The sequence below is a fragment of the Anomalospiza imberbis genome, chromosome 2, assembly GCF_031753505.1.
Source record: "Anomalospiza imberbis isolate Cuckoo-Finch-1a 21T00152 chromosome 2, ASM3175350v1, whole genome shotgun sequence".
In the NCBI taxonomy this organism is placed as follows: domain Eukaryota; kingdom Metazoa; phylum Chordata; class Aves; order Passeriformes; family Viduidae; genus Anomalospiza; species Anomalospiza imberbis.
This window is the reverse complement of record NC_089682.1, coordinates 8,167,457-8,309,329: the sequence shown is the minus strand read 5'-3', so window position 1 is coordinate 8,309,329 and position 141,873 is coordinate 8,167,457. Positions and strand designations below refer to the sequence as shown.

General features: G+C 52.8%; 1 protein-coding gene and 2 long non-coding RNA genes across 14 annotated transcripts; 1 reads left to right on the top strand and 2 right to left on the bottom strand.

The window, feature by feature from the left end:
• Positions 1-28,827: 28,827 nt before the first annotated feature.
• Positions 28,828-30,546, bottom strand: LOC137468245 (uncharacterized). The gene is made up of 2 exons (XR_010995825.1): positions 29,999-30,546; positions 28,828-29,212 (listed from the first exon to the last, which is right to left on the bottom strand). It is a non-coding gene; the product is annotated as an uncharacterized lncRNA (long non-coding RNA).
• Positions 30,547-36,625: 6,079 nt separating this feature from the next.
• On the bottom strand, positions 36,626-119,023 carry BCOR (BCL6 corepressor). 12 transcript variants are annotated; one of them, XM_068179741.1, is made up of 16 exons: positions 95,496-95,528; positions 94,885-94,965; positions 75,896-76,025; positions 74,323-74,401; positions 70,576-73,404; positions 69,828-69,881; positions 69,165-69,348; positions 60,935-61,216; positions 60,182-60,535; positions 54,112-54,440; positions 53,514-53,783; positions 47,439-47,605; positions 40,565-40,710; positions 39,346-39,423; positions 38,984-39,134; positions 36,626-37,758 (listed from the first exon to the last, which is right to left on the bottom strand). In XM_068179741.1, the coding sequence occupies exons 3-16, from the start codon at positions 75,979-75,981 to the stop codon at positions 37,464-37,466; spliced, it is 5,304 nt and encodes a 1,767-aa protein (XP_068035842.1). In that variant the 5' UTR covers positions 75,982-76,025; positions 94,885-94,965; positions 95,496-95,528; the 3' UTR covers positions 36,626-37,463. The 12 variants fall into 12 exon arrangements, with proteins under 12 accessions (XP_068035842.1, XP_068035845.1, XP_068035843.1 ...); XM_068179744.1 differs by lacking the exons at positions 94,885-94,965; positions 95,496-95,528 and adding an exon at positions 118,791-119,023; XM_068179742.1 differs by lacking the exon at positions 94,885-94,965 and having other exon boundaries at positions 95,496-95,562.
• Positions 119,024-119,925: 902 nt separating this feature from the next.
• Positions 119,926-121,261, top strand: LOC137468242 (uncharacterized). The gene is made up of 2 exons (XR_010995824.1): positions 119,926-120,189; positions 121,228-121,261. It is a non-coding gene; the product is annotated as an uncharacterized lncRNA (long non-coding RNA).
• Positions 121,262-141,873: the final 20,612 nt, after the last annotated feature.

Below are 141,873 nucleotides of genomic sequence, written 5' to 3'. Positions count from 1 at the left end.
CTGCACTCTTTCAGCCCCTGGGCATCCAAACATTTGCACACAGGCAAGTGAAATGGCTCGGGCTGTCAGGAAGGAGACCACCCCTTCCCTGCAGGGGATCACAGGGCAGCACCCTCTAACACAGCTCCTGGGGCTGCCATTACTCACCTTGAACCAGAGCAGAGGCAGCTTTCAGGGAAACTGGATTGCAAGAAATTTCTGTCACCTTCTGGTTTGCAGGCCCTTGGGTTTCCCTGGCTTCACACAGGTTTGACCCAGGGTGTTCCCTTACAGAAACATTGTGTCTCCATTTAATTTTAAAACTGTTTTTGCTCCAGCACCTGTCCTGCCTGCCAATCTTCTTGATCAAGAGCAGCACAGTCTCAGCGTTTTCCCAGAAAATCACCGCTGTCCTAGGTAGGGAAGGATCAGACTATTTGTCCCCTTCCTCCTGTCCTCCCCCAGGGACTGCCATGAGCCCCCCAGGACCCTATCATCCCTTCTCTCACAGGGTTTCTACGACTGTGGCTGAGTTCTCCAACAGAAGTCTCACCAGGGCTGGGTATCATCCTCACCCACACTCCCCATCCTGCTTCTTCTGCCACTTCTGCCTCCAGGGAACAGGCTCTAGACTGCTCCTGCCAGCAAGGAACACAGCATCTTGCTGTTTAAGGAAAGAGGTGGGTGGGGAGAGAATCCCTTGAGCTAAGTGGGGAGGCACAATCTGCAGTCAGAACTGCAAAAGCTCTTTCTCCCCAGTATACTCATCCCTGTCAGGCCACAGCCAAGGCCTTCTTTTTAGAGAGAGCTGGGGAGGCCAGTGCTTATTTCATGACAGCCTGTACCTCTTCCAAGTAGGGTACAGGTACATGGATGGGAAAAAGAAGTGTGTAGGATGAGTCTCACTACAGCATGTAACTGTGTTTAAACATGATCACCACCAAAGCATCACTGTGACTGAACAAACCTTGGCTTTAGGTGCAGGCAAGAGCAAATCAGGATCAGTTTTCACCCCTGTGTTGCTAAGTCTCATCATTTTACTGAGGACCTTGTGATACCCAATACTCTTTTGAGCCTGTGTTCCAAGATTTGGGTATACAAGAATGACACCTTGAGCTCTTTTCCAGATACACTTCTTTGTGTCTTCTTGTCTCTCTCATAGATTCCTGATTTTGTGAACCTTAATGTTCCAAAAAATAGAGGGACACCCTCTTCCTCACCAAGATTTTTTATCTCATGACCCAGGGAGCAACTGGACTTCTGATTTTATATTGGTTGGACTCAGCAATACTATAAGCACAGTAATTCAAATACAGACCACAGGTAAACTACCAAAATGTCTTTTGCTTTCTGACTGACCCAAAATCCATGTCTGATGTTCTGTTAAAAAACACAGCAAACACAGTTGTGTTCAGATGTGAGAAAATACCAAACTGAAGGCAGACCTTAGCTCACAGAAGAGTTAAGAAGCTGAAAGCATCCTTACCTTTCTCTGAGGTCTGTCTTCATTCCCAGCACCTCACAGCATGGCTCAGGTGTACCTCATGCAGCCCAGACCTTCTGTCCTGCTCTCCCAGCGTGAATTTTTAGTAATAAAAGTAAGTTACTTTTACTCAGAATAAAACTGAGTTTTACACCCAGTTATGCCCTGTCAATCCAAAGAATCAGCTCACTCTCTTTAACAATGGGCATGGGGAACATTAGGAATTATTTCCATAGAAGGGTACTAGGCTGGTATTTGATACAGGGGTCAGAGTAGAGGACGTGGTCTAGATTTGACCAAGACAGAATTTAAAAGTGGTCTGGATAAATGGACTTTCACCATAGAGTAGACAGGGTTAGAGGTCAGCCTTTGCAGAGAAAGAACAAAAGAGTACTGATCCAACTAGGTAACTTCTGCAAAAAAGCAGACTTATTTATCAAAAACTGAATTGATCTAGCTTGCACAACATTAAAGCCAAAGAATAAATAATAAACAGAACCTCCATTTGTCACATAGTAAAAAGAACAAAAGTGCACAACTGGGAAAATGCAATTTGGAGAAAAGTCCAATACGGAAAAAAATAAGGCAGAGTTGCAGTAGCGAAATAAAACCAACCTGTGATTTATTAGCAACCATTCTGTGCTCTGTGCCATATTTCTTTATTCAAATAAAGCCCTGTTCAGATTCCTCTGAGGTGACTTTTCAGCAACATTTAGCACATTGCAGGGCAGGGCCTGAGGGTCACGAGTTCAGGAAAGGACTTGTGTTCCTCTATCCTCCAGCCACCCGATCTGAGCTATAGACATGACTTTCCTCAGCAGTGGTGATGCTGCTGGTGGGAAGGAATCATCTGCCCTGTGCATTAATCTCTCCTGTAAATTATCTTGGGAACAAGACTGATACAGCTGCAGACTGAAGCAGCATTTCAGTTGTCCTAGGCTGGGGAGAAGCTGCAGCTGACAAGAAGAAATGGAAAGGAGGAAGGAAGAATGAAAAATGTAATTTTGGAGGGCTCAGTATGAAAATTTTGACTGCATTATTTGCACAGGCCAGACAGCAATAAAGCACAAACTTGTTGGAACAGCTTACTCTCCTCTGGCTTCAAGCAATGCAGGAAGGATCTGCTGTTAGGTCTGCCACTTTCCCCCTCCCCTGTTTTATTATTAACCTGCTGCATTTTCTCTGCCTTTAACAGTAAATTGCTTTCCAATCAGCGTGGCATGACAAGGCTAAGCAGAGGCAGCCAGAACCCATCAGTGCCAGGCCCAGTCAGGCAGTGACCACTCCCATTCACAGCACTGACACCTCCATGGTATTATTCCTACCTCTCTGACCCCTTGAGATCAGGGGGCCCTGACCATAATGCTCAAGCAGTGAAAAAACACAAATCCTGCTGGACTTGCAGCTGGGGGAGAAACAACCTCAGGAGCTGGGAAAGGAGCTGTCAGCCTTCATTATTAATATCCAGCTGTTAATATTTAATGTCATAAAACCGCGTCTCCCTCCGCAGCCTAGTCATCAGACATGCAGGGGTCACAGCAGCCAAAATCCTTTAGACAGACAATTCAATGTCCCTGTGCTTTAGCTGCATGCCAGGACTGCTAAAGGTGTTCTAGATGTATTTGAGATGAAATGCTAGAAGCTTTAATAAAGCCTGAGATTAAAAAAAAAAAAAAAAAAAAAAAGAAAAAAATAGGAAATGGAAAAAACAGTGGTTACGTTCCTCCTGCCTTCCCAGCCAGCCCTGCTCACAACATTGACCCCATCCACGAAGCCAAAGGGCACCTGCAGCTGGAAAAAAATAAACAGGGCTGGCCAAAGCATTAGCACAGCACGGACATCGCCCACCGCTGCAGCTGCAGGGCCAACCCGCTGCTCTGGGCTTGGTGTCCAGACACAGAGGGAAGGTCTGAACATGAGGTAGAGAGAGGGCCAAGATTTAAATCCTTCAGACTACTAAAGCCAGATGATACTGCATTAGGAAAAAGGCCATGTAGTCCACCCCAGCCCGTGTTCCCAGGGGCTGTGGCACACACTGAGGAGCGCCAGGCAAAGCACACCAGGAAATGCTGTTGGGTGTTTGATCTCACAGCAGATGAGACAGAGAGAGGGCTTCTATCGTGGTGGGCAGGCAAGGGACATTTCACTGGTTATTTTCAGAGCTTTCACCCTCACAGCTTCACAGAAGGGTCAAACACCAGCATTGCTTGCAGGCAGTTTTCCCCTCAGCGGGTGCGAGAGCGTGTCACCTCTGCTGGCACAGAGCCACGGGTCCTGCTCCCTGCTGCAGATCCCAGGCTCTCCCTGCTAGCGATTCTGCTTGCACTGCCAACGTTGCCACTAAAGCTGCCTCGCAGTATTAATTTTTAAAGACTCCTTCCTCCTCCCGGGCATAGATTCCGAGACAGCTCTAGAAGCCCACACATATACACCAGTGCAGCGTAGCAGCCAAATGCGTCAAACGAGATTTTAAGGGAGAATGGGAGAATAAAAAGCACAGCCAGAATGTTTTGGCATGCAGGCAAAGAAAAGCGTGGCACCACATGCAACATCTGCTACCCTTTGGCCTTCCCTGCCTCTCCTGTTTCCACCTGTAAGCTCAAGATTGATTTCTTTCTTTTCTTTACAGAGCAGTGTAGTCAGGGGGGCTGGAGCACCCCAGGCAATGAAGAAATATAAGTAATGAGAATCCTCTGAATATGTTAGTCTGCATGACATGAAGACAGCTCAGACGGTCCTCAAAGAATTGGTCAGATCCAGCAGAGCTCATTAGCTCTGGCTTGGGGCTACTTCTGCCAGACCTGGGTTAGCACAAGCTCCCAGGTGTCTGCGAGCTGCACTCTGGGCTCCAGGCCACCACATCAGCCCAGCACTGGCCTTTGCTGGCGCTGTGGCTCGATATAGCACAGCCCCTCAGCGAGGTGAAGTGCTGCAGAGCTCTGCGGAGCACGATGCAGTGGTACCCAGGTGACTCTTCAGAAAACAACCTGGGTGCAGCTGTGCCCGTACTGAGATGAAGCTATTTAACCTATCTGAGTCTGAGCTGGCTTTATGCAGTGCTTCTGTCCTCCAGCCCCAATTTGTGGGTTTAAGGACACAATGCAGAGACACTCCAATAGCCCTGCCTACAAAACCATCTTGGGTTGGCAGGGATCAGTAGTACAGACTGATCACTCTGGGGACAAAGGGGGCCTATGTCCCTTTTGGTCTGGAAGCAGGCAGCTGTGTCCTCACAGCACAGGGACAGAGTCCAGCTCAGGCTGTTATGGCCAAGGCAGTTCCTACTTCTTATGGATAATCCACAAACCAATTAGACTGCCTACAGTGAGGTACTGATGGCAAGTGGATGCTAAAAGAGTGTGGTTATGACTGTGGTCAAGTGTGACAAGCAGGACAAGTCAAATCTCCCCTTCTGCCACACTCTGACATAGGAAGGTAAAAGTGACTATTTACAGACAGCATCTCCCTGCCTATGGGTAACAGCAACTTCAGACAACTCTTGCAACCTAGGAACTAGTGAACTCCAGCAGTTAATTAGAGTAAATATTTACATAGCAGCTGGGCCCTTCAAATTTAGAAGGAATAGTCAATGCAAGGACATGCCCTTTAACCATCCCATTTTATTACACAAATCACCCGGGACCCCAGCACAGTAAGATTTGCAAATGAAGTGTTTGATATTGGCTGAGACATTAAACTACTTACCTCGTGCTATAAAATGCATAGGTGCAGTACATCATTCTTTTTGCAGAAATTTCAACCCCATTTACTTTAGTTAACTCTTCCTCGGCACTTAATATTTTGTGTGCTACAAAGAAACACAGCACATGACCCTGAATAGACCTGGTGCCACTGCTCTAGCGGAGTCTGACTTAAAATAAAAATGTTTTCCCCTTTGCTGTTACTAAATTTGGCGTCACTTATGTAGATTCTATTGATGTGTCTAATCTACTTAACATCCTCAATGTTCTCCTATTAGCTGGTTGCTTGGGAATTTGCCTTACATGAAAGATTCTGCTTCTGTCCCATGCCGTGCTTTCTCCACACACACACTGGGTAATTAAACCAGGTTCTGTAAGAGGAGTAATGTGTTGTCATCCAAAATTACTTGGTACTCAGGAGCATTGTAGGGAATCCTGTAACAGTCAAAAGCTGTGGGTGCTGGGAGCTGTGGGTGCATGGTTTCCAGACAGAGCAGAGTTTTAAAAGGATCATGGTCTGAGTTTGGAAATCTGAGTCAGCCCCAAGCACCCTCGACTGGCAGGACTCAGATGTGCCTTGGGTGAGGTGTAATCTATGCCAGGAGCAAGATGAGACACTGGCAAGTCTCGGGACCCCCCAGCTGTGGCCAGTGGCTGGAGTAACTCCAGAAATACCTGGAGACAAAGCATGATGACCTGATCATCTTCAGGAGATCAGTGTGGAGGAAAGGGGAAAGCAATGAAACGCAAAAATCCCAGAAGATATTTCCTTCTCACCACTACAAAAAATTGCATTCCCAGATGCACAAATCAAATATGGGAAGAGGTTGACCATGGTCGCATTAGGCATAGTTTTAGGTGGTGCATAAAAGAGTTTTTCTTACCGAAATGTTATCCCAGATAGTATTTACTGCTCTATGACTTCCTTTCTAGAGGATTTTTGTGTTACCTTAGGGAGGAAAATGCTGAAAGGTATCATAAGTCAAGGTGCAAAAGTGTGCAGTGTAAAATTAGCTGAGAAGAGAGGATGAAGCAGCCCAAGAAATGGTCAGGTTTAGCCAAGGGACAGCTGCTGCAAAATCAGGAACCCAAAGGACTTAATGGATGGGGGTTTTGCATGCATCAGAAACCTTCTGCCAGGCTGGCTGATTTATGTGGCTGAGAAGGCTCAGATGAACCCTCCCTCCTGAGCTTGCTCATAACATTATAGGGTAGGCTAAGAGGGTTACTCAATGTTATTACTGCTGTTGCTGTTGTTTATTTATTAATGCATCTGTATCAGAGACCGTGGCTGATCCTGAGAGTCTCGCTGTGCTACGTGCACAGGATGCAGAGCAAGAAGGAGCAGCCCCTGCCCAAAAGAATTCCAAGTGCTCCCTTACCCCAGAACCAGAGCAAGCTCCCAAAGCTATCCCAGGGACACAAATCCCCCTCTTCGCTGCCATGTTAGCCACTTATTTTTTCCCAGCATAAATATGCTTTATAGAGAAATAAAGTCTGCAGTTCTGAAAAGGGAGTGCTTTCACACACCCACTTCTCATCTATAAAGCCCCATGATCTGGCATCTCAGGTTAAAGTATGAAATTATGACACCAGAGTTGACTTTAGAGTTTCTGATGCTTCCTTGGATGATTGCTTCTATAACTTATAGAGACAGGGGAGCGTTTGTATACCACTGAACATATAAATTAATATCCATACATGAAAACGATGTGTAGACAGCAGGACAGGGGCAGGGATGAGTTTGCTACAGTGAAGAACACCAAAGGAAGTTCTTGTCAACAGAAGTTTCTGTTGTATTGGCAGTGTTGTGGTGAGAGTCTGCAAGACTAATGAAGTAAAATAAAAGGGGTTTGTACTTGACTTGTTAAAGCAGCTGAGAAATTCATGGTATTTTCCATCATCATACCATTTGTGGGGGAGTCCTACTGGAAATAAATATACATTTTTATTTTTGCTGGTGGATATAAACCAGAATTTCCTATTTTCATGTGCTTTGTGTGTTTTATGCCATGAGCAGGGCAGGTTCTTTTGTGGCCTAAGAACATATGTAAAGGTACTGGAATCTGGTCTTATAATGCATAAGAGATAAGGCTCTCTTGCTCATGCTTGCTAAAAGCTTTATTCTTGTCTGTCATGGCAGAGACAACATTATTTGATTTTGCTTCTTCCCTATGTTTCTAACAGTAGCGATATTATATGTGTTGAAAAGACATTGAAGCAAAATAAGAAACAGAATACCCCAACCCCTGCACATCCCATGGATTTCAAAGCCTGTTAAATTCACAGCAAAGTTTTAAAAGCAAAGGGGATGAAAATTGTAGCCCCGCTGAAGTCAGTGGAAAGCTCTCAGTGAGGGACAGGAAGAAGGAGCTGGATTTCACCACGTCCCCTGACACTGCCTTACATTAGAAACAGCAACCAGGATGTTTCTGTTTCTCTCACCTCTGACCCAAACCTTTTTAAAAATTAAAATAAAATGTTAGAGATGCAGCATCAAAGGGCTGGAGGCACAAAGGAAACGTGGGCCTGCTCCTAGCCCTACCCAGTGGCAAAGCAGTGATGCTGATGAGCCAAGGCAGCAGGTAAGACATTCCCGTGGGCACGGCACGCTGCCTGCCGGGTGCCGGTGCCATCAGGAGCAGCAGAGGGGCTGTGTGACACACACCAGTGGCTGGACCAGATGGTGGCTTTGGACTGCACTGCAGCATTCAAGTTGTCCCCAGATCCGATGGCAAAGTCATGTGCCAGTTTGTTAGTCTGGAGAGCTCGAAGCGATCCTGGGAGAAACCCTTATCCCACATAAATCGTCAGGAGTTGATGGATGGCAGGAGCCTCAACTATAAAAATCTCAGCCAGAAACATGATAAATAGTTGCATCCTGTTAAAAATAGGCAGCAGAGCAGCAGGCACATGCATTGGCTGAGGAGGATTGCCAGTCAATGACTGAACTGCCAAGGCATTTTGGCGTTCAGCTTCAGAACAGGCTTTCAGGCTATTCTTGCAAGTGAACAACCTCTGTAGTAACCTGGTTTTCAGTACACATTGAATTTCCTCCGGGTACCTCAAGAGCTGGCAGAAGAAAGCCCAGAAGAATGTTTTGGTTGACTCTGGTTTTTGTATATAGCAGGTACTGAAGCCAGCTTCCTTTGGCCAAAATCAAGTTTTTCCCTGTGGGCATCATTTAAATGTGTTTGCTTTACCACCAAATCCTTGTTTTGTATAAAGTACTCAAGGGAAAAAGTTGCCTCCTCCAGCAGAGTTCCTGCATTTACTGTAACAGTAGTGTATTTGCATGGCGCCTGCTGCATTGGAGGCTCAGACTCCCATAGTGCAGGTAATAAACAAATATTACTGTGAGCTTTCTGGAGCAACTCCCTCTCCCTCATAAGAACTTCTGTAAAACAGTTGCTAGATTACAGACAGGAAAGCAAACCTTTCAAAAAATTCTCTCAACACTTAAAACTACGATCTAAGTACGTCAGTCACATGTGGTTTGCTCTTATGCAGAACCAATAAAACCTTGCAAATTTCAGTTGTAGACTTCAAAACGTCCTGTCTATGACACTTGAAACTTTCTATCACCAAGAAATTTCCACAGTAACGTCCCAAATCCTTCCCTAGCCCATAGTCTCCAGGCTGTTCTAGCTTCAGATCTCTTCCATTTAAAGAAGAGACCTTAAACACCCAAACCCAGTCTTCCTTTCATCTCTGCAGTGCCTTCCCTCTGCCCTGTGTGGCTTCTACCATGCTTCCATGTGCCCTCACATCACTTTTCCAGCCTTTCAACTTGGCATGAGACAGCACATGCTGTGACTCAACCAAAAGTACATAGATTTGGATGGGGGAGTTGTCAGATGCCAGTCAACATGGGCAGCATCTTCTCTCCAGCTTTCCTTTGGTGGAAGCACTAACTGGTGTCTTTCTTCCCCAAGTACTGCCATTGCCCCGGCCCTCTACCAGATTTGATTCCATGCTGACCAGTGGTGCTCAAAAGCTCGTAGTTGGGGACTAGCAGATAAACAGTGTGTTTGTGTAACTTTTGTGTCCCTAGGAAACCAGGCTGAAAACAGAAATATGAACTATGTCCATGTTTACAGATATCTTTCTTGCTAACATTTCTGTTGAACTTGCCCCTGGGACTCTGAGCAACTCTATGATAAACACTGAGTAAACAGATAGGGATGGTCTCTACTCCAGTTAAAGAAGACAAAGTATGAAAATCTATACCGTTCAGCTATTAAAAAATTGTAAAAATTGCTCTTGTAAATAAGCAGTGAGGAATAAATTGCACACAAACATGATACACAAACACAGGGGTAGTTTCAGGCTGGGATCATCTGTATATGATCAGCTGAAAACAAAGATAGATACAAACTTGTCCTATCTGAACCCAAGTTTAAAAACACAGTATTGTGCATTCACAGTAGCTCAAATGTTAAATATAAAGCCTCATTTATCTCAAGAAGGAATGCTAATGAAATGGGTAAGACTTAAACCACATATCTTGTAGGGCATCAACTTCCCAACTTCAGACATGCAGCAGAAGCTTATCCTCTCCAGAGATTCACTACTTCACTGGCTTGCCATTAACCATCTGTCATATTTTCCTCAATATCCATGGGTTCAGGACACTCATTGGTGGGGGGGGTGCTTGCCTTAAAAATCCACTTAGCCCAGGCTTGAATCTCTGTGGGTGCAGCATCTCTTGATGCTGCTGTTTCACTTCACTTTTCCCTGGAGCAGTGACTGACACCTTGCTCAGCCATAGCTCAGGGAGATGCCACCGAATTAGCAATCATCTTAGCTCTAGTGTCAGTCTATACAGTCCTGAGCTGGATGGTCAGGTCACTTTGCTAGGAGAAACACAGAGATCTGCCCAACTTAGGCAGGGTGAGGCTTTGAAAACAGGTTTTCCATCTGTTGAATGATTGCTCTAACCAATGGATGGTGGGTGGAACTTGCCCACAAGCTCAGGAAGTAGCTAAGTGGGGAACATGGGCCTCTCAGCTTACCTAACTAGAAGTCTGAATTGCCTCAGCTGATTTGGGCCTTACCATAAAAATTTGGTACATACATGAGCTGAATGAGACCAGACTTGTTCTTCATCAAGGCTCTGCAGAGCACTCAATCACCTTTCTTTTTCTTTGCTGCATCAAGAAGGAGTTAAGCAATTTAAAACAAAGTGTACAAAACAGACTGAGCCTTTCCCACCAAGACTCCTTTTGCCATCCCAGAGAGCTCTAACATGCATGATTGGCTCAGTGTCAAGCTCCTAAAAGAGCCCCTTGTTGGTAGTCAACATTGGCAGGGCATGACTTGAGAACTAGGAATCCTGGTTTGCAAAATACTGCCATGCAAGTAGCTAGAAATTAACTACACACATTGCAATGAAAATGGACATGTAGAGGTCCCCCTCCTCGGTTAGTATGGTTTGGGTTCGGTATTTGAGGATTTTTTTTTTTTTCTTTTCAAAGGAAAGAGGTTTTGGGTGGGTGTAGAAGACTTGGCAGTGAAGCATCAGGACAGCCAGCCAAATAGACAAGCAGGATTTCCATTTTTACCTCTCTTGTCTTTAATCCCAGGTTTCCTGCAGCTAAATCTATGGGTAGGGATATAGGGAGGGAAATCTACACTTATTTATTTCTCGAAATTAGGATGAAGTCATTATGATGTGCACAGTATGTTTGCTATTATGAAGTTGCAAACTGAGCTATAGAAAGGGCATTTAGTGGGAAATATTGTCAGCTGGCAGTCTCGGGCACTTGAGTACCCTCCATAACATGCGTAACGGAATCAATTTAAACCTAGTGAAAGGGACATTGTCTGATAAAGTAATTCCTCTTTGAACACAAGATGGCAGCCTTAAATAAATGCAACCCCGCACAGCTTTTAATCTTACACATCATTAAATTCCTAATTTACACATTATGTTTTCATGGGCCAACCCATAACTCATTAGTGTTGAACTCTTGAGTTGTAAAGACCAACACACTAGACAAATGTGGGCTTCTTTATCCGCTTTTCTTTGGGTGGCAGTTCTCTTTTAATTTACCACAGAGGCAGACTTCAAATTCAACATTAAGAAAGCTTTCTGATCTTGCGTGCTTTGTGCATGCTCTACCCCAAAGAAAAACCTCTCTGATTACTGTTCTGTACCCAGAAGTTTTACTGATAAAGTGTGGATTAGGGAATGGCGAATACCATCGTTTTTCAGCTTGTTCAAGATGCCTTGAAAGATACGTCTTTCTGCAGGAGGATTTCAAACAGGTCCTGAAGTCAAAACTAAAACAAACTGCAAACAGCATAGGGTTTGGAGCTGGTCTTCCCAATTTTCCACAAAACTTAACACACCAAATCGTGTTTTGACCTCTTGTCTTTCCATTCTCTTGTCTGGCTGTTGTCTGAAAGAAGTTACAAATGCCATCTGAGCAGGAGGGTCTCCATAGGGCTCCAGTACCATGACACTAGAAATAAGTCTACCAGAATGGATGGAAATGGCAAGACAAAGGCTATAATCACTTTCCCTGCCTTGGGAACTACAAGTCAAAAATGTCAGGCATAGAAGGAGCCTTTACAAACCTGGTACCACTGCCTTAGCATTGCATGTAAGAACATAAATGGCTCTCGGAGCAGGTCAGACCAAGGGGTCCTTCCAAGCCAGCCCCTGGTCTCAGATTCCCCATGCAGGCAGGGGCAGTGGGAAATGTGACTCATTATGTGGGGTCGAGGAGAGCAGAGCAGCAAGGCAAGGCTTTGAGCGAAGTTTGTTCTTCCTGGCAGGGCTGCAGTTTATCGTGGCCGCAGGGCCACTGCTCTGCAAGAGCTGCTGCTTTGAGGAAGCCAAACTTAAGCAGCACAAGGCCCTGCGTGCCCTGATGGAAACTGGAATGAGGTTCACAGATGGCTGGAAAGGCAGCTTATGCAAAGGAGAAGATCAGGATCGTCCTTTTCCACCAGAGTTGAACAAGCTTCTAGGGAAAGTCAGTGCTCCTCAGGGGAATGTTTTGCTACGCTACTGTTCAAAAAAAGCCACTAACCTAAGGAGAGAGGAGGAATATTCTTACCTCAAGTGGAAACAATTGCAAGATCTCCTCCCTATCCTCCACTAAGCCAAATGGAGGCCATCCACAACACCAGCAGAAGAAATCTTTATGAAAGTCCCCATCTATTCTGTTGTTACTCATGTCTCCAGCAGCTCACAATGATTGCCCCACTGGGCACCTTACAGACCCTTCAAGTATTTTAGAGAATGGCAGTGCTGATCCAAGTCATCTGCCTGGAACCCCCATGGAGCTAACTTCTTATTCTTATAGGATGGGTGTCTCCACCCCCACCCAGTCCCTTTTCCAATTTGTTTTATTATATAGGCATTGGTTTTTCTCCACTTTTCTTCATCCCTCCTTTCTCTTCCTTTTGGTAGACAAGAACATACAATTTTGTTCATGGTGAGTTGGTATCCATCTAAAGAGGAAAGGTCAGCAGAGAAAGCGGTAACAAGCAGTCAAAGTGTCTTTCTACTGACACCACTTTCCAAATGGAACCTTCCAGAGAGCTTGTGGATTGTGAGGGACAGTATAGCAACAGGGGATGTTCTTGTGTGGCAAATAAAGGGACTCCTGAGACTAAACCATCTGGGAAAGGAGGTGGGCTTGTGATGTCAACCGAGCATCAGCCTCAGTAGGTTTTGCTTCAATTTCTGGTACAGATTTACAGTTATGATTTAAAGCCAAACTGGGCTTCCCTATGCCTTTGTTTACTCCTAGGGGAAATGAGTCTAGCATTTGGAGCATTTACAGGATTCCACTCCATGCTCCTGCAAACACACTGGAGACCCAAGTTGCATTCTGTCCTTTCTCCAAATCTTCCCCATCAGACATTGCTCTAGAGGTCTAATGCATCCCCCAGCAACATCTGTATAACCTCGTAAGGACATAATTTTAAAACAATGCATTGCACAAGCATACCATGAAAGGATGGTTTCCTTTTGTGGTTAAAGCACAGCAGGAGGCCCTCAAAGATTTAGGTTCCATTCTCAGTTCTGCCCAATAGTTTGAACAGATCATTCAATCTTTTTGAGCTCCCAGTTCCCCTTTATGAGAGGGGAACAGCTCTTGATGGGAATGCCTACGAGGATTAATGCACACAACACGAAAGAGGTGAGGGCTGTATTGCTAAGCTGCATGACAGCAGTACTCTCCTTGGCTTGCCAAGTCTCCCACACTCCTGCCAGAGATGGGGCACAGCCTCCAGAGGTGGCAATTAGAGCACTGCCAAGTATTACAGTGATGCGTGGCACACGGCACGGCCACCCCTCCTTGGCAGGGCGCCTCTCCAAACAGGGCTGAGCCACACAACAGCTCCCGGGCAGGGCAGTGTCCCTGCAGGCAGCCCGACCCAGCCCACGCAGCTCCGGGTGGCTGCAGGGCCAGGGCAGGCAGCAGGCTCGGTGCCCGATGTCCTGCTGCCACCTCTGCTGCCTGAGCACAGCGGTGGGACCTGCCTGCACCCTGCCTCTGCTGCCCACACCCTGCCTGGCCTGCCTCTGCCACGTTGTCCCACTGCCCACGCTGCCCACCCTGCCCACACTGTCACACTGTCACACTGCCCACCCTGCCCACACTGTCACACTGTCACACTGCCCACCCTGCCCACGCTGTCACACTGCCCACCCTGCCCACACTGTCCCACTGCCCACGCTGCCCATACTGTCCACGCTGTCCCACTGCCCACTCTGTCCCACTGCCCACCCTGCCCACGCTGTCCCACTGCCCATGCTGCCCACGCTGTCACACTGCCCACCCTGTCCACGCTGTCCCACTGCCCACGCTGTCCCACTGCCCACCCTGCCCACGCTGTCCCACTGCCCACGCTGTCCCACTGCCCACACTGTCCACGCTGTCCCACTGCCCACGCTGTCCCACTGCCCGCACTGTCCACGCTGTCCCACTGCCCACGCTGTCCCACTGCCCACCCTGCCCACGCTGTCCCACTGCCCATCCTGCCCACGCTGCCCATACCCAGCCCACACTACCCTGCCCACACTGCCCTGCCTGTGGCACGTCTCAGCCCAGCAGTGCTGCTCTCCTGAGGCTCACAGAGTCCCCCACACCCTTCTGTTCCCCACGGCCCCTAGTTCTGCACAGCCCCCTCCAGCCAGCCCCCACCATCACCTCCTGAGTCAGCACTTCCCCAGTGCCTGCCCTGCTGCTGACACCCACACACAGAGCCAGGCACAACCCACCTGGCCATATGGACCAGCAGCCAAACACAATTTTCCTCTCATCCACAGCCCCTCTGCAGTCTCCCATCTGCCCTCTTTGCTTTCACACAGCGCTCAGACAACCCTTTACATGAGGGCCAGCCTCTGCAAGCCTCACCAGAATACAGACGAGACATACCCTTCAGCTACACACTGCCAGAAACAGCCCCTCACACCACGCACAGGGTTCCCTCTGCTCCCTCTCTTTTGGCCTCCTGTGCATTCCAGACTTACTCCACACCCTACACAGACAGACCCCTTCACTCCCAAATGCAGCCACAGACACCTGGAGCGTGCTCACACCTGTAGATCCAGAGCTGCAGAGGCACAACTCATTGATCTTGTACAGACAGGAGACTGAGTGGAAAGGCAGCAAGGAGGTGTGATCAGGCCATTAGTGGAGGGAGACCTTAAGGGCCGGTCACAAGCCAGTGTGCTGCCTTTTAGGAAATGCTGTTGCCACATTTGCAACTGCACCCACCTCAGTCAGACGCCAGCTCCGCTACCCATGTCGTCACAAGGTCTTCATCTGTACTCCCCACTTGCCTGTGCCCCACTGACATTTGTCTTCTAGGCACTTCTCCAACACTGCTATAATGGACAAACCCTATGGCAGGAGCAAACGTTCTGAATCACAAATATCTCTCCACCAGTCTGGCTCTGCACGTGTGCACACACAAGTCCTGGCTCCAGGGCTGTGCTGCATCTCCCTCAAGCACTCCCCACCTCGTTCAATACCTGTGCACTTTACTAGACAGACTGTTCTTCTACAAGCATCCCAAATACATCCCCTGCACTTCCACAGGAGCAGCTTCCCAAACTCTCCATGCAACTCGAGCAACACAAATATATCTACACATTCCATATGGATTTTCATGTTATCCAAGTCAACAGTGGTCTGCTGGCAGGGCAAGTTACATTGTGGTTGCCAAACCAAGAAACAGATCCCTCAGTTCATCATTAGAGGTTGATGAAGTCTGCTGGGAATGGAGACTGGGACTGCTTAGGGCTTTATTCAGCTTATTCATCAGTCCACTTGTATTTAACAATTTTTTTTTTTAAACGTAATATTTATTTCTATTTTTGTGACATTGCATCTGATGTTGCATGAAAATAGATCACAGAATATATCCTGAGTAAGAAGACACAACAACCTGTAAATAATAGAGATGATGGCAATATGCAGACTTGTTCTGTTGTCTCCTCTTGCTATATATACCTCACGATTTCACTTTCAGAATCTCTTCTCATGTTTAATGCTGCAGTGGGCTGCTTTATGCCTTCCTGCACTTCGGACACTAGGAAAAAAAGCCCAAACAACAGTTTTATTCTCTCTGTCATACTGGTGGCATAATCAGCTCTGCCTTGGTTTTCCTTGGCTTCCATCACCAGTTTCTGGCTATAGGCAGTGCCTTTGGCGAGACTTCACCCCATTTTCTGCCCCTTCCATTGACACAAGGTTGGGTCACTTTCTTAAAGGTAACCTGCTGTGGTCAAGGTTGTTTTCCTTGACCTGGTTTATTGCCTTTTAAATGTTTTAGTGTTTTGACTGTTTCTCAGGTTGAGCACAGAATGTTTGTTGCACTGGTAAGAGCTTAGTACTGCGAAGCCTAGGGAGTGATATATGGATGGTTCATGCTTTCTTTTGGATTTAATTTTTCATCCTCTAGTGCTCTGTGGTGAAAGGAATGTTTGCTGCTTGCCTAGGGAGACACCTGACATTTAGACTTTATCTTCTGTAAAGGCTTGGGCCAAAATTCTCTTCTCTGACTTTGGGAATGGCAGTAAAGGGCACAGAGTTGAAGTGAAGGAGGGGACAAAGAGAGATATGTGTCTTGTGACACCAGGCCACAGTAAGGAACTGTGCAGCCCTCTGATAAAAGTCAGTTCCTCCAATACAAATGGGGTTTTCATCCCCAGACACCATGCAGAAATCCCTCAGTCCTAGAGTACTTGTGAGCCTGGGGGTGGAGGAGAAGAGAAAAGCAACTTGGGCTACAGCATCCTGCTATAATGTTCTAAGCAGGGGAGTGCTCAAATTCCGGGTTTTGAGCTTTCACAGCCCCTGCACACCCAGGTAGAATACAGAGGCTGAAGAAAAGGTAAAGAATCTTCCCCTGCAATACTTTTTGCTCAAGCTCAAAGCAATTATGGCTTTTTTTTTTTTTTTTTTTTTTTTTTTTTTTTTTTTTTTTTGATGAGTCCTAATTTTGCATTGTCCTAACCCGATTTGGCTGCCCTGCCTCTGGCTTTCTCTCATGTCCTGAGTCACTAATGTTGATTTAACAGAGATAGATCTGACAGGAGCAGAAAGAATAAGGAAAGGACACATTTCTGGAGATAACCCTCCAGTGTAGGACAGGTGTGTGAATCTTCCCATCTCCAGGGCATCAGGAGCCATGATCTCTCCCTCCAGAGCATTAACTTTTCCAGAGCTAAACACACTGGCTTTCAGAAACTCTCCTCTTAGGTGCTTACGTCTGGTTTGCTGCCTGAGTAGGAAACACCAAGAGATGCTGTGCTGGTCTTCATTCCTGGCTTTCCCTACCCCAACCAGTCAGCGCACCAGAGGACAGTTTTGAAGAGGAGAGCAGTTCTGTGAGAATATGAATGGTTGGTCATAGGTCAAGGATGCCAGAAGAGGTTTCTTCTGTGAGTAAACGGTTGAAAGTTTGTGTTCCCCACCTGTGTGTGCCCACACCTGCCCCTCCCAGTCATTCAGATATCTGAGCTGCGGTGACTGATGGTCCATTCATAGCTAAAAAGCCCCCTTGACACAATTGATAAAAGAGGTATGAACTTTTTATAAATGGCACTGGTTTATAGTTGTTGGAATAAATGCTACTTAGATGGTTTCCCAATTTTAAATAATAATTTTGTGTCTTCCTTCATGTGCTCAGTGTGAGGAAGGACTGGTATGGTTGCAAGTTGCATTTTTGCTGGCCTTCTTGTGAATAAGCAGAATCTGCTTTGCAGAACTGCAGGTGAAGGCCTTCTGCATGATTCTTTTATTTCATCAAGTGTAAGGTAGACCTGCAGCAAGAAGGACTCAGTTATGCTCTGCCCAGTTCTTTTTTTATCAGAAATTTCACTTGCGGGTTGTGTCTGTCAGGTGGATTCTCCATAGTACAGAAAGGCTGGGGAGCTTTCCCTGCCACGCTTTCAAAGGAGGCCTGAACGTCCTCGGTCTGGCAGAATTTAGAGTGTGTTTAATTTCCACCTCACTGAAATAAAAGAGTATTTGTTTTAGAGATTTTGTGAAATACTGTTGTTGTTTTCCCGGCTGACCTTTCGGCTCCGTATCGCCGTGGCAGCAGGTTGCTATGGGGATCGCCTCACATGGGCTGGAGCAGGAACCAGGACACACAGACACGCTGGGTGCTCCATGCTGCACCTGCACCACTGGGAATTGCTCACAGCAGCCTGGTAGGCTGATTCACTAACACACAGGAGATCGAGATCCAACTTATGTCCCTTTTTCCCCCCTGTATTTTCCTGTATTGTTTGGCAAAAGTAACTTTTTTTCTAAGTTAGTTACTTATTTTCAGTGGTGCCACAGGTTTTGTTTTCTATTAGCAAATATAACTTGCAGCAAACTGAGGATCAGTCATGAAGAGCTCAGGTTAAGCCAAGGGTTTAAGCTATACATATTTATGATATAATTACTCTCTTCTCTTTTTTCCCTTGTTTTCTGTGGTTTTGTATCACCTGTAAGGTAAAAGTATGTCAGTGGTTAATTCCTCCTGGAGAAATCCAATACAAATTCAGCAATACTTTGCTGTTGGACAGATGGCTGAAAGGAAATGATTAATCTACTAACCTTGGATTTAGGAGATATGGATTTGAGTATCTGCTTGCTGCAGATTTTCCATGTGACACTGATGTGTGAATACCCTCGAATGTGGCCACTAGCCTCTGTGCTCGAGTTCACAGACTGCAAAATAGCATCACCCTGTCTCTCAGGGCAAGGTGAGAAGAAAGAAGGCACACGGCCTCAGCCAGGTAATCCCAGCTTCTTTACAAGGGCATCTGCTGGCCCACAGCAGCAGGGTAAACAGAAGGTGACTGGGAATGAGTGTGGAAGAGAAAGTGATGGCAAAATATTTTGTTACAGTTTTGGAGTGGTGCAGACATACACTACAAACTGAGGCTGCTGCAGGGATGGGTTCCACACAAGTGCCTGGCAAAGCCAAGGCTATTTTCAGGAAACTAGACCATAATTTGCAACTGCTCATGCTGACACAGTTTTTTCTATAGTTTCATGTCTCAAGCACACTTCTGTTTTGTATGGGCATAATTAGTGCCAGTGACTGTCTCTCAAGGGAGTGTCTGAACTGGAACTCAGCCATCCTGAAGATACTGTATCAGGAGAAGGTTATCTAAGAAAACAGGTACAGCCTCCTAATCCCCATCCTCCTTCCTCATATCCCATATGCAACCTCTTTCACACAGTCCCAAGTATTTATTATTTCCTCAGCTATTCCGAAGGACAGATCCAATATTTGCCACACTACATGCAGCATGAGACACACCATAGGTTGACTATAAGCACCACATCCAATCTTCCAACACTTGTTTACATGCACTGTCTCCCCTCCCCTTAAAAAGCAGATCTTCTCTGCCTTTTTGGTGAAAAATCCATCATCAGAAGTATGTATTTGTTTTAAGTGAATCCAGACACCAAGTCTTGGAACTGCTGTCTTTTGCAATTTCCTGAGCCAGCCCCACTTCTGTGCACAATTCATCACTGCTTTCTTTGTGCTCTGCCTGCTCTACCCCCAAGAAACATTCAAAGGCATTGACTACAGGCCTTGAAAGCGCACATGCCTGCGCATGGCTGTCTCTACACGTCCTGAGGCTGTATGGGTTGAATTCTCCAGGATTTGGAGCTTGGGGGAGGAATGCATCCAGCAGACACGTCACAGGCAGGGGCCATGAGAAGTATTGCCAGAGTTGAGTGTAAAAGTTGATATGTTGGAGAGAAAAATCACAAACATTCCCCAGCAACTCTCAGCATGGTCCATCTCCAAGAAGGGCTTCACATCTGGGAAGAAACTGCCTGCGGGTAATTGGGTTTGCTAGAGTTGCCTCTCTAATTAATAAGTGATTTGACTTGGAGATTGGAAATAATAGTTGAAATGATGGCATAAGCACAGGGGCATTGGGGCTGCTCTTGCTGTACTGTTCAGAAAGGACTTTCCTGCACAATCTAATGACACTGTATGGCAGTTTGAGGAATGTGAAGTTGTTTGCCCAGGAGACCAACAATGTGATAATATTGGCATATAACCTTCTAGTATTTGAGTAATTAGTTGCTTAGCTACTTTGGATAGGTCATTATTTTGCAAACTGGAAACATTTGCAAGTGGTGATATTTTCCTCGGTATGGTGAAAGAGCTAAACCTATTCTGGCAGTGTACAACTCCTAGAAATATATATGCATAAATTGTTTCTAATGAGACCATCTGCCTTTTATAGCCCCTTTGGAACTAAATAGTACCCAAAGACCACTCTGTCTTTTAGATATCCGTGGTCAGGAAGGCTGCTCCTAGCAATAACAGCATGTAGTTTTTTGCAGCTAGAGAAGCTTTTTGATTCCTACATTTCAAGGCGTGTTTGTGTGTGCGTGCGTGCATGATACTGCTTATATTTGTTAAAGTTATTAGAAATCACTGTCCCAAATCTCTTAAGAGATAGCATCTGGTAACTCGTCTGTTAAATTAGTGTTTTCAAAGATAACACAAAGTTCAATCTTTCACTTACAGAGCTGGGGGCAGCTTGGCAAGGATTCTTCACCATGTCAGGATCTTCCTGTATTTGCAAAGAAAAAGCACTGTTTTAAAGGAATACCCTCAATTTAAAAATCACATCTGAGTTGCTCAGACTCAACATCTCACTTTGAGACGCTCACATTTTGACACTGGTGTAAAAACTGTGCAACTTGCTGGGTGTTGTGTGTACAGCTCCCACTGAGCTCAGTGTGTTGAGGACACAGTGGCTCAGCACCCCTCAGTCTCCAAGCAGCTGCTGTCTTGGTGCCCAAATCAGGCCTAGGCAACAAGTTTCTTCTTTTACTCATGTTTATAACCTCACCCCAAGTACTACAAAAATAACAGGATAACCCATAATTCAGCACTTGCCTGCTCCTTTCCTTCATTGGGCTGGAGCCGACTGACTGAGAATAGTGGAGTCAGGTGCTTTTCTTCACGTCAAGTTTTCAGTCATATCCCCTCTCAAGTCCTTCTATAGCAACACAGACCTTTAAAAAGCCTCCACTGTTTGTTTGTTTGTTTGTTGCTTTACACTGCAACCACGTGGATGCATTAGCTTTAGTCTGAGGATTTGTAAAGTCATGCTCCATGTGGTTTCTCTTTAAATACTCCCTGCAGTTTCTGTCAGAGGAGACCTCAGGCATGTGCTGGGGGACAGTCCCTGTCTGGGAGGGAGATCTGCACAGGCAGGGCAGTGCTCGGGGTCACGTCCCCTGGCAGCTGCTGAAGCCAGCTGGAAGCCTGACCTGGCTCCTGGCTGGCTGTGGCTGGGCACACTGGGTGTGCTGGGTGGGCAAAGTGTACTGGGCACACTGGGTGTGCTGGGTGGGCACACTGGGTGTACTGGGTGGGCACTCTGGGTGTACTGGGCACACTGGGTGTGCTGGGTGGGCACTCTGGGTGTGCTGGTTGGGCATGCTGGGTGCACTGGGTGGGCACACTGGGTGTACTGGGCACACTGGGTGTGCTGGTTGGGCATGCTGGGTGTGCTGGGTGGGCAAAGTGTACTGGGCACACTGGGTGCACTGGGTGGGCACACTGGGTGTACTGGGCACACTGGGTGTACTGGGTGGGCACACTGGGTGTACTGGGCACACTGGGTGTGCTGGGCACACTGGGTGCACTGGGTGGGCACACTGGGGAGTGAGCAGGGTTAGTGAAACACCAGGTGAAGGAGGAGCAGAGCTGTGCTTGCACAGAGGGAGGGGAGGCCAGGCACACAGGTGATGGAGCAGGGACACTGCTGAGGTGTTCCCGCTGCTGAGGTGCCTGGCTGCTGAATGGAAAGGTCACCCAGGGATGGATTGTCTTGAGGCAGTTTCACAAACCTCTCCTTCCTGAGGAACCTCTTCCTCTCAGTGTGTGGCTTCAGCCCCCCCAGAGCCCTCAGAAACCTGGTGTCAGCACAGCCTTTCACCTCTTTTCGGATTAGCTCAGCTGAAAGCCGTGGGTGCCCGTGGGACAGTGCACAGGAGGGCTTTCCAGGGCGTGCCTGGTAGGTGACCAGCCCTGAGGCAGTCAGATGTTTCCATGATACTCTGTCTTGAATTAAATATTCTATGCCAGGTCACGTTAATTAACATTCCATCTGTCATAACACAGCAGGGTAGTGAGCTGAGGTGGGGGGAGGATAAACACTTTCCTATTCACTACCTGCTGTTAATTAGAAGAGAAATTAAATAATTTTTTTTTTTTTTTAAGGCTGCACTCTTTTTAAGGGTTGGTGAATCAGTGCTTTGTGATAACTTTGCTGCTTCGGGTGAATCTAAGGTCTCAACTACATCCAAGATTATTCCAGAACTTTAGTCAATGAGCTTAGTGCATATTCTCATCTTAATTACAGCCTGACAGTAGCCATGCTACATACAGCTCAGGACAAATGCACATTCAGGAGGCTCAGGGTTGGAGGTTTTTTCAGTCATCATCTCAGATGTCTCCCTTTGAAATCTCACTTGCCCTATTTCCTCTCAGAGAAAAGTTTTGCTGGGAAGTTTGATAAAACTCCTCTGGTGTTTTTAGAGCTGTAGCACTTTGAAATGTATCTGAACTTTCCTTTAGAGAACTTTTTTCTTTTTTTTTTTTTTTTTCCTCTTTCTTTCTCGGCTCAAACACGCTCCACAATTGCTTGGCCTTGTTGTGTACCTGTTTGAGGTAGGTTAACTAGCATAATAAAAATATTGATGAGTTGGCATCTTGTCCTATTTTTCTTTAATGCAGCAAAATCCCATTTTCTCCTTCTCGCATCCTGTGTGTAGGAGTCACCACAGAGTTTGTTATTTTATCTTACTTTATAAATAAGCATTTGTACCCACCATGGCAAGGAGCAATGTAACACGTGAGAGCTCTGGCAGTGGAGGTGGCTGTGCACCAGGCGTGTCTGCCGCCACAGCCATGCCAGTGCTGAGTGTCACTGTGATCCTGCCTCCTGCAGGCACACTCACATCGAGCTAAGCAGGCATAGCCATCCTGGGGGCTGCTGGAGCTACCTGCTGTTCTCTTTGGCAGGGCTGTTTCTGTAGTTTTATCCAGCCAGCTTTGCTGCTACATCTGTACTCCACGTTGAAGCCTTTGCCAGTACAGAACAGTGGTATTCCCCCCCTGCAAAACACCCTGATGCAGACACCCTGTGACTTAGCTCTAAGAGGACAGCTCTGACACAGAGTTTGGGCCCTGATAGTCTTTGTTGCTGAAATAATGGGATTTCCAAGATAAGGGGCTTGGGGGGAGAGTTTGTTTCTCTTTTGAATATAATGGCTAGAGTTGGGTTTGGTATTGTTTCCAGTGAAACACACTTCAGAGCAGAACTTTGTTTTTATCTTGACAGGTTTGTTTGTTTGTTTGCAAATAAGGAGCCTCTATCATCAGGCCAGGTCTTCTGCAAGTAAGTGTCTTCGTGTGATTAAAAAAGGCCATACATACATAAAAGTTACCATCTGGTTTGTAAACCACAGCCCAGGGATCAGAGGGGGACTTCCCTTGCACTTTTGTCAGAGCTCCAAGATGCTTTCCTCTGGACTGGGCCACAGCTCTGAACTGTAGTACTCTTTGTGTGTTTCAACAGAAATGAGCAAGAGATCACATCTCAGTCAGCAAACGTAAGGAGCTCTAAAAAGTAAATCAACATGAGCAAATGGCTTCTGTTGCATAGAGAACACTGCTGTGGCCAACGTCACTGCCACGTACACAAATTAAATGCTACGTGCATGAAGGGATGTTCAACCACGGGCAGGAAAAATAAACGTTCGAAAGGAAATCCATGAGGCAGGCAGACCAAGGCCCACAGAAGTGGATGGCCAGAGAGGGACAGGAGGTGAAGAGCAGGGAAGTCCAAGAGCATGCTGGGTTTAGTCCCTTTCATTGCAATTGTAATTTGCTCATGTGACAGAACGCCGGGAGAAGAAGGGAAGTGACAAGACAAATGGCTACATTCATTTTCATAGGTTTGGGCACTGAGGGATGGAATCCAAATTGGCAGTGCAGTTGCTGTCAAGTACTATTCGGTGGGTAGGAGTGCCAGGAGGAATTTTTATTCCCTACCAGCTCCAACATGAGGTGGACTCACCAGAAAATACTTACCAAGGTGAGGCTAAAATCAGAAGTGGACGAACAGGGTCTTCCTTTAGCTGTTCTGCCTCAAGTACCACCCTTTGGACATAAAGAACACAACTGGAAGCTGAAGTCACTACGGAAAGTGTCCTCATCCCCACCTGCCAGTGCAGACAACACTGGCAGATGGCTAGAAATAGCAAGGCCTCCAATAAGCCCTGGTGTTAAAAATCTTAATTTCTGTGTTACAATGTTACAAAATGTAACAGCTGTGTTAAAAATTGACCACAAGGATTGACAGGAACCTCTCTTGTGTTCCCCTCCTGCCTTTTCTTCCTGGTCTTCCGTTTCAGCTCTATCTCGGTGGTGCTGCTCCAACCCTTTCTGATTTTATTTTATCCTCTTTGCACAAAGACTCTTTTCTTTCAGGACTTGTCCTTGTTCCCCAAACTATTTTTACCAGTTCCACCTCAGTCTCTTTCCCCTCTGACTCACTGCTGGGAATCCTCCCCTGGATCATTCCTCCTTTTCTCATTCCCACAGAGTCACTCCTCCTCTGCTAGAGGTCGGAGCAGGAATCATTTCTCGATTCCTAGCTATATTAAAAAAGTGATATCTTGGAAATCCAGTGCCTGAGGGCAGATTGGTGACTGCTCCTTCCGAAAGCAGAGCAAACAGGCTTCTGTGGCTCTTGCAGAGTTTAGCCAAGGTGCCATCACTGATGAGGTGGGAATGCTGAAAGGGAAGGTGTCCTTACAGTTTCTGTTTGGTCCCCCTGCATTGTCCTTTGGAGGTTCAACATCTGCCAGAAAGGACTGGGCGCTGGTTGCTTTTGACTCCTTTCTGACCCCCTGGTCAGAGACCAGCCACCAGCTCCCCCCTGGAGATGGCCACCTTCAAAGCCATAACTCCATTTCTTGCTGCTGCCTCCCAACATTGCTCCTGCAGAAAGTTGTTCTCTTTGTCCTGTTAATAAATTTTTAAAGGCAATAAATCTTCACTTCTTTTAATAATTCATTTTAATCTGACCAGGTTCCAGATGGGTGTTTAGGCTCTCACTTTCTCCTGGGCCTTTGCGGATGGCAAGGAGCCTGTAAGCTCCATAGTTTGGGAACACGGGCACTCATAGCCCTGCCCTGAGCCTCCCCGGCTGCCTGGGCTGCTCCTTGGGCTGCCTCGCTCCGCTGCCCACAGCAGGGGCGTGCAGGGAAGCTGTGTCTTTAAGAGCAGCATCCCCTCCCAACGCCATGCCTTTGGGGTTGTGCTCTCCCTCCCCCAGACCTTAGGTTTGCTCTCCACAGGATGTCGACTGTCCTCCTTGTCTCCTCCCTTCAGTGGGATGGCTTCCTCTGCTCTTGCTGCGATAAGAGTTTGTTTTCTTCTCCAACAAACCCTGGGCTAATACCACTCTCTGCATTTTTCTGCTTTGATACTTGCATTTATGTTCTGATTTCTTTCTCTCTCCTGGGGCCATACTGCTTTTCTTTTCTCACCCAAAGCAGCATTGCAGTAAAGACAGGTATAACTAATAGCACTGGGCTTCATCAATGAAGCAGAGTTCAATTTACCCTTTGCACAGATCGCACAGGCAAGAAACATCAGGCTAAGATTTATGTGGAGCTGTTTGTCTAAATGGGCTTCCTACTTCCTTATTTCCATGGAGCGAGGAAGCCGCCAACATCTGCTCTGTGCCTGATACCACTTCCGATTCCACAAGCAGAAACTTTTCCCAAGAGACAAGGAGCGAGTAGTCTCCCAAGCTGGTGGGGATTTTGGATCAGGGGCTGTGTCTCCAGCAGGGAGATGGAGAGGTGCAGGCTGTGGATGTGCTCTGCATCTCCTGGCTGCACACAGCCCGCACGAGCGGTGGAAATCCTTTGCTTCAGGCAGCTCCAACTCCACTTGCTCTCCGAAGGGAAGGGGAGACGCCCAGCTTGAAGTCAGTCTTCTCAGAAGGCATGAGGGCAGAGGAGCTCTTGTTTTGCTCAGGCATCGTGCATTTCCCATCCTCTCCAGAGAGAAACCCCTCTGTTGCCTCCATTGTTTCTGTTGTGCAGGGCTGATGTGAAAGATGATGCTTCTCTTGCCCAAACTGCGGCAGTCTTGTCTCCTGAGGGACAAAGTGCAGCTACTGGAGAACAAGCAGCATGTCCAGAGCAAGCTCTCTGCTGCTGGGCACTCCAGGGGTTTGGTGCTGAAGGAAGACTCCAGTGAGCCTCAGACCCACAGAGACTCTTTTACACCCAGGCTTCAACTAGAGAGAAATCCAGTTTTCTGCCTGAAAGTTATGTGATTGATGGCTTTTGGAATGTCTTCTAAAGCTCTTATGTGTCACATGTGGCCCCCTGCATGGCTGTTCAAGATTCTCAGTATTTTACTGTGCAGATACTCCTGCCTTCAGATGGAAGGAGATGGTGAAACTAATGAAAAATAGTCTGATTTTACACTAGACCTGTAACAGTGTAATTTGAGGGGAATGTGTTAACTTTTGTTTTATTTAGCTTTGCCAACTTTCAAGTCAGCTCTCAAGCAACCCAGAAGGTTTTAGAAAATGTTTAATCTAACTCAGACAATTTCCTGAACTCCCTAACTGGACCACCCCATTTTCTGAAACACTGCCAAAAGGCCTCAGTTACTCACAGGCTCCGGCGTGCTGCTCTTTCACAACTCCTTGCTGTCCTCTCACCCCACTCTCAAGCCGTTGTGTGTGCCTTAATATAGCCCAGAAAGAGGAACCTCCCAGACCTCACTGTCAGTGCCTGATGGAGCAAACATTGCCAGCAGGGCTGGGGTGGCTGTAGAACCCCTGCCTCAGTCACTCCCAGGTTGTGCATGGTGTGAGCATGGGCACCCAAGCCTGCTTGTGTTAATCTGCTGCTCCAGGTGTGCCCTGCCCCCCTCCCAGCCCCCCTGCCTGTGGCACGAGCCTCTGTCCCTAGAGAGCCAAGGGACACTCCCTTTTGGCCCTACAGGACAGTGGTGCAGCCTTTCCTCACCCTGGCTCACACGCTGGCTTTGCTGTCCTCATGCCTCTGATCCTCCCCGCCTGTGCTTGCCAAAAAGCAGCAGGGGCAGCTCCTCCTGGTCACAGGACAGAGGTGATGGTGAGCATCACCTCTCCTCTCACCTCCCTCACTGCTGCACGCTGAGTCTATGCAGCTGTAGTCATAGGGGCACATACAGCACACAAGGATGCCAGAGCCCTCAAAGATCCATCCTTCAGAGCTTAAGAATTATTTCTTTTTCCAGCAAAGGCAGAGCGCAGCACAGTTTTAACAAAGCTGCAGCAAACTGGGGGTTTAGTCACTCCCTCACCAAGAGATGCTTGCTGTTTGGGGACTTGTCATCATGTGATAAAAGTGTCCTCCTCAAACTTAGTTTCCTGCTCTTCTCCTGTGTTTCCTTCTGTTGTCCACCCACACTGCTGGCTCCAAATAAGGGCAGTGAGCTCCCTAGAGCTCTCCACCACCTACTCTTCACCCTGCTTTCCTTCCTCCCCTGCCTACTTGCCCTGTCCCCTCCTGGTCACAGAGGAAGTGGGATAACAAGAAAAACTGGCTCAACATTTCCAGAGATTTCTGGAGAAATTTGCTCTCTGGACCTGGACCTGGACCTGGACCTGGACCTGGACCTGGACCTGAACATGACTGACTCATCTTTAGGGTATTTTTACTGCAAAAGGAGTTAGGCATCCACAAATTCAAATCAAATAAAAACCTGGGGGAAAGAGGATAAAGACAGCAGTAAAAAAAGTGATTAATGCAGCTTCTTGCTGGTTAAAACTGTCACAGACCTCACCAGAAGCCATCTGAAGTGCTGGAGCCAGAGCTTGCCTCACAGCACAGTCCTGCCATGGGATGATCAATCCCAGCATGTGCAGGAAGCTGGTGGTGTTCCCAGCTCCCCAGGCAAGGCTGGAAGAAGTGATGAAACCTCCAGAGTGCAGGGCTTTCCTCCCTCTCTCACAGGAGCCAACTTTGCTGCAGGAGGGACACTGCCAGGAGGGAAGAGTGATTTTGTGGAGGTAAAATATTGCCAAGGGCAGGGGCTTTCCTGGAGGCAGAGCCTTCTGGGAATGGCAGACCTGGGTTCCACAGAATCAGGATGGATGGCTTTCCTTGGGTCTTGTAGGTGAGATGCATCTCTTGGGAAGTTAAACCTCCTGCTTGCACTCACTGGAAGTCTCTGCTCTGATCAGGATGGCACACAGCGTTCCACAGCTTCAGAGTCAAGGAGTTATTGCTCAGATATCATTTCCCTATCCTTCACAGAATTATTGCAGCAGGGAGAGGATTAACAGGTATGCAAATCACAGTGGAGGTGGGGGGAGAGCTCTGCTAAAAAATTAATAAATGCCACGGTGGTATTGCTGTTCAAGCTCTCCGGTGCCTTTTTAGGAAAACTAATGTGTTTGCGGGGTGACTGCAAGCCTGATGGGAAGAGGGAGCCAAGAGCCGACCTTCCCCCTCCTGGATCCTGCTCTGGCTCAGGTAATAGGATCTCCTGCACAGCTGGGGCTGGGAACAAGCAGCCAGCACCCCCTGCACACACACACACACACACACACACACACACACAGACTGTGCACAACTGCAGCGTGCCCCTCCTCAGATGCTCAGGATGCTGCATGCTGCGGAGGGGAGGTGGCAGATGATGGCAGGAGCACAGCCAAAGCTGCCTGCTAAGCCAAGTGAGCGAGGGAAGGCACTCTCCAGTGTCTGTCTCTGCTGGGCCTGACTGTGGTCCCTGACACGCTGGGCTGCTCTGGGACCTCCTGTCATGCTGCAGCCACACGGCACAGCCTGCCCCTGCCGTCTGGCTGTCATCTGTCGGTGGCCAGCAGGGCCAGGCAGCAGCCGGGCTGAGCAGGCAGCTGAGTCCCTCCTCCGCCCTGGCTACCTCCCCAGCCGCCCTGTCCCAGCTCCCTGCCCAGGTCGGATTTAAACGGGAGGCACCCCCACCTCACCTACCCCAGGAGAGCACTGAGAGTTGCAGGGGGTGGCTAATGGCAAGCCAGAGTGGTTTGAATAAGTCCCTTAGTGCCCAATCTCAATTTCTAAATAAGTCTGCTTTAAATTACATTGATTTATGATTCACATATTTTTATTTGATCAGTCGGTGGTGCTGCAAACCTTCAGGCGCTTTAGGTGTTTCTAATCTCTCCATCCTGTTGGATGGAGGCACCGCTGGCAAAAGGCTTGTTTTTAACCCCTGAATCCACCAGCCACTCAGCCAGGACAGGCCAGAAGCCTGTCTCTTGTCCTCTTACTGGGGCTCTTTTCCTGGTATGATCATAGCATAGATTATCCAGCATCTCTGGGGTCTCCTGCTGTCACACCAGGACACTCAATGAGAAACCAGAGTGAGGGTGTTTTGGACACTGGTTGTGACAGTCCACTTGTCTGTGAGTTTACATTTTAACATTTGTACCAGGAAATCAGGTCTCAGTGTCACAGGGTTAGACAAATACCTGATAAAGAAATAAACCTGTCAAATAAATTTATTTTATAAAGGACCAAGCCCTACAGAAGTCTCTGTTACATGTTTTAAAAACTGCCTCACGCCTTCACAAACAGACTGCCTGGGATACTGCATTCCTGTGCACTTGGGAGCCGCTGGCAGCAGAAGACGGACTGTTCTTGGGGCTGTCTTGCTGTGATTCAGCACCAGCTGCTGAGCAGACCTGCTCTGCTAATCCTCCACATCCTCATCCTCCAGCACGGGCTGGGTGAGGGATGGGGCTGACTCACCTTGTTCTGCCTCTAAAGCAAAGCTGAGGGCCCATGGAGCACCAAGAGTTACCGCAGGTGAAGTGAAAGCAAACACTGAGCAGGAGAGGCTTTAACCTTGTTGGAAACTTGGCGGGGTGTTTGAAGCCCTGGCAAGTCAAACGTGGGCTGAGCGTGAGGCTGTGTTTTTGAGGTGATCTGCAGATGTAGAAATAAGCCCGGGCAAGGGCTTTCTGGATTCTTCCAGCCTGCACTGCCTGTGCCACATCTGCTGTGCTCACAAGACAGCCTGGGAGTGCCTGGGCGGCCGTGGGTTCCTTCCCTCCCGGCAGCTCTTGTTTACTATTAAATAACCTTGAAGACAGAGACGCTGCTCTGTGTCCACAGAGCCGTGTGCTGGTCTGAGCCGCTGCTTCTCGGGAGCAACACACCCTCCATCCCTCACTCCCTCCCTTCTCCAGGGCTTCCCAGCACACTGAGCTGCTGCTTCCCACCGCCCAGGGCTGACTCCCAGACTTACAAAGCACCTTTTTGCTGCAGCGTACTTGCATCTCTTTGTTGATTTTGCTAGTCAAGCTCACTCCTGAGCCTTTGAAAACAGCAGTACTCAAAGGCACTCCATCTCTTTGGGCATGGCAGCCATTTCAGGAGAGGTAAGCCCTTGGGGACCAGGCAGCTTTGGTCACTAGGCTGTTCAGGGCTGTGTTGGGAGCACCAGCTGGTGGATGGGCACAGCATCCAGGTTCCGGAGGCACGGGCTTACCCAGCTTTCTGAGCCAAGGTAATGCCACACTGCCACCAAAAGGGCAACGCTTCCCTGGCTCTGCCTGACCCCTTGCCCTGCTCCCAGACCCAGGCAGCACTGCCTCTTTCCCTTGCAGGGGGTGGGTTGTGTCCCACACTGTACCCACCCACCCTGAGTGGCTTCTGGGCCGATCTCCTGGTTTAGCGAGTGCATCCAGCCCCTGTGGGGACATTCCCAAGCACTGCCACGTGCTGAGCTGGCCCTGCAGGGAGGTGACTCAAATCCCCAGATGCTCCCAGCAGCTGGTGGGTAGCACAGATAGGATCCCTGGTCGGGGAAAGCTGAGTTGTGCAGGGCAGGCAGGCAGATACAGAGCCACCCTCATGACTTGGAGCTAGGGGACAGAAGGATGAGCTCACTCTGGAAACCCAACTCCATCCCTTGCTTAACTGCCCATGCACTGGCCCAATTCAGAAAGAAGAAGTACATTTGTGTAGACTGGCAGGTCACAAAGATACTTAAAAATGTTATTTACCCAAACATGTCATGAAGTGGGGACACAAGGTACCCAGCTTCAAACTACTTGTTTCCCTCAGTGCTCTATGCCATCAGTTCCAGCAGCTCAGCAAGGGAGCCCAAGCCCAGCCCCACTGAGTGGTCAGACACCAAATGGCCACTAAATTCCTGTGGTGGTGGAGGAACTTCTCCTCAACAAGCACCCGCAGACCGCGGACAGGACACGTGGCAGTGGCAGCCCAGGTCTCCCCGCTCCCAGCGCCGGGCTCTGTGGTTACCAGCAGCAGTTTGAGAGCAGCCAGGCCGGGCTGTCACAGGAGAGTCCCTTTGGCACATGTTGGCTCCAGCTCTGAATTTGCATACTGTATTTGCCAAGGGTTATTAGTGTTGATCAGCTGTTAAATAATCTGCCCTTTTCATTTCAGGAGGCCTGTCAGGACTTGCCTTCACGTAGGCTTTACTTAAACAGGAGTTTCATGCCATATTTGAAAAGGGTTTTCATTAGGTAGCCTTTTCCTTGAAATTTCGACAGCTACAAATACTAAACACCATCTCTGACATCATGAGCATCTGCCACATGTGTTGCCTAACCCTCTACATCCTCAGTGTGTGGAAAAGCCTGCAGCCACAGAGCAGTGGAAATCAGGCTGCAGTCTCACTGGCACTCCTCATTGTGCCAAGGAAAGACCCGAGCCAGGAGATGAAGATAAAAGCAGATCCCACATCAGAAAATGAAATTATCCCCTGTTGGAGAAGGGCACTCTGAGCTTGCTGTACACAGGTGTTAAAAACAGCCTCACCCTGTTCTGCACCTGCAGGGATAGAGTCTTTGGGGTGACTTATGGCTGCATTTCAGCATCCTTGGTTTTATCTGTGTCTCTTCAGGGCCCCTTGCAGTTAGCCAGAAACAGGAGCTCCAGAGCCTGGGGAGGCTGGGAGCACAGGCCAGCGGTTCAAAGGAGGTGGCTTGTGACTCACAAGGAAACAGCAGGATGGGCTAAGAACCACATTTTGTGGTTCAGCAACACTGTCAAAGGACTCTGGAAAGTCAGGTCAGGAAAAAACCTCACTCCAGGACTGAGGGGAACTGCAATAACCAGCTGGTTTCCTCACATGTAGTTATGCCCAGCACCCTACAAATTTTTAAAGGAGCCAGAAAGGAATGAAAAATATGGATGCAGTAGCAGGGATCTGAAGAGGGGGTTGCTGTGCATACTGGATAGTTGAATAGCCCAGTAGAAAAAAGTTGTGCTTCCTTGAGGGCAAAGTACCTTTGCTGTCACCAGCAAGTGAATTCAAACACCTGCCTGCAGGACAGCCCCACATTCCACATCTCCCACTCCTCTCACCTGCAGGTTTTGAGTGCCTGTTGAATTCCAAGGGCTTTTCACTACAGTTCCTTCAGCACAGGGGAAGAAACCCACGGTGCCAGGGGAGTTTGCTGCCCACTGCCCACCTGCCATGCTGGGAGCAGAGCTCTGCCCTCCTCCTCACCAGGGCTGAGCCAAGGCTGGTGTCTAGGTGGTACATCCAGGTAGTGGCTGCCTGCTGGCAGAGAAAAGGGGGAGCAGGGAGGTCCCTGCAGAGCTGACATGGCCACATTTTCCTCAGCCATGCCCAGCAGGACAGGAGGGTGGCATTGAGCACCCCAGCAAGCTCCGTCTTCACTTTCTCTCCCACCACTCCTCGGGGGAGAAGAAACAAAAGCGACTGTGAGAACTAACCAATTTGACTGTAACGAACCATAAAACATGGGATCAGCTCTCCACCTCTGGGTCACCTCGCCAGCAGAGTGCTTGGTTGTGCCTTGCTGGTACTGCCTGTGTTACGGTCATCAGGCAACAAAGCCAGCATTTAGAATTGATTAATTGATTTGTACATTAAATAGGTATTTGTGCTCAATTATTGGCAGGTTTTTTAGGAGATTACTATTTAAACAATTGTGATATTTTAAATTACACGCTATTTTATAGATGCACATTTACTTTAAAAAAGAGCGCCCCTTGCATCTATTAACATATTAAAAAGAAAATAAAACATTCAGGCTGTTGTAATGCACAATGTGGCATTACTCTGGTACTTTCCCTAAGCTAGGGAAATCTTATTTGTTTAATAATAAGTTAACCATGAATATGCAAATCTGCATCCATGCAGTACCTCACTGCTGTCACTATTAATGAGTTGCAAATTAATGTGACAACAAAAGGAAAATCTATTTAGTGACAGATTTGTGGTTCCTACCTGGCTCAAGAGAGCAACCATCTACAGTCACGTCAGGCTGCTGGAGGAAAATGTGCACATGGCATGGACGGGGCTTTCTGCAGGACTGGCAAACCAGAAACAAGCAACGGCTCTCTTCACCCCAGGGGCAGGAGGCAGTGCTGCTCCTGAGGATCCATCATAGGACAGTGCAGAGACTGCAGGAAAACAGTCTCTGCACTTTGCCATGGGGGAGCCCATGCAAACCACACTAATGGGTGAAATGCAGAACTAGCAAGACTGGTGCAGGCAGACATCATGGTGGGATACTTAAAACTTCATCTTCTTCAAGACCTCTTTGGAGATTTTTGCCCCTGACCACCGCTCCAAGTGAAACCTGGGTTCCTGTCACCTACTTCTGCTCCTCCTTCTAGCAGAAAAGCAATGGTGAATGAGCACACTGAGAAAACTTCTGTGTCTTTACAATTATGGCATTCAACTCTCCTGCCTTGTGTGGTGGTGTCAAGCCCTCTCCTAACACCACTGGCCTCATACTGAAATGGAAATATGTTCTGAAAAAAAATTTTAACAGATAAAATGCTATTTTTCCAGTTACCTTGGATATGTTCAAGATTAAAGCAATAATGTGTGCCTTCTTCCTGTGCAAAACTGATGATGCTGAATGTTTACCAGCAGCCCACAGAGCCTGGGAATGGCAGCTGCCTGCACTTACCACTCCCTGATACATTAATGCTCAAATGATGGGTCTCATGTATAGTTTCATTATTTAGCACAGAAATGAAGGGAGGAGTCAGCTTCAAACTCTTTTGATTCATGGAGTGAGCTTGGCTCCTGGGAGTAGTTTTTAAAATAATTTCCATTCTGCTCCTGCTAACTAAAACCATAGAATCATTAAGGTTGGGAAAGACCTCCAAGATCATCAAGACCAAATGTTACCCCAGCACTGATAAGTCCACCACTGAGCCGTGTGCCTCAGCACCACATCTACCCTTCCTCTGACCCTTGCTTGCTACTCACTGCATCAGTGTCTCTGGCACAAGACTCCAGCTCAGCCACCACAGCAAAGCAGAAGAAATGAGAAGAGTGGCTGGAGGGAGAAATGACCCAAACAGGAAACTCCCAGGGCTGACCCCCCTCTGCAGGACTCTTGGGTAAGGCAGGAAGGCGAAGGAGGGGTTCAATATTTTGGTCCTCAGCAGCACTGCTTATCTCAGGGGAACCCTCCCAGCACTGCCTGTGCTGTGGCTCACCCCTTAGCCTCCCTGCCAGGCAGCCAGCCTGGAACTGGGTATTCCCTGGGATTTCCCAGCCAGCAACAAGTAAAAGTTTGACAAAGGAGCCTCTTTGAAGCGAGGCTCATCTGCCTGCTCTAGCTGGAAATAGGGTTTTCCCCTATTGCACCAGTGGCTGTCCAACACCTCCACAGGGCAGCACAGACTCCCAGCCGGGCAAATCCAAGTGGTAAGCAGGGGAAATTCAAGGAAACACCTTGGCTTTGTCCCCAACAGCATCAACACTGCGCTTTCACCTTGCAGAAGGCAAGTAACAGGATCAGCAGGGTTTTACCATCCCCAAAGGCTGCGTTTCCATTTCCTTATGTTTTTATTAACCTGGAGCAAAGCCAGCAGTGTGAAGCAAGCATGTTTGGCCCAAGCAGGATGCACAGGAAAGCGCTTTAAAGGAGAACAGTGTGAGATCAGAAACGGAACTGCTGAACACAGCCCCCACGCTGGCTGGAGCTCGCCCAGCCCCAGCTCTGTGCCCTGCAGGATCCAGACAGTCCCAGCGCTGGCCAGTGCTTCACTCCCCTGCCCACACTGTCACACATTCACGCCCTGCTGGCACACTGTCATCTCTCCTCTCCCAAGGTAACTCTCTCCTGGGCTTGCCTCCCACAAAATTACACCTGCATCCAGCCTCTCCTGTGACAGTCTCTCCCAAACCACCCAGCACAGGGGCAGCCAAGCCAGGCTCGTGCCCGCCCCCGCTTCGCTGAACCCCCTGTGCGCCTCAACCACCCTCACACAGCGACGTCCCTTTAAGAAAGGACATCCCGGAGTATGAAAGGGTTGAGTTATGTCAAGGGACAGCGCTGGGATCAGGTGTCCCCTGCCATGACCCTATTTTTAGAGCACAGGCGCCTGGGGCAGGCACACACACTGGCATGACAGCAGCATGAGGCTGTTACTGTATTTGAGCAGCAGGCAGGAGCCAGCATGGAGAAGACCCAACTGTACCCGGTGGAGGCAGGGAAAGCTGACTAAGCAGGGATGCTCGGGAGCACCGGAGCATGTGCTCAGGATTCTTTGAAGAGGAGCCGGCCAAAAGAGAAGCTGTGACAATCTTTTGTTTGCCCGAGGGGCTCGGGGAGCAATGAGGTGTCTGCCACACACCCCGGGAAGTGGCATGAAACTGATTTATACCCAGCTCAAGCCATCCAAGCATTACAGAACTGATCAGATAAAGGTATCCGTAACAACTCTTTTAGCGTTCCTTGCCTTTCATTTTCTGGCCCCCTTCTTTCTGGGAAAATCAGGGGGTGCAAGCAGAATGGCACTGGAGAGTAGGGGTGTCTGTGTTCCAGTTCCTTGCAAAGCTGGAGACTGTTTGAAAAGGAAATCCAGCATGCACATAAAAGCTGTGCAGGAGAGACCATCATCCTCCTTACCCCAAGCCTGGAAAAAGGAGGTTGGCAGACGTGTTAGGACTAAAAATTCCCTGTCCTGTGCAGAAATAAGACTTCAGCATCCAGCAGCAGACAGCTTTTGGACCCTTCTCTCACCTCTTGGCTCAGCTACAAAACCACCCAACCCACAGGAACATCCCCACTGTAAAGCCACACAGTACAAATGTTTGGCAAAACTCACAGGCAGCACACGAGAGGCAGCAGCTCTGAGTCTTCCCCTCCAGGGCACCTTCAGAAATGAAGCACAGCTCTGCTCTTCCTTACCTTCAGCCTTGAGGACAATGCAGAAACTTCTTCCCAGATGCTTTTCCCAGGCTGACCAGGTGCTCAGCTCAAGACTCTTTGGGTGGGGTGTTGGCCCCCATCACAAGAGCAGCACAGTTTAAACACCTCAGTGGCAATCTGCTATATCATAAGACATACTACTCTTAATAACAGCCCCTAATTAAAACTCATGAGTTTGAGTTCACAGCTAGAATTTCCTTCCACAAGGGGAAGGCAGAGAAAGTCTGCCCAAGCCCAGGGAGCTCAGCCTCTTAGATAGAAGTTCCAGAGCTGCACAGAAGTGACATTCTGGTCCTTGTCCCTTTAAATCCTCCCAAAATGTGCCCATAGGTTTAATGCTCCACATTAAACCAAAGCATTTCCCCTGGTACTATTAACTTCCACTCTGCAGACGCCATTGAAAAGATAATTCAGCGAGTTGAAATTAAAAGGATGTCAAAGGAGGGAAAATGATGGAACCTATTCACAACTAGGTATTGTGAACACCACTTTTAAATCTTTGTCCCACCAAAAGCACAAACCTGATGTTTTCTTGCAACATGGAATTTAGAAAGCCAACACAGAGCGTACCCCAGATTTCATCAGCTGCTTGCCTGCAAAGTCTACCAGCCCTGCCCCACTTTGGAAACTACACCCTCCTTTAATGAAGATTAGTAAGATGAAGGTCATGCAACAACCAGGCAAGAAGTTAATGGGAGTCACTTTAGCCTCTTCATTTCTCAACAGTTTTATTGCCTTTAAGAAAATTTTTGTAAAATATAAATACAAAGGCAGAAGATTTACTTACAAAGTTAAAACACAGATCTCAAACATAAACACACAATTCAGAAAATTTAGTTTATGTACAGTTTCAAGCAACTTCAACATATGTTAGTTTTTCAATATTTTACAAGGTACAGAAAAAATAGTTCAAAGTCTTCTTTAAATAAAGAGCATAAAATGTTTAAACATATATAAACAATCCGGTTTGATGTGTGAAAACTAAATTTCACAGCTTTTAAATTAGGATATAAAAGTTCTTACAATTAGTTGATGCGTATGGATATGGTTTAATTTATATTACAAACTATTGAATTATATTCAATAGTGCTTACCTGGCCAAAGCAGGTAATTCTGTAAACAAAATAACCAAAAAAAATATCACCAAGTGCCTTACCGAATTCTATCTCCCAAACAAGCCACACGACTTTGATCACATCACCTAGAAAAGTATGTTCTGTGTAATCAGTGCTTTGCATGAAACAAAGTCAATGTGTGTGGGTGTGTTCTTTAAAAAAAAAATGTGTTCCGAGTAATAACAAACTTATCCCAAAGCCTGTGTGCATTTAAAGAAACATTATATAACAATTTTTGTAAAAACTGATTGAAGTTAAAAAAAAATTCTTCCAAAATCCATCCAACTGGAATTCAGATCTCTTATATAAAGGAAAGATATTTTCATATTTAATAGTGTCCTTTCTTTACAGAAACAATTTCATTTGAACACATATACATAAAGAAGTAACTGTATAGAGCACTGTACATTAAACGGCCTGATGGTTCACCAGAGGATGTCGAAGGGAGGGTCCTCGTGCGGATGCAACCAGTGAAGCTCGGAGCCGAGCAGAGTCTTGAGCTCGCTTGTGAACTCCACCAAGTCCAAGAGCTCTTTGCTCTCTGGGTTAAAAGCTTCGAGGTCCGTAGCACAAGAGAACAACTGGCTGAGGGAAGTCTGTTTGTAAAACTCTGCCTCCGTGATGGTGACGACTTCCAGGTTGGGGAAGTTGCAGCGGAAGATGCGCGATGACATTTTTAGCCTCTTCACCACGTCCGAGAGCAGAAGCCAGTTCCGTGGTCTGTGGAAGCAAAGGAGAGAGAGGCTCCAATAAATGACATTAAGTCACAGGATTCCTGACTCTTCCCCATGTCGCTGAGTGACAAACCCTCCCCGATCCCATGCCCACAAACAATCCCTCCAAAATCAAGGCTGTTGCCCAGGGGTCAAAAATAACATACGAGCAGATGTGTATGTATTTATTCAGAGTACTGCTACCTGCAGCTTTGGGAAGGGAAGATCCAGGATGCAGGGGCACTGGGACCTATAAAACCTGGGCTCCACAGTGCCCATGTGGGCCAGCAACCACCCCAACTCCAACACCTAAAGGTTAAGCCCACCTGAACCCAACTTTCATTTCACAAATAAGGAGATGGCTTATAGTTACAGCTGCAAAATTCAGCACCCCTGACTACCAAAGAGGCCAATATTAAATAGAAGTCAACAGTAAGTTGTTTTTTTGCCAGATAAACAACACAGTTTTAAAATTCAATCTTTATACTTGTCCACTTCATGGAATTAAGTTAGATCCATCACCCATGTAACAAAAACGTATTAAACCCACACTCCTGCACGATCAATACTTAAAACTAGCTGCCATCAAAATTGGTGCAAATGGTAAACAACAGTCGCTAACAAATCTAATTTATATCCTGAATATAATAGATAATACAACTTTTCAGGTCTTTGCTTATTATTAAGTATCACAGGATCTTCCCTAAGATACTTATTTGTTCCAATTCAGAGCTTTAAACCACTTTTGCTACAAAGTCTAGAAAAGCAGTAATGGTGTCATTTTGTCATTCACAAAAGCATGTCCACTCAGCAGCAGAACAGAAAAGCTCATGAAATAGAACTAACACCATACAAACATCATACCCAAATTTAAGTGCTAGAAGCACTTCTATTTTGGGAAGTTATAAACAAGATGCCTGTCTGGGATGAGGGAAGGATTTTGTGTTCAATCGTCACTTGTCCTGCTCCGGAATATGGCAGTAAAAACCCAGCCCTGACAAACCAGCCTTTTCCCCTCTCACCTCCTATTAGTTTATTTCCAAAAAAAACCAGCAGCAGTTACAGCTATGTTATTTATAAACATAAATAACAGTTATGTTATTTATGTAACATAAATGATCTCTCATTTATGTTACATAAATACAAACACTTTTTCCCGCTGACACAAACTGCCACCAGCCCAAGCAGATCATCCCAGCTGTTTTTACTCCAAAATCTGTATTTGTTCTTACCCCTGAGAGAGACACACTTGAATGTTGTAACAAGGTAAGGGAGGCTCATCCAAAAATTCAAATTCAAACACATCACTGAAGCCATCTTCATCTTCATCACCTGGCCCAGGAGGATTTGCCAAGACATCAAATCCAGATTCATCTTTTGGATCTAAATAAAATTGAATAAAGGTGCTAAGTCAGCAATGAAAAGATTGTTGCAGGTCTTGCTTTTTTCCCCCCAATAACGTGATCTGTAAACAAAATCAGTTTGCTTCCTTCCTAGCGTCCTCCACCACAAGAACAGAACATCCCCTACCCCCACGTGCCCCATGTTTTTAAAGTCTCTGCATACAAAGAAATAAAGGGCAACATTTGCTCACCGCACACAGAGCTGCCATAGAAATCCCAGTACAAACCAGGGTCATCAACACTTCGACCTTGCAGGTCAGTTAAATACTCTGGAGAGGAAAAAACAACAACAAAAACATACTGATGAGAACAAAAAGCTGGCAAGTCAGGAGACCGCGAGTCACAGAGCCTCAACACCTTCCATCAAAAAATCCCACACCACACTCCTGGCACACATGCTACAAACAACAGCATATATACACCATCCCTCCACATTAAATAATGACCCACCACATCAAATAATCACCTAAGGTCTAACAGGGACAGGCCCAACATTAAGCTTCAGATACTGAGGGCAGCATCTTATTTTTGTGAAGATAGGGTGTACCACATTTTTTGGCCTTCACTATTATTCTGGACACCAACTTGAGGGTGAAACTGTGGCCCCTAACAAACAGATGAAAAAGGTTTTTCCACACAGGTATGTTCAGAAGATGTAGTTCTTTTCTACAGATATAATTTGGGAGATTTACAAGCTGAATTGGTGAAATTGGGATCCAGGATGTTAGGAAGACAAAGATACTGGACTTTACTGGAGTCCTGAAATATCTGTGTGCCTTCTATACTGCACCATTTAAACAGGTAAACAGGTGAGTACTTAAACTCATGGACTATGATCACTGCAAACATGCTCAGAGTTAAGTCATTAGGGAATGCAAGTGTCTTCCTCCAAAACTAAAAGGAAAAAGAGCCCTAAAACCATGTTACAACATGGATATGTTTAAAGACAAGAGCCTTTAATGTATTTTTACAGTATTTCAGATATAAAACAAGGCAGAACTGGCAATACCAAAAATAGTCTAAGACAAAAAGCAAGACCATGGGAAAACATTGAGTATGCTTAACAAACTGCTACTTGAATTGGCAAGTCTCTTATTTTCATTTCAAGCAGAAAACTGAAGGGACCAAAACAGCCCGCTGACCTCCTACCCACCTATCAAATCTGACAGTGGAATAATCCTTATGACTTATTAAGAGTTTCCATCAGAAGGAGCCCCCAAGCATGGCTGTGCTTCCCACCTGCAATCTCTGGGTTTTTGCAGGCAAAGAGGAAGCTACTGCAGCCCAGCCCAGCCCACCCCACACTCCTTGGCATGAAGTCACCCCTGCCAGGCAGGAGAGACTCCGGGGGACAGGGAACAAGCCCCCATCTGCCAGGAGCAGAAAGCCCCATGCAGTGTGGGCACAGACCTGTGAGGAAGGTCTCCATGAGCTCACTGTGGGTCATTTTCACGATGGTCCTCCCCGAGTAGGTTGCAAGTGTTGGATCAGCACCATAGGACAGTAACAGGCGGACAATTTCCAAGTGGTCGTTTTCGACCGCGTCGTGGATTGGTCTGGTGTGAAATAAAATAAAAACCACGGCGTTACATTTCGACTCAAACAGTATTATGCAAATATTTTTGACAAGAAACTTCTGAGTGTAGATCAAAGCTATTTATAGAAAATAACACTATTAATACAGCTGCCAATCACCTTATTGTCGGTTTTACTTGCACAACATCCCCCTCCCCCCTTGTCTTCAGTCAGACTGCTCAGGGCACATATTTCTGTTACGTCTGCTCCTTGCTGTACACATTTTCCAGGGACAGTAAAATAATTGCACTGCTGTAACAGAAAGCAGGAGTTTGTGTGAAGCCTCACAAACATCATTTTGCTGCAAGTCACTCTACCGTTCCAAATCTCTGCCATATAACAGCGTGTTGTGGAGCAAGGCTCATTCAGCCTGCCTCTGGGCAAGCACAGAAATCAGTTACCCGGAGCTCCTAAATTATGTACACAGAAATAAGTTATGAAAATTTGCTTGGAATTAAACTTCCGTGCGGAACATCCTCTTTAAACAGTACTTGTAAATATATTTGCAGCACAATTCAACCCTTCTCATCAGAGAATAGAAAAACATGTTATTTTAAGTGTAGTCCACCCAGAAATTAAAGCATTTCATGCAGCATGAGCAATCTATACAAGCTCCACATAGATTTTGTGAGCCTTCGGAAGGATTATTCATTAATACACAGGCCTGCAATTCCAGGTTTAGAATTCCTTATCGTAATTATAAATCGCATTAACTTCTGCCTTTAAAATTGATTATATGTAACGGGGAGTTGTCTGGAGATAGAACATATTACCCTTCAGACTAATGAAGACGTGCTAAAATCCCATCTTTTCCTTAGACAGCAAGAGCGGGGAACTAAAAGCAGAGTCCAATGCGTGGACAGTGATCATGGCAGTCCAACTCAGCACAACGCTCCTCCTTTGGGCTGTCAACACTGCTGGCCCCCAACAAGGCTGTCACGCCCTCAGGGAGCTTGTATGAAAAGGCAAGGAAGGACTTCCACCAGGATCACACACTGCCTTCCTGGAAAGCTTTCACAAAGATGTCATTTGGAAGCACAGCCAAGTGAACCTCTCCACTCCCTGTCTCCCGATCTGCCAAGCAGCACTCAGCTGACAACCAGGGCTTCAACTCCCTCCTGCCAAGAGGTCACATCCCACCACTCCTGCCTCTCAGGGCAATGTCCCCTCAAAGTCACCGCTGCTTTGGCATGACCTGGTACACACGAAAGCTCAGGACAAAGGGGAGGATCAAATCAGTTAGAAGAGGATGGCACACCACCGTTTTCCCATCTATCACACAGCATTGCTGGTAGGAGAGGGAGGAGGGTGACTGGTAAGTCTCAAAAAGATGTTCCAGATGTATTTACTCCAAGTACTTTCCAGTGGGCCATGATTTAGGCTGACTAGCAACTGCTACATGTGAAGGGCTCTTGCTTGCACCCATCTTGCTGGAAAGCTGCATGTCATACTGGTTTTGACATGTGCACAATATACTGACTTGAAGAGGTGCACTTGGGGACTTGGTGGTTTGTTCTCTATGGAAAGAGGGCTTATCCTATGTTGCCTGCCTCCCATGCACCCCATGCCACCAAGAGAGTGAAGAAGCAGGTGGTCCTCAAGCTGCTGAGCACAGTCCTCAGTCCAGCTTGTGCCAATCCTCAAACCCTTGGCGCAGAGAGCACAACATGTGCAGAGGGCCAGGATATCCTTTCTCAGTTTCTGAGGGAATGCCTCTAAAATAACACTGAAAATGATGCCTTTGAGACAGAGAGTGTTGGAGGAGCCAACATTCCCCTGGATTCCCCAGCAAGTCTCACCCTCCCACCTCCACCTACTGACTCAGTGCTTCCCCACAGGGAAGCATCACATCCAGGATCTGGTCACTGCTACATCACAGCGTCACATCCCAGGTGACACCAAGCAGGAGGCAACAAATAACAGAGGTGCCGACACGGAGGCTGCAGAAGTATCTGGTGTTTCTTGCTGTCAGCAAGCATCTGAGGCCTGAGCTGCTGGGTCATGGCACTCTGAGCATCTACAGCAGGAAAGGTCAGCCTTGCTGCAAACCCTCCTGTCCCCCACTGGGCATGAAGCATCCCTGGCTGAAAGTCTGGCAACAGGCAGCAGGAGCAGATCAGAGCTACGGCTGTTGCCGAGTGCTGGCAATCCTCTTTCTCCCCCACTCCCTCGCTTTACTGTAGTCTTTAATTTTGAACTCTTTAAAAATTTTATTTCAGAATTACGATTTTCTGGTTTTGGGAGGGGGTTGAAGAGTGTTGTGGGATTATTGGTTTGTGGGTTTTCTTGTTTGTGCTTGGTTTTGTTTTTTTTTTTAACTGACTTACCTAAGTGGCTTTTGAAGCAGTAATGAATTCAAGATGATCCCTTAACTTATTAAAAACAGCATCTAAATCACCGCCCAGTGTTTCAATTGATTTAACGACACTCAGACGAGTTTATTAAAGGGTGCCTGGGCATTCCCCAGGAAGGAAAAATTGCAGCACATGGGCTGTAACCCTGTGATGGAACCTCCTTCTGCCTTTTTACAGGTCACCAAGCTCAACGTGGTGCTGCAGACAGAGGCAGCAGGGCAGGTAGCGGGGCAGGCAGAACCAGATTCGTCATCTAAGAGTACACAGGGAGGCTGCCTGGGCATGAGAGGGGAATTTATAGAGGCATGGGGAAGGAAAGGCGTAGTAGGGCAGTGCGGAAGAGGAAGAACAATAAATAGAAGGAAGCAAAGAAAACACTGGCGGGGATGGGGGGTGGGCGGGGAAGGAGATTCCCCATAGATAAGTTAAGGGAGAAAAGGCCAAAACAGAGCACTGACAGACTCTTTTACTGGCTAGAACAGCTTCTTGGCAAGCTCACGAGTGAGACCATGCAAAGGCACAGCTATTTGTTTGCTTCTCCCAGCAGGGCCAGCAGAGGAGGGAGTATTCTTCAGTCTTGGCAGAATTTAACCATCCTCTTTGTAAGATGCAAAAGCAACTACTGGAATAGGCAACTTTTTCAGATGTGAAAATAAAAGAAGATCCCTGGGAGTCCCCTCCTGGGCTGCTTTGCCATACAATCTCTTCCACCCTGAGCATCGTGGAAATAAACACTCTCTATCCCTAATGGTACAGTTAACCTAGCACAGCTCGTTTCTAAAACAAACCCTTCAAAAGGCCCCAGAAGGAGCTGGGGACATTCGAGAGCTGCAATATCCTACAAAAGACACACATCTCAACCCTCTCTTATGTACTGCCGAATTCTTCCTACTATTTTTACTGCCACTAGAGTTAGGAAAACATTTCACTGGGGGTTTATCATTCCACCACCAAAATTATAAACTATTTAGACCAGTCAGCGTTTGCTCTCAGCCTTTCAGGCACCACCAGAACTCTCCTCACTGCAGTAAGAGGTCTTGTAAGTCGCCAAGCAATGCCATATTTTGGCATTTTGTTTTTATTTCCACCCGCTCTGTTACGCAAGGCTGCCCCACGGAAGAGGCAAGGCAGGAGCTGCAGGAGGGCAGCTACGCAGGCTGCCTCTCCTTTAACGCAATTAGCTGCTGGAAGGTATGGCTCTGCCAAGACCAGCTGAAAGGACACAGGAAGAGAGCCATCTTGGCATGGTCCTCGCAGGGAAAAAAATAAAAAAAGGCTGAGCTCATCAGTTGCCAGCGGGAAGGATACAGCAAAACTGGCTGCAGAGAGAGAATCTAGCGAGCGAACTCTGAAGCAACGTGGAGCCCTCGAACAGGCAGGGGATGTCTGTATTTTTGGCATGTGGCTTTGTTTGATAATGGCAAGGGTTCAGGCTAGGGCATGCTGCAGAGGTAAGAGAAGAACAGCGAGATAGGGCCAAATACACGCGGCAAACAGCCTTGCTAATGTCAGTTCCAACACCGCTAGTCGAGCTACCGCGCTTACTGGGGTCCTGTCGGGGAAGGGAAGCTCTCACCTCTTAAGCACGGTCTATTATTATTTATAGGTAAGACGATTAAGAGCCCTTAGTGGCTGCAGCACCTCGGAGACAGGTCTTAAAGATCTCCGGGTTCTACAATAATCTTTGATTAGGCACTAATTGAGCAGCAGAGTGCTTGTGTATTCAGGGTCTGCAGGCACTGCATGTGGTCTATCAGCCCAGAGTTAAAGGGGAAAAACATCCAAGACCTACCACATTTAGCCTGGCCAGATGTGCTGTGAATAGGGCAGAGGGGGACATCCCGTGCCGAGCTGGGGTGAAGGGAAGGACTGCACCATTCCTACACCCCAAACACTGTCTCCTCACTGCCCCTGCACCAGTCTGGCGCTTTGTTTGTTTCTGGCTTCACCGAGATTTCTGATACCATCAGGAACCAGAGGCTGAACGCCTGCCTCATCCCAAAACACACACACGCAGAGCCAGCAGGACGATCAGAGCACCCGCAGCATTTCAAACAGGACCGAGAGGCGCACAGACCTCACAGAACTTTCCTGCATCCTTCACATTCACACGGCATCCTGTACAGACCAAACCCATATCCTCCCAACTTTTGGAGTGTCCTCCAAAAAAGCTGGTGGCAGAGGCAGCAAGGAAGAGAGCCCAGGGCTGCAGGTGACCCCCCAAGCTGCCTCACCAGCACAGCTGTGCTGGCACAGCACACGCAGCTGCATCACAGTTACATCGCTCTTCTGTGCTGCTTTACATTAACAGCCTGAACAGAGCCACACACATCCACTGCCACGGTCTGCGGGCTTGGGAGCTTCCACAGCACCACCAAAAGTACCTTTGGATAAGTGAGGTGGCAGAGGGGAAAATAAAAAGCAAATTCAGAGTCATCAAAAAAGCGGGGGAGAAGGACAAGTCGCTGGTGGTGTGCTTTTTGGGTTTTGTTTTGGAGGCTTTTTGTTGTTATTTTTAAGACTTCACCGTATTTCTAAGGGTTGAACATGTTTTGGATTTTAATTTTAAAAGCAACACAGCTGAGGAAGACTGACACATCTTTCCTCCTAAGTTAAAGGAGAAAAACCTTCAAGAGAGAAATGGGACTTGTGTTACGAATGTCCTGAGTTACTCTACAGAGAGCAGCCTGATCCTGCCAAAAGGCAGTGCATTACACAGATCCAAAGCTCCTCACAGAAACTTCTGCTCTCTGTCCTGCCCAACTCAGACCATCTTTCCTCTGTGTATTAGTTGTGTTCTGGATTCTTGCTGTCTCTTGGGCAGCTTTCCAAATGAAAAGTATATCTGCCCTCAGAAAAGAGAGGCAACAGTACGCTGAATTCTGACGTTACCATCTATGATCAGATCATCATTATGTTCATTTCTAAAATCCATTTTCCCAAAAACAACTTTTCAGGGTACACGGGCCAAGTTTTTTTCTTGAAAATCAGCTCCATCTGTGACTAGAAATCAAAGGTGGACTCTGAAGTGGCAGGTGATTAAGACTGCTCAGACACTTCCCAGGGATAATTTTTCTATATAGGTTATTCCAGCGAGTGAGACAAAAATAATTTAGGATTCTTTTTACGGTAACTCACCGCTGTTGCACAGGTCACACATTAAAGCTGAAGGCAGCAGAAAATGTGAGGCTGTTTGTCAGCCTGGAGAGCTCAGAACTCTTACAAAGACGTGGGCGACAGAGGAGGAATCTGACAATTCAGTCGGGGTTTTAATGTTTCTCCAAAAAGCTCTCCTTTGGGCTGTGATGGGCTGGTGATGGGCCGGGAACAATGGACCATCATGAACTTTTAATGGACCATCCTAACCAGACCTCTTTTTGTTTTCCTGACTCCTCCCTTCCCAAGTTAATAAATAAAGAGCTTAAAAACAAAAGAAGCAGGCTCTTAGTTACGCTAATTTTACCTCCCTGGCTATTTGGATGGTGATAGGGAAGGCGATAAACCATTTAAGATAACAAGCCGCAGGAGATTCGAAGAATACAAAGCGACCTGTCCCCAAAATGCACAGACTGAATAACAGCTCTGCATATGCTCAGGACAAGTTACCCCAAGGTCAGCCTCGCAGAGGTGGTCAAAGAGGTGCTTTAGGAGATACACAAGAAGCTTAAAAAAAAGGTCCAGAGCAGCATTTTTTTTCTCCACAAAGCTAAAAAGAAAAGCTCACTATCTATTCTGCCAGCACAGGAACTAAGCACCCCTACTATTCTGTGAAGGAAACTAAAAAAGGCTAATTCGGGATTAAAAAAAAAAAAAAAAAAAAAAAAAGAAAAAAGAAAATGTAAATCCAAAATATCAAATGAGCAGATAGTTTAACAGTTCAGCAAACAACATTTTTATACAGCATATACAGGACTCGCACACCCGATCGCCACAAAAGCCTGAAGAGCTCTCAGAAGTAACCCTGCTAACAAGGCCAACTCCACTCTTTTGGCACAGCTCAAAGGAGCCGGAGGGCACATGAGCAGGGCTGCAAGCTCAAGTATCACTCCTTCCTGCCCTGCAGCTGGCAATTCCGCTTGACTAACAAAAACCAACCAAAGCACAACTTATTAAAATTCCCAGAAGAAAAAAGAAATTACCCTGAACTCGAGTCACAACAGAAGCGTGTCCCCACTGCTTTATTAGCCAGAGAGCAGAGGAGGTCACGGAGCCCTGCACGCCCCTGCCCAAGGACCAGCAGCAGGGCAGCGTTACCCACTTCGAGTGTTCCAGGACAAGGGGAGGACAAAGGGGAGGCACAGAGGGAAGGAAGGGAGGCAGAGACCAGACGGTGCTGGGCCAGGGGTGCTGCTCACCTGGTTCCATCCTGAGCGCTGCAGTTCACGTCCGCGCCGTACTCGAGGAGATGCCGCACGATGCTCAGCCAGCCCCTGGCACAGGCCTCGTGCAGGGCACAGTAACCCGCGTTGTCCCGATGGTTCACATCACACGCCTTGTTTTCCAAACAATACAGAACCACTTCCTGGAAACAGGAAGGAAAACAGATGAACATCGAGTTATTTCTTGCTATGTAAACGCGCAGTTTTCTCTGCGTGAAGGAAAAGGCAGGGGGGAAGGGGCTAAAGACAAAATCCCTATGATATGCTAAGTTACCCTTTATGACATGGGTCAGTCAAAAGGAAAATAAAAGGGGGAGCTGTTGACGGTCCTGTCTGTTCAGGAGACACAGCAGAGACTTCCCCGAGCAGACTAATTTGGGCAAAGTGACACTGAGAGCTCCATGCCTTGCAGGACCCTGTAACCCTCAACATCAGGAACTGTCACAGAGGGAGAACATAAAAATTTCACAGACAAAACTCACAGTGTTCCACTTCTGAGAACTTCTACACGTAAAGCTAGTGGGAAGGTTGTTACTCTTACATCTGCATTTTTTTAACAGAAAATTCTGCAAGTGCAACAGCAGCACAGCCAACGTCAATTTGATTTTAAAAGAAAAAGTGCATGACCCGAAACAAAACACATTTAAGACACACAAAGGATGGTTTGCTATCAGCAAACAAAAACCAGCCTGGCTCTATCGAGACTGGGGAAATCCCATTTTCACCCACCCCAGTTCTCTGCATGCAGAAGTAAAGCCAGGCGCCAGGTTCCAGTAACGAGCCCGGCGCCGCAGGAAGCCATGTGAATTTAACACAATTCATCTTGCAGTCAAATACACCACGCTTCAGAGCCTGGGCCAGACTCAGCTCTGCGCTGCCGTGCAGCCTTGGAACAATGACTGCTCCATCACTCAGCCGAGAATAGAATTTAGGATGGTGCAAGTCCTCCTCGACTTGTGCCGGATGCAAAAGAAGGCAAAACAAAACAAAACACATTTCTAAGAGATGTTCAATGCAAAAAACAGCCCCCACATTCCCACATCAGTGGTGAACCGTTAATTTTCCATTTGAGTGACATCCTTGCAAAGCCAGATACGGCACGGAGGGGGCGAGTGCTTGTTTTGCCAAACCAAGAGAATAAAACGACGTCGGGCGCAGTGCATTTATTCTTCCCGTTTCAAAATAAACCGGAAAGCCCGCAATAATCTGTGCTCCGGGTACACCTGACTCAAGATCTGGTATCCAGGATACAGCATGAAGCTGCTCTTTTAGCAGGCCCTCACCAACCAGCCTAGAGCTGAGAGCTAATGAGCTGCCTGTCCCAGGCTCCAGACCATTCCCCCCTATGCCACGGGGATGCACCCACCGGTTTAACCCAGGACCCCCACAGTCCCACCTCTCACCAAACAGGGGCTCTGAACGCTCCTGCTAATCAGCCCAAGGGCCAAAAATCAGTCCAGAATGGATGCTCTTTACCCTGGCACATGCTGAAGCCCGTAAGAAAGGGCTGTGCAAAATTATACTCTGGAGCTATGAATTTTCCTTCAAAGCAGACCACCCTGCCAGGCAAATTAGCAGATGGATAAAGGTAGCAGAAGCAGCTGCTGAATTCAGCACCACTTTTAGCATGCAGTTACCATTTAAAATAGACTCTGCAACTCAAAATAAAAGATGTTTCATCTGTTTTTGTAAAAAGGAAAGACTCATCCTAGGGTGGAATACCTACTACTGGACAAAAAAGCTCATTTTGTCAGGCAATTCTGTGTTAAGAGGCTATAAGAAGAATGTCATTAACCACAAAATGTAACCATAAAGACCATAAAACTCTACATTGTTAATTAATTAAATGCCTCATTAACTTTTTTTTTTTAACATGATTTATTCAATTTACAAAAAAATTAGCCACCACTGCCAGATACAGGAACATGTGGTGCCACAAACACACTTTTGGTTTCACAAGCATTTCTCGCTAAGGTTCGGGGAAGGCTGTGAGAGTGCCACAGGGCAATTTAATGTCTGTTCAGGTGCTCTATTTAAACCAGCGGTGTAAAATCACTCACAGTTAATCCAAAGAGTCAAACTAGAACATAACCAGACACCTCCGCCTCTGCTTCTTGCAGTTTCTTTGCCAAACTGCAAACAGTAATGTCAAAGTACGCACATATGCATGGTCCATCCTCATATGCAAGGAGCTGCCCTTCTTATGTCCTCCTTCTCCAGGGGAAGAGCTCAGCATCCCCCAGGCCCCAAGAAGCACTGTTCCCCCACATCCAACCTCGAGACACAGCCCTTGGATCAAGCATTATATGCTGAGCCTAAACACTTCCCCCCAGCATCATACCAAAGCCCTGAAGTGGTGTCCATTCCTGAGCAGGATGCAGGAGCCCTGCAGGAGCTCGCAGGGGCAGGACGGTGCTCTGGAGCTCCTGCTCCTGTGGCAGTGACACTGGGACTCCCTGTGCCTGGATAAGCCTTGCCTTCACGTGTGATTAAATGCTCTGTCACACACCACACACTTTGCTAATTTCACTGCCTTCCTGGGAAGGATTTAATAACAAACTGACGGGGAACTTTGCAAGTCCACTGTCATGGTTTCACCCCAGCCAGCAGCCAAGCCCCAGGCAGCCAATTCACTCACTCACCCACCAGGGTGAGAATCAAGGAAGCACAAGGGTCAAAGGTGGAAAACTCATGGATTGGGATAAAGACAGTTTAATAGGGAAAGCAAAAGCCATGCACACAAGCACAGCTAAACAAGGAATTCATTCACTGCTTCCCACGGTTGGGCAGGTGTTCAGCCATCTCCAGGAGAGCAGGGCCCCATCCCACTTATTGGTGACTTGGGGAGACAAACAACATCACTCCAAACATCCCCCTCCTTCTCCCCCAGCTTTATACTCTGATCCATGATGTCACACGGTCTGGAATATCCCTTTGGTCAGTTTGGGTGACCTGTCCTGGCTGTGTCTCCTCCCAGCCTCCCATGCACACCAGTCTCCTCACCCAGCGTGGCAGCAGGAAAAGCAGAAAAGGCCTTGGTTCTGTGTAAACCCTGCTCAGCAGTAACAAAAACATCCCTATATTATCATCACTGTGTTCAGCACAAATCCAAAACACTGCCCCATACCAGCCACTGAGAAGAAAATTAACCCTACCTCAGCCAAACTCAGCAAATCCAGACACACACCAAAAAGCAACATGAGGCAGAGAGACAGCCAGTGTTTCCTCTCACACCAAATTCATTACACAAGCCTTTTGTAATTTTTTTCCCAAAAAGACTCTACGCTCCCTGTAATTCCCTCTTCACAAAAAGTAAATTACAGTTTTAAGACTACCATTATCTCAAGTAATTTGTTTCAAATGGGGAAAACAGAATGGACTCGAGAGTGGCCATACATTGGGATGAGCTGGTAACATCCTGCTGCAGCATGGCCTGGCGCAGAAGCCTAGGAAAGGAAAGGCAAAGCTTCCCACCAGCTTCAGCAGGGATTTCCAGAGCCGAGGACCACTTGCTGCACTGTCTTTAAGTAGCCTCGCTGGCTGCAGCCCTGCAATTTATCTGACCAGACACAAGCCACACTTCTCCTTCGACATTTCACACTCGGCTCAGCTTTACACACAAAGCCGTATCCGCTCGTGTCCTGCTGCCTGCGGTGATCTGGGGCACATCTGCGCCGTGGCACTGGGAGCAGGACACCGGCTCATGGCCTCGCAGCACTCGGGCTCCCCATGGGTCCAGGAGTGATACACACAGCATGCCAGCACCTCTGCGTGCTGAAAGGTTTGGAGGGGGATCTCGGCACAGCCTCAGGGCATCCCTGCTGCAAAGGCAGGCAGGCTGCCAAGGGCAGGCACGAGCTCATCCGGTCTCAGGGCAACACAGCATTCCTGCCAGGGCTCGGTGGTGCCCTGCGGTGCCAGCCGCTTCCAGCTCCGAGTCCTGAATCAGCACTCGGCTCCCTCTGCAAGCTGTGGCCCTGATGATGCAAACTCCTGCCTCCCCTGCCACCGAGCTGGCAAAGGGCTGCCATCACAGCAGCCAGGGAAGCCCCCGTGTGCCCACCAGAGGTTGCTGCCCTGCTAACAGGGGTGGCAGAAAACTGACCTGTGTACTTGCCACAGGTCACAGACCAGCTTATTACCTTACCATATTACCTCATCTGGATTTTTCTTCCTTTTTTACATAGAGGAATTTTTTACTTCTTGACCAATCTCATTCTTTGTGCAGACAAAGGAAGTTGAATTCAACTTTCTGCTAACTGCAGTAGTCTCATTACTATCAAGAAAAATCCCTCAGCTATAGAGCTACCATGGATGATAAAAGTATCACAGGCTCAACATGGGCCAAACAGAGCTCCAACAGGGTGGCACAGCCACCCACCACTCTGAGCCTCAAAAAACAAAGACAACATCAGATTCTTGCAGCAGTTTGGGTGCATGGACTGGGCCCTTTCCCTGCCCTGCATTCCACCAGCAACAGAACCAACTGCTGCACGGTCAACACCACCTGAATAATCAAATCAAATGAGCTGAACAATTAAGCCTATTAAAAACACAGTGTTCACTTGAACTTTTGAGGGAATTCAAGTCAGAAAATGAAAATCCCCAACCAGCTAATAATGGGAAGGCATGGTGGCACACAACGTTACCCACACCTTGGCAAGCCTGGGTATCCCCAGCTTTCTGCAACCAGCCAATTTGATAGCAGAGAGCTCTTGCTGTCAAAGCAAATGCAGAGCTCTGGGCCCCTGCTTGAGCAGGATGTCAGCCCAGCACTGAGTTTGGGAGCTGCTTCCACTGAGCTGTGCTCAGTAGAGGTGCTGGGCACAGAAAGCCAAGTGCTCAAGCATACTCACCCTGACACTCCCCAAGCAGGAAGAAAAGACACACCGATAGCTTGGAGCACATGCTACAGCACATTTTGATTTTGGACCCACAGAAAATGAAGCCATTTAAATTACGGAGAATTCCACAGCAATGTTGTAACAACCACCTCTCCCAGCTAGAGCTGAAGTGCCCTGGGTTAGAAGTCGTCTTTGTCTAAGGTAAACAAAACCTCTTCAATAAACCCTGCCTTGCAGAGCTGGACAAGGCCTCGCTCCACACAAAGCTCTCTCCAGCTATGCAAAGGGCATTTCAAGGTTTCAGCAAATCCCCAAGGCTGGGCAGGCCTCACCCAGACCCGGGCTGATGCCCCCTTCCCACGTGGGGCTCAAGCCCAGCTCCAAGGTCCAAGCAGCCCTCTCAGCAGCACAGCAAGCCCTGCAGCCATGCCAAGGGCAGCAGTCACTCTCCGCAATGAAACACCTCTGCACCAGATCTGAAACTGAGCAGCAACGACGCTCATACCTACGTGCCCATATTTCCCCAATAAAAGCGTGCTTCAAAACGGCCGAGCTAAGGGATTCATCGGTTTCTGATTTTTGTAGCAACAGGGGGCCCCTTTCATTAGACAACATTGTTCCAGCCACACCAAGCAGCTCCAGACGGCGAGTATAAAGCATGCAGAGTCCTCCTATGATGTGTCTGATCATGCAAGAGGACACTCTAAGCGCTACATCCTGTGTCACATACCAGATACTCCTTGGAGAGAAGAACAAAAATAAAACCCTGCTCCTAAACTACACCCTCTTCACAAACAACAAAAGCAGAAAACATACAGCTTATTAAAGATCATCATAAAGATTACTTGGGAGGAAAAAAGTAAAAAAAAAAAGGCATTCGTTCTGTTTGCAGATGGTTTATATCTAAAGGGAAGTGCGGGTTACCAATAAAACTTTACCCTTTGCTCATTCCCGTGGGTTGCTGCTCACCCTGCATCCCTGCCAGCTGACCCAGCAGTGGTGGGGAGTCATTCCCACAGCAACCTCCCTCCAAACCCCACACACCAGGAAAGGGAAAGCAGCAGGGGGATGGGGGCTACAACTTCCAGCGACCCAACCGAACGCTGCTATAGCTCGCAGAATTTCCACCTACAGAACCGAGAAGAGGATTTTAACTTTTGAAACAAGAAAGGAAAGACCATCCCGCAGGGCGCCGAGGGAGCCTTACCTCATAGCCCAGGCGTGCTGCCCGCTGCAGCAGCGTCTCCCCCGCGTTCTTGTTGACGATCAGGCGCCGCGCCTCGGGCGGCATCGGCCGGCTGGGGGTGGTCTCCGGTGGGGGGCTGGCGATGGGCAGCTGTGCGGGCTGCGGGACTGGGAGCAGCGGGGCCGTCTGCGGCAGGCGCTCGTACGGCTTCTGCTCGTACGGCTTGGCTGGCGAGGAGTCGCAGTCTGAAGTCGGCTCCGGTCGCTTCCTGACTTTCCTCGTTACCGTTACCTGTCAAAACCACGACGGTGGGGGGTTTTTATCTTTGTTTGCATAGTACAGTGATGGGACTGTATTTTGTCAGCAAGGAATTACACTTTTCCACTCGTATTTAATTTTTAAAGGAAGACCCGCTACAGCTTTTAAACACAAGATGCTTCACCCCTGCAACAGTGCCTTCAACTAAGGTTAAGAAAAGCAAACACAAAATGTGCAAAGCACCCGCAGACAAATCTAAAGGCAGTCCCCACTACCCTGCATGCACGACAATGCATTAGTTTAAGCAAGCTGGCTCTGCCTTCTCAGAGGCCGGTGGACAATTAAGTCTAAATAAAGATACCTTATCTTCAGCATTTTCGATATCTGTGGTGTCATCCCCTGTCAGAGATGACCTCCTTCTCCTCTCCTGCAGTGCCAAGTGTTTTGTTTTACACTGACGTTTCCCTGATGGCTTCTCACACTCGCTGTATTTCGGCATCAGAGATGCATGTTGGAAATCCTCCTCTTCGTCTGTGTACAGCCCATCTGTCTTCCGGCTTTCTTTAATTTTCTGCTGTTTGGCAGCCAACCTCGAGGCTGGAGTACAGCTTGGCTGAGCCTGCCTTTTGCTGTTTGCATTGGTGGATGAAAGGCTCTTCATGTGCGGAGACACCGGGAATACGGGCAAGCCTAAATGGGAAGGAGAGGCATTACACATCTCACGGTGCGTTAAAAGGAAAATGCATTGCTAGCACTTAACACAAGCTCCTCACTGCTTAAGAAAGCTACAATTACATTTTCAAATCGTTAATATTTTAAGCGTTCCACATCCAAACTGTAAATAGCATCCCGCCCGTTGATGCTACGCTAACAGTTATCGGGCTCTAATAAAAATCCCTGAATGAAAAGCCCCAGGCAGGTGCCGGGCAGTGCCAGGGCCATGGGAATGCGTGCCAGGCCAGCTTGGCAGTGCCACAGCCCGGCCACCACGGGCAGAGTGGAACAGCTGCAGGGAAAAACTCGCCTCCTTACCTAGGACTGCCTGATCTGAAGGGGAACCAACTCCTCCAGCAGCCTGGGCCCAGCCCAGCTTGTCTCAGTGGGGTGTAAGTGCAGACACAGGGATGGCGAGGGAAGAGGGGACGGGAAGAAAGGTGGGAGCATGGTTCACATTTTAATGGGACAGTGTGCTGGCTTTGCATCATGGAAGTGATGTTTTGGGAGAGGTGGGAATGTTGAGCTTAGTCCCAAGATGGCCCTAAGACATGGAACACTTCCTCAGCAGCATTTTAACTTCCAAAACAAGCCAAGAGAAGAAAGACTACTCAAGGAGCCATCCCTACAGAAGCTCTGTGCAAACTCTCTATCAGAAAGCACAAGGATTTTGCAGGAAAAGCAATCAGATGTTTTTTTCCCCCAAGAACTCCATTCAGAAGTGAGTCTTTCTGGGACACCAGGACAGTAAGGCCAGTGCTCTGCTGCCTGTGGCAGGATACTGGCAAGGCTGGGTTTTCTCTGGGGGTTAGCTCCAACAAGCTGGATCCCACAATCTGGGCCACATGCAAAAAGCATGGTTAGTTTGGGTTTGTTTTTTTTTTTTTTTTTTTTGGAGTGCAAGCAGGCTTACAACAAAACAAGGACAGGAAAGTTGACTTTTTATAGTCTGAATTTCCCTTGGGAGAAGAATTGAGGTGACCTCAGAACCAACTTCTCTGCAGAAAAATTAAAGGTTGCTAGAAAGGAAGGGACACTTCAGCCAAACAATACCACACCACCAAGGGAAGGTGTAGAAAAAACTTTAAGAACGTGAAAGAGGCTCCCTTGCTCTGAGAAGTCTTTGAAGTGATGCTACTTTCAGAATAGAAGAGATGGCAGGAACAAATAAGCAGGTGCTCAGAGGAGAGACACCCTTACTTTAAAGAGATCCAGTCCGGACGCAGTTGGTAAAAAAGAAAATAAAATCCAGAATCCTCTTGGTGGGCAGTTTCACACTTTAGTCTTCCTTTAAATAGATCTGTGAAAGCAACTCACAGAAGGCTTTCTAGATTAAGGATGAAAACAGAAATCCCTCAGTTCTTTTGAGCCACTTTCTAGAAAAAGACACATACCACGGCTTGCCAAGCAGATGTCAGGGAATTTATGGGACGCACGATGTGCAGATTGTTCAGCAAAAATCATGCAAGTTTTTCAGGCTTTGCAATACTGAAAGAAGGCACCTAGTCATAGGCTGAGCCTATGGATGGCAAGGCTGTCTTTCCAACTCTGTAGATAGCACAAAGTAAGGAGTGTTTAATTCTCATGTTCCCAACTAACCTAATTGAGTAGTGTGTGAAAAGCCCAATTCCAATACAGAAGTACCATCATTACCTACTTAATCACTTACTAAAGAAAAAAAAAGATGGAAAAGAGGGAAAGCAATAGCGAGGAGCTCCGGTGAGTGCAAACAGAACAAACAGCTGCATGCAGAAAAACTGCAATAGAATTAAAAACTCACAGGTCTGGAGAAGGACAGAAATACTGAAAGGATGGAGAAAAAAAAAACACAGGAAGCTTATCTCAAAGAACTTCAGGCTTTCCCATGCAGAGATGCTGAGGCATTGAAAGCAGAAGTTTAATCACCAAAAAAAAATACATACTCCTGCTTGCAAACTCCACATCAACTCTGTGCTTCACTTTGACCCTCCACAGTGGTGACAGCAGGCACCAGGCTCAATGTGCACCAGAGCTGAGAGATGGAGAGTAGCTATGCTGTGAGCCCAGGAGCTTCAGGATCAATAACATTGCAATATGCCAGCACTACACAGAAAAAGCCAAGCATCAGCCTGAGAAATGCAAAACAACAGGGGCAGAAAAGCAGCAAGATCCTGGAATCCCACCCCATCTTCCTGACCACGTGAAGAGAGAAATAAAACAAGAGTGAGCAGGAATATACCTAAATATCCATGGAAAAAAAGAAAACCCAAACCAAAACCCCCAAAAAACTCAGGCTTCTGACTGATGTGGGTTGTGGCAAGTCTGACTCAGAGCAGGACCTGTCTCCTTTCCCGCAGGAGCGGCTGCTGAGAGGTCCGCGCGGAAAAGCAGCTGCTGCCGCGTCACCTGAATGCTCGCTTGTTCAGCTCTCCCCCCAGCAGCTGCCTCCTCCTGCCTGCCAAGCCCATGGCTGCCACACTGCCTGCAGCCCTGGGCAGCTCCCAGGGGCTGGCACATGCTTCCCGGTGGGCGAGATCCTGCTGGCTCCTCTCCTCGGGGTTTTTGTTTCCGCACTGCTCCAGCTTTCTCCTCGCACCGGGCGAGCGGCTGCGGCTCCCCGGGGGAGCATCAGGAGAGCTGGCGCTGCACGGCCGGCAGCGCAGCGTTACTGCTCAGCTGGGACTCCAGCACAGGCCGTGGCTTCTGCCTAGGTCGTGGGGCTGGGCAAGCAGTGTGATGCCCTGAGGCAGCAGTATCCCCATGTCCACGGACCTGCTGCACCCCGGAGACCCAGCACGGCAATGCCGCTTTGCAACAGGACCACAGAATCGCAGAATGGTTTAGGGTTGGAAGGGAGATCATCCCTTAAAGATCATCCATTTCCAACCCCTCTGCTACTGGCAGGGACACATTCCACTAGACCAGTTTGCTGAGAGCCCCATCCAACCTGGCCCTGAACACTTCCATAGATGTGGCAGCCACAATTTCTCTGTGAAGCCTGTTTCAGTGCCTCACCACTCTCAGAGTCAAGAATTCCTTCCTAATAACCTAATCTAAGCCTACCCCCTCTTAAATCTGTTACCACTTGTCCTACCGCTATATGTCCTTGTCAAAAGTCCCTCACCACCTCTCTTAGAGCTCTCTTTTAGGTTTTGGAAGGTGCTATAATGTCTCCCCAGAGCCTTCTCTTCTCTGGGCTGAACAACCCCAACCTCCTCAGCCTGTCTTCACAGCAGAGCTGATTCAGCCCACCGATTATCTTTGCAGCCTCCTCTGCATTTGCTCCAGCAGGTCCATGTTTCCCATGCTGGGGGCCCAACAACTGGACACAGCACTGCAAGCAAGGTCTCACAGGAGCAGAGCAGAGACAGAATCACCTCCCCCGACCTGCTGCCCACACTGCTCTGCATAAATCACAACTGGAGTAACAAGCCCAGAAATCAGAAACCTCCACATTGCCAGAGATTTGCAGGCAGGAGTGGCAAATCATCCTGCTAAAGTTAGAACGAGGTTTCAGAAGCACAGAGGCAACCCTCCTGTCCTGTTATAGCCTGCTCCTTGGGATGCAAGCAGCTGCGCAGCAGCAGAGACTGCCACAACTGCAGGCAGTGCTAGAGCACAGAGAACAGCTGCTCCCAGCCCCAAACTAAAAAAAAGCTGCAAGTGACAGTGTATATCCTCATACTGACAGTCTCTGCTTGTTTAAGAAAAGTTTGAGGACTAGTCCTGAGCAAGACAGACAAGCTGCAAGTCTCTGTCCTCATGAGACTGTCATGCAGAGGATGCTCTGTCATACAATGTGGGAAAATGTCCTCATCCCAGTCAACTAAGAACGAGGAGATTCAAAAGTTTACACTTCAACAGGGCTGGAGAAGCACCATCAAAATTATCTGAATGATATCCACTGTCTTTGTACAACGAACAGCAAGGCACAATTTAGTCAAGTTTATGGTTTTATAGCAGCTTCAAAACCCAAGGGTTTTTTCATAGCCATAGGGCAACTGAATCTGAATGCCTTTGGGAATGGTGCACAAATTGGGAGCCACCTCTTTTTTTTTTCACAAGGCCATGAGCTTGTCACTGCTTGTCACACAGGAGGGATTCCAGGGGAAAGTGAGAGCATCCTTACACAATACAGCTTCTTGTTAGTGTTTGACGTCTACAAGGTATCTCTCTCTGAAAGTACTAAGGTGAGGGCCAGGGGTGTTTGAGCAGGTACCATGCTCGCCAAGGCAGCACATAAAGCAAGGAAGTAAGAGTCAAAGCTCCTTTTTTTCCTTGGTTTGTTAAACCAAGTTTTGTTCTCCTACTGCACAAATCCTTTTGGATGGATCCTTCCCCATCAGTAAGCATCAAAGTTTGGGGGTTTCTGCCCTCAGATAATCCTACCAAGGAGAAGGACAGATGAGAAGCTTTGGGACCGAAGGGAAGCTGATACTTTTGCCTGTGACTGTTTCAGAGACACTGAGGAAAAGGAAAAATCTTCACTGGCACAGGATGATCTGGACTCAGTCCTTTCCATGGGGTGGGACAAGAGAATCCATTCTCCTCATGCTTCTCTCTTTCAAGGGGATCCCAACTAAACTATAGGCTATGCCAGCTGGAATGGGAATGTCTTCCAGTCAATGAAGCTCACAGGTTTGTGAAGGAGCAAGGAGCCCAAATGCCATACACGGAGCTCCCGCTCCCAGAAATAGTCTTTCCTCAAAAACAAGCAGAGTGCTTGGAGAGGTAAGAGCAGGAAAAGAGAAAGAAGAGAAAAGGGGATTTGCCCCGTGCACTGTGTGATTCCATTCCCCATCTGTTCTCCAGCCAAGCTACAGCAGCAAAATGTTGCAGGGAAGGAGAAAAGCATCAGAGCAGACAATGTGCCCAGGGACTGAGGTCAGTGAGGACAGGAGAGTGACCTGCCCATCCCAATGAAAATTTGGTAGATTGTATCCACAGGCTTTCCCCCAGGACAGGATATGGACAGAAATGGGAGGGAGGATAGGGAAAGGCGAAGTGGAGTGAGAGGTAAAAAAGAAGCCAAAAACAAGTCAAGGAAAGCTGATATGCTCTGAGGAAGCAACACCTTAGCAGAGAGCTGCTGGAAGACCTCTTCCAAGGGGCCAGGAAGCGGGGTGCAAGGGGTTTACAGGACATGCTCAGGACAAACCAGCAAAGCATCCTTGTCAGGAGGAGGATGAGCTTTGCCCTTGAGCATATGGCCTGGGAAAGGCAGGGGAAGCCAGCAGTGCTGAGGGTGCTGGAGGCGTTGGGTTCCCGAGATCAAGAGCTGCTATAGCTGTGCTGACAATGTTTTAGAAGCTCACAGCCCCTCAATCCCTACGTGTGGTTAAATACCCTTACACCAACTAGCAGCCCATTTGCTCCCCCTCTCACCCAAAAGCATGGCCACATTTTATGCCCTCCCCATCTCTCCTCTAGAGATAAACTTCATTTTCACATCATCTATGAAAATATTTAAAACCAAAACACACACACACACACACACACACACAAACACAGTTACGCACACATACACAAACATGTTTTCTTGTCTGACAAATACCAGCTACAGTGCAATTCTTAAAGAGGAGGTGTCAGTCCTTATAAAAATGGACATCTACAGAAATATATATAGTTTTAAAAAAAGAAAGAAGAAAAAAAACTCTCGACAATTCCTTAACATCGGTGGCAGCATGCGTCACTGTACATGCTAAAGCCAGCTGGTTTCCCTAGTAGTCTCTGCATACCTTGTTCATTGTCACTTGTTTTGAGGGACTCTTCAGACCAACTTCTATTGCTTTTGGCCTCTGACCTTTTCTTGGTGTGCCTTTCTTCTGTGAAGTCTTTGACCTTTGCAGTGGCCTCTGGCTGAACAGCCTCAGCTAAATCTTTCCTGCTTTGCCGGCCCAACTTGCCGGACGGGGATCTCTCTGGTGACACCTGCTGCTCCCATAGTTCCCTAAGATGCTGCAGGTGACGCTGCTTTTTGGGATGGAGCCCTGTTAATTCAATGCACACCTTCAGGTTGGTCACCTCATTACAATTGGGCTCTTCTAAGTGGTTAGAGGAATTGTTTGTCATTTCCCTCTCAGGCCAGTCATCTAATGGAAAAATAACTAAAAATTAATCAAAAAGCCCCCTCAACTTAAAACAAAAGCTACATTTCACTTTCGGGGCATATAGTCTCAGCTTTACCACCACACTATGCATTTTACAGCTTCGCTCATTACGGGTTACATGCACTACAGTAACTTGCACTGCTGTGGCTACAGTGGCCAATGACTAGTGCTTTATCCTTACATACCAAGTTTTTTTTTATATATACATATATATATACACATATATATACATACATATATATACATATATATAATTTAAAGTGAAATGACAGTGCTCACATTGGTAACTAGCAAGTTCAAAAATGGAAACACATTAAGCCAAAGGGACGTTCCTTTCACAAGACATTCCTTGAGAGAGACCAAAGCAAAATGCTGTCTTACCTTTGGAATTCTTCTTCTTTTTTGCTTTTGATATAACTTCATCCTGCAGTTCATCCACAAAGCTTTCATTTTGGCTGCCATCATTTTGCACTCTCTCACCAGAGTGTTTACGTTTCCTGTCCAGACGTGGACATGAATGTTGGCCAAAATCTTCTGTTGGCTGGTCTTCTACCTTTTCATATACAGAATGTCTCTCCAAATAACATTTCTCATTTGAGAGATCTTTTTCCTCTGGAGTTTCAAGAAAGTGACCTCGGTTGTTTTCTGTACTAGTAAAGTTACCTAAAAATAAAAAACAAACAAACACCACAAGACCTAATAAATACGACACAGTTCATTGTGAGAAGGCTTTGCTCTCTGATCTCTTCAATGTCATCTCCATCATGAATTACGGCTCATGAGGCATGCAAATAAACACAAAATTGTACTTGGGAACAAGTCTCCTCTGCCCAGCCTAAGGCAGCAATTTTCTCAACAGTTAAGCACAAAACTCCCAAATGCACACTACTTTGTGTTGTTTTTACTTTAATTTAAGAAGCACAATATTCACTATACTTGTATCCATAGAAACATCACAATATGCTTTTTTAAATAAAGAAAGCTCTTTAGATACTGAAAGCACAAACCCTTTTCAGAAAGCAACCTCACCCCCCTAAACTGTGGCAAGTAACAATCCAGTTAAAAATACCTTCTGATGACAACCAAGTATTAGTCCTCCCTTAATTCCTAATCTTTCACTAACTTCTCCCATCAAATTGCAGAGTCTGACTTAAAAGCATTCATCCCTTCTTCTGGAGATATAAATGGGATACAGAACACACACACACGGACACAGAAATACCACTAAGAATAGCTGTGATATTTTGCAAAAAAGCACTACTTGAATCCAAGGTTATAAAAAGGCTTCCTCACTTCAAGCAACCAACCAGTCACTGTACCTCACATGATCTCTGTCACCTCCTTTTAAAACAGACCTCACTTTTTTCAAGGAGTATTTCCAGCAATAGCAAGAGGGTGATGAGCCCTGAAAAGCTTACTAGAAACTAGTCTGACAAATTCACCACAAAAACACCCATGCTGCCTCGCCCGCACTAACTTCAGCTTCCCTCCAATACTGTTTGCCCAATTGCAAACAGTAAATTTTAAATGGATGCTTGATTTAAAATTACACTTAATCACCATCTTGAATAACGTTATTTTCTTGGGTTTAACCAAACTAGCAAAGGCAAGGTTAGGCAGAGATGCAGTACAGACTTCAACACAGATAATCAGCTCCTATTTACAATTCCCACAAACAAGTTGGGGTTCCCACGTGTTTTAGCCCTCCTGGCCGACCAACACTCCACACCTCTGCCACTGCTTGGCAAACTGTATGCTCCATCCTACTGCTCCATGGCTCACTGTCCCTTTTCCTCTTCCTCCTTCTCGCCCTTCCTCCTTCTCTCACTTCCCTTCCTGCAAACACATTTGCTAGTTTCATGCCTGGACTCCTGACAGCTCTGTTGTCCTTCCCTCCCGCGGATCCTCTCTCTCTTTTACTCAGTTTTTTACAGGATGCCCTGTCCAGCCTGGCTTTCAAATTCTCTTCCCCCTTATCAAGGCTGACATTGCTCCCCTGCAACCCCTTCTCCCCTCCTGTGCCCTCCAAGACCCACCACTGGCAGCATCTGGAGGCAGCCAACTCCATCCCATTTTATCTCGACAGCACCTTCCTACAGCTCTGTCAACCCCTCCTGGTTTCATGACCATCCTCGAAATGCCTGTTATCAGTAATGGAAGGCTGGGGGGGTTGCGAGGGGAAACTTCCCTGATGAGTTTTCTCTTCACCACAATCTGGAAATGGCTCCAAGTAGCACCAAGGGCTCTGGAAATGTTTGTCGGCACCAGAAGACACCCCAGCATAATTTTTACACTGCTTGGGAAAGCTGCCTGCAGGGCTGCTTGTAAAACAGCACAAGATATCGGCCAAGAAAAATCAAAACAAAAGCTGATTTTCTGCAGGCGAGCGGGAGGCTCGGGCTGTTCTGCTGTTCAGCGATGCTCCTCTCCACAAGGCCGTCTGGCCAACACATGCTCCTTCCAAGACTTTAAAATGCACTTTGTCACACTTCTTCCAGCCAACAACGCTGAGATGTTCCAGAGAACAGGTATCTCAGCTCACTGTGACCGTGCCTCTGAATCTGAATCTGAGTCCCCCCAGATGAGAATGAATCTGGCAGCACCCTGTGCTCGCACATCTGGCACGAGGACGCCGCCCCACAGCTGTACCCTATAACCACACCAAAAGCACCAGCAGTCCTGTTTCACACAGCACAAAAGCAGCTGGTCCAGCCACGTTTTAAGTATCACAATAGAAATAAATGTGTCTATCAGATTTCATTTTACATTTTTAATGCAATCTGCTATTTTCTTCCTTTCATAAGGAAACATTATACTTCTGTGGTCAGTTTCCCTGAAGAGATCAGGTAAGGGCACTCTCAGCCACACCCCTGCTGTCTGAGAGCCTTCTCAGCTCCAGCAGCACCAACAGCTACACGCCATGGTTCATGCTGTGAGTCGCTACACTGGGATAGCTTTCCTGCTCCTAACACTGTCTGGCCTGAGAAAAGGCAGGCACATCCTGACCAATTCCCAGAGAAGCTCTTGCAGGGTCAAAGGAAGTAGCAGGCTGGAGGGGGGGCAGGGCGGGTGATGGTCTTAATCTTTACGGCTTGCAGGAAACAGCAAGCTAATTCCAGCCTGCCACCACCGAAAGCAACCTGCTGCAGATTAATTCCTTCTCTGTCTGCAAGAGGACTTGGCACGGGGATGTCGAGCGCCGCTCATTCAGGCTGTGCTGAAAAATAAAGAGGGGAGAGACCTCGCTAACAGCTTGTCACTGTCAGCCTTCCTCCGGGGCTCCACATGCTGGGAAGAACAGCACACACCTACTGCAGTTCATCCAGAAAGCCCTCGCTGCCAGCAGCTCCGTGACGCCTTGGCCTCCGCTGCCCGGTGACATCCCAGAGGGACCCTCAGGAGACCGGAGCTACATCTCCGCAGCTGCCGAGCCAGAAATCCCTCTCGAGGACCGCCCGCTGCACACGCGGCTGCGAAATCCGTCCCGCTCGCTGCAGCTAAGAGCATTAGGGAAGCGGCATCTCCGCGCACTAATGCCGGCTGTGTAATCACCCTGCACCGAGGCGGGAGCGCAGCCCGGCGCGGCCAGGGAGCCGCGGGACGTGTCCTTGCCTGTGTGCTCCGGCGCGCCCGCCGCTCCCGCAGCCGGATTTTCAGTGCCAAAGAACAAAGGTCACTCGCTGCTGGGGACACGGCGCAGCCCGCGGGCTGTCAGGCTCTCCTCGCAGCCTGCACGGACACGTCGCAAGCCCAGAGGTTTTTCCCCCTGGCACAGCTGCCTCTGCCTCACGGAGAGCAGGCTCTATTAATATTTTACCACCGGATTCCACTCTGTCCTCAAACTGTTTTGCAAGCAACCGGGATCAGACGCAACGTCTCCCCAAATTAAGATACAAATGTCAACAAGAAGTACAGCAACATAAGCATAATGTGCGTGCCCAACAAGGATGAGGAGAATTTATCTGCTTTTGTTCCCACCACCCCCCCTCCCGTGCCATGTACCTACAACATCCTCTTCTCTGCCTGAGGAAGAAAACAACAACAAAATACTTGGGAGTTCTCATATCATCATTATTCAAACAGTGGTGAGGTTGCCAGAAACACAGGATAAATGCTGAGTTCTTATAGCAACACACCTCTATGAGAAAGGAGATTAAACTCTTAAATGTGTTCCTTCCTCAAGCCTTCAGTATCTGCTAGTCTCACACCAGCTGTGACAACCAGCACCAACTATTCAAACCATTTCTCACTCTCCTACCAATCTAGAAACAAGGAAGAATTAAGAAGATGCTTCTTCACAGCTGGTTTCTGTCTGAAGCAGTATCTTCTTAGTGCACGGGTTACAATCTCACAAGGAGCAGTTACAGACACACACAAACACGCTGCCCAAAAAACTTTCTTTCGTTTTTCCATCTTCCTGTTGCTGTCAACCGCTGTCAACAAGACCAGGCGCTCCCATTCGATGCAAACAAGGAAACACAACTTAGTGTTTAAACTGCAGATTCTTCTGTTCAAAAAACATGGCAGCGAAAAACAGCCTTTCCTCTTCCCTGGAGCAACCCCTCATTGCACTCACTTACATGCAAGGCACCCTTTATTCATCCAAGAACAGTAATGACTATCCAAATGCTAAAATCCAGTATTCAGCAGGGAGATCACAACAACAGTAAGAAATTCCCTAAGATATCCTCAGAATTCATCTCTGAGTATCCCATGGGGCAGAGGGAACCCAGCTGATTTCACTTTTGCATCCAAGCACCTCTGCTTGGGAGCTTTCCACATTTGTTTCATTCTGCCCAAGCCTACCACGCTGCACAAACAAGCAACCACCACTCTCAGTGCACAGACTTTTTTTTTTTCCCCTTCCACTATGTCCTGCAGCAGGAAGGTAATAACTGACCAGGGCAAAGGACATGTTTACTGCCTCCATCTTTCATTTGCTCCAGTGCACACACAGCCCAGCAAGAAAAAAGAATAGCAGGGCATCACCATGCAAAGGGACACTGGCACTTCACTACAATGCTAAGATCAATTGTGCAATGTGTTTTGGCACATTGCACCATTTACCTTCACACATACCAACTGCTTTAACTCCTTCCTTATGACCTCATGCCTTAAGATCAGGCTTCTAATATACTGGGGTAATTTTGCCCGGCTAAGGCTTAAAGAGGCAGTGTCTTCCACCCTAAAAAATTAAATAAAGAGGTGAAGTCCTGCTCCCCAATCAAGAAATTCACAGTTTGTAGAATTCATCCAATCTTTCACACTCGGGTATGATTTTCAGAACCTCTGGAAGAGCTTTGTTATGAACTGACATGCGATCATCACATGCCCGTATTGATGCGTGTGTCCGTGCCAATAGCTTAAATCACTTGATCTCCGAACAATCCTATGACTCATGACATATGCATCCCATAATTTATCATGTTTGTGCTATGAAAATGCACTGGAGCAGCATTGCCTCAGCAACATTTACAAGTCACCTTGGCAACAAAGCAGCTTTGCGGCTGCTCTCAGATGCCCGGTCTCAGATGCCCAGCAAAACCTAGACGAGATGGGAGAGAACTGAAGCACTTCTAATTTACTGATCGGCTTTAATTGCTCATTAATTAGCTAACATGGCTACCTGCCTTAAATTGGGCCTTAAAAAAAAAAAAAGGGCAAAACAAAAAGCTAAACAAAAAAAAAAAAAAGCCCATCTCTTTTACCCTTCTCCAGGAGGCTCCATGCTCAAACTTAAGGAGACTCCCAGTACAGAAAATCACACACTGCCAAGTCAGAGGAAAAGTTTAAGGAACCGGATATTGTGCCTTCGTGTGCTTCCAAAAAAGTCTATACATGTGCAATGCAGCTAGAAAAAACAGCAAGTCCTAGGACAAGCTAAAAAAAAGCAGTCTCCATCCCATCAAATGCCTCTGTAAGCATCACCTGCCTGTGTTATTTAGCCTTTTGGAGCACTGGTAGATTTGGAGGAGCCAAGGGGGCAGGCAGCTGCCAGGGCCCCGATCGCGCTGTGCTCTGTGCCAAGCACAGCCCAGGCGGCAGCAGGGGAGCCCTGGGAGCTGGCTCCGTGCCACAGTCACAGTTCTGGATGCAGTTTCCTTCTTCCCCGCCGACATCAGGGAGGTGAAGTGCGGGCAGTGCAGGCAGAACAGCCCGCTGGTTTCACTCCTAAATTCCCTTCTTTACACAGGTAAAGGCACGGCTGTTTCACTTTCAAGCTAGCGCCAGACAAACATGAAACACAGGGAAACAACTTTTCAAGCAGCAAGATCGCTCACTGGAGGCAGAAAGGAAACACGAGAGGCTGCAAACCATCAGCACATTCCCGTTCAGGAGCTTTAAAGCCAAACACACCAACAGCGTGGCCAGAAGCTGAAGGCAAAGGGAAGGCAAAAGATAAGCAGCCCTGGTTCTCACCGAAGGGGAAGAGAAGGCAGAGCTCATCACCCCTTTGCCAGTCGCTCAGTGAGAGATGCATTAAGGCTGCTGGTGGCTCAAGCCCCAACAGAGAGCCCAAGCCACCACAGTAGAGGCATTCAAGAGGTGTGAAACTCGGCTTCCTGATTTATCAGCTGCTATCCCGAGGGGCAGGAGGTGAACCACCACGATAAAAAACTTTTACTGAGACCTGAATCTGTACTGGTAAGTATTTGCTGCTGCCCAGGCGGGTGTACAAAAAAAGGAGCTCCCTCAGCAGAACAGATCCGTGCTTTTAGGAGTTTAGACATTTGGCCAAAGTCTGAAATAGCCTGTTAATTCAGAGTTAATTAGCAGAGGAGAGGAATGAACCAACATAAGACTGAACATACCTTCCCTGCTTCCAACAGTTATTTAACAGTCTCAAACAAATTTTAGCCAGCAGATTCAAGCGCCAGAGATCTCACTAAATGGTGAATGTACAGACAAACCGTATCATCAGCCTTTTGCAAGGATGGGGGAAGGGGTTTCAGCATACAATTATGCTTCAACAGTCATCCTCTCCACAGCCCCCTGCTGCCCCTCCACAAGCAGTCCCAGGTCCCTGAGCAAGCCTGCCTTCCCTCCCTCCGTTAATCCCTCTGTCCCCTCTCCACACCCCATCATCCCCCCTCTGCTGGACCTCTTTGCAGCCAGAACCAGCCAGCAGGACTGCTGCTGCCGCTGCTCTTCTAGCTCTCCTGCACACCCAGGGTGGAATTTAACAGAGAACACCACCAGGGCATCCCAAGTCCTCTGAGGAGCAAGGAAGGCTGCAAAGGGGACAGCCAGGACAGCAGCCTGCCCAGCTCTCAGCTCTAGCACAGGGACTGCAAAGGCAGCGATGCCTTCCTCCCAGCAGCCACCTCGATATAGCTTGGAGAAGGAAAAGGCTGCCCAGCTTCCAGAGGCTCAGCCTGCCTCTCCCCACCCTGTTACCCTCGTCACTTCCACAATTAAAACTTTCCCTTGCTATTTTGCCGTGCCAATTTTTGTTGAGGCTGTCATTTCAGTGATAGCAATGCCACAGTAACTTGAATTTAGGTGAGTAACCGAGCAAGTACGATTGACCAGCATGCTCTCTGCCAAAAGCATTAACCAAAGACCAGAACAGTAATTCAAAGTTATTAAATTGCCTGAATGAAATTTTCTACTAGCCCTACTCATGAATTTCCACCTACCAAAGAGCACACTTAACCACTAAGTTACACAGCTGCACACACACACACAGTGCAGTCTGCAGTACAATTCTTCTTGTTTTACAATGCTTTCAGCAGAGATCTTTTTTTCTGAATTTTTCAAAACAAAGTAGCAACAGAAGGAACTGATCCATTCCTTAAATACCTAGGTAAAACAACAACAACAACAAAAAAGTGGAAACTGACAGAAGCCATATGCTTACCAAGAGTGCAAACAAAAAAAAAGTGCAAATAATAAAAAATCCCCTAATACTAATAATTTATTTTTAATTTTATCTTACTCTGAGGACATTGCATTTTCCATAGTCCTCTGACACTCTGTAACAGCCTAGAGGGAACAGACAGCCCTACAGGGAATTTCACAGACTCCGCCTGCAAGAACTTGTGCCTCACAAACCTCCCAGCCACTGCAGCAGAAGTCACCAGGAAAAGTAGCTTTTTATCATTTGGAGTTATTACTGCCAGCTTTTATGGATAAGCCTGGCAGATCACATCCTTCCCCACTTCCCTTCACTCTTCTGTCCTCCATCCTTGCTTTGAAGACTGCAATACTGGCATATCTCAGTGCTACTGCAACTTCAGGAAGCTGAACTCCTTCTTGCTTTCCTGTCTTCCCCCATATCCTTTCTGTATCTAAAATATAACCTTGGACCTTTGCATTCACTGGTTGATGTAGTACCCCGTCAGTTAAAAGGAGGATCTCTCTAAGGCAGTAACTCAGTGACAGAATGTTAACTATCTCCTGAAAAGCAGGTGCAATGGCAACCAGAAACTTGCAAGCCCCAAAACAAGCACAGAGAGTACCAGCCGTGGCAACTCAGCACCTGCAGAGGACGAGGTCAGTGACTTTCACCAGCAACACAGCGAGAACACAAAGATTTGCTTGCTTTGCTGCAAGCTGCCATGGCAAAGAGACACATACACGCTTCAGAAAGCCATCTAAATTCGCTTACATCTGTCATTGTCATTTTGGTCAGCAATGGCATCTTCCAGAGCAACAGACTTTGGCTTCTTTTCACTGTTTCCTTTCAAGTTTTCCCAATCTGCCTGGCTGAATCTGCAGACCTCTGAGTCTTTGGTAGCTGTTTGGCCTTCTCTCTCTTTCATCTCCAACTCTGAGAAGCGCATCATTGCACGCTAGAAAGAGAATTGATATAAAAAAAAAGTCTTGCAATAAAAACTACTTCATTTACCTTACCTTATATGAAAGCATTTCCAAAGAAAAATTGACTCAAAACCAGGGTTTCAGATAAACAGCTATGGGTAGGATTTTAAAACACCTGACTTGTAAAACAGTGTTCTAGCATCTTATAAGCAAATAGCCGCACAATTCTTTCATATATAAGTGTATATATATATATATACATATAAAAGATTATATATAAAAATGTATATTATATATAAAACAAAAACATTTCATTTTGGAGGTAAAAAGAGACAAAAACAAAAAGAAAAAAACAAAAGAAAATTTAAAAGAAAAAAAAAAACAACAATACAAAACCGTACAATGAATAAAAGACGACCATGGCCCACAAACTTCCCTTTGTGTATTTGGAAATGAAATTTAACTCAAAGGTTTATGTAAGAGTCTAGTAATAAAAATTTGAAGAACTGACCTCACAGTAAGCAGCAGGTAGACATAAAATACTGTCCTCTTGTAATCCTTCCATCTATGTAATTAAAATGGGCACTCAATGGATCATTTAGATAATTTCATCCATTTTTATAAGCATAAACCAATTCTTTTCTTAACAATGCAAAACAATTTGGCTTAACTCATCCCTTCATTAAAAGTAAAACACCCTGAGAATATTCCTACACAGTATCTGTCTATCATCCCTTAGCATCAACCTCTATACCACTCCTACTCTTCCCTAGGCGCTCACTTGGAACCAACGTTGCCTGAGACCCACTAATGCATGACTGCATCTCCTCACCATCCAATGGCACGTTTGGCATACTAATCAAAACTTCTGGGTACGCTGTGCTAGCTGGCTCTACAGGCTAGCTCGGAAATTACAGCCAGCGCCAAGGTAACATGCATGCCTGTCCGAGTCCCCTCGAAACTGCACAAACATCACATTAACGTGCATTAACATTTGTATCAATCTTAGTAAAAGCCCTTTAAAGATGGCTAGCCCATACGTACCTATAAGCCACACATACTATTCTTTACATTGCCTCACTCTCATTAATAAACTTACTTTGCTATTTAAAGACATTTATGGTGAGTAAACCCCAACAAAAAAATTTTCTGGTCTCCCCACCTGTGTTCGCTTCTCTCAACTTTAAAAACTCAACTGTGACTTGCAACAGAGAAATAACGACAAAAAGCGCGGCGGTTGTTGGACCGCGCGGACTCACCTGCAACGCCCGCTGCTCCCGGCTGAGCTGGCTGGAGTCGGCGTAGAGTTCAGTCGTCACACACTTGAATCGGTCACCTACATAACCAGCAGAGTTTGCAATCCTCTTGGCCAATTTAGACGGCTTGGGTTTCAGTATTTTGCCATCAGCAGACTCCGCGTCGTCAGCTCCGTCTTTGGTATAGGTCTGGTTGGCATCGATGCTTGGCGGCGCGGTCCCCATGCAGAATGGCTTCGCGTCCTCCTGCACCTTGCCAAAAGCCAGAGCTGGAGCATCGCTCTCGTGCACGCTTTCCAAGAAAACAGGAGAAGGCTGGACCACCACTCTCTCTTTAGGCTGGCTCACAGATAAATCTTCTTTCCTTAAGCCAAACACTGATGAACTCTGGGCTTGCTTGAAATTATAGGTTTCGTGAACATCATTATTTCTTCCAAACTCCTCTCTCATTACAATAAAATCTCTGTGCTGAGACGCCTGCTCTACCTTGTGCTTTGTAGGGTCATTACTCTGATTACTGCTTTCTGTAGCAAAGCTGGCTTTCGTTAAGTTTGCTTCGCTCTTAGCTTCTTGCTCATCTCGCAGAAGATCCGGGAAGAGGTGTTTGTCGCTTTTTGCAGAGTTTTTACTATGGCCAGAGTTCTGGTGCAATTTCACGCTCTTGTCACTGGGCATTTCGAAATGCATCTTCCCGCCACTCTCCAGGAGCTCTGGCAATCGGCCCCGCAGAGCCGGGTCCTCATACCGGACCCTCTCGTGAGACCGTGACCTCCGTTCTGTCTTCTCCTCCTTATTCATCTCCAAAGTTGAATGCTGCAACAGCATAGGGTGCACCATCCCCACTCCCAGTGCATCCTGGTAGGTCATGAACTCCCCCCTCCCGGCTGGCAGGCTGTAAGGGAGGCCAGGTTTGGGAGCCAGGTGGGTGGGGTAGAGGCTGCCGTTGGGCAGCAAGACAGGGTGAGGGTAGACATGTCCTTTCCCATGGAGGGTGAGAGGGCTGATGGCGATCCCCTCCGGCACTGGATATGGGAGGTAGCTCCTGGGGTAGGGCAGAGGCGGGGAGCGAAACGCCTCGTTGGGCGGCAGGAAGATGGGGCTGGAGGCCAGGGCAGTCTCGGTAGCCTTGAAGTTGGCCTCCTGACCACAGGACTTGGCCACCTTGCTGCTGTGTTTTGCAGGGGTGGCGACGGGCTGCCCGACATGCTGTATAACTGAGGCGGTGCTCTCTGCAGAGCTCCGGGCCGTCTTGGCGCAATCCACATTGGCATTGGGAGCTGGTGATGCCGACGCTGGCCGCCCCCCTGTTGACACCGTCCCCGAAACACTGCCAACCACTGCTTCCGTGCCACCCATCCTGGGGCAGGAGGAACTCCGCGGCTGTGGCATAACCCAGTCCAGTGCCTTGTTTTTTAGTTGGACATTCTTCCCAGCCTCCTCACTGGGGCTGGGACCAGGAACAATCCAGGAGGATGGCGCCGTGCTGATAATTTCGGGCCTGTAGATGGGGCAGCTGTTCCCAGGAGAAATGGTTTCTTTCTGAACGATGTCACTGCCTGGCAAGTGTGTCCCCCCTCCTGCCCTTCCATGCACCAGCACCGTTGGCATAATTTTCTTACCGTGGTCCGACTTGCCAGCGGTTTCTGCATCAACCACTTTCGCCGACAAGTCCAGCGGTTTGTCGGTCACGTCTTTGGTCGGAGTCTGCTTTTCCAGGAGTGGGGGAGACCTGCTGTCCTTCCGGTCATGGCCAGCTTTCCGTGCATGGGGGGCAGATGGCAGGGGTGCCTCCCCAGCATCACTGCCTTTGGGAAGCTTCCCATTGGAGAGGCGAGCAGGTGGGAATTCACTGCCGATGTTCACATAGGGCTTTGGGAGCGTAACAGCAGAGGAGGGAGAGGTGGTGATCCTGGGGAAATGTTTGTGGAAATCAGCATAGGCATCCCCGACCTGGGCAGGCAGGGGGAGGCGGGGAGATGGCCGGGGCGAGTGCGGCAGCAGGAGTGCGGGATCTGCTGGCAAGTTGGCGGGGGCTGGCTTGGCGGTGGGGACCCGGGGCTGCTTGCTGCTCTGGATGTGGGGGTAGGCGTGCGTGTCGACAGGGGTGCCTGGGCTCACACCCATCTTCCACGACAAGCTCTTATCCGGACAGTGCACCAAAGGCGGGATTGCCGGTGAAGCTGAAGCAGTCGAGAGCCTCATGGGCGACGCCAGCGACGAAGGGATGTGAGGGGCAACGTAGTGGGAGGGAGGCAGGTATAAAAAACGTTCACCGTTCGTACATACGGGTGAGTAAGCCAGGTGCTGCGGTAAGCTGTAGGTGGACTGCTGAGGTAGCAATGCCTTGTACATGTTCAACGAATACTTATTTGGTGAGTCAAGGAAAGGGTATATGGTGGGCGTTGCACCCTCCATGTAGGGGTTTACCCAGGGGAGCCTTAGGTAACTAGCACCATTGACACCAAGGGGACTCTGCCTGTCACCCGCAGCTCGGTCCATACCCAGTGTCTCCCCTGTCGGGACAGAGTTTTTTTGTATTCCAGGTGGTGTTTTGTATATGGCGCTGAAACCATTCGGGGCTTTTCCAGAGACAGCTGCACTTTCCACCGCTTCAGGGGGATTAGACTTAAACTGTATCTCTGGATTTCTTTCAGGAGTAAATCCCAGACTGGCTATCGAACCCGTAGCATCCCGTGATTTTTCTGAGCCAAGTCCACACAAGCTGGAATAGACAATGCTACTGGGGACTCTGAGTCCTTCTCGCATGAGCCCAGACCTGTCCATACTCAGAGCTGCAAGACTGTCGATGCGATGTGCTGTAGTTGCATCCACCTTTTCAGAACAAGAAGCACGTTACTTTCACATCTCACTAACACAACTGCCATTCAAGCTACAGATAGATCAGCATTTTGGACGAGAAATAGTAACAATGCAAACATGCCATTTGTTGTGAAAACGTACAGAGGCTGATTACACTGGAAAATGGGAGAACAGGAACCTACAGATCAATATGTATAGCACCACAAACATCAACACCAATCTCTCCAAATCCAAAATTCAAACAGCCAGGAACAAAGGTGTGAGGACTCAAGCAGACAGGAGTGGCCCAGAGACAATGCTCAGAGGCACTGCTCCTGTGCAACCACTGGCTCTTCAGTCCCAGCCTGCCCAGAGCAAGAGGATGTGGGCTGTGGCATGGAGACCAGAAAGAGAAGGATGGAGTTCCTCTCCTCCTCATCCTACAGGACCTCTCCCTCCACCGCAGCTCTGCTCTGGGGCTCACCACTGCCACATGATTCATGGGGCAAGGCATCTGAGGATGCAGCATGAAGAAGGTCTGCTGTCAAATTTCTTTCCCACCTGCTGCTCCCCATGTAGACTCAAAGAAAGGAAAACCTCATCAACTTTGCTGGAACATTGATGCTCTTAATGTTTACATGAACTATTTTTGTCACACATGCTGGTATTCCGCATGGCATTATTCATAACAGCAAAATTAAGAATCTGAAGTCATACAACAACACATATCACAAAGCATCAAGAGATTAACAAGATAAATAAACAAAGCCCCAGCTTCACTGTTTCACAGAAACAACATGAATGTGCCCAAGCCCACTAGGGCTGCAACAGGAAGGTGAGGTGTTTTAATCATTTCTCCAAATGGACCACATAATAACAGCCAGGGGTAGGAGTCATGGTGGGGAGGACAGGCATAGATTCATCTGCAGCATGAAGCTTGTAACTTCTTACCACACTGTGATTCAGGTGATTTTCCTCCCTCAACTCCAGTCTGCTTTTCGGTGCATCACCATCATTAACGGGAATTTTCCTATTGAAAAACAGAAGCTTACTATTTGAAAGCATCCTGTGCATCTCGGATCAGTGCAGTATCATATCACCTCCATATTTTGATTCCCCTAGAGAAGTCCCATGAGATAACATACTTATCCTTCTCTGTACGCATACATGCTGACTACTTTGAAAAGCAAGGACCATTTGAAAATAAGCATAAAGGGTTTTGACAGCAAGAACACACCGAGTACATCTCAGAGCAGCCTCTTCCAAAGCAAGCAGTTTTTGTCAAGGTCTTCTCTTTTGCTCTTTGCCCTTTCCATTTTCCAGGGGGAGAATATCCCATTTTAAGCATACTCTGCTCATCTACCATCCATAAACACTGCTGAGGATAAAATTAAAGCACACACGCTAATATCATATGAACATCAGCTCTTCCATGCTTAAGAGGGAGCTGCACATCTGTGCCATACCAGTGTTGCAGCTCTGGGACTTGTTATCACAGAAATCACCAATAAAGAATATACCTTAGTGCCAAATTTCAAATCCCAGGGATAAAAATCACTGACATGCAGCAGAAGGAAAGTTTCAGCATTACCCAAAAGAACTCCTTTCAATCGAAGTGCTTAAAGGCACATCATCACCATAAAGCAGAAATGTGATTTTAATCCATTTGTTTTTAAAAGATTCACCTTCCCTGCAAGTAGCACATACAGTTATTATCCCTGAACAACTGGGAGGGAAGTGGGGAGGAAGGGTGAGAAAGCTAAGTGAGATGCTTGGCTGTTTTCCTTCAGCTTATGTTTGCAAATAGTATTCCCTGCAAAGACCAAAAACTTCCACCAGCTTTTTGAAGGCTTTTCACACAACAGTGAGAACAGAGAATGAGAAGAGAGAAAAGCACTAAAACCACACAAAACTGGCACAGAGAACTGGAGGCGCATCTGCAGCTTCTGTCCAGGATCATTTTGCTTTTTAAAAAGCTGGGATTTAAGGGAAGGGGACACCTGCCATTGCCTGTGTCATCCCATCAAACACTGGAATTTTGATCATCAACTGAATTATATTCAGCAGGAAAAAAGGTGGGGAGGAGGAGAAATTCACTTGTGGGAGACAGACATTACTGATCCTATTTCACATGACAAGCTGCTGGTCCAAAGACAGTGAACACCAAATTGCAGGCACAAGCCCCTCTGCCACAGGGAATCACCACAAGAAAACATGCACTATTTGGTTTAATTCCCCTTCACAAATGCAAAATAATAAATTAATTGTTAAAGCACATCCAAAGGCTGCTTTGGGTGCATCCCCACTTCACTGACCCAGGTTGCCTGTTCCATAGTAAATCAGCATCTGCTCTACTGCTCTCAGGCACGTCTTGACTCTCTCCCTTTGCCCTCCCTCCAAGCTGGGCTGATCTCCATTCAGGGTGGCAGCTTTCTGCTCCAGTATTAGGGAAGTGAGCAAACTCCGAGACCTCGCTCTGCAGAATTACAGTGTGGTTTAACTTGCCAGAAGCTTAAATATTTACCTGTCTTCATTAATTCCACACATGCGGACCCTTTCATTGCTCATCCAGCTATGAACGTTGCCATACAGGGGAGTTGCAGAAAGCATGACGTCTTCTTAAAAGTCAACGCTTTTCTTCACGGTTTTATATTCTATTAAAAAAAGAAAAGAAGAAGAAAAAAGAAAAAAAAAAGTTGAGCAGATTTGTCTAGGAGGAAGTGCAAACATCACAGCGGAGCAGCAAGCCTCCCTCCGGGTAATTAATAATGAATGCAGGATTGGTGCGGGGAGTGAGCTGCCTACGTTAACCGCTAAGGGAGATACCCGGCAATAAAGGAGCAAATTGAGGGCATTTATAGGTCAGAGGAGATGGATCTTTTCCCCGGCGCACATCCAGAAAATTAAGAATCATTCCAGACTATTGACAAATAAAAGTTTCTCCACAGCATTTCATTTCCACAAGAAATGACTCAGCCGGCCAAGTACACACCAGTCCCCAAATCTTCACCTCACATAGACTGAACCAAGGAGGGAGACCCCGGGAGCCTGGAGGAACATTCAAACAACCCACAGGCACTCACAAAAGCCCTGCATTATCAACATAGAGGAGCAGGAGAGCATGGCAAGAACAACCACATACCGCGTGTATTAGCTACGCTGATTGCTGATAAGGCTTTTACACGAGGACTTAAAACTGAAGAGACACTGCTACAGAAGGCATCTAAATAAAACCCTCCCTTTTAGCGTCTGCACATGACTAACTTCGAGAAAGGGGTTAAAAATAGTAAGTGGGTTGGCGAGCTCCCCACCCCTTGATTTGATTAAGCGAGGAGCCCTGGTGGCTTCTGCATTGGAGCTGCTGTGCTGCTGCTGCTGCTGCAAGTGCTTTCAGTAATTCAATGATGCCTGCTCACTCCAGGGAAAGAAATCATTAGCGGGCTCACTGGAGAAGTATTAGCAGTCCAAGAGGATCGGCGCCATGTGCAGCCAGAGAGGCAGGTGAAAGGTAACCACATTTTCACGTCCAGTGGCAGAGAGGGAAAGGCTTTTCCTCCACCCTACCTTGCCTAATGCCACCTCCGCTCGCATTAAATTCTAGTTTGCTGCATGAGCGAAGTGTCAGGACAAGCTGCGTTTTATTAACAGGATTATCGCGGCGCATGATTTATTCCAGTGCAAGATTTTAATTGCTCTTCGGAGGTTGAGTCGTTTCTTTTGACTGAGCTTCAGCCTGCATCCTGCTGCTAAATGCTGGGTTAATAAGTAGGGGGAGCCTTTAATGCACAGGATATCCCTCAGCTCTTCCTCTCTCACAAAAATAGAAGCCTTTAAGCAGGAGGCATGATACTCCTTTTACACACACACAAGCCAGTAACGGGCGATTGACCACTGGGAGTTTAATGCCTAACGTCTCCCAAAGCATCCATGCTTCCCCAGCAAACTCATTTCCTTTGTCAGGCTACAAAATATGCAAATGATCACTTTGGCATTTAATAGGGAAGAAGCCCAGATTGGGCCTTTAACACAATACTTCACACACGTTCAGAGAGGTTTAAGAACTGAAACGGCAGGAAAGCCTTGTTCCCCAACACTTTTTTCTCCCCTCAGAGAGGCCTTTTGTGCAAAACTCCACGTCTGGAACAAATGTATATTAATGAAACGGCGCACTGACCCTCCTTTCTCCACAACGGTTAGCTTTTCCTAATGAAGTCCGCACAAATCGCCGCGAGGAAACAAAAATCCACGGAGGTTAGTTACCGCGCTATCATTCAAAAGGAGTTATTTCACTGGAAAGACGTTTTCTGGACAGATTTACTGGTTTCCAGATGCGCCGCTCGTAATGTTTTCAATAGAGGCAGCAGCAGCATGGAGAGAGTGATTTAGGGTTTTACGTAAGGTTAGCAGCCACCCCGCGCACTGCCTCATCTGTAAGGGACAGACACCAGCTCGGGGACGGCATGCAGTCCTGCTCTCCGTGCCCCGCTTCCCTTTGGGGCCACGGCTCCTCAGAGGGGCTGCCTGCGCCCGCCTGCTTCCCTCGGTGGAAATGTATCATTAAGATAAGGCGAGGTGCCTGAACTAGAGCCCATCAATCCCCTGACACGTGCAGATAGCGAAATGCTGAAGTTGCATGGGGCGAGTGAGAGCTTCCCCAGCCAAAAGCGAGTAATCTGGAGGCCCCATGTCCCACAGCCACCACCACCCGAGCAAGGGCAAAACCCACCAGGGTTGCAGGGACATGGTGGGATGTCCCAGGGCCACCAGGCAGGTCAGAGCCTGCGCCCCCGACGGCTGCCAGCCCCTTCCCCAAAGCCCCCCCCCCCCCCACTATGTGCCCCGGGGACGCGCGTGTGTGCAGTTATAATCATCGCCGCCCTGATGAACTTCTTGTGAACTGTTTAAAAGTGGAGGTCTGCTGAACGAGCAGCGGCGCCACTGCCAGCCATAATTTCATTGCAACAAGCAGCAGACTTTTAACTCTTCGCACACCCTGTCCCTCCCCCTCCTCTCCCTCCCCACAAGCAGCTGCCTGTCCGGGATACCGGCTCACAGAGGCTCGGCCAAACGCCGGCAGCGCCACAAGCGTTCTGCGCTGCGGGGACGGGGGGGACAGTGGAGGGGCGTGGGGGGCACCGCACCTATTTATATACTCAGCTTCCGCGGGGGTGGGCGCAGCCGGTCCCGTTATGCAACCCCGACGGCGGGCTGAGCGCCCCAGCGCACGGAGGAAACCGAGGACACGTCTCTCCCTCCCTCCTCCTGTCACCCGCCGGGCCGCCGTCAGCGCACCCCAGGGCGCCGCAGCCCCCCCGGCTGCCCCCGCTGCGCTGCGCGGCGGGGCGCGGAGCGGGGCTCGGCAGCCGGAGCGCGCACGGCATTTCCTCCGGGAGGTGTCTGGCCGATAAAGCCATTTGCGGCTAAATATAGACGGTGATGCACGGAGGAGGGAGGGAGGGAGGAAGGGAGGAAGAGAGGGAGGGAGGCGCTGGGTGGGGGGGGGCTGGGGGGGGTAGAAGAGAGTGAGACGCGCAACGCACACGCGGTTCCGCAGCGATGCCGCCGTGTGAAACCAGTTGTGAAAAGCGCCTGCAAGCACTAACCTGCCTCCCGGCGTGCCGAGCCGAGCCGAGCCGAGCCGTGCCGTGCCGTGCCGAGCCGCGCCGGGAACACCCACCCACCTCCCGCGCCCCGCCGGCCCCACGCCGCAGAGGCAGGCACAGGCACACACCGCACTGCTCGGGCAGCTGATTAAAAAGGGAAACGTTTGGGTCTCCCTCGCAACGTCAACAGACTTTTGGCAGCCATTGACGCCAGCAGCAGCAAAGTTTTGTTAACACGCTGCTGGCGTGGAAACGAGAAAAACCCGATGCCCGCGGGGAGGGGGAGAAGGAGGAAGAGGAAGACTCCACTTCTCCGTGCCTCCGGGGGAAAGCGGAGGAGATGGCAGCGCCACCCGGGACAGGGCAGCCTGCTCTTCCCCCTCCCTCTCCACCCCCATGACCCCGGGGTGCCTGCCGGCGAGTTTGCGAGGTGAAAGTCTCAGCGAGGGGCGTGGAGGGCCGGAGGGGGTAGGAGGGGGGGCACCTGGAGGAAGCCCGGCGGGGCCGGCGGCTGCAGCGAGCCAGGAAGCGGGTCGGGAGGAGAATTGCAGCGGCGCACGAGTTCCCTTTTGGCGCCTTTACTCTTTTCCACCTCCGAGCTCCGCCTGGCAGCCTGCCAGTTTCCACTGCACAAGCCACGGAGCCGGCAGCAGCAGCGGCAGCGCAGCGGCAGCCGGCGGGGAGGGCTACGCGGGGTTTAAAAAAACCTCCGCGAGAGCCGATGGCACCGACGGAGCGCCGGGAGCTTCGGCGAACAACCCAGCCTTTCGGATATTAAAAGCAATGCAATAAATTACCGGCCTCTGATCCCTCCCCCACATCAAACCCCCAGGCCCCCCTTCCCCCCGCCCCGTTGCTGCCCGGTTCCAGGCCACTGGAAGGATCATTTCTAGATTTGTGAAAATCCCTGAGAAAGAAGTGAAAAGCAATCGGGGACTCGTAGCGATCTACTTCGATTAGCCCTCAGCCCCGTTCATCTGGAGCTTGATTTAAAGGGCAGCGCTCGCACGGTATTTATAAGCTTAAATACGGGCTGATGCTTATGAATGTGTTTAGGTACCTCGTTTATCTTGTACCTCCGACTTATATATTTACGACTTATAGGAACAACGACCTGTGCCACGGCTAGAAAGGAGACTTCAGAGACACCGTATTGCTGCACCGTTTACAATGCGCCGTATAAAGCTCTGGCAGCAGCCAGCGATCTAATATTAGACAAGTGTTAAAAGAATAGGCTTGGCTGAGCTTTTTATATATATATGTATAAAAAAAATAAAATATACTGTGGGGTTTTTTTATGCAATCTCCACACGACATCACCGCTAGTGACACGTTTTGTAAACCAGAGGAGGAAGCTGGAGACTAAGTAGCCGCCGCACGGATCCGCGGATTAGAGAAGAAGTTTGACCTTTACCCGGGACGTGTGGCATTTCATTTAACCATAAAGCTAAGCACAATGCGCCAGCGAGATCGCTAAACCGATTTAAAATACATATCTGGAGTCATGCACGACAGTAGTGCATCTCGGTTTAGGCAGCGTGAAGGCAGCACGAGGGGGTCGGCGACTATTTTAAGGCTCTTGCCGCAGCCACCCCCCATCGTTCCCGTGTCCCCCGTGTTCCCCCCTCCCGCGGCTCCCACACCGTCACGTGTCGAACGGCGACCGGGACTTTCTGCCGTGTAAACACGGCGCGGCGGAGCCGACCGGGGGCACCGGGGCTGCCGAGCCAGCGCCAACGCCCGCACCAGCGCCAGCGAGGCATCCTCCCCGCCCGGGGCACCGCCGTCCCGGGCTGCCCGCCGCTCTGCGCCCGGCTCCGGCCCCACGGAGACACCCCCAGTGCAGCGGAGCTCCGGCAGGGTCGGCCCCCCCGGCACAGGCGGCCCGAGGGAGCGGCGGCCCCGCGCCCCCCCGCGCCGCCTGTCACGCCTTGGACCCTGCACAGACCGGCGCTGCGCCGTAGCGGCAGCGGCGCGTTCCCCTTTCCCATATGGTGCGAGGAGAATCATTGCATCGCTCTCAGCTGCCCGCGGCAGCCAAAAGGGGGGAGGAAAAAAAGTTTTCAATTAATGATAAGCCTAGGAACTAGGGAAGGGGGCGGGGGAGGAGGCCAATGAGGGAAAGTTAAAATGGCTGGCGATCCTTCAAATAACCCTGGCTGCCTTCCCCTGGAGCCCACACGGCACTGCCTGTCGCGGAGCCCCGGGGGAACACCCGGACGCCCAAGCACACGCTGCTCGAGGCCAAAGCTGCCTCGGGCGGCCAAGGCTGCCTCCGCACACAGCGATGCCCATACCTGAAGGTTACGGAACATTCGTATGGCGGGGGCACCCACGCCGTCTCCCCACTCCCCCCGGTTAAACCACATCATGGGGGTGCGATAGAAAGGCTGCAAAGGCTCCCACACACACATACACACAGAGGGGGGACGTGAGGCGGCTGGTACCCAACTTTGAGGCATCACCGCATGAAGGGTTTCCCAGAGATTCGCGGGAAACACCGAGCCCGTCCGCCGCAGTGGCAGCCCTGCTCCGCCGCTACGGCGCCCACCCCCGGGGTCCCCCGGCGCGGGCGATGCCTCTGTCCCCCAGGCGCACGCCGCGGTGGCCGGGCAGGACGCGCGCTCCGGGGGGGGCCGGGGGATTCCTGCCGCCGCTCCGGCCGTGCCGGGAAACAAGGATACTAGAGGAGGCGGTGGCGGAGAAGCGAGCCACAGACCGGCTCAGCCACAGCAACTCCCGGGCCCCCGCACAGACGGGGGCCTACGGGGAGAGCCCGGGCTCCCTTCCGAAGCCCACCCGCCGCGGCATGTCCCTACCCAGGCCGGCCGCGCCATTTTAGACACACGCACACACAAACACGCACACACACACACAGAGACACACACACACGTACATTCACACACACAGACACACAGACACACACAGAGACACAGACACACACAGACACACAGACACACACAGACACACAGACACACTCACACGCGCGCACACGCACACACACAGACGCGCGCGCGCGCCCGGGAGCGAGGTTTCCGCTGCCGCTGCCAGAGACAACAGGCAGCAGCCGAGCCCGGGCTGCGCAGGCGGAGCAGCGGCAGCAGTGGGAGAGAGGGACACACACGCAAGCACACACACACCCACGCACCGCGAGCCAGGCAGAAATGTGCATTTCAGGTAATTTAAGGCCGCATTCCCGGCGCAGGAAAGGAAAAGCGCAGGCCTGCGCCCCACCAGCCCATTGACCCACCGCGCACTCGGCATCCCGGGAACCCTTCATTGTTGCCTTTATTCCGTACGGCTTTTGCTTTCCAGGAGGGGGATAGAAAGGGGGAAAAAAAAAAAAGGGGGGGGGGGAGGAAGGGGAAAAAAAAGAAAAATCCCACCGAGACAGCCCCTTCCCCCCCCCTCGTCCCCCATTGTTCGTCCGCGGGAGGCTGAGAGAGCGCAGCGCCACGGGCTCGCTATTAGCCGGGCTCGGCGAGCACTCCCCCTGCCCCCAATAGCTCGGGAAACTTAGGAGGCAGGGTGGGGGGGGAACCCCCCCCCCATGAATACAAAAGTCCCAGCGCTCCTGCGAGAGTTGGGCGAAGGCCTGCGCTCACTTCCGCAACGTTATCCTTGCAGAAATACCGGAGCACGGCCCCCGTTTCCTTCCCCCAGCCCCCGCCGCACCCCCGGGGGGTGGAGTGATTAATGGGCCGTACGCCCTTGGTTTCCCTCCGGCCACTCCGGCACACCGCTCCCCGGCGCGGAGCCGCCGCGGCAGGCTGGGCGGGGGCGGCCCCCCCACACATCCGTCGGGGACGTTGGGAGATATTGATCACGGACGACTTCATTTTGCATAACTGCGGCTGACAGGGCCTGTGGTTCCCTCATTTACGGAGCAACAGCTTCGCGGGGCTGATGGATGGGGAGCGGCTCCCTCCGCTCCCCCAGCCCCCCACTCGGTTCCCCAGCGCCAGCCCCGCGCCTCATGCAGCAAATGGCCGCGCACAACAGGCAAATATTAAACTTAGGTGCCTCCGGCTCTCGTTTTACCTAGCGCAGCCAGCATGGAAGCCTCTCGCTACCCTCAGGGCTTTGTCTGCACAGCCACGCCAGGGCCAGGGCAGGGGCACGGGGACCTTCGGCGACTACATGGAAGAAAAAGTGCTTGGGAAGTTGGGGGGTTTCCCTTTTTTTTTTTTTTTTTTTTTTTTATTCCCTCCTCCTCCTCCCAACAACAAACAAATAAACAGCCTGGTTTCTGCTGAACAATGCATAAAAATTAGCCTCGCCCCAAAGTTTATGTCGGGTTTATGGCGCTAACGTTTCTCCTTAATGGGAAACGCTTTCCCGAGCACTTCTGGAAAGCGCTGGCGAGCCCTGAGTTACGAAAGCTGCATTACGAGCACCTCGACTAAACGTCTCTGCAACGTGTCCCGACCTCACATCCACCACCTTTCTCCACACCTTTAGAGGAAACGCCAGTCCAGGGTGGGCTCAGCCAGTGCCAAACACCCGACACGGCGTGCGGAAGACAGCGGGGGGCAAAAAAAAAAAAAAAAAGGAAACCAAACGACGTGAAAAAATACAAAAATTACAAAGGAAAAAAAAAAAAAAAAAGAAAAAGGAAATAAAAAGGACATAAAGTTGCCGGTAGCGGCGGTGCCCCAGCGCAGAGGCAGCGTGGAGGCCGCCACTGGCCCTGCCTTCCCATCCCGGCGCTCCGCACCGAAACAAAGCAGCGAATCAACTGCGATGCAGATGGGCGGCTATGAATTTTTTGCTGCTGCTTAGAGCTTTAATTACTCGTTCTTGATCCGTGGGACTACGACACGACACCGCCAAGGTTAAAATGCCCTGAACAGCTCTGAGCAGATGTGAACGAGTTGGCAGACGCGCAAATGAGGTCTGCCTCTAAGCATGATAACAAGTGACTAATACATTGCATATCGCTGAAAGAAAATTATTTTTCTCTAATTTGCATTAGCTTCTTTTTTTTTTTAACGCCGCCGACATTCCCTCCTCAGAGGCAGCAGCATAATCCTTAAAATATAGCTCCGTGACTTTAAAAGATTTGGAAGGAGGCAGCAATTGCCAGTGTTTTGGCTATGCAAGTGTTTTGGCTATGCAGGCTTGTTTATCTTTCCGCCTTTGCTCCAAGGCGAAACTAGTTTCGCAAGCAGTATTCTTGCAGAAAAATGGCACATGTCATATAAAACACCAGTTTATAGGAATTGATGCTAAAATTGTTGAATGACTACTGGTGTACTTTTGCCACTAATAGCACAGTGTAATCCATAAAGGACCAAGGGGACAGTCAAGGCCAAAAGAGAAAAAAAACATAATAGATTGACTGGAGAGAAATAGATAAAGACAACCCATCGACCAAAACGACTAAAAGGGGGGTGAGGGAGGAAATAAGCATCTCCCCTTCTTACCTGCTTTCCACCCCAGAGACGCCTCGTCAAAAAGACAATAGTACGAGAGGTCACTTACTATATAAAACACAGCGGTTCTCGTAGGTAGCGAAATTATGTCAAGTACAAATATAGGCTGGAACCCAGTTCTCCAAGTTTCCTCGACTTTCCAGAGGCTCTTCTGAAAGGGCCAGGAGATCACTCTGGGTACTGGAGCAAACTTCAAAAACAGACAGCATTTTATATCCTACGCTCAGAAGACAAACCCAGGGCCTTAGATGCCGAGGCTTTGAGCAGAAAATAGCCACTCGGGAAATTTATACACGAGGAGTTTTCACTGAAGATCTACTCCAGGGATCCCTGCACATCCAGGTTTATCAGGGGTCGTACGCTGCCATCTCAAGCGGCAACTTCTCTGCCAACACGTGTTTGTGAGGGAAACGTGCTGCCAGCTACCGCACCGTGCCGTGCCCCGGGCCGGCTGGGGCTCGCAGCCGGGCTGCCCTCTCCTGCCGCGGGGCAGCCGGGACACCTCGCCCGCCGCTCCCGCAAAGTCACCGGGGCCGGTGCAAACCTGCCGCCAGGAGGGATTTCCCAGCGCCTGGGCCGGGCACGGAGCCGGCCGCTCCTCCAGCTGCCTCCCTGCGCTTGTAAATCAAGCGGAGGCGGAAAGAGGGGCCGGGGGGAGGGGGCGGAACGCTTCTCCCCGGCCAGCGGCGTTTGCTTAAGCGTCGCGGCGGGCGGCAGAGGAGCGCGGCTGGACGCCCCGCTGCCGCCGCCGGGCCCGGGGAGCCCCGCCGGGCCCCGCAGCGCCGGGCGGTGCCTCCGGGAACGGCGGGGCGGCCCCGGGGCCACTCCGGCCGCAGCGAGAGCTTTTGTGTGCGAGTGCCAGCGAGGCGCGGGCTTTTCGCGCTCCAACAGCTGTCACATTATTTGCACTGGCTGTAAACAGGCTTCGCCTTCCCCCCCCCCACCAAACCCCCGCCCCCCTTGCCACAGAGTTAAATCCAGACTAACAATCCCCAGTTAGAGATCAAACCAACAACAGCAGCATTGTGTCTGCCTTCATTGCTTTACCATCAACTACTGCAGCTGGTTTACTCGAAACAAGGAACACCCTCTACCCACCTCCCCCGCCCCGGGGCCAGAAACGTGCTTGTTCCCGGAGGTTGGCCGGGCGGAGCCGCGGTGCTCGGGGGGTTCTGCGGGCCGGGCCGGAGCTGCGGGGCGCTGCTCCGCCAACCCGATGTCGGTGGGTGCCAAGCGCCTCGGGGCTCTTCCCCCACAGCACAGAGGGGTTTCCAGTCAGCACTCCCGCCCGACGAAACGCCTGCACAATCACAAGTTGAGCTCCGCTCTCGGTCTGGCTTTTGGGAAAGGCGAGGGGGAACCCCGCTGTAGCGGGGAAAGCCGCGCCTGCAGCTGCGCAGCGCCCCGCGGCACACGGCGAGCTCGCCCCCGCGGCGCGGCGCGCCTCCGAGCAGCTCTTCCCCGGGAAAGCCGGGCTTCCCCCGATCCCTGCCCGGCCGCCTCGCACTGGGCCGCCGCCGGCAGCGTCCGACCTGCTGTCACAGCGAACCTCCCGCCGCGGGGCCCCTCCGCCACCCCTGCCCGGGGCGGTGACCCCGCAACCCGCGGCGGCCCCGGCCCCTGCGCTCAGCCGGGCGGCAGAGACACGCTTCCACCTTCTCCTTTCCACCGTAAGGAGGAAAAACAAAACAAAACAAAAAAATAACAAGGAAACAAAAATGCCAGTAACCTAAAGCACGACTCCAGCTTCGTTCATGATACAACCACCTGGAAGCAAAGGAGTGCGCTGCACACTCTCAGAGGGCCTTTTGCTGGGCACAGCTGGAATTTGAGTGTAAATCCTCATAGCTCCTTCCCTGCCCTTACATATTTTTACATCAGCAGCAAAGTTGGAGGAGACGTGGAATTTACTTTACAGAAGCATGGGGAAAATAAATCTGTTTGAGGAAACCTTTCCTTGCCATTCTGACTCCTGGCATTACCCAAACTGCGCATCTCTTAAGGGAAAACCGAGACATGGCAACTTTCTCTGAAATTTGTGTCCCACACAAACTCTTTAAGAGGCCACAGGAGCTGGAATAACACCTTCCGTGTACCTATATGCAGCTTGGGAGACGGCACCAGCAAGGAAAAATAGCTGACTTTATTGGAAGCATGTGCTCCATCCTGGCCTAACTCCTGCCAAAGGGCAGTACTACCCCGGCAGGTATGGTGCTTCACACTAATGTGGTAAGTCTCCAATCGACTTCCGAATCAGATTCACCACCCAAAGATACCAGTACATATTCACAGGTCAGTATCATCGACTATTCGTTGCCTATACGTAGCTAGAAATCTGCTGGCCTGGTAAAAACCACTGCTAACAGAACAATGTCAGCAAAGGCTGCAACACAGTCTTGTGAGAGACAGGCGATTCGTGCCTACTGAGGCTCTTTCAGCACAAAGGCTTTTAGAGGAAGAAGAGAGAGAAGGGGGGAAAGAAGGAGGGAGGGCTCTCGTGTTTCAGGGCTGCTGTCCCCTGGGAACCAAGAACCAAGTGTAGCTTCAATCAAATGCTGACTTCTCCTCTGGGAGCTCAGTAGGAAACCTGATCTCACTAGCTCATGCCTGCCTCCATCCATATAGGCTGGGTTTTCTTTCATACCAGCAATTTGTATAAAGAGGGGAGCCAATATAGTTTATTGCAAACGAGATCTCGCAGTAATGGATCTAGAGAGATACTTCTGTAGCTAAAATAAGACAACCTTCAGCCACCTGCTCAGGGCAGGCCGCGCCACAGCCGCCTCCAGCTCCGCACACACGGCTCCGCTGTGGGCGCTCCTGGCACTGCAGGGCACAGCCTCCCACGCATCTCCTCGAGCCCTGCATCCTCCCAGCTGGCAGCAGCCACCCTGGGTTGGGGTTTTGTGCAATGCCAGGTTACACTTCCATTAAAACGTTTACCCTGGGAGATCACTTCCTGCTTGCAAAAGTACAGTTCCAGCTTCTCCTGCTGCTCCCAGCTTTAGCCAGAGGTATTTCTCTCCTCGCCCAACACAGCCTGGAGACCCCGTGAAGCATCCACCCCTGCCCACTGGTCTTGGGCTGCCCTGGCACGGCAAAGGACAGCTCAGCATGGCACAGCACAGGAGGTCTGCAGGGGAAGGCAAGCGAGTCCTCACTCAGAGCTCCGCATAACTTCACACCGGGCTGCTTAATTCTGCACGGGGCTTTGCTAATCCACTTTGTGCTTGACTACTGAAACAGGAGGAAAGGAAAACACTGCACGTGGGAGCACGACCAGGCCAGAGCAAGGTGAGCCTGGGGGACTGCAGCCTGTGGGAAGGGCTCTCCTCAACACCCAGCTCAGCCTCCTACTGCTGTGGGCAAGTCAGAGGAGCTTAAAGCACAACCCAGCACACCAGGGCGTGGGAGCAAAGGGGATTGCCCGAGGATCAGAGATCCTTGTAGGATCTCTCCATAGCCAGGAGCTTTCACATGGAGAAAGTTTGGCTCAGAGAGAGAATTTACACTTAGAAAGAGGAGCTCGGCCCATCCCTTCTTGTGCCATTAACAAGTTCTCTGTGAATTTCAAGGAGAGCTGAGAATACGCCCCTCCAGCTTTGATTTCACTTCTCTGTCCCTACCTGTCACCATACACAAATGCCATACTCAAACCATGACTAAATCAGCCCCACAAAGCTCTCTCTCTCACCTCTCCAGAAGACTCCCAGATGCAACACCACCCCACCCCAGGGGAACACAGAGGAAACACCGCGGTGGGTGAGGGACAGGCAGCCCCACAGCACCTGTTCACACAGGGACAAGGACACTCATCACGCTGCCCCAAGCATGGAGTCTGCTCTCTATTCAAGTACAGGCGTACTTCTCTCTGCTATCAACTGTGCCAAGTGCCAGCCAATACTCCCGTGAATGTGGAATTCTCACTTTTATAACTGAGGATACAGGCCTGAGTGTTTTGTAATATGCAAAAACTGAAAGGCATACAAGGCCCCCGGGTGAGGTACTGGGGTAAGACCAAGAGCTACACCAGCTGAAAACGAAAAGCAAACCATGCTCTGAGAAAGAATTAGCTGGCAGACTGCAACCCATCGTGGGCTGTCTAGAGGTGCACGGGGAAGGAGCTCACCACAGCACCAAGCCACTGCAGCTCCTGGATGTGGGAGATTACTCCAAGGGCAGCAGGAGCCGTGGAAAGGAGAGCACCAAGGCTGGGAGCACTCTTGGCCCTCCTGGCTGAGGAGCAGGCAGAGGAAGCACAATGACAGGCTTTCCTGATGCAGGCTCGGCCATGGAGCACAGCCCCGAGCCTCCCCTTTCCCCTGTGCTCTACTGAACACACTTAGCTCTTTATATGAGCTGTTCCCAGTGTGGCTGGTGGATTCTGTGCTTTCTACTTTAATTGTCTTATCCAAATAAAGCTTTGTTTTCCTTAGCACGACAATCCCAACATTCAGACCGAGATTTTCATTGGACAGAGGAGATATTTTATTCTCTGATTGTTTAGGGAGTCAGGGCTTACATGGAACAGCCCCGGCTTGTGTGCCTCCACTCACAATGGGTGCTTTGCAGCCCCTTGTCCCATCATGTACATTCATTTTAGAGTTATCAGGAGGAAAATCATGGTTCTCTCAATTTCATAGCTTTCCAAGTCTACCCTAGACTTTAACAAGTCTTTTAGTTTGCACCTAGACAATAAATTTAGTTTAATTTAGCTTCCGGTCTTTAATTTTAGCAGGTCTTCTTTTTGCATGCAAATCAATATGGCAATTACCATCTAAAAGCTCACCCAGCCCTAGGTCAATGTAAATTGATCATTGTCCGCCTTCTACAAAATAACACCGGGAGTCTGTGGTGCATAATGAGATTATACTGGAAACTGTCTTTCAGATCACAAATTATATTTCATGCTGTCAGGATCTTCTCCAAGTGGACTTCCCTGCATGTCTAATCACATGGCACTGAATCTATCAGCTCATGAGGTAGTTTTGGGGTGCAAAGAGTGAAGGAAGTGTCCCAAATAATTCAGACAACAGTTTTGGAAAACAGGCAGGCAGATACAGAGGGATGCTCTCACTCGCTAACTTTTCCAGCAATGAAAGAGAGGAGGGGAAAAAAACCCTCCCCTCAGCCAAGAACTGCTGTCCAGCAAGCAAGGAAGAATGAATTCCCTTCTGGAAAGCAGCAGAACTTTCCTAAAGCCACATTTGCAAGAAGTTCCTGGCCTCCTCCTTTCCATCCCCACCTCATCTGCTCGGCCATTCAAAGGAGCACCGGCATCCTGCTCCGGAGAAACCCGACGAAGGATGCACTCTCCTGGCAGAGACCTCCCTGCCCGCCGCAGCCCAGGGACCTGAGCAGGTCAGGTCGGAGGGAAAGGTCGCTCCGGAGCAGCGACTGCTGTAAGCCGGTTCCCTGAAAGGCCAGAGGATTAACGGGATCTGCTCACAGCCAGGGGAACTCCCCCTGCCTGCAGCCCGGGCCTCCGCGTTCCCTCCGGCACGCACACGCGATGCAGCCAGCGAGCGCTGCTCGGCGTACTTGGAAGGGGTAAGCCCGGCTCTCCGTGCCACTATTCAGGTTACTGCAAAACCAAGAAAGAGGGGAGCAGGCCCGCTCTGGCCATCAATTATTTCTTAAGCAACACCAGCCTAAGGAGGAAGTATTAAACTTGGCTTCATGCTCCTTTAAGTCCACACTAAAATGTGATGTATTGCAGTGTTCGGGGGAAAGACAGCGCATCGCACATCACCTGTGCAACCCAACTGTGCCGCAGGGTCCCAGCAAGAGCACGGACCTCTGTCAAGACATGCAGAAATCGGAGATCACTTGTCCTCCACACTAAGCACCAATTTACTCCAAGCCATATTTAGTCTGAGGGCAATGTGGCTGCTTAGCCACGACCTGAACTGCAGCAGGCCTTTTGCCTGTCTTTGCAGGGGCCACTCATCGGTCAAAGCTGAGAGATCTTGTAAAAGACAGCCATACATTGCCAAAACTACTTCGGTATGTGCAGCACTCATTATTTTAGGCCGTGGTGACCTACCACGGGTAGACCGTGGGTCCATTTTCTCCACAAACAGAGACATGAAAACATGTCAACAACTTTGTGCACTCTCGCAGCTGCACAGATCCAGAAAGTTTGCTTGCATGGACTGTACAGGCGCCCCTGCAGCTCAGTCACTGTTAGGGGACCTTGGCTTCCTCATCAGTCTTCAGAAAAGTGTATTATCATGGGATGAAGGAAGAGGAGGAAAGAGGGATGACCATTTTGAACTGCCTGAGAAGCTGCAGCTCTTGGCACATTCTGGTAAAGGCAAATACAGTGTGTGACACGGAGCCTGGATTGTCCACCAGCACAGGAATAAAGCCAAGGCACCAGTATTGTTTCAAGACCCAGTCCATATTTGGGCATTCAGCTCACACATCCCAAGTATTGCTTTAAATATTAGAGACATTCACCAATGTGGTTCATAATGCACTCAAATGGGAGAAGTCATTTCTGTTCGCTCTCAGATTACTGGCTTGGTCTTGAGGGTGGGGGGGTTTTGAGGGGGGAGAAGAGAGGGAAACCCTGCTGAGTCTGTTTGCACTGGTCTCTATTAGATATGCAACAAATCTGCCATTTCCGGCGCTGCTTCTATCTAATTAGAGATGTATTTAGATGTGACGTGTAAATAAGCGCTGAGCTGCCTGCTGCCCTGGCTGCGTGGACTGCTCGGGAGCATTTCCAATAAGGCTGTAGCGCCCGGAACCAGGGCTCAGACAAAGAGGGATGGGAATGGTCTGCGCTGCGGGCGAATCCAACAAAACCAGCTTTTATCTATGGCTCTAAAGCCTTAACTGCTTTTAATCTGTACCGCCCAGGCTTGCACGCCAGGATCGCATCTCATCCACTGAGGACGTCTCAAGCACAAAAGGAAGCACACACACACACGGAGGAGCTGCAAACAACCCCGACCCACCCGAGCTGCAACACAGACCCCGCTCTCCACCTGCCCTTGTGTTCCACGAGGTGTGTTTGCTCCCGTGGGCTTCCAAACACCCCGAGGCAGGTACGCCGGGCTCCTGCCTGCACAGACACGAGCCGAGGGCTGCCCCACGCTGTGAGCACAGATGTGGCCCCGTGGGGCGAAGGGCGCCGAGCTGCTGGGGGAGAAGTTGAGGGAACCTGAAGGCAGCCACGGAAACTCGCTCCCCGCCAGGGGCCGGGAACCTCCACCTCGGGATTTCCACTGCGGCCCGCGGGAACAGGAGGGGCACGGCAGGGCCGCGAGGGGCAGAGAGCCCCGGGGACGCCCCCGAGCCCGAGGGGCCGCGGCGCCTGCCCCGGCCCTGTGGCTGCCCGACTCCGCCTGACTCCGGCTCCAAGCGCTCCTCGGAGTTTCCAGAGAGGAAACTCCTGGGAACGAAATCATCTGGCATTCGCCTCGTGAACTCTTTTCCTGTTGTGGGAAACATCTCGTATAAAGCCATTAGATGGACGGGGCAGCGCCGGGGCCCGGAGGCGCGCTACCCTGTCCTCCCCCCGCGCTCCGACATCATCCCTGCGATCGCTGCTGTGCTGCCGCATCTTTGCAGGTCGGGATAGCCAGCCCCGATCCCCCCGATCCCCTCTGGCGTGAAGGGTTAACAACCATCACCACCACCACCAACAAAAAGAAAAAAAAAAAAAAAAAAAAAAAAGGAAGAAAGAAAAGACGGAGGAAAAAAAAAAAAAAAAAAGAAAGAAAAAATATCGCGGTGACCTTTTCCGTCTCCCCCACTCTCCCTTTCAGGCTCCGGTTCCTGAGCTCGCAGGGAGCCTGAGCGGCTGTCTAGACCGATCTATCACAGACGGACAAACAATACCAGGAGAAGCCCCTGCCCGGTCCCTCAGCCTTCGCCACTCACCTTAGAAATGGCGAAGAACAGAAAAGTGACCGCGATACAATCCTCCCCGGTATATTTATAGCCTTCCACACAGCCCACCTTCATGCCTGACAAATGAGATTTTGTCTGCTCTCTCAACGTACGCTCCAATAAACACACACACTTTTTTTTTCTTTTTTTTTTTTTTTTTTTTTTTTTTGTGTGTGTGTGTGTGTCTGTTTGTTTTTGGTAACATTCCGGGCTCGTCCCTTCGATCTCGGGGCGGGCGAGGGCCCACCACGCCCGTGTGTGACGGCAGGTTTGATAGCAGGGGCAGGAGGGACTGGGGGGAGCAGTAGGGGTCCCGGTCACTCCTCCGTATGCAACCTCCCGTCCTGGAAGCTTCAATATCCGTATTCATCACGCCCCTTCGCACCCGGCCCCCCTCACCCGAAGTACTCCCTGGGCCCTGCCAGCCCTCCAGGTTGCGTATTAAAGAGGTATACGGGGCGAGGAGCCGGAGGTCCAACGCTGCAAAAGGCTGGGGAATAACTAATGAGCTGTGCAGCCCATTGATCCGGTGCATACTTCCTAATTAACTCTGAGTCACCTATTTGTGACAGCAATTCAAAGAACTGCACCAGGGATAAACTGCAACCCCGGCGTGCGAAGGCAACCCGGCGGGGGGGGGGGAGGCGGGGAGGGAAGAGGCGGCGGGGGGGTGGGGGGGGCGCTGGGGGAGGAGGAATTTGCTCCTAATCCTCCTAAAAGCAATTAGGATGAGCGCTGCGCTGGCTACCTCTCGGGAAAGGAAAAAAAAAAGGAAAAGGAAAAAAACCCACCCAGCGGCTCCCACAGCAGAACCGAAAGGAAATGAATCGGTGTGTCGCAAGGGCGACAGCACCGGGCTCCAGACAGACAGGCAAGCCTCAGCACCTCGGGGACGAAAGTCGGCGAGAGCGGCGGCCGGAGGAAGCGGAACGCCGGTCTCGGCGGGCAGCGCTGCGCACGGAGCTGCGGGAGGAGCGCGGGCGGCGGTGACCCGGGAGCGGCGGAGTCACCGGCGGGGGGTGCGGGCGCTGCCCGGGGCACCCAGACCCTGCACCGGCTCACCGCCCGCTCTCGCCCCCAGCTTTGTTCCCAAGTGGCTCTGGCGGGGCATTGCTCTTCCCGGCCGCCCCCCGCCGTAAGAGCCACGGGGAGGGGGCGGGGGAAAAAAAAAGTTAATAGAAACCTTTGGAAAATCCGGGCTTGGCTACGTGGTGCGGGTTGGCCCCCCCCCCTTTTCTTTTTTTTTTAATGCAAACACGAATACAAAAGCTGCGGGCTCTAAAGAGCAGATGAAAGCAATGAACGGAGTTTCTGGAAAAGATTCATTAGTGGGAATTAATGCTGCGAGGAGCTCCTAGGCGATACCATTAAAGTCAGTCCCCACACTTTGTCGGTTTTACACCGCTCGCTATGGTCGGGGCTTTTTTTTTTTTCTTATCGGGGTAAATGGGGGAGGTGCTCTTCGCCTTCCCCTCGCCCCCTCCGGATCACCGGGATCCAACAGACATCGCGGAAATTGGAGGGAGGGAGGAAGGAGGAAGGGAAAAAAAAAAAAAACCAAAAAACAAACAAACCACCCAACATACACACATCGAGAAAGAAAGAGGAACGTGAACGCTTCGCAGCCCTCGCCCCCGGACTCGCTCCGCGAACATCAAATGCATGCCTCATATGCTGCGCAGAGCCGCCCCACTTGGCCCTGCCTTCACAAAGCAGCCTCCGCTGCCTCCCCGCCAGGCCGTCCCCTCCGGCCGCCCCATGGATGGCAAGCCCCGAGCCTCCCTCTGGCTCGCTCTCCCAACTCCAAACTACATTTTCGGGCTGACTAAACTTCCGTGTCACGCCGGACCTCACGCCAGCACAGCTCCGCGCACGGGAAAGCCCCGGGCCGCCCTGTCCCACGTGCGCCGCGGCGCCCGCCCCGCCGGAGCGGAGGGACAGGGGGGAGCAGCGCCTCAGGCTCTCCCGGCGGGAGAGAAGGCAGCCAGCAGCGGGCTCTCCCGGCGGGAAGAAGCCAGCCGGCAGCGGATTCTCCCCGCCGCTCACCTGCCCGCCGCCGCCGGACCGCGCGTTGCTCTGGGCGGGGAGCGCGGAGCCCGGCCCGCCCGGCGCGGGAGCTCTCCCCGCTCCGCGAGCCGGCAGCGCCGCTCCTTCCTCGCCCCGTCCCACGGGAGCCCCCGTAACGCCGCTACTCCGGCGCCTTCCCAATCACAAAGTGCGAGACGACGGGAACACCGCCACCACTCCCCACACGGGCGCACCGGAGCCGACAACGCGATCGGGTGCTTCCCCCCGCCTCCGCTGCCCCAAACAGGCATCTTCACAAGCAACTGCCTCCAAACTTCCCCTCCGACACCGCAGCCCCGGAGGCGCTCCGGTAGACCCTCCTGCCCCCGCCGCCGCCTGCCCGCCACTCCCGCCCGAGCCCCGCCGCCCCGCGCCGTAACTTTTTGCCACGCCGCCGCTCTGCCTTCCCCGCGGCCGGCCGAGAGGAGCCCCGCAACCGCCCCGTCACCGCGGGACTCGGCGGCGGCGCTTCCGCACGGGAGCTGTTCGCGGAGCGGAACACTGACCTTCCTGCCGTGCCGCGGGGCTCCGGCGTGCGCGGTCCGAGACGCGGGTCCCCACACCGTCGCCTGGCCCTGCTGCTCTCCCTGAAGGGCAGCCCCGTCGGGGGTGGGTGGAAGAGGCGAGAAAAGTTTCACGATCCGACACCCCCTTCTCCGTGGGTGCGTGTGTCGCGGCTTGCCCCAGCGCGGGCGGGTCGGGGAAGGGGCGCGGAAAGACCAGGGAGCTGCGGGGCGCGGGGAGCAGGAGCGTGGCCGCCCTCTGCGCCGACGGGGCAGGTGCCCGCGGTAAGGGCTTTGCTCCTCGGCTCGACTGGGCTCAACAGCGGGAGTGGGAGCGGCAGCCCGCGATGCTCATTCCGGCTGCCGGCTCTGGTTTGGCAGCGCCATGTTGCTGGCTTGCTCCGGGCGAAGTTCCTGCGCTGGCGAGCGCGGCGCTCCCCACATCTCGCCCGCGCCGCCGTCTCCCGTGCCCTGGCCGCCGCGGCTTTGTGTGTGTGTGGCTGGGGATTTAATTCTCCTCCTCCTCCTCCTCTTCTCCTCCTCTCTCTCTCTCTTTTTCTTCCTCTCCCCCCCCCTCCCCTCTTTAGTCCGCCGGGAAAGCCGCTCTTCCTCACCTTGCCGCTGGGAGACCGGGCTCCGTCTGCTGCACGCTGCGCTCCCCTCGCATCCCCCCTCCCTCTCTCCCTCCTCCTCCTCCTCCTCCTCCTCCTCCAGCCGTCGCCTCCCCTCCCTTCCCCTCCCCCCGGGCAGGCGCTGCACCGAGGGAGCCGCCGCCAGCAGCAGCAGCGGCAGCAGCGCCGCCACCGCTTTTTCCCTCAGCAAGTTTCCCCCTCCCCTGGCTGCGTTTCCCTGCTCAGGCAGGGCTCGCCCGGCCGCTCGCCCGCTCCCCCCCTTGCCCTGACTAATTGATTTGCCCCCCCTTGCCGCGCCGCCAGCCCCTCGCCTCGCTCGCTCCCCCCGGCTGGCACAGGTCGCTGCCAAGCTGCGGCGCCCCGGGGGGGGACTCCACGCTCCCGCGCTCCCCGGCAGGCAGGAGGGGAAAGCCGCCCCCCCCCGCCCCGCCGATACTCCCCTCTCTCGCTACCCAGAAGGCCAGTGGAGAACCGCAATTACCATAAAGCTCCGTTCACTCCGCTCCGCCAAGCTGTCAAAACCCCGGCGGCGGCGGCGCTGCCAGACATCGCTGCGAGCCTCCGCGGCGGGTCGCGCCGCGCTGCCACCCCTCGCCACCCCGCTCGCCCCCGGCCCCTCCGCTGGGCGCCCCCGGCCCCCCCACCCCGCTTCCCCCGTGATCCCAGCGGCGCCTGGAATAACCCCCGGCGATGCAATCCGCGCCCACAGTCACACCCGCCGGCTCCGGGTTTCCCCCGTCGCGCAAAGGCATCCCCGCTCCCCCAGGACCTGCCGAGAGCTCGCAGCCGTCGTAACCCCCCGCAGGGGTCACACGACGAGCGGACCCTTCCGGCCGCAGGCTCTCACGCTCGCGGAGGGGGGTGTGTCGCCCCCCGACGCCGGGGCCCCTTTCTGGTCCCACCCGCTGGCCCCAACTTCGCGTGGTTCGCGGCTCGGCCGCGCTGATTTCCGCGCTTCCCCCCCGGTCCGCTTCTCTGAGCTCTGAATCGGGATGGGAAAAAAAGCCACTCGTTTGTCAACGTCTGCATTGCGGGGGGCGGGGGGGCCGAGGGGGAACCTTATTAAAGCGCGTTTTCGCCTGATCCGGCTTTGGCAGCCCTTAACGCGCTTTTTATCCGGTGCGAGCAGTGTGGCAACCCGGGGTGGGGTCACGACTGAAGCGCCGTTTCCCTCGCTGGCATTTCTCGGGCTGCTTTAAGATTTCTGCCCGGATCGTGGAGCCCTTTAATCTCCGGGTTGGTAGTTATCGGCTGCATCTATTTACTTTGGCAAGGCAACTTTTGGCTCGGCGAGCTCGACTCGTAAATTTCATGTTCATAACGCCCATCCCCGCTGATACTCCCAGGTTTGGTCCCGGAGAGCCCGCGGCGTGGAAGCTCCCGGGGCGGCCCCGGCCTCAGGGCCAGGCGGGTTCTCGGCCCCACTGCTCCCCCGCACCTCCCGGCGCCTTCCCGGGGAAGCGGGAGTTCTGCCACCTCAGCGCCGCCGGCGCCGCATCGAGCCCTTCTCGCCGCCGCTCCGTGTGGGAGCGACTGCCAGCCAAACGCCAGGCGATTAACGCGGACAGTTTGCCCCAGGGGGGATTTTTAATCGCCTCGTTCAGGACCCTGCGCGAAAAGGCTGAAGAGCCGCTATGAGCTGCAAAAGCTTCCCTCACCGAGGGCGCCCGAGCAGCAAGCAGGGCGATGGGAATTCAACGCCAGAGCAGGACGGCCGGGGCTGCCTGCCTGCTCTGCGCCGCTGCTTATCTCTGAAGGTAAGAAAAATTAGAGTTCTCCGAAGTTGTCCCTACTAAAGCTCCCCCCTCCCAAATCCAGAAGCGTTTAATAGAGAAGATACACTAAGTCTGGGAAAAAAAAAAAAAAAAAAAAAAAAAAAAGTGGGGATCGCCCAATGCACGGGAAAAGGACACAGAGTTCAGAGAAAAGCACACACGCTCCACACATACACACACGCAGAGCCGGGTCATGGCCAGAGGGTTGGCATTTCATGAAGCTGCCATCACGGGCTTTGGAGTTTCACTGTGTCTCTTAAAAAATTCTCCCGTCTCAAAGCAGAAGTGAAATATCCACCATCTGAAACCCGAAACGGCAGCCGCACCGCTCAGCTTCCTCGCAGGGGAGCCCTGGAAGCCGCTGAGTATGGGGAACACGCAGCGGTCCCACCGTGCTGGCCGACGGAGAGCACTGCCCCGAGTAGCAGCCGGGTTTGATCTTGGTGCGGCGGGCCACGCATCTGAAAAGGCTCCCACACGTTTTTTTAATCTCCAATAACAAGCAGAAGGACACCTGGCCTATTACGCTATAAAGCTATTTTTTATAAAGATGTTTTAGGGCTAGACATTAAAAGTTATTAGATTGAACACACGTGAGTTACAGGCACACAGCTGGAGAGGAGGCCTCTGTTGGATTTTTTTTTTTTTTTTTTTTTTTTGCCTTTCCTAGGAAAACCTCATTAAAATTGCTTCTTTCTATATAAAAGCAGAACTAGCGCGTTTCCTGGCGAGGTGGCCGCAGCTTCCCGGCTTCATTGATCTGGGCTTTGTCTCTCCCCACAGGTCTGGATCTGCGGTGCCAGCGGCCCGCACTTGCATCACAAAAGTCGCCCGCTTCCCTTCCCCCTGGCTGCGAAGTCCGGATCACAACTGTGTGCCTACAGCATGCGGCTGGATGCTTGGGGCAGGGGTGGTTGGTTTTCTTGTTTTTCACTAATGACTTAAAAGTTATCTCGGGGTAAACTTGCTCCGCTTTTATTTTTAACCGTAAACTTTCTTTGTGAACGCAGCTTCCTTCGTGGCGGGGAGGAACAGACCCGCGCTTGTTCGCCTCTGTGCCTTTTTTGTTCCCTGGGTCCCCGAGCTTTGCAGCGGGAGGCTGGCGGCTCCCGGCGAAGACATTGGGGCTTCAGTTCGCTCCTCCCGCGGCCTGCCCCGGCCGGCTGCGCGCCCCGCCGCCTTCCCCAGCGCGGGTCCGGCGGGCACCGCCGAGCTAACCCCGGAAAATTCAAAGCATGCTCTTGCCTTGCGGATTACCGGGCGGCCTCCCCCCCTCCCACACGCCCCGGAGGGAGCTGACCCCCGGGTCAGGCCGCTGCACACTGCTCTCTCCCCGGGAGGGGAGGGGGGCTCCGCACTGTCGCTGCTGTTGCGGCCGCCAAGAAGCCGGGCGAGGATGCGCTCGCAAAAACGGCTGCTCCGATAATGCTAAGTACTTAACCTCCTCGTAAAGACAAATCCATTGTTAATGGCAGAATAGGCTTCTCGCAGGAGGATTCCAAGTGGGATGGCTTTATGCCGGCTCTCATTTACCTCCAGCGCCGCCTCTAAGTGGAAGCTTCCCCGCGCCCCTGGCCCGCGCACCTCAGAAAGTTGAGGGTTAAACCGCAGGAGTGGCGAGGCCGGGCCCTGGCCCTTCCACGGCCCGCTCCCCTGCTCACCAAACGGCAACCGGAGCACGCGAGTCCTTCGGGCACGGGAAATGAGACAGAGGGGAAATGAGACAGAGGGGAGATGCGCGCTGCGAAGGTAAAATGAATTAATGCGAGCGAGGTGCTCAGCCTGGTGATGAGTGCTAGGAAAAGCCTATAAATAACAGATCACTGTCCAAAGCTCTGAATTGCCCTGGTTGAGTGTGTCTTAAATCAGACCTTTATCATTGGTTTTTGTAAGGCTGTTTTTAATAGAAGTGTAGAAATCTGAATAACAAAACAAGACAAGCCTCAATTGGCGTTATACAGGGTCTGCGGCGCTTTCAGACCTGACACGGCATCAGCATATTGTAACACCGCCATGCAAACTCCCCGTGCAATCAAAAGGGTTTTGCATAGCAGAAGTACTATAATTTTACTTCGTAGTTCAGGGCTACTCCGTTGACAGGAGATCCATAATTTTCTTCCCATCTCCCCAGAAGAGCCCGAAACGCGCTCGGTTCACGGACTGAGCGCCGCTTTCTTACAAAGGCGAATGACAAATCGCTCCGGTTGCGTTTGCTTCGCTCCGCACCCCTTCCCCGCTCCACGAAACAGCGGAGATGCCCGCGATCCTCCGGTCCCCGCTCGCCGCCCGGAGGGGCCAGCCCGGCAGGGACAGGCAGACAAACACTCGCACTATCGGCCTGCCCCCAGCCGGGGAGCTCGGCCTGCCGCGCCGCGGCCGGGGAAAGCTGCAGGGCCCGGGCAGAGCTCAGAGCTCGCAGCGCTGAGCCCACCGGGGTTCGATGCGCGGCCCGGGTCCCGGTCTGGGGAAGGAGGGCGGCAGCCCAGCTGCAAGAGGAGGGCAGGCTGGCTGCGAGCTGCCCCCTCCACCTCTCCCACCCGCATACCACGGCCATTTTGTCTGCTTGCGGCGCGCCCGTGTGTGTGTCCCCCGCCCCCGCCCTCGTCCCCTCGGGCTGCTGCGGGCGCTGCCCCGGGCGCAGGGGCCGGGCCGTGCCGGCGGTGGGGCCGGCGGGGCAGGCGGAGGTGAAAGGCGGGCGGCCCCGGCCGCTCCTGAGAGCGGAGAGATGCAGCCGCTAGGCAAGGCCCTGCAGGGGAGGGGGCGTGCGCCGCACAAGTCTGGAGAGGAGTAAAAATAGCGCCGGCGAGGTTGTCGCTCTCCTCGCCTCCCCCCATCCCAGCGGGGGGCAGCGGTGGGGCTCGGCGGGAGGGCGGCGTGCGGGGCTCAGGGGGCGAACAGGATCGGGAGGCAGACAAAACCCCGGCCCGCCGGAAAGCGAGGCGGACGAGGTTGAGCCTTCTTCTTTGAAGGCGATGCGCGGGAGCTGGAGGCTACAACCCCTTTTCCCGGTGGGGGTCCCTGAGCCCCGGGAGGCGCGGACTGCGGCCCGTCCCCGTCTCTCGGCGGCCTGGGGAGGAGCGGTAGCGAGCGGTGACTTGGCGGAGGAACAGAAGCCACCATGCTCCCGAGTTTAAACATAATACGGCGGCCGGGGGAACCGCCATGGTTTGAAGGTGTGTTTGTGCAGACTACAGCTTGTATGTTAATAATTGGATACAGTCGATGAATCACCTCCGTCCTCCTTCTGGTTTTGTTTTTGTGTTGTGTTTTGTTTCGAAGGGGGTGGGGAGAGAAAGCGAGGAGACGGTGGCTCAGCGCTGAATACCAATTCCGAGCCCGGGTTCATAAACACTGGGGTTATTCACTCCGCCCCAGAGGTGACAGCGGAGGCCTCCGCCGCCCTCCGCACCCGCGCCCCGCGGCGCGGCCCCCGGGCTCGCCAGCGTGCCGAGCGGGATTTGCGCCCCGGCTGGAAGCCCGGCAGCGGCGGGTAGCTCGTTGGGGTGCATACATATGAAATGAGTGCCTGCAACATCAAAGCAGCAGCAGAGCGAAGGCAGGGAGGGGCTCTCGGTGCGTACATGCGTGTACCTTTCCAGAGAAAAGCCCCTAATTTTTAAAATCGGACACCCCCCCTCCCGCCCCTTCACTCGCATGGCAGACACGCGGAGAGATTCTTTAGTCCTGTACTTAACACTTCACAGTGTTTTTAGCAATTAAGGCGAGAGGGGGGTGGGTACAAAGATAAGCCACTTTTTCGCCCTGCAAGTGTGAAAGATAAGATAACAGTAAGCTGGGGCAAAACGTCTGCTTACAACCTCCCCCCAGCGATTCTGATCGGTCACCTCTTATCTCAGAAAATGTTCATTTCGAAAACAGCTTCAAAAATCCAAGGGAAAATAAAAGTATTTTCCGTTCAGAAGTGCCATTTAAAACCCCGTCCTCACTTCATCTCTCTACATCATCGTTCCCCCGCGCCCCCCCGCCATCACGGTACCCAAACAAGGGCAGCAGCCTCTTCATAGAGCGCCTCTCGGAAGCCAAATCACGCAGGTAATCAGAGGACCGAAACCTGTCAGGCGCCGAGATTAGTGGCTCCCCGCCGCTCCCCGGCCATGCCCGCTCGCCGTCCCCGTCGCAGGCGGGGGAACCGGCCCCTCGCTGCCCGTAGAGCGGGCACAGACCTGCGCTAGGGAAAGCCCCGCGCCGGCCCCACGGGCAGCGGCGGGCGAGGCAAAGCGACAGCCAGGCTGCCTTCCCCAGTTCGTTTCGCTGCAGCACCCCCGACGGCGACACTCCCCCACCCCGGCCTGTCCCCAGCCAAGCTGCAGGATCCGCTGTGGGCGGGCCGTGCTCGGCGTCGAGTCGGTTCTGATTCTGAGCCTCTCGGCCGCCCCCGCGCCCCGCTGCCCGGCAGGCAGAGGCGGAGGCAGGGTGCGGGCAGGGTGCCCGGTGCACACGGCGGTGGCCCTGCCCTCTGCGGCACCGGGCAAGGCCCCGCCGCGCCCGCCCCGAGGCCCGCGGGCAGGATGCGGGCGCTGCTCCGCCCCGGCCCGGCGCGCCTGCCACGGCCACGGCCGGGGTTGCGCGTTGCTTCCCAGTCCCCGGGGGCCTCCCCCTGGGCCCGGAGTTTCCCCCTCTCGTCCTTGAGCCGTCGCCACCTGCGATAAATCGAGATGTCGAGTAGAAAAGGCTTCCCGACACCTTCCCGAGGGCAAGGAGCGGCAGCGCCGCGTCCTCGCCGCCCTGGGAAACCTCCACACGGGCCTCCATGCGAGGCAGAGGAGTGTGTGTGACGGGGGGATGTGTGCGTCCCCTTGTCCCCAGGCAAAGACACATCGAGGGCACCGCACTGGGAATGTGATAGCAGCGACCCCGCGCTGCCCCAGCGGGCTCAGGGCCGGAGCGGAGCAGGGGTGGCTCGGCGGAGAGCCAAGACGGCGGGGGGGCTTCCCCAGGCTCTTGCACACCCCCGATCTCCTCCTGCCGCCGTTCTCAGAAACCCGTCGGTGCCGTGCTCTCGAAGTGAGTGGGTCAGCAGCTGATGACAAGGGGAAAAAAAGAAGAGTGCGAGCGAGCGAGCGAAAAAAAAACTCCCTCCCAAACCCCAGCCTGGCGCGATTACTCATCCCCAGAGTTCCCCTAAGTCAGAGAAACTTGGCAAAGTCCCAAGGCCGAGCCGTTAACACGGTCTGAGGCTCCCCGGGCACCTTCCGCCGCCGGGCCGGTGCCGAGGGGGCCGGGGCTGAGGGGGCCGGAGGCCAAGGCCATCGGGGAATGCGCGTCCCCATCCTCGGCGCTGTTCGCGCTCGAGTTATTGTGGAGCGTTTTATCTTCACAGTCACATCGGCAGCTAACGAAGCTCGGCGGCTGCAGCCCACACGACTTTGGTTCTCTGCATTTATCCTTCAATAAAAGCCGATTCCTTTATTAGAAACAGGAGACGTGTCTCCTACCGCCCCTATCAAATCCCAACTGGCAAGGCGCAGCCGACACCTCCCCCTCAGCCCCCCCCACCCCGCCCGAGAGGGGCAGGCGGCACCACCCCATGGCCCACGTCCCCTTCCCGCCGGACCCCCCACCGCGAGCATCCCGCACTCCTCCGCTTCAACCCCCGCCCCCCCACCGCCACGAACAGGGGCAGCCCTCGTCCCCTTCCACCGGGGCGGCCAACGCCCCCTCTCCGTGATCCCTCCCGGGCAGGAGCAGCCGAGGCCAGTCGGCCCCTCCCGCCCCAAACAGCCCGCGCCGGCACGGGCAGCCACCACCCCTCCCCTGCCAAATCAATCGCCCCCACCAGGCGCACCCACACGACTTTCGTTCCCCTGCATTTATCGTTCAATAAAAGTCGTTTCCTTTATTAGAAACAGAGGAGACGCTTCTCCCTCCCACCGCCCTCACCTCATGCCCCCTCCGCGGGCGCAGCCGGCGGCCCCCCTACCACGTCGCCCCCCGCCGAGCGCGGACCGCCCCACCCCCCCTCGCTCCTACCACCACCGCCCCCTAAAAATAACAATAACAGTAATAACAATAATAACAGCCGCCGTCCTCAGCAGTCGCGGCAGTCAGCACCCCCTCCACCGAGCTCAGCCCCCCTCCCCTTTCCTCTCAAATCCCCCATCGCTAGGCGCAGCCAACCGCCCCCCCTCCCCGCCCGCCCGCCTTTCCCCAGGCGCAGCCAACGACCCATCAAATCCCCTGGCCAGGCATGGCTCGGCCCCCGCCCGCCTCGCAGCCCCCCCGGGCACCGAGCAGGTCTGCGCGGCGGATGCTTGTGTGCGACTCCGACTGGAGCTGACGCTCCACCGCTACCGGGCGGGGAATGTTTCCCGGGGCGCCGCCGGGAGAGCCGGTGCTCGGAGGATGCCAGCCCGCTTTGCCGTGCCGTGCCCCGCCGTGCTGTGCCGTGCCCCTCCTCCGCGGCGCGGAGCGCCCAGCGGAGCTCTCCCCGCTGCGGAGGGGCCGGGAGGGAGCGCACTCTGTATCGCATTAAATTAATCGCTCGGCTCCGGAGGAGGCAGGTGATTCTGCCAAACACAATGAGGGGTTTGAGCGCTGCGGAATAAAGCGCTGTTCATGGGGCCGTGGGCGGCGGTGCCCGGCTCCACCGCGGGATCGCCGGCTCCCGGGCGATCTCGGCGCTGCTCCCCGCCGCCGGCCCCAGTGCGGGGAGCTCCGGCTCGGCGCACCCCACCCTCGCCCTCTGGATGCATAAAGGCAGAGCGTGTGTGGGGGGGGAACGAGCAGCCGCCCTGGCAGCGGGGAAGCAGCAGCCCCTGGGGACGGGAAACGGGGGGTAGAGGGGACTGTAGCCGGCTTTCCCCACCCTCCCCAGCCCCCGCTGTGCGTCCCATCGGGGGCGGCCCTTTGCGATGGGAGGGCGAGAATCAGCCTCCCGAGAGGAAGCCGGGGCCGGGTGACGGGGACCGCGCAGCTCGCTGTGCAGGGCGCCGGGGAGCGCGGGGCCCCTGGGCGGCCTCCGGGCGGACGGCGCAGGGCGGGCGGCGCTGCCAGGGTTCAGGCGGTGGCAGGCGTTGTTTTCCTCGGAGAGCGGAGGAGGAGGAGGAAATCTCCGGGTTTTTAATGAGGGGGTGCAGAAGGGCTGAGCGCTGGGATTACACGGCGCGGAGACAGAGCTGCGGGCTGTGTGTGCGCGCAGGGCTGCTAGTCTCCGCCCGTCTGCCTGCTAATCGCACGTTTTCCGCTGTTAAAAAGAAACCGAGACACTGTGGCCGAGCCCAGCGCTGTCTCTGTGACTGTGACATGAAAAGATGGCGCTCTCTCCCCTCCCCCAGCCTCCCTCTCGGTTTACACTTCCTCCCCAACAGCTTTTGCCTTCCAGTTTTTTAAAGCCCTCTTTGCTCCTTCCTTCCCCCCCTCTCCCCCGGCCGGATACCACCAGCTTTCCAGCCGGTCGGTGGGTCCCTCTGTTGAGACGATTTTTTTCCCCCCTTTTTTCTTTACCTCGCTATTTTCGCCTCTCCCTTTTCTCGAAAACCTCGATCTCTTTATGTCTCGCTCTTTTGTGAACTTCAGCGGCAGTTTGCAGGAGGCGGGGGGGAGGGGGGGAAGGAAAAGCAAGGAGGGGGTTATCCCGTCGCTTCTGCCCCCCATCCATGTCCTCCCTCTCCCCAGGGGCAGCGGGGGCAGGAAAGTGAGCCGGATCTAGGTGCGTGGGTGTCGGGGCGGGCAGCAGGGAGGCTCAGGGAGGTGCCTGCCCACGCCGGCGACCTGGTCGCGCTGCGGTTGACCTGGTCGCTACGGGAGCGCTCGCCGTGGGGGCGAGCCGCGCTGGAGTGATGCAGCGGGAGGCATCTCCGTCGGAGGAGTTTACCTGTCTAGAAACCTGCACGCACCAAGGTGGTCCCGGCTCCTGCAGAGGGTCCACGGAACTGGCCGCGGCCCCCTTCTGAGGCAGGAGGGCTACTCTGCCGCCTTCCACATCGCTTCTTGCGTTCATCACCAGACCGCTCTAAGTGCTAAGTTTTTTTCCTTTTTTTTTTTTTTTTCCCTAAGCCTGCAAATTAAATTCAGCGCCGCTCTCCTATTTTAGTGTCTGTTATGTTAATTGCACTTAGCGCTGGGGCGCTGCTCGCCAGGGATGTATGAAGGCCTCGGAGATTAACCGCACACTCTTTCTCGGACTTTTCTGAGGCAGCAGCAAGTTCTGAGGGACTAACAGGGAGTCTTCAAGATCCCATGTGCTTTCGGGGCGTGCCGCTGCTGGCCGGCACCTCTAAATTCGGGGCCAGCGACTCTCGGCTGGCAGGTCAGGCTGCCAGCAGCTCCCTGTGCACCGCAGATCTATTTGCGTAAGGATTTGCATTGCGGGACGACAGGTATTTTTCCTCCCTGTGGATGGTAAAAATGCAAAATTAGCGTGACTGTTTCTAGGCAGAGAAGCCTCGACTACGTGATCTCGCTGAACCTGTCGGTTGTGCTCTCTGGAGCAGCAGGGAAACCGGACACCTTTATCAGTGACCCCCGAAGCCGTTCTCCCGGGCGTTCGCTGTATTTATCGCCATCTAACCCTAGGCAGCCCGCGAGGGCCGTGTCACGGCCCCTGCCCTGCTCGGGGATGTCCGTGCGGCTGGCTGTGCCCCGCGGTGTTACCCGGCCACTCCGGGAAGGAGCAGGCATGTGTAGCCTTCCCCGGCATGTCCCTTCTCCGGCGTCTACTTCATCTATTCGTTATCAGGGGACGGCGTGTGGAGTGACTGAGCCTAATAAGTTGTCCACTTGTTCATTTCAGGAGCATTGATTTCTGGTTCCAAGGCACTCTGTTCTAGCTCTGGCTACAGCTGCGGGGCATTTCGCAGCTGGTCCTTCGCCTAGACAAATATCAGCGAGAATGTGAGCGTTATTAGCCACATAAATAAATCATTAACGTGCACACAAATGTTATTTTAGCATAACTTCCAGGGAGAAAATATCCCGGCGGGGCAAGGCGGCCAGGCGTGCTACGCTGGACCGGCCTCGTCGCGGGCTGCCCGGCAGCGGCGGGCGGGGGTCGGCGCCCCCCCGGCACGGAGAGGCACGGCTCTCCGGCTCCCGATTGAACATTAACAGGGCCGGCCGGCGTGGCACGGCCGCAGGGCCTTGCTTCGCAGACCTTTGTCTGCTCTCCCGAGGCCGGGCGGGGACGCCGGGCGCTTTACTCCCCTAACGCGACGGCACTAATGAGATTACCGGCCGGCTGGCCGCGGCTGGGGCCGGGAAGCGCCGAGCGGGCGGGCAGAGCCCGGCCCGGCCCGGCCCGGCCCGGCCGCTGCGCCTCGTTAGCGCGGAGCCCACGGCAGGAACGACGTTCGTTTCTGGCCTCCCGCGAAGCGCCGCCGGCTCCCCCCGTGCCCCGGCGGCGGCTGCCGCTCCCCGCTCGCCGCCGCCGCCCGGGCCGCGCTCGCCCTGCCCCGCGGAATCCCGCGGGTGCCAGTAAAGCCCTGCCTGGGAGCCCTGCCAAGGCGGTCTCGCTTTGATATTCCGCGCCACGGCCGCTCCTCCGCTTGCTCCTAATCACGCAAATGCGAGCTTGCCCCGGCACTCTCCTTAATAAACACTGAGCGCGTTTCGCTGGGCGCCCAAAGTAAATACTGTATCGGAGAAGCGGGGCTGCGCTGAGAAGCTGAGATCTTCCACTTTTTCGCACTTAGCAACAGACTGAGGAGTCGTGCGCGCCCTCCCCGAGCCAGGCTCGGTGTGATTTACTTTCTGGTTGCAATGCAGATATACACTTGTCAGTTCAAGGGCAGGACAGAAACTGTGCAAGCGGAGTCTTGTGAACGGAAATCTCCCATTTACGAGGTTCTGCTCCAGCACCAAAAGCCACCCTCCAGCACCTTTGTTCTGCATGCAGCTGCTTTTACACACACACACACCCTCCGCCCTCCACCCAGCCACATCACCATCCAACCCTTCTTCCCGCGTCTCACTCCTCAGATGGATTCTCAGTTTTTTCCCGACTGACCCTGGGGGAGGCGGTGGGGGGGAGCAAGGGGGAGGGAGCCCGGGAGAGGTTGATGATGAATGACAAGGCAAATGATAAGAGCCGAAGCGACAGCAAAAGCAAACAGAAGTGGTCTCTCGCAGGGCCCAGAACCGTCCGCGGCCACGGGAGTTGTGCCTGTGCCATGAAGGCAGGGTTGGCCTCCGCAGGCAGCCCGGCTTCTCCGGGGCGAGATAAACACATTTCGGTCACGTGGCGAGCCTATACGGTGCCATGCTCCGATTTGCCTTCCCCGCTCGCTTTTCGCTTTTCACAATAACATGCCATCCGCCAGCCAGCTCCGAGGCTAACCTCACCTCCCTGGCGCCCGGCCAGCCCGCCCCGGCCCGGCCGTGCAGGGAGAAGCCGCGACTCCCGTGGGGAGGTTGCACCCCGGCCTGGGGCTGGCAGCAGCCCAAGCCAGAGCTCGGGAAGCGTCCGGCTGCATCCCGGCTTTGGGCTGGAACGGGAGTTGGCTGCACGGGGGCGGACGCAGGGGCCAGGACTGGCCACATCCCCAGGACAGGGCTTAGGAAGAGCGCGGTGTCCCCGCAGGGTGGAGTTTCGCCCCGGGGACCGCAGGTGCGGGGCGTATGCGGGTGGTGCTGACTTCAGGGCGGGGGGAACCCCCGCATCTCCGTCAGGATCGTCCGGGCGTAGAAGGGGCTCCGAAGAGAGGTGGGGGGAACGGGGCACCCGCGCCGAGACGCCAGTTTTGCTGTTTTAAAATGGCTGAAAAGGGTGTCCCCGGGCATCCCCTTCTTGGTAGCAGCAGCGGCGAACCCCGTCGCCCCGAGCACCGCGGGTGCCGGCGGCGGCCCCGGTTGGTTACGGGAACAATGAGCCGCCGCGGGCGCGCCCGGTGCCTCCCCGCTGCCGGGGCCGGCCGGGGGCAGCGCCGCGGGGCCGGGGGCGCAGGCGGCGGGGGAGGCGTTCCGGGGGAGCGGGAGGCTGGAGCCGACCAAGCGGCCCCCCCCCGGCCGGCGGAACGAGCGTGCCGTTTAATCCCTTTATCCCCGCTCGCTGGTGGCGGTGCGAGCCGCCGGGCCGGGAGCCACCCGCCAGCCACCGGGGAGGCAGCATGCTGGCTCGGCGCCGCAGATGTCGCCGGGTGGGAGCAGGGAGCCGATCCCCAGCGGCACCACCTCCACAACGGCAGCAGCCCCCGGGGACCCGGGCACCGCTTGACCGCGCACCGGAGGGCTCGCACCCTTCGGAGCCCCCGAGGGTTTCCTGCCGTCGGGCACCGCAGCCGTGCCCCAACACCCCGCTCGGGGCCCGGCCACCTCCGTATCTCGTTCCCGGGGCAGGCCTCTCTTCTGTCCCCGCGGGAGCACGATTTGTAACCTCCCCTCTGTCCGGAGCACCCCAGAGCCCCTGGGCGAGCGAGGAGCAGCCCCCGGTGAGGTGCCCAGGTTGCAGCCCGTGCTCCGAAATCCGGCAATTATGCAAATGCCCGGAACGCTCTCCCCTTTGATCTGAACTTCCTCGGAATGATCCCTTCTCATTACAGGGCATGAAAATGCCTCTCGGACGTGTAAAGTGAGCTACAGTGCTCCTTTCATTCCCTTTTGTTACCCGCACCGGGCTCGTCTCTCCAGCCCCGCATTCCCCAAGCGCCGGGAAAGAGGACGGAAAGGGGCTCCCGGGGGAGGCGGCGGGACGTGGGAGCAGCCCGGGCCGCCGGTTGTCATGGCGAGGCCAAGCGTCTTCCCAAGTTATGTGCGACTAATGGGTTTGTGCCCCGCTCGGCTCCGGGTTCACCTTTCCCCCCGCTGCTCGGCTCCCCGCCGACCTCCCCGCCCGCGCCCCGGGAGGCAGCGGCGGCGGCCCCCGCCCCGGCCGAGCCGCGGAGCCTCGTCCCTCTGACTCACTGCCTGCATATCAAACGCCGCGGGGTTAGGAGCGGAGGGAGGCGGCTGGGGACTGCCGTCGACGGGAGTGCAGTCCTCGAGCGACTTTAAACTCCATCTTCTGCTGCGCTCCTTACCACCTCTTGTTTCAGTTTTGATAACTGAGGCTAACGAGGCACTGAATGTATCAGAGGTTTAGAATTTCTACGCAATCGTGGATATGGTTTTCAAGACTCCCAGGAGCCATGGCTGGGATTTTCTGTTATCTTATTTTCTCTCTTCTTCTTTTTATTTTTTTTTTCTTTGAAAGGATATTAAGAAAGTTTATGCTGTCTTGAAAACTACTCCTCTGTAAGAAAAACATTCTGACCATTTGCTGGAGGCCATTTTATGAAACCTCAAGGAGGTTAATAGCTTGCATAATTTCAGGAATGTCAGGTCTCTCCTTAATACCTTTCTCATTCTCTGCCATTTACTTAGACAAACCAAGAGCTCTGGAGGCCAAGCACTCCCGTGACAGACAATGGATTCCCACCTGAATCCTCCTATCTGAGGGGCCTGCACCAGAAAACGGATGGACTTCTTCCCTGCTCTGCTCATACACGGTGCTGAGAGAAAACCTGCAATGGATCTGTGAGACTGAGGGATGCACATGAAAGAGGGCACAGTGTAAGGAGCCCACCCAAAGTATGGAGGTTGTGTTTTTCATTTTGCTGGAATTTGCTATTTAATCTAGAGAAGCACTGGTAGATGTGGCATGAATGAATTTGTACTGCTGCAAAACAAAGCTAGGCAAACGGGAGAAGGAGAATTATTTGAGCTGTTTCTAAAATGTTGTCATGTTTGTTAACAGCTGCTTAACTCCAGTGTCTAACAAGCTCTTGGAAAATAAGTTTATTAATAAAAAAAAGAAAAAGGCAATGCCCCGGCTTGCTTACAATTAAATTATGACAGCTTATAATGCATTCCTTTGAGACCTCCAGTAATATCAGGACTCAGGGGACTGGAAATACCTAATTCATAGATTTTTTAAACCAAGAACGGACTGTTATGATCAGCTGGTCTGACCTGCCACATATCATGGGCCAGTGAATTTCAGCCAGACGTTCTTGTATCAGACCCATAAATTCTGCCTGAGCTTTTAACTTGGCATCCAATCTTGCTCTGAAGATTTTTAAGTAACAGGAAAAACCACTGCTTGCCTCAGTTGTTCCAGTGGTTATGTCCCCTCACTGTTTTGGTTTTTTTTTTTTTTTTAAGTACCTATTTCTGCTTGGAATTCATAGAGCTTCATTTTCCAACATAGGATCTCATTATGCCTTTGTCTGCCACATTAAAGAGATCTTGACTATCAGAAATCTCCCCATAGAGACACTTAGGGCACTTAAAGACTATGATCAAACCAAGTCATAGCCTCCTCTTGGATAAATTAATAGATGGGATTTCTTTAGTCTTTTGCAATAAGATGCAATTCCCAGACCTTGAATCACTCTTCTAGCTCTCTTCTGATCCCATATTAATTTGCCATTGCACTTTTAACATGCAAACACCACAACAGAGCCGGACACAGTATTGCAGCAACAGCCTCATTCATGTCGGAAGCACTAATGGCATAATTAAGTTTACTTGTTTAAAACCCTATGCAGATTACTTTTATAGATAGCTTTAGCAATGCTGACTTTATTAAAACCCCATTTAAAAAGTCACCTGTCTTCATGCAGACTAGTGTTGTTCATCAAAATCACAGTGCTGAGCATAGCTTGACCAAAGTGCAGAGCTAGCTGAGTTTTTCTGGCTGGGGCTTTTTCAGTGCTCCATCAGCCCTAGCCTTCAGTAAGGCTTCATACTTTTTTCTTTTGTCTGTAAGAAGCAACTGCTGCATATTCTCACAATGGCACTAGCCCTGGACGTACAGCGACAGAGAAGCATGGGCAGAGCTTCACTACACCATTCGCTCTTTTCCCTGTTCATCTCTTGTGGTACCAAAGGCCTCATTAAGTTGCTTCAAGACTCAGGGTAGTTCAGTCCTTTCAGTGCTGAGTGATGGGGCTCAGTTTTGGGACACTCCTCCCCAGGTAGCTCACAGAGAGATTCCATGAAGGCTTTTTCAACCATGTCAAAGCGTCTGCTTTCACACCTCAGCCCACTGCCCATCCACCTTCTCAGAACACTGCTCCAAAAGACGGACATTGAGCATGGTAAGACTGTGAGTGGCATTGTATCGGGTGCTGCAAGCCTGGACTCCGTTCTGCATGAGAGGTGGCCTGAGTTGAAGCCAAAACGCCCTGGATTATTTGGGCAAGACAGGCTCCCAAAAGCCTCAGCAGTAGTTGGGATTGCATTGTGCTGTGCTTTGTACAGCAAGGATGAAATAATCTGACCCAACAATCTTTTTTCATATTATTTGTGTCCTTAAAAGCAGAAAATCACGTAGGATAGACAAATTCTAGGAAATGGCTGAGCCTCAGCTTCATACACTACCTCTGTGCTTCCTAGCAGGAGTCACACCTGAGCAACACTCCTTTATTTATTTTCCTCCCAAATTATAGGTCTTTTTTCATGGTTCCGGTTGGAGATACAGGTTGGTCATGGTCACGCATGAGACCAAGTGTGCTTTTCCTGCCAAGGGCAATCAGACTGGCATCTTCTAGCTCACTTGGTTTCCCCAGGCTGTCCTTACTGAGATGTGTGCCCTAGCAGAGGTCATGGCACATGCTGGAGACTGGGTGAGCTTAGTGGGCCTGCACCATGGTCACCTTCCATTGGGAAAGTAGCTATGACCTGCCCAGGAAAGCTGGTCCCCATGTAGGAATGATTCTCCATTTGCACAGAGATGCTTAAAGGACTTGCATGCCACTTATTCTGCCACTACCTCTAGGAATGTGGTGGCAGAGCATAAAGCCAGTGTAACTACACTTTTTATGCTAAGGGGATCTGTGATGAAGTTCACATTACAGTAAAGAGCCTAGAGGCTGCTACTGCAATACCTGTCAAGGCCCAGCCTGCATAAACCAACACCAAGACAGGGACAGCTCAGGATCAAGGGTTAAGTTTCTTTTATGCTTATGCCCCATCTCACATTTTGCACCATGCAGTTGCACCACATCTGCCCCTTTAATCACAAATTATCCATGAGCTTAAATTATTTTTCCCATGACACATAGCACAGCCTCCAAGTCCTACTAGTAGCAGCCCTCCCTTCGTTTATGCTTTCCACGTGCCCTTGTTTTACTATGAGTCAGACACACTTGCCCTCTCTTCCTATGACTTACACTTTCCTACCTCAGAGGACACATATATCAGAAGACACATCTGATGGCCCAGTTTATGGATATCCTCTCATACAATGGGCATTACTCCTTTCCAGAACCACTGCTAGATAGCCATTGGGTTCAAATCAAACTCTCCCTTAGACCCAACGATGAAAAAGCCAGCACAGAGAAGTCACCTTTGTTACAACAAAACACCCTTGAGTTGCACTTAATTCTAGTAAGCAGCACATTATCCTCACTCGCTGTACAAAAACGCAATTTATAATTTTAAAAAGCAATAATCATTCAAACCACCGGACCTGCAGCTTCGAGGCACTGCATACTGCAGGATGGGATTGCTTCTCTTCTGTCTAATTTACCTGTGAGCACACGTTGCCCAGCCACTCATGACAACCTGCACTTGCTTCTTGTCAGGCTGCTGCAGCCAACAGTATTTGGGTCTGAGCGACTCTTTTGGGGTCTGCTCCCCTCCAGCTCTCTTAGTGGTTTGCCACTGGTTTTCATGGGGAGCAGAACGAGGCTGTCTGTGTAAAAACCAATGTTGACATTTTCTTGTTTAAATATCATACATCAGAGGGGGGTCACGGGAGCCAAGGCCACCAGAAAGGGTTCCCCCACAAGCTATTATTTCCTTTTAAAAGCACCAGGGACCCAGCAGTCTCAGCTGGGCCTCACACCCGTTTGTCTGCCCTTCTCTGTGAGCTGGCTGACTGCTGCCAGTGCCACTTAGCAAATACAGATGTTCAGGTCTTTTTCTTTCACCACGGGCCTCACTTATCCCTGTGCAGAGGTCTGCTACTAAATGAATGCATCGTTTAAGCCCTGTTTTCAAGGCCATGCAAAATACACACCCCATCCACACTCACCTCACTCTTTGCTTGCAAAAATTTACAGTGCTTTCCGATCAAATTTGAAATAAATGGCATTCAAACTTATTTTAAAAATTAATTGAACCAATATATCAACAACTTTCATGTTTTCAGAGCCTGTATGGCCCTCGCCTGGGAAATTAGAACTGCAGGAGGGTAATTTTGCATTTAAATCAATGGAGCTCTCTTTCCTGACAAGGTTGTCTTCACACTAAGACAAGCAGCTCTACCAGGATTCCAAAGAAGGGAAACCATTAGGTGTCCTGCACCCATGGCACACCTGATCTCCCTGCCAGGAGAGTTTCCTGGGAAGCTGTGGAAGTGTCACCCTCACATCAGCACCATATGAGGCAATGTTGCTGGAGGATCCTTCTACACCCTGTACCCTAGTTCCTCTCTCTTCCTGTTCATCCAAGCAACACCTCACCTGCTGTGCCTTATTCCATGCATTTTCCCCCATTCCTGATGTGGTAATGTCATGCTGAGAGTGAGCAGGCTGTCAGGGTGATATCAGATGCTGAGCTAGGAAAAAGTGTGTTTGGGGACCGCTCAGAAGAAGGAGCAGAGAAAGTGATGGAAGACACGGCCTTTCCCAGGGAGGGAACGGCTGCAGGATTTATCTTTTTATGTAAACCCCTGAACAGATTTGCTGCCAAAAGAAAGATAATCCACATTATGTGGAAACACAATTAGATTCACATGAACACACACACACAAACACACACTGTTCCCTTCTAACCACAGGACACAGACTTTGGGAGTGGTGGCCTTGGTGAGACATGGCAAAGGAGCCCATGACTAAATCCAGGAGCTCACCTGCCTCCCTGTACCACCAGCATAGCACTCATGGTCATCTGCCTCTACAGACTTTACGGTTTTTCTTCCATTTTTGGGGCAGGCAGGAGCAATCTGTCTTCTGTGTCTACAGAGTGCCCAGCACTCTACAGTTCCCAGCACATAACACAACATTTGTGAACCTGGAAAGATAAAATACTACTCAAATTTAGCATATGTCAATCTCCCTATTTATCTCTGTGTCCTGAGCCTTACCCTAGTCCAAAACCTCTCCTTACTGTTTTATATTTTGACAATAGGAACAGTATATTAGATGATGCAAGGCAGAGTCTACCCCAAAGAAACAAAACAGGCAGCATAAACAGAGTTTCTAAGAATATGAAGGCATCATGTAGGTGGTCATGTAGTGGTCTTTAAGAACTTCTGATGACGAGACTTTTGAAATCATTTTCCCCTTCTCAGAAGTGTTCTGAGGGTGGTGAGATGTCAAAACAGTGAAAAACAGAGACAAGACTTGACAAACTGTAACTGGGAGAACATCAAAGGTGCAAGCCTGGCTGCAAGAAGGCCTGCAGGCTGGTGGGGACTGGGTGCCTGCAGCCTGCTCCTTCTTGCAGAATTAAGACAGGCAGCAAAGGGCTGAGGTTAGAAGAGGGACCTGTGTTCCAAACTGAAGAAGCTTTCATACCTTTTGGTGTCCCAGCCAACTGCTCCAAGCCACTGGGGTTTGCCCGTTCTGCTTTAGTAATGTTCTCCACTGCTTTGCTTCTGAGGCTTAGCCACCACCATGGAACAGCACTTCCAAGGAGATTTTAAAATGCTGCAAGGGGACAGCAGTGGAAAGACTATCAGAACCACCTTGATCTGAGATGCTGGGACTTAGGTCCTTCCAGGCATTAATTCAATGAAAGCCAGGCAGGATCAGCTGAAAGTGGCACAATGTGCTGTTGGAAGCAAATCCACATAGTTTCAAGTACACACAAACCATTTTCTATGGGACCTTGGAGTGCTTTACAAGAGCGCTCAAGGGACCAGGTGACTTTAAGCATGGTGAATTTCAGCTGCATAACCAAGACTTAACACTGTGACCACAGCCCTCCCTGAGGTAGGGATGACTGCAAAGGCCAAGCCAACAAGTTGGAAAGGATTGTTTTCCTTTCTCATTGCTACTGTCTGGTTTTCCAGCTTCTTGATTCAAGCATACTGCTTGAAAAGGGATGTATGTTACTATCACAACACAAGCCTGTGTTTTCTCTCCCTTCTAAAATGCTGGATGTACCTAGTCAGAGAGCGGCTCCATGCAGAACATACAGGGAGGTGGGGAGACCCTGGGGCCATTTTTGACTACTGCTCTTTACGTTGCTCAAAAGTTTCAGTCCTGCCTTCAGACAGTGAACAACAAGGCTCAGGGCTAGAAAGAGTGGTGGAATATAATATCTATGCAATATCTCTCCCCTCACAAGGCAGGGACCAAGCAACTACACCCAAACCCCATCAGGCCCTGGGAAATGAGTTGTAGTGTTGGTTTGCCACAAGCCTTGTCCCAAATAGCAAAGAGGGACTTTGTCTCAAGCCAGCCTGAAAGAGTTGCATTGACACACACGTATCTGCTGTTATCTCATTCTTGCACTCTTCTTTCAGGTGTTTCCTTGCCATGGGAGAGGGTATCCCCAAGCCCTCATTCACATGTACCTACAGGATTGCTTCCCAGCCACAGTTTATATTCAGTTTTCCCCAGACAAGAGTTACTCTGACATCTCCATACACACACACAGACGGAGGGATCTCTCTGAACGCTATATGCATCATCTTTGGCTCTCCTGCTCCCAGGCAGACCAGGGCTCAGCCTGCCCAGGCATGTGCCACACCACACCTCTTCCCCATGGTCTGCCCAGAGTCCGTCCCCATTTCCTGCACCTTCCACTGTGCCAACACCAGCCACTTCTGGAGGACCAGAGCAACTGCTCTGGTGCAGCAAGGGCACATGAATCATTTACCTCCTAGCCAGTCCTCTCTGCTGTGCTCCAGCAGGAGTGGCACAGTGCTCTCCCTCCTGCTCCTTAAGCGGTGCTCAGAGGTACAGGGCAGGTTATAGATTTTTGTCTCTGACTTTTGGGCTCAGCAGCAGCACCTCTGCTTGCGGGGCTGCACAGGCAGCTGGCTTGCTGCTGTGCCCCTTCACTTCCTCGGCCGTCCCTGATGCGTTAAAACTTCCTCCAAAGGCCAGGGGGTGGAGGGGAGCAGAGGGAGAAGGCAGTGGTCCGTGGGACACCGGACGGGAATCGCTCCAGGGTGCTGGTGACCAGCACGGAGGCAGCTGGTCAGCTCGGCAAGCACAAGGCAGTCGGGAGCAGGGGAGAGCGGGCTGGGAGGTGTCACTTGCATGACCTGGGGCCGGGGCCATCAGCGAGCCGAGGGCCGGCTCCCGTCGGGCTCCCGGGGGCAGGGGCGCAGCTCAGACACCGCTCCCAGCCCAGCCCCACGCCGTGCTGCACATCCTCCTCGGGGACCCGGGCACGTCTCACCGGGACGTCTCTGGGCCCCGCAGTCCTCCCGGCTAGCTTAGCCCGGGGGGACACCCGGAGGAGCCCTGTCCCGCTGCTGCCGTCCCCTGCCCCAGCCCCGACAGCAGGGCCCGTTCCTGCCCTGCCTGCCTCGCCTAGGGCTACGAGGTGGTGCTGGCCCCGGGAAGTGTTTTCTGGCCTGAGGAACGTGGCCTGCATCAGACCGAGCCAAAACCCCGGCCGTGCGAGTCACCCCTGTCCTAGGAAGAGCCTTCGATATCCTGGCTGCCTGGGGGTAGCAGGGAGCTCCAGAAAATACCAAGTGCGTGCTTGGACTGCATCAAAGGTATTTATTTTGATTGTCCCTTGGCCACAACTTTCGTCGTTCGCCTTTGTTTTATAGCTGCTCAAGTTTACTTGCAGAATTAAGACAGATTTGGGGGGGAGGGGGAGGAAGGGGGTAGGAAGCCTTTGTTCTCCGGAGTGTGCTTGTCTTACTTTTGCATCATGTGGCCCGAGCGGCACACACACACATCCCCCCGCCCCGACCGTATTTACTCTATCTCGAGTGAGTCCTTTGAAGGAGAGGGCAGAGTCGTCGTTAACCCCCTGCGTGCCTGCTGGGCCCTCGGCCGGCAGAGCCCGCCTGTGGCGGGGACGCAGCCGGTCCTGAATCCCGGAGCCACGGGTATCTCTTTGACGGACGGCATCAGTCGTATGTTTGTCCCCCCCAGAAAAGCCCACAGCGGCCATCCCGTGGCGGTCTCCGCTCCAGCAGCATGCACGGAGAGCCAGCGGCGGTGGGCCTCTCGGAGAGAGCCCGGGGATACCCCCTTGATCACTAGCAGACTGGGCTGCTTCCACGAGGCTGGAGATGCCGACAAACTCGAAACAGCTGCCGGGCTTTGCTCTGGCCTGACTGCTAAAATACGCCGATCTCCTTTTAATCTGTTTCATATTCACAAATTAAGCACTTAGCCTAGGTAATAAATCATGAGTTTACGAGGCTAGCAGGAGACAAACAAGTGGAAAGGGAAAACAATCGCCTAAAAGTAGATTCCGTATAACTGAAAATATAACTCGGAAATGTAACAAATGTAACTCGGAAAACCTAGTCCGCGCTCCCCGGGGCGGCGGCAGCACCCCGCGGTCCCGGCAGAGCCCCGCCGCTGGCGGGGGGGCCGCACCGGGACCGGCCGAGCCAGAACTTGTCGGCGCAGCAGGGCTCCGGTGGCACCCCGGACTCCGGCCTTTGTCTCCCCGGGTACCGGCCGCCCACACCGGCTCCACCTGGGAGAGACTCCCGCGGCAGTCGGCCTGGAAATAATGACTCGAGCTGGCGATAACCTCGTCTTGCACACACGCACACCGGCTCGTCTCTGGCTGGGGCGGGGGGGAGGAAAGTAATGATGGAAAAAAATAAAGTGTGGGCTCGCCTCACGCCGAGCCGCTCGCAGGCGCCCGCGTATGATGTGGCAGTCCCCGGTGTCCCCGGGGAAGGCAGCCCCCGAGGTGCCAGGGGGCTCCGGAGCGCACGCTCCCGGCCGTCGGGAGCAGGGGAGGGCAGCAGCTGGAAAGTAGCGCCTTGGCTAGCGGAGTCATCCCCTGCTCCTCTTTCCGGGATGGCCGGTGGAGGGGGGCACCGCGGCTGCCGAGGGACACACGCCCCTCAAGCCCCCGCGTGGGGACACTGTCACGGTCACCCCCCGTGGGTGTTGCGGGACGGGGGACGGGGCTCCGGAGGGCAGGTCCTAGCCCCAGCCCCTCGGTTCCTGCGGCGGGAAAGGGGAGCCGGGAGGCGGGCGAGCCTGCAGAAGTGCCAGCCGGGCGCTGGCAGCGGGGGGCCGGGGCACTGCTGCCCGCGGCGGCAGCCCGGGACTCCCCGGCGCTTTGCCCAGAGTCACTTCCCGGGAGAGCCGCCAGCCACTCCGGGCCACGAAGCCGAAATCCCCAAGACAAAAGATTCGACGCCAAGACCCCTCCTGGCAAAGTCGCAGCGTGCCGAAAGTATTTCACCAGGGAGTTTTCCCCCTCCCCCGGCGGAGCACCGCGCCGGGCCGAGCCGAGCCGTGGCAGCGGGGCCGCAGGCGCTTGCGGGAGGGGGAGCGAGCAGGGGAGGGCGGCGGGGCTGCTGTGTGGGGGACGGTCGGGAACATCCCCCGGGAGAGGTGAGGGGGGAGTGGAGCCGTGATTTAAAGGAACTCCCGCGAAAGGGAGCGACACAGACCTGCGGCCGTCCACCGAATCCAATCTGCCGTGCTGTGGGTGCGAAGAGGCGCTGTCAGGGGCTATTTATCTCTCGCCGGAGCGGCGGCTCCGGTCCCCGCATCGCCCGCCGGTAACAATGGCAGCGGCCGGCGGCTTTCCACGCGCCTGGGCGGCGGAATGGATGGCGGAAGATGCCGCCGCGCTCCGCTCACACGGGCTCGTTCATGCATCCCTCTTGGCCAGAGCCTCTCGCTACTGCCGCTCCGCCGAGAGCTCTGGCCCGCTCCCCCACCCCCCCTGCTCCTCCACCCACCCCTCACAGCCCGCCCTTCCCCAATTTTCCATTTTCAGGACTTTGGCACGGAGCCAGACATGTCAGGAGGGGATGAAACTTGACACAGAGATCTCAACCCAGAGCGATTTCCTCCTCCCCCCCCCCCCCACCCCGCGCCTTCCCACCTCCCCCACCCCCGTCCCCAGCCCCTAAGTTAACTTGAAGATAGTTTGGCCATATTTCAGTTTGAAAAGAAGGGGAAATTGCAGGTCACTGGTGCATGGTCGGGCCGGGTGCATTTTTTTAATTTAAAACGGTAGACATCGAGGCCTGAAAAGCATCTGCAAGCCCGTGCACTTTAACTGCTCCTCCCGGCCGCGGCACGGTTAACCCCTGTGTGCCTCGGCCGCCTGCCCAGCTCCGCCGGCGTCCCCTGCCCGGAGGGACTTGGGACCCGCTCGGGCAGCGAGCCCGGCGCGGAGCTGCGGAGGGCGGCCGAGGCGGCGGAGCAGAGCGCTTCGCTAGCCATCCCCCCCCGCCCCCTTCGCCACCAAACGTCGGGGCTGGGTCGTACCCGCCGGCAGGATGAGGCCCCCGGCGCGGAAGAGCGGCCAAGCGACAAGGAGCTCTCTGAAGGGGTCCCCCCGCCGCTCCCCGCTCCCTCCGCCTACGTCTCCGCCCTCGGGCGGACGAGGCAGCGCTCCCCGCGGTGCCCCCGCAGCGCCCGCGGGGCAGCGCCGGGGCCCCGGGCGACGGGAGGGATGCTCGGCTGCTCCTTTCGCCCTCAGCCGGCCCCCTCGGTCCGGGACACACCGGAGGGCTTCCCTCACCCCTGGCCAGCTGGGCATGCTGATAAGGGCGAGGGATAAGGGGGGGTTGGAGGGTGGGGAGGGGGACGGACCCGGAATGAGGGAGGGAAAACTCCCGAAACGAGCCGAGCAGGGAGCGGAGCCCGAGCTAACTCCGGGGAGGATGCCTCAGCACTTTCTCTATTATGCATTTCCAGCACAAGGAAAGCTAATTCCTCCGCTGAGGGCCTCAATCAGGCATTTATTTGACACTCATGATGCATGAACGGCTAAACACTAGTCTAAGCGGAGGATCAGCCGCTAGTTTATAGCTCGCGAGGTTTTTTTTGATGCAGGTGAATTATGTTGATCTCTGAACGCCTGTATTCCTGGTGGCGGCCGGGGAGGGGGTGGGGGGGGGAGAAGGGGAGGAGAGAAAAAGAAAACAAGAAGAGGGGGAGTGCGGGGGAGATGAACTTCTTCAAGCTCCTCTACTGCACACCCGGGAAACATTTTGGCCGGGAGTTTTGGCTGGCACCCCTCCTCACGGCCCTCTCCTGACCCCCAGTCTTCCCCTGCTGTTCCCGCTCACCCCTCCACGCTGCATGCTGGCCCGGCTGAGCCCCTCAGACATTGCGGCCGGGCCGGGCCGCTCTGCGGGGCTCCCCACGCCGCGGCGGGGAAACGCTCCCCCGGGAAACGGAGAAGTAGCGTGGAGTGGGGAGCGTCACGGAGACAGCATGGAGGGGGGAGAAGAGGAGGAGGAGGAGGAGGAGGAGGAGGAGGGGAGAAACCATATGGAGCAGGAGGGAGGGAGGCGACACGGAACGAGCGAGCCGGGAGAGCAGGGGAAGCAGTGGGAAGCCGGGTGGCCGCTCCGGCCCAGGGCGCTCGGGCGGGCGGGGGCAGCCCCCGAGGGGCCTGCGGGGGCTGGGGGACTCGGCGGAGCGTCGGCCAGGCCCTGCTGCCCTCCCTCCCTCCCTCAAGGCTGCACTTTCTCTCCAGCTCCCCCACACTCTCCCGGGCACTGCCCTTTATAATTTATTTTTAATTTTTTTTCCTCCTGCTGGCCTCTTTCCAACTGTTGTTCCAGGACCGAAAAAAAAATAACAATTAAGTAGGAGTCATGTCTTGTGACGTGCACAATCTCTTCTAACGCCTGAGTTCAATTTTACACAACATTTAATACAAATATTAAAAATCAATAAATCAGGGAGGTTGTTAATGAAATGTTACAGTGAGTGTGTGTCACCAGATAGATTTTGGTGGGAAACGTCTGATTTAGCAAAAGCTGAATGCAGTTGTATTATTTATCCTTCTGCTAAAAACAAAAGATAAAGGTGTTCATTAAATCATATCAAATCGAATTAAACTCTATTGGCGGGTCTCTCCAGCAGAACAGAAGTATGAAAAACAGGGGTTGGAAAATGAATCTCAATGCATCTCTTGACAACGGAACAGGAATCGGAACGCATTAAAAATAAATCAGAGCGCTGCTGTAGGTCACAACAGAAGGATTCGACTGTAGTGGAATAATGGGACGAGAGACAGAAAGGCAGAGACTACCCTGCAGGTACACCCTGGCACTAGAAGGGGAAGCCGGATTTTTTAAACGATAGGTCACACCAGGTCTGTAAGAAACAGTCTTTACCCCATTCACGCTGTTTCTTCATGTCCCCTTTCCCTGGCTGTCGGGACTGCAGTGCTCCCCAGCTCCTCGGCATGCTGCCAACTCAGCATTTTGCAGGCTGGTGGCTTTGCCTGTCGCCACCCGCCCCCTCCTCCGGGCCTTTGCACCTCTCCCTTTTCTCCACCCTGGCCGGTCCCCGCTCTCCCTGGCTCGAATCTGCCGTGCTTTAGCCCGGCCTATGGCACTATTCAGCTATTCCCCGTGACCCGTCTCAGCGCTTGCAGGAGTCCTTGGGAGCCGTCTGCAGAGCGATCTGCCAAAAAACTGGCAGCTGCCCGGGCGGTGAGGAGCGGGAGCGCCGCTGACAGCGGCCGCCGCCCTGCCCGGCCCCCGTCCCGGTCGCAGCCCCCGTTGTCTCCAGCTCCGAGGACAGAACCGGCAGAGATTCTCCCCTCTGCCGTGATGTGGCTGAGAGATGATGGTGGCCTTGTAGCACCCCTGGGAGCCCAGGCCGCGGCTCCGAGGAAACTCGAGGGGCGCGGTTCGCTCCCGTTCTTCCTCCCGGCGTACCGAGGCCCCAGCTCGGGCCGTGCTGCGGTGGGAACCATGGCAGCGACAAGAGGTCGTCTCATGCCACTGCCATGCCAGGAAAGAAAGGTCTGTGACCGACGGGACGAGTGTTGCCGACCTCTTCTCGAGCTCTCGTCCAGCTTCCCCAGGCTTGGACTTTGCTCCCGGCTCTCCTGACACAGCTCCTTTCGTGCTCCTCTACTGAGGGCAGGCAGAGTCCCTTCCTCACCCGAGAGCGTTGGGGCTTTTCTGGTCCTGTTAGCAACTGGATGCAAAAGTGATGTCCCCTCCCAGCCCTCCGCGAGCAGAGGGTCTGCACAGCCCCTGCTCAGGCAGGGACCGCCTCTCCTCCCGTGTGGGCCTGCGGCGTCCGACGCTGCAGAAAGGCTTGGGAAGAGCGATCGGAGGAGCGGACCCCCGCCCCCCCCACTCCCTGCCCGGGCTCGTTCCTCGAGGAAGATGTGAAGGCCAGTCGGGGGTCAGTGCCACTGGAGAAGCTGCGGGATCAGCCCTGCCGCCTGCAGAGCCGGGAGCGAGCGAGGCGGCGGCGGGAGGCAGCGGGGAGGCTGATGCGCGGCAGCCGAGAGTGCTCGGCACCGAGCCCGGAACGCGCCGCGAGAGCGGGAGCGCGGCGCCCCCGCGGTGCGGCCAGCGGGGCCGACACGGCCGAGCCCCGGCGATGGAGGGAGCGGGAACCCCCGGGCATGGCTGCAAACCCTCCGGCAGACGCCGGTTCACGATCGGGAGGCTCCACTCGCGCTCCCTCCACCTCTCCCTTCCTGCCTCCCCGGGGCCGGCCGTGCCGCACAGCAGCGGTTAGGCGTGCAGCACCGCCGGAACGCGATAAACAAGGGTGGCCATCTGCCCTCCGCCCGCTGCCAGCCCGCCGGCACTGCGCCTGGCAGCGCACGGGGGTTGCTTGCCCCGGCCTCGCTCCTGTCCCGGGGCCGCGGGGCCGAGGTGAGGGGTCAGGGTGCCGGAGATGCTCTCCGCGGCCGCTCCGTACGCGGCTGCTCACTCGCCCCGCGGGCCATGCCGCGGGCTCATCTCGCCGGGAGCGCAACTTCTGCTCCGACCTGAAGTTGCAGCTCCTCTGTTTGTTTATTTCCCCGGCCGCGGTGGCCGGCTGCCAAGCACGCCGACCTTGCCTATTAAAAACCCATTTCTCTTGCCCTGCGCGGAGCAGCAGTTTGCTCGCCGCGCTCTGTTTTTTCGTTAAAATAAAGCGCTGCAAAGTCTGCTCGGGGGTGCCGGGGGAGGCTGGTAAAGTGGGGGGAGGAGGAAGGTGGTGGTGGAGCTCTGCCCGCTTCACGCGTCCCTCCCGGGGCCACCGCGGTCTCCGGGGCGCCTCCCGGCGCAGCCCGCGCCGGCCGCCGCCGTACGCCGGGATCGCGGCGGGGCGGGGTGACCGCCCCGGCTCCCAGGCCAAGCCATTTCCTGCCCTCCGGAGCCGCGGCCCCTCGCCGGCGGCCAAGCAGTAGCTGGGTCTGGCTGAGGGACGGCGGGCATCGGGGCTGGGCGGAGAGGTTGGAAAAATCAACACGCGGCAGCGGTGGCGGAGGGCAGCGGCTGATCCCATTAGCCTCGTCAAGCCGGAGCGGCTGAGCCGGAACAGCGGGGTCACCGCTGCCAGGGGCGCCCCGGGGCGCCGAACGGAGTGGCGGGAGGGCGATGCTGAGTTCCTCCCCTTCTTCCCCCCGTGTCCCTCGGGGTCCCCACGCCCTTATCGGCCGAGACAGCCGAGGAGGGCCGCGGGGGAGTCGTTGCTGCGTACCCACCTCCGGGGGCAGGAGCCCGACAGCTTTGTGCCGCTGGGCTCAGGGGGCCTTTTCTCCTCGCCACTTTGTTCTGCGGCGGCACTGCCCGCCAGAATGCGCTCCGGCCAGCCCGACCCGGCCGGGCCCCGGCTCGCAGCTCCCTCACCCTTGGCACTACCCCTGTGCTCAGGGCCTCCTCCAATACCCGAGGGAGGCCTCTCTTCTCCTCTAGGACGATCTAGAAGTCGTCCAAAGCAAGTTGCTTTTAGAGCAGATACAACAATAAAGTATATTGAAATAAGTCTGCGGTTGGTGAGTTTCCAGCGATACTTAATGGCACTCGCGGTAAACAGTCCCTCTCTGTGCGAGCGGGGAAAATCATCCAGACACAAGCACATTCCACCCTCTTTAGGGCTCCCTGGCTGTTATTATAGTTATTGCATTACTCTGGTGTAAGCCTTTTGTAACTAAGCTTCTATAAAGCCCCGCTTACAAGCACCCTGATTAGAATTTTCCTTGCCAGTAACCAAAGGCCACCCGCTTTCCAGTGCTATACAGAGGGAGCCGTCAACAGCCACCCCTCTGAATGTACGCTTTGTTCCTGGCAACAAGGAAACGAGTGGGCTTCTATTGGGGAGAATGCAACCCTTCTTTTAAATATCACACAGCGAGAGCTGATGGGGTACTGGGCTTCGGAGAGGCTGCGATGGAGGGAGAGAGACACGACGGGGTCACGGGAGCGCGGAGTGGCCGAGCCCTAATGCTACCCACGAAACGGCTGCCACTCAGCCGACGGCCAGAGGATCATCTGGCTGATCCCGGCTCAGGGGCGGGTGGGGACAGAGCCAGGGCCTGGAGGGAGAAGAAAAGGAGAACGTCGGATAATGGTTTCCCAGCAGCACACTCCCCTCTGGCACTCTGTCTTCCAGCTCCCCAAGCAAGGGAAGAGCAGCGGTTTGCAGGCCCGGGGTGGACCCCAGTGCAGGGAACGGTGGTGACCTTCCTAGGAGCTCACCCAACACACCCAGCATCCCCATCCCAAACCCGTCCACCCTCCCCACCAGGGATGTTTGATGCCCTGGGAAAGTAAAGGCCGAGTGAGTGTAGGACATCACCATTTCTGCACACACGGCTTAGCTGCCGGGCACCCCCATTTCCAGGGAAGAAGAATGCCCCGGTGGCGAGGAAGGAGCCCGGCTCACCCGGGGCGCTCCCTGCGTGCAGCTGCGGCCCTGCAGCCGCACCGGCAAGCGAGCAGGAGGTGAGCGGGCAGCCAGCCTCCTCCGGAGGGCTCCGCAGCCAGCCCAGCCATTGTGAGCGCCCGAGAGCCCGTCTCGCCGGGTGTAAGCGATTAACTGTGGTGTGTCCAACACGTATGTTAGTGACATTCCTAAGGAGGTGAGAGCTTGGCGCTCAAAAGGCCGAAAATGCTGGGCTTTCGCTTTCGTTCAGGATGTGTGTAACACAGAGTCTTTTCTCAGCTCGTCTGATTTTAACTTCCTCTAAAGCTCTTTCCCTCTCTTTTATTTCCTTTGCTCGCAGAGCAGCAATGAGAGACCGAGAGGAAACACGCTGCTGCTGTGCAAAATGTGGACCATGTGTGGGAACTATTTACTCAGAGTGCAACTGCAGGCACCAGGCGAGGGGCTGGCAGAACCGGGGGGCGGTGGAGTGAGGCTACGTCTCTCTCATGCTTTACCCCCTCCCCTTGTCTTCCCTAAAGCCAAACCACGTCGCTGTGTGTGTAACGGTGCGTTTTACTGACTTCTCGCTGAGCTTGTGTTGGGGTGCGTTTTTTTGGTTTTTTTTTTTTTTTTTTTTTTTTTTCTTTTTTTTCTTTTTTTTTTTTCAGTCTAAGGTTTACACGGTCTGCTTTTGTGCCTCACCCACCTCAAGCCTCAAGCAAAGGGTTAAATCTTTGGAGCTCTGCAAGGAACCAGAGTTAAAAAAAAAAAAAAAAGGAAACAAAAAAAGAAATAAAAAGGCGGGGGGGGGGGAAGAAGTAAAAGCGTAAAGAAGCGGGCAGAGAGGGCTGCACGGTCCCCTGATCGTCCTTTTGACGGCTGAAAAATAATAAAAATCATTAATAATAATCCCTAGCCTTTTTTTTTCTATTTGGCTGTACCAGGAAGTGCCTCTGGCCTTGAAACTCCCTATTACTTCTCTTCCCCCAACCCCCGTCCTTTCCTTGAGAAGTGAGAAGAAAAAGGTCTGCAGCTGACAAATATTATCCATCCTTTTCATCGATCGGAGCATATACAGATGTGATAGCTTGATGTACACTGCAAACCGGCTGATCCATCGCTTTCTCCCTCTCTGGCTGGCTCTGGTTCGGCCTCCTCCTCCTCCCCCTTTGTTCTTCCCCCCCCACCCCCCCTTTCCCTCTCTTTAAATAGATTTCAAGGCGCTGCCTGTTGGAGAGCAGCTCTCCAGAGAGAGCGAGCTATTGCTTTCCTGCCGATAGCCTCCCCCCTTCTCCAGTTTCCAAACAGAAAACAATCCCCGGCCCGAGGAACCTGTGCTGGGCCTGGCGGAAGGAGTTAAACTAGCAGCGAAGAGCGACATAAGGAGGCAGCTCGCTGCACCATGGCTTTCGAGTCCTGTGTAAAAAAAAAAAAAAAAAAAAGAAAAAAATTAAACTAAATAAAAATGAAATAAAAATAAATAATAAACAAATAAAAATACATTTCGTGGGTCCTCGTCTTGCACCATCACGAGGACAAGACACAGTTTATCCGGGGCATTGCCCGACCTGGTCCTGGCGGAGGTGCCCCGAGCCCCAGGCTGACCCAGGCGGGCGCGGCGCGGCTCGGAGCGGGCGGGCGCCTGGAACGCGGCTGGCGGTGCGAAGCGAAAGGGTTAAGCCTCCCCTCCACCGCCCTCCTCTCTCGCCAGAGAATAAGCGTTCGCACGAAGCGTTTCTGAGGAGGCAGGCTGCGAGCAGGCCTTTCGCAGGGGATCCATGGCTACCTCGGTGCTTGTCACCGAAACGCTGACCCTCTCCTGGTGCCCTGTGCTGCCAGTGCGGGTCGCTACCAGGCACTCGCAATCAGTTTTTCGAAAGGTTAGCCAAGGTCTCCGGTACTCGCAGACGGGAGGCATTACGAAACTGCCTTTGTATCTGCAGGAACTTACATAAAAAACAGGCGAGAAGGAGGCGAGGGAGAGAGAGCATCTCTCTCCAGGCGGGGAGCGAGCCCGGGGGGGCTGGGGGTTCTCCCCAGCGGGTGTGGGGATCCCCTCGTACATCTCTCTCCGCCAGGGCACTGCGCCGCCCAGCAGGCAGCTCGCCCGCGGAAGAGCCGAGGTAGCCCTCTTCGCCAGCCCCCCACGACCTGCCCGGTGCTCGTCCGGTGCCGGGGAGAACCAGCCGACAGCGGGGCTGCCGCGGCGAAAATGGAGTGGGAGGAGGGAAAAGTGCTATCCGGAGAGCTGTTGTGACAGATGCTAAGCTTTGCCCTACGCGTGCTGGTGAGAGAAGGAGTTAAAAGCAAGCTGCTTTTTCGATCGAGCTGCTTCCCCGAGCGTCGGAAGGAGCGGCTTGCTAGAAAGCCGTCCATCAGCAACCAGTCCAACCTGCCCGTGATAATATGCGATCAACACCAAATCACCCCCGCTAGGCACGATCCATCATCGCTACGATGCAATGGGCCCTTGTATGGATGTGTCTACACGGGGGGCGGGCGGGGAGAAGAAGGGGAGGGAGCGGAAAAGAGAGAGGGAGAGCGTGTGTGGATGTGTGTGCGAGGGGGGGACCGCATCATTCACCGGAATGGGAATCGCCGCCTCCCCCGGTTCTCGGCGAACGGAGCTGCCCGAGCCAGCGGAGCCGAAACTTGCTGGGCCGGGGCTGAGCGCGGAGCCTGGCACACGGCCCCGCCGCCGCCTCCGACTGACATCAGCCTCCCCTCCCCCTCCTCGCTCCTCCTGGGCAAGCTTGACTGGCGTAAAATTAATAATTAATAGGGTGAAATTGATTAAAGGGCTGGGCGCGAGATGGGGGCGCTCGGAGAGCCCTTCCCCTACCCGTTCGCTCCGCATCCGCCTCCCCGCCGGCAGCGGCCCGGGAGCGGGGACTGGCCGCCGCCGACGAGCCAGGGGAGCTCTGGGGCAGCTCAACCCGAGCAGGAAGGAAAAGGGCGGCGGGGACCGGGGAGGAGGAGGAAGGCGGCGGCTGCAGCAGCCAACCCCGCTGGGTGGCTGGCTGTAACCGAGATCGGCCGCACGGGCAGCGGCGGCGGCAGGCGGGGGCTGGCCCGGCTCAGCGCAGCTGGGTGTGTGTGTGAGTGTGTGTGTGTGTGTCTGTGTGTACAAAGCCGGGTCCCGGGAGCTGCCCGAGGGCGGTGCTCGGCAGCACAAGGCCAAACCCCCCGGGCCCCCCCGCTTCTCCCCCACCGTGATCAGTCTCTGCCACTGAGGGAGTGGGGAACCGCAGGGGACGCGGCCGGGCCAACGCACGCCTCAGCCTCCAGCCCCGCGGAGGTGGGAAAGGGTTAAACGTTGGAGGGAGACGGGGAGGAGGACGGGGGATGGGGAGCGAGGGAAGGGGGGCCGCCAAGCACAGCGCTGAGCGCAGGGAAACCACAGCGCACCTGGGCTCGGCTCGGGAGCCGGAACGAGCCGCCGCCTCCTCCTCCCTCTTTCCCTCCCTCCCGCCCTTCCTCCAGCTCGGTGCCTGCTTGGCCCATATCGCGGCTCTATCTCTGCAGCAGCGGGAGCTCAGCTCCTCTGTTTCTATCAGCTGCTCCCTCTAACCCCAGTGACCCAGATAAGAGTGGCGGCCTCCCCCCACACCCCCGGCCGCAAGCGCGCCGGGGGCCCCGGTCCTGCTTCTCACCGGCCCTCCCTGCCCTCCGCGCCGCTTCGCGCTGCCTCCCTGCGGGGCCGCCCCCGGCCGGCAGCCTCAGCCCCAGCGCATTCCTCCCGGCCCCGTGGCTCCGGCCCCGACCTCCGCGGGAGACAGCAAACCTGGCCCCGCGCCCGCCCCCTCCCTGGGCTCTTTCCCTCCCGGTTGGGGAGGGCGGCGCTGCTCCCCGGTGCCCCCCTCGGACAGCTTGGGGTTATTGTTTGCCTGCGCTGCGTCAGCCCGCCGTCAAAATAATAATTAAAGGCAAAACAAACACCCCGATCCGGTCTTTCCTGGACACGCGGGTCGGAGCCACCGCAGCCCAAGTGTTGTTATTCCCGGGCTGGAAATAGCCCTGGCTCCGCCCTGGACAATCGCCTGTCAGAGGCCTCTTCTCTCCCCTCCCTGGAGGCCCTTCCCTGCCCTGCTTTATTTACTTTTGAAGTGTCTGGATTGATGGAGAACTGCGAACAGCACTTTCTTCCCCCGGCTCCCTCCTGCACCAGGGCTCCGCCGGAGCCTCTTACCGCACCCGGCGCTCCGCGCCAGCATGACCCAAGATAACCCGGCCCCGGAGAGGCCAGGGCGATCGGGGGAGGGCGCTTAACCAAACCAAGCCAAACAGATCGATCCGTCCCCAGCCGAAGCCCAGGGCGGTAGTGGGGGGTACCGGGGCACCCCTCGCAGCAGTTCCCGGACGGGCGGGGCTGAGCTGCCGTCCCAGAGTAGCCCATCCGCCCAGCACGCCCGCCGGGGAGGGAGGGCGGAAGGGAGATCGCGGCAGGGCCCGTAACGACACAAGGGATAAACACCAAAGTTATCACCAGCCGTGACCAAAATAAATGCCTGTGATAAAAAAGCACTGACAGGATGATCCATTACGCGGGTGTCACTGCCTACAACGAGGTTCAATCAGATACGCCGGTTGCCGTGGACAACGGGGGAAGCGGCGGTACCGGGCTGACGACTTTTCTGGAGAGGCGGGTGGTGGTTGCCATCAGGGAGGTGACACGGCGCGATCTGCATGAGGGTGGCCCGGCATCGCGGGAAGGGACAGACCGCATTTTCCGCGGCCGCCGCTCGCCTTGCGGCCCCTCGGCTCGTCCGGGAGGCAGCCCGGAACCACCGGCACATCCTCAGGGAGAGGAACGTCTTCCCTTACAGGCGGCCCCGCGGATGTGCACACACCCTCCCATCTGGGATGCGGTCGGGTCCCTGCCCGGTTCGTGCCCCCCTCGCCCCCGCTGTTGCAGGGCCGGGAGCGCGGCACGGCGCCCCACGTCCCTCCCGCAGCCCCGCGGTGGAAATCAATGAACGTTTGTTCCGTGCGGCGCGACCCTCTTGCGAGCGGTGCCCTGTTATTAGTGGGGAAAGGGGGAGAGAAGAAAGGCTCTCTGCGGACTCCTGCGCACGTCCTCGCCTCCGGCGGAGCTGCTCGCAGGTGCCGGATCGGGGGCAATGGGGGCCGGGCTGGCTGTCAGCGCCGCCGGGAAGAGCCGTACCCCGGGGCGTCGGGCTAATCGTATGGCAGGCCAGCTCGGCGGTACGCCGCGGCCCCGGGCGGCGCGATTGATGAAGGCTCAGAGGCAGTGGGGATGGGCTAAGGGCCAGTCTCCCTTATGCCACATTCCTCTGGATCGGGCCGGGCCGGAACTTGCCCCATACCGGGGAGGGGACAGCGAGAACAAGGTCCTCGGGGCCTGGGGAAGACCAGCCCTTCTCCCCCCGCCCTCCACAGGAGCGAGCAGCCTTTGGGAACGGCCGTGCCCCAGGTGGGGCATGCCAGGGAACAGGGGACGATGCCTCTCCACGCCCGCGGGAGGAGCGATGCCAGGGCCCTCCCAGCCGGTGCCACGGTGCGTGACACGCCAGCCCCGTGCCTCTCCGGGGTGAGAAACTTCCTGGCTGCTAGCGACGGGTGGCTGCGCCGCTGCAACGCATCTTTCGGTCCCGAGATTCCCCCCCCGCCCAGCGTAAACGCATCCCCCCCGCCCCCGCTGCCCCCTTCCCGTCGCCCCCTTCCCGTCACGATTTAATGCTTTTCATGTTCTTCGGCAACTGCGTTTCCGCAGAGAAACCCCGGCGCGCTCGCAGCTCGGCTGCTCAGCTGTATTGTGGCGAGCTCAGGCACAGCCGGAGTGAATCCATTACGCCTCGATCCTACAATACAGGTTTATGCGGATACCCTCTGATTTACATTTAAAACAGTGCACGGGCATTGTCTGCTAGCCTGAAAAAAAAAAAAAAAAAAAAAAAAAAAAACAACACAGCCCCGTAACTTCAAATGACCTTCAAAGCGATGCAATTAACTATCGTAATTATCAGTACACGCCTTTTAGAAAAAGACACAGGTGCTCGCCTCGGTACTGTTCCACCTGGTTAAGCAGCCTCGTCCTACCAGGGAATGCCCCCGTCTCCCCCCTCCCCCGCTCTGGAGTCCCCAAATCTGGGACTCGCTCCGCCGTTCCTACATGTCGAAACCTCCCTTCACCCTCCCTTCCCCCGCCCGCCGCCTGGGCTGAGGGACAGCTTGCTCAGCGCAGCGAGGCTTTGTCACACCGCCACACACACACCACCACCACGTCGCTGGCTGGTGCCGGCGGCGGGCGGCGTGGTCGCTTTCCCGGCTCCCACAAAGCGCTCCCCTCCCGCCGGCCCCCGGACCGCAGGCCACGCAGAGCCGAAATTTAGGTTAATAGGATGGGCTTTGATCCGTGGTCCCCTTCGCCCGCCCCTCACCCCGAACGACATCGATCCGCTGCATTTACTCCCGCGCCGATCGGCCCCCGGCGCTCCCGCAGTCACTCTCTGCGCCACCGGAGAGAATAAATAGATATTCCCGAAACACCCAGCCGGTGGTGGCCCCGGTCCTGCCTGCCACGGCCTCTCGCACGAGTGGCAGAGCGCCGGCGGCTGAACGTGCAGTGTCATGATGGCTCCCTACGGCCCGCGGGCAGTCCCGGGGGCGATACCGGGAGCGGCGGGGACAGGGGCAGCTCCGGGGGGGGCTGCCGGTCCCGCAGGAACCGCCACCCCCCCTCCCCTTCGCCCCTCTTTTGCACACACGCACACACAAAATAAATAAATAACGAGGCGGCTGGAGCCATCTGGGGTTGGATGGCTTCTCATCTCATTACAGAGCATTAGGAGAAACAGGCAAATATACAGCTATTAAAATTAATCGCCTCGCGCTGTCAGCTGAACATAATGGAAATTATTTATAGGCTGCCTACGATGCCTTTCTCGTCACGGAGGCTTGGTGCGGAGAGACGCACTCGCGGCTCCCAGCACAGAGAGGCGTACGGGGCCGTGCGGAGGTCGCCAGGCTCGACTCGGCCCCGACCAGCGAAGTTCGGGAGGTCAGGGCGGGGAGGAAGAGGGAAAGGGGAAGGGAAAGCCAGCGGCAGAGGCGCTGCGCTGAGCGAGTTAGGGTGGCTTGTTTTCAGGTGGTTGCAGGGGAACGGTGGAGACGCAAAAAGGCAAACTGCGGTGCTGGGGGGCTCCCCGGGCTGCTCTAGCGGAGCGTGCCCGGGGCGGTGAGGGGCAGGGTCCGGGTCAGCGAGGGGGCTCTTCCAGAAGGAAATCTCCTCTGCAAACAGCACATAGTGCTTAGCAGGCACCGTGCGATGCGGCGAGGGCACGCCGCGGGAGGAGGCGATGCGCTTCCCGAGCGATCTGCCTGCAGATCTCTCCTACCAGAGGAAATGTTAATTGTCAGCCCTTCCGCTTCAGCCTCTGGAGCGGGCTCTCGGAGCTGTTTGCTTATGCTCCCGGGGAGATGGGGGTCTCTTCCGCTCCGGGAAAAAACCCTAACCCAAATCGACTACGCTGAGGAGAGCTGGCCTGTTTTTCCGACTGAGAAAGAGAATGTATTTGGGAAGCAAGGGGAAACACTGCCCATGCATTTCCCCGCTCCGTCCGGGGCCGTTTTGGCCAAGACAGCCACCCCCGGCTCGGCCGGGGCGAGCCGCCTCCTCCCCACGCAGCTGTGGGGCTCATCTCTGTGCTGTGCCCATGTGAGGACTGAGAGCCTCTGCAGGGGCCGGAGGAGGCAAAGTACGGCTTGCCACGGGAGCGGTAGCCGCTGGGGCAGCCCGGGTGGCACCTGCAGGGTCGGAAGGAAGGTGCGAGAAAGGCCGAGTGAGAGGCTGGAAGCGCATCTTCGCCAGGCTTGAGAGGTTAATAAATACACCCGTCCCCTCTTCCCAGCCCGCCCGAGGCTAAGACTCACAGCTCAGCGGGTAATTGACAGTCTCAATCCAAAATTGAAACATGTGTTAACAACAACGCCACGCATCCTAGGAGCTACCCGGGAGATCGCCACCTCACGGTCTTTATATATTATTTGAATCCACCGGAGGAAAGTGTCACGAGATTTTCAGAGCACGTTTCACCCCTACCTGTAAATCAGCTCTTACCACTGCTGGCTGCTCAGACAGAGCCAGCCTCTGCTCTATAGCGCAGGAGGAGAGTCATTGCTCCCTCGCAGCGCTGCTTCCGTGCCGCCTCCATGCGGAGCCCGCCGGCACCCCCCGCCCCCCCGGGGGTGAGCCCAGCGGCGGGGCAGCGCTCACCAGCCCGTGTCCGTGAGCGGGCGAGGACGAGCGGATCCGAGACCCGGACACGGCCAGGGCTACGCGGCTACTCGGCGTTCCCTTTCCCCTCCCTGCCAGAGCAAGCAGGACCGGTGTCCGCGTCCCACCCTTCCTCCAACCAACCCTTTCGGCGAGAGTCACACCGCCGCAAGTGGGAACAGCCGCCCGTACTGGCGCAGCATCTTTCCTAGGCAGCTGCTCGTGTTTCTGGGATCCAGTGGAGCAGGAGTAGGAGCAGATTTCCGCGCCGAACTGAGGGCCTTGCTCTCGTCAGCGCTTCAACGGCCACAGCGGGGTTGCCTACTCCCTGTGGTGTAAGTAAGCTGGGATTCCCTCCTCCCGAAACCCCTCTAAGGGCTTATGTTGTCCCTGGCAGGAGGGATCGGGCCGGGCCGGGGCAGGAAAACACAAACTTGTGTCGAAGTGGTTGGACGTGCAGCGGCAGGACTGGACTGGCAGGGCTCCCCGGGACGGGCAGGTCTCCAGGGCCTCCCACCGCCAGTTCCATCCCTTCCCACCGCCAGTTCTATCCCTTCCCACCGCCAGTTCCATCCCTTCCCCCCGCTATTGCCATCGTCCCCTTTTCACACCGGGAGCCCGAGTGAGGATTAGCGTCCTCCTCCGGGGAGGCGGCAGCAGCTCCCGCTGCCCTTGCGGCCCGGGCCCGCTCACGAAAGCCGGTGCCTGCGAGCTCTGCGCGGAGGTCACGACCAGCGGAGCAGGCAGATGGAAAATCCCAGTTCCTGCCGCACATAAACAAGGTGGGGACGGGCAGAACGGCCCTCAGCGCTGAGCGGGAGGGGAGGGGCGTGGGGTCCCTCCTCCATGGCCCGCTGCCCGCCCAGCCACGGCTCTTGCCCCGGGAGCTCCCTCCTCCGGCGGGCGCCGGCCGCGCTTCGCTGCGGCGGATGGGCCCGGGGGCTCCGTCCTGCGAAGGGACGGGACCACCGGTGGCAAATAGACTCCGCGGGCGCTCTCGGCAGTGGGGGCCGCCCGGGCAGGGCGCGGGCAGGGCGCCAGCGCGGCAGCGGAGCAGTTTCTGCCCGGCTTCCTCGGCCCCGCAGCGCGTCCGCCCCCCGAGCGGCTCGGCAGCTCTCGCCCACGCGTGCACTCACACGGTCGCACGCTGAGTCACACGGGCACGCCGCCTCTCGTACACCGTGTCACGCATACCCTCCGTGTGGCACACACAGTGCCGCTTCTCGATCGTGCCGTGTCACGCACACGTTCCGTGTCACACTCACGTTCCGTGTCACACGCACATTTATTCCCACGCACACTCGATGGCCCTCTCGCACGGGCACTGCATCCTCCGGGGGAAGCACGGCAGCTCTCACACATTTGCTGCATCCCTCCGCTGGGACACACGCCGAGGACCTCTCACGTTCCCCTTCTCACACCCGGGCTGTCACACAGCCACACACACTCCCGCTGACCCGCACACGCCATCGCACAAGCGCAGGGTTTCCCACGCAGGCACACGCGCGCCGCCTCCCTCGCAGCGCGCTCCCGCTCCCCACGCACATCGTCTCGCAGGCACTCGCCGCCTCAAGAGTTCCACACACACGGAGCCGCCCGCCGTCCCCGGCTGCTCTCCGGGCTCGTCACCACCCGCACACGCCCGACCCCCCCTCCCCCCCTCCACACCCCCGCACACACACACGGGGCCCCCGCCGCTCACGGCCGCTGGGAGCGGTCCCAGCGCCGCGCCCGGGCGGCCGCGTGTGTGCGCTTGCGGGAAACCCGAGGACCTTCCCTGCGGCCTCTTTGGCAGCGCTCCGCCGCCACCGCCGGGCCAGCTGCACGGCCCCGGTCCGGAACAGCTTGTGTTTGTTCCCACCAGACGGCCGGGCGGGCGGGGGGAGGAAGGGTCACCAGGTCCCGCACCGCGCAGCCCGGGGCTCCTCTCCCCGCAGTGCCCCCCGCCCTGGGCTCTACGGGGCAGCGGCGCAGCCTCCACCTGTCGCCGGGCATCCCCAGACCGGGGAAACCCCCACTCCTCTTCAAACTTCGCTGCCACGCTTTATCCGCCCGTCCCCCATTCTCCATCCCAGGCTGATGCTGAGGCTGCGGCCCGGCCCCCGGGGGGGTGGCCCCGGCGGAGGCAGCGCCGTGCGCTCGGCGGCTGCGATGTGCGTGCTGCCAGAGCCAGCCGGGGAAAGGCCAACGGCGCCCGAGGCGCGGGCAGAGGTAGCGGCTGATCTCTTGGCAGATCCAAGAGCGATTTGGCCGCCACAGCCGGGAGGCCGGCCCGGATTATTCATCATGGGCGGACGAACACAATCCCTCCCCCCATCCCTGTCAGCCCTGGATATTTTGTCCCGGCCGCGCAAACAATATTTAACTTGTATCCTCTTCCTTGGAGGCACCGGGAAGCCGGCGGCTGCCAGGAACAGGCTCCTGTGCAGCGCACGGCAGCGGGATCCTGTTTCCCTCGCAGCCAGCGGAGAGCGGCGGTCCCGCGGGAAGCGGGCGCTTTCCGCCCCCGCCCGGCGCACGGGCGCGGTCCCCGGGCCCTGCCAGGCGTCCCCTGAGGGGCTTGGCCACCGCCCGGCTCCGGCCCGCGGGCGGGGGCTCCCGGCGTGCGGCCGCTGCTTTGCAAACCGCACGATCGCGGCCCGAGAGGGCGGCGCGGCGCTGGCAGCCGGCGCTGCCTGCCCGTGCCAAGCCGCGGGCACAGCGGGGCTCGGCGGCCCCGAGCGCTCCGCTCGCCAGCCAAAGCCGAAATGAAAGCCAGCTCCGCAAACGCCCCCGGGCTTTGCTTGGCGCCGGTTTCCCCTTTTCTTCCCCGCAGCCTCTCTCCAGTGGGAGCTGCCAGAGGCGTGGGGGGGTCCCGGGGAACCGAGCTGTCCCTGGGCCCCCCTGTCGATCCCTGTCCCCGCGCGGACTCGGAGCCCAGCCGAGCTTCCCTCGCCCTCTGTTGGAAGCCTCCACGCGGTGCGGGGCCGTGGCGCCGGCGAGGTCCCCCACACTCCCCTAAATCCAACCGAGGGGACGCAGGAAACGTCGCCTCCGCGCTCAGCGGCGAGCAGCGGGGGCGGCACAGCCCGAGCGGGGCCCGGAGGCCTCCTTTCCCTTCCATTCCTCATTCTTCCTTTTTTCCTTCCCTTCCATCACAGTTCCCTTTCCCCTTCCTTTCCTTAGCCTCCTCCCGGGGGGCCACCCCGAGAGCGCACTCTGCCAAGTGCATCGTGCTCTTAAATCAAGCCTGGATATTTAAAGCTTAACTCCCAGTTTATTTTCGTCCAGGACCAAAGGCGCTCGCTACTAATTCGGGAAGGTATTTAAATACCTCCCCCGACCTCTCCTCGGGGTTATGAACGTTTGCTGCTGGAGAATTTCCAAAGGTATTTGGTACCGTCGCCCCGGCTCACCAGGACGCGCGGCGGGAGCCGGGGAGCATTGCCGAGGGCGAGGGGGGATGTGTTTTGAAGGGAGAAGACCTCCTTTCAGCCGGGGAATCGCGGTACTTCACACTCACTTCGTGGTTTATTACTACGGGAGGAATCTGTTTATAGTCAAACCCTATTACCTTGGGCCGTATCGATTTTCCAGCAGTACTCCCCACCGATTTAATTGTTTTTAGGAATGTCAATTGCAGCTCTCATGTTCCTTGAATTCATCAGTGTTCAAATGATAAACCTCATCATCGCTCTAAATCATACAGCAATCTGCTCGTTACCGCTGCCTGTCCACCCCCCGCGCCCCCAGCCCGACCGTCAGTGTCTTAAACTTCACCAGAGCCACAGCACCGCGTTCCCGCCTCTCCCTATCACAACCCCTCCACTCCATCTTTTAAGTTTTACTGTCTTAAAATGAATGCGCTGAAGAAATACACCCCTAAATTAGTCACGGTTCCCGGTTTTGGGTTCTACAGCTAAAAATCCCCATTGCAGCGCAGAGCAGACAAAACCAGAGGGAAAAAAACCCCCAGCAACCAACCAACCAAAAAAATCACTCAAAAAAAAAAAAAAAAAAAAAAGGCACAACCCACACATAGAAGTCATCGAGTCTTTAAAAAATAATTAGGAAGAAAAACAAGCTGAAACTGCGGACAAGGCGCTGGAAACTCCACGCTGGTGCTGCTCGTGGCTGCGCTAATCCCAAAAGGCGAGAGCAGATGGAACCCTTACCCACTGCCCTGCCCGCTGCGTCCACGCCCGGCCACCCGCACACGCGTGGGCAGCTGCGGGGGATCCGCAGCCCCCGCCCGAGATCGCTGGGCTCCGAGCGGCTCCGCGGTTGCCCAAGGGACACCGGAGGGTGTGGAGGGGCAGGCGCAGTGACTCTCCTGCGGCAGGGACGGGGACCCGAGGGTCAATGCGGGGATACTCCCGGGAGGGCGAGCGCAGCCCGCGGTGCCCGCGGGAGACGAGGGTCGCGGACAGACCCCTCGGGAGGGCACGGCTGTGGCTGAGCGCCGCTTTGAGCAGCGATTTCGGCAGCTTTTCCTTCTGCTGCTGCGGCTGCTGGGGAACCACTTTTCCCCGTCATAAGCATGCCCTGCGGGCAAGCTCAGCCCCCTTGGCGGTTTCCCTTCGTGGCAACCTTTACGCGGGCTCTCGGCCCGGTGGTTCCCAGAATTATAGTGAAGTGCCTTTACGGAAAGCAGATTAATTTGCTCTGCAAAGCCAGCCACTATCGCTTGGGGCGGCTGCGGGGGGTTTTTTGCACGGGTGGGAGATGCCAGGCCGGCGGCGAACCCCTACACTGCTCGCAGTTAGAGGGATGGCTTAGCGGGCCGACCCGCGGCTAGGAGGCAGCTTCTCCCCACTGTGACTTTGGGACGTTTAAGGCGACGGCAGCATCCGCCCTGGTGGCAACAGTTACCCTACAAAGTCAGGTCGGACATCCACCCCCAGACTAATCAAACGTGAGGGCCGTTTCCCCCCTCGAAATTTCGGCGCAGCGAGGGGATCCGAGCACAATAAAACATCACCCGCGCTGGCGCCGGGAGAAAGCCCAGGCGGTGACCCTTCGCTCCGCTCAGAAGCCCCCAGGGCAGGACTGATGCCCCGTCCGCCATCCCCTTTGCACGGCCCTCCCCCGCTCCTCCTTGGCGGGGGGATAACGGCGGGGAAAGCCTCGCTCCCGGCAGCCGTGGCCCGCCGGGAAGGCTGCGAACCGCGCGGAGCCGGGAGCGAGCTGAGCCCTGCGGAGCGCCGGGCGCGGGTACCGCGGTGCGCAGGGACGGCTCATCCCGCGCCCCGCCGGGCCCCGAGAGCGGCGGCCGGGGAGAGTCGTGCGGCGGGCATCCATCACCTTCCTCTGCCGTCTCCCGCGGGCAGCCCTCGGCTGCTGTTTATTTTGTTATCAAATCAATTAAGCTGCCGCTCTCGTATAAAACGGGGGCGGGAGGGGAAGGAGGAGGGGGTTTGGAGTAAAACTGTGGCCGCTCCTTTGACATCGTCTCACCAAAGCAAAGAGCTCCTCCTGTTGGAGAAAAGATTTCCTGACGGATGGGAAACCCTCGCAACACGCGAGGGATTTCATTACTTTGAGTAACGTGGCTTTATGCTATGCTATGTAATTGTTTTATTTTATTTTATTTTATTTATTTTATTTTATTTTATTATTATTTTATTTTATTTTATTTTATTTTATTTTATTTTATTTTATTTTATTTTATTTTATTTTTATTTTAATCAATCGGTGGTCTCTGCACCAACAACCGTGCCAGTCACTTGGTTCAAATGCTCTTCTGTGTTCTGCTTCTCAATTGCCATCATGTCTGGCCACTGGTGCCTGGTCAAACACTAACTTCAAAACAGTGGACCCTTCCTGTGTTGTGTGTAATGATCCAGCCCTTGTAACACCAGCATAATATTTGTCACCTAGTGAGTAGCATTGAGCGGATGTAGAATTTTTTGGCTTGATCCAAAGTGTCCCTGAAATCTGTCCCAGTCCCTGGATTGCTGGAAAGGTTTACCTTGGTTTCTAGAGGCCATCAAATCAGCTCTCATGCAGGGTAATCTCTTATCTGTGCTCTACTAAGTTCATGTCCATGATTATATTAAAAGTTTTTAAAACTTATGGTTTCTGTTAAATGAGGTAAGTTGAACTGGAGACCCAGTATAATTACAACTGGTATCTTTTGGGGAATCTCTGGCAGAAAAAGCCAAGCATTTGATGAGCAAAGAGATACTCCCAGAGCCTTGTGATTTGCTGAGAAGCAGCCTCTGAAGGCGGTGTCTGGCTGGAAGCATCGATCTGGCTGCCAGAGGAGAGCACCTGGCCAGCCCATCCTGCAAAGCACAGAATTGCTGGGTTTCAACAGGGGCTTTTGCTCTCTCTGTCTGAAAAAGCTCTGCTCTTTGCCACTCCAGTTGCCAACCATTTAAGACTGTACCCTACTAAATGGTGATGTATCATATTTACTTCTTTATAGCACTACAAAGAGGATCCAGATCTCCCCAGTCACAGAATGCTACGTTCCAAACTTACCTTGTTTAGTTTAAAACCAACTACAATACTCATTGCAGATACTGACATCAGAAGAAAAATGGTGCTCTTTCTCCCTCCCCATGTTGTAAGAACTCTAAAGACAAAGCCCAGTGCCCTGGAGAGGTACCTCATGGGAGACACTTTCAGAAAAAGCCACTGATTATAAAGGCCTTAATTTCTGGGCACTCAGCTACAGCCTGTGTAGAAAAGTGGGTGCACTTGCAATCAGCAGCTATTTAGAAAAATTCCAGCTTAATTCTGATCAGCCAAGAATGGATTAAAGTGCTAAAATATGCATGTGCAGTAATGTTGGAAGATGGTGAAAACTGTGAGCAGAGGGTGCACTTCAAGATACTTTCTACTGTTTCTGCACCGTGAGATTATTCATTTTAGAATAATTTACCTTACTACATTTGCTACATACAGTTGAGTTCTGTTTTTTAACCAAGGACTACACTGTCTCAGGCCATCTGCTCCTCCTACCCAATGCTGCAGCAGCCCAGATCTTCATGAGATTATAGGGCCACGTCCTGGCCAACACAGAAGTGTACTCTCATTCACAGAGGGCGAGTGAAGCCAACATTTGTGATCCTAATGTGTCAACAAAACAACAGTTTTGAAAGAAAGACAGCTTATTATTTTGTTATGTTTTAGTGGTTACTCCTTACCACTTTCATCTTGTCTCAGAATTTACTGAAAAGAGAAAAAAAAAAGTGTCTTACCTACACCAGGCACTTCCAAAGCCGTGGAAATAATCAATGAAATTGCTAGTGTAGCCCTCAGCTATCTGTGAGCATGATTTCACCTTCTCCACATTACACCACCCACATCCACCACCCACAACCCACACACCTCCTCCCTCTGTCCCCACACAAGCTGCATAACTGTAAACTCAAACTGTGCAGTGTGGTTTGCAGGAGAAGAAATTGTGTGGATCAGTGGTGCCCTGAGAAGCAGCAGGAATTCAGGGTGTATGGTCTCAGCAGCTGGTGGGAGGGAGCTGTGTAAGATGGCACAAATGTTTTTTGTTTGTTTGTAGGTGGGAATCTGCTGTAGGAGAGTTGATGGTTTGGAGAAGTTCTCCCCTACTCCCTGTGCTGGTGTGAGTTAGGCGGTGCACCGAGGAAGTACGATGCTGAATTGTGTTTTCTTGGCAGGAGAGGTTTGCGTGCAGGGTTCAGGTTAAAAGTTTCAAGTGGGAAGGGAGGGAGGAAGCCTGTGGGTTCTAGAAGTCGGTGGGGTGACATGCCGAACGTGAAACTGCGGTTAAGGGCTTCAAACCCCAAGTGAAGCCTTGGCTGGGGACTTCATGGCTTTCTAATGTTTTTGTTGGTGGGATGTGCCACTAGCAACTTTAATGGATTTTAAACAATATTTTTGGTTTGGTGGGATTTCTGTGCAAACATTGACAGATGGCATGGGTAGCTCATGTATTTTCATCTCTGTTCCTCCCCTAGTGTCTTGCAAAGCCCTAAATCTTCACATACCACCTTGCTTTCTTTATGACCTCTTTACCGGACTTCCCTTCTCTCTCTCCTTTTCCAGACTATGTCCTGGATTAATTCTATATTCTGCTAGAGCCCAGATTAACTCTTTTGTCCTGTTTTCTGAGTCTTTGGTCAGCTCTTTCACTGCTCCTTTATACCAAATCACTGGAGAGTTGATATATTATGGGCACAGAGGAAAAAACAAAGGCAGTGAGGGAGAAGAGAAAGAGAAAGGGGGCATGTGTGGGACAGTAAGGAGGGCAGCATGAGAAGAGGTGGTAAAGATATTGAAGTGTAGGTGGGGGCTTGTCTGTAATGTTCTCTGTCGGTTTGCAGGACTGACAAGCTCCAAGGGGGAGGGAGAGGTGAGAAAACTGGCTCTGTAGTCAATCTGGACCCAAGCAGGGAGAAACAGAGGAACTGTGAGCTGACAAAGCCTGGGTAGCCCCTCTACCCTGAGCAGCTTTCATGTAAGCTCTCCCTCCCCTTCCATGCTGCCCCACACAATGCCATTGCTGCAGCTGCCTGCACCCCTCTGCCCTGCCAGCTGAGATTCCTGTGGTGAAGATAAACAGTATTCCAGGGATAGACTGAGGGAGCAGGACCTGGGCTGGGTTCCTGGAGGGGTAAAAGCCCAGCAGCCCATAACCCCATGGGGTCAGCCTTCAGAGGAAGCCCCTTGCTCTTGCCTCAGCTTTATGGGGCATTCAG

What these genes read in the sequence shown, in the direction of transcription:
- BCOR (XM_068179744.1), bottom strand. Translation starts at nt 75,981, where the DNA reads ATGCTTTCTGCAACTCCCCTGTATGGCAACGTTCATAGCTGGATGAGC. An exon ending in GGGAGCAGCGGGCGTTGCAG is followed by an intron (nt 69,882 to 70,575) that starts GTGAGTCCGCGC and finishes TTAATTACATAG; the next exon opens with ATGGAAGGATTACAAGAGGA. An exon ending in CTATGGCAGCTCTGTGTGCG is followed by an intron (nt 39,135 to 39,345) that starts GTGAGCAAATGT and finishes AATTTTATTTAG; the next exon opens with ATCCAAAAGATGAATCTGGA.